The sequence below is a fragment of the Hibiscus syriacus genome, unplaced genomic scaffold (genome assembly GCF_006381635.1).
Source record: "Hibiscus syriacus cultivar Baekdansim isolate YM2019G1 unplaced genomic scaffold, ASM638163v2 tig00116964_pilon, whole genome shotgun sequence".
Lineage (NCBI taxonomy): Eukaryota > Viridiplantae > Streptophyta > Magnoliopsida > Malvales > Malvaceae > Hibiscus > Hibiscus syriacus.
Genome location: NW_024063489.1, coordinates 502,530 through 646,708, shown reverse-complemented (window position 1 = coordinate 646,708; position 144,179 = coordinate 502,530). Strand labels below are relative to the sequence as shown.

At 33.5% G+C, this 144,179-nt stretch overlaps 7 protein-coding genes, 1 non-coding gene and 7 pseudogenes across 9 annotated transcripts; 10 read left to right on the top strand and 5 right to left on the bottom strand.

The window, feature by feature from the left end:
* The first annotated feature begins 4,963 nt into the window (after nucleotides 1-4,963).
* LOC120191062 lies at nucleotides 4,964-8,907 on the top strand (annotated as a pseudogene).
* Nucleotides 8,908-9,425: 518 nt separating this feature from the next.
* Nucleotides 9,426-11,972, bottom strand: LOC120191080 (annotated as a pseudogene).
* Nucleotides 11,973-13,770: 1,798 nt separating this feature from the next.
* Nucleotides 13,771-15,360, top strand: LOC120190911 (annotated as a pseudogene).
* Nucleotides 15,361-20,551: 5,191 nt separating this feature from the next.
* Nucleotides 20,552-25,574, top strand: LOC120190876 (serine/threonine-protein kinase tricornered-like). Its single transcript, XM_039193917.1, has 12 exons — nucleotides 20,552-21,004; nucleotides 21,225-21,399; nucleotides 21,563-21,646; nucleotides 22,083-22,324; nucleotides 22,580-22,811; nucleotides 22,945-23,109; nucleotides 23,189-23,320; nucleotides 23,584-23,697; nucleotides 24,011-24,058; nucleotides 24,166-24,244; nucleotides 24,622-24,678; nucleotides 25,291-25,574. The coding sequence occupies exons 1-12, from the start codon at nucleotides 20,820-20,822 to the stop codon at nucleotides 25,359-25,361; spliced, it is 1,584 nt and encodes a 527-aa protein (XP_039049848.1). The 5' UTR covers nucleotides 20,552-20,819; the 3' UTR covers nucleotides 25,362-25,574.
* A 2,591-nt stretch (nucleotides 25,575-28,165) lies between these two features.
* LOC120190887 lies at nucleotides 28,166-54,438 on the top strand (annotated as a pseudogene).
* A 10,326-nt stretch (nucleotides 54,439-64,764) lies between these two features.
* Nucleotides 64,765-67,365, top strand: LOC120190993 (annotated as a pseudogene).
* A 1,362-nt stretch (nucleotides 67,366-68,727) lies between these two features.
* On the bottom strand, nucleotides 68,728-70,226 carry LOC120190994 (annotated as a pseudogene).
* A 962-nt stretch (nucleotides 70,227-71,188) lies between these two features.
* LOC120190997 (non-specific lipid-transfer protein-like 1) lies at nucleotides 71,189-72,695 on the top strand. The gene is made up of 4 exons (XM_039194000.1): nucleotides 71,189-71,405; nucleotides 71,503-71,563; nucleotides 72,331-72,433; nucleotides 72,553-72,695. The coding sequence occupies exons 1-4, from the start codon at nucleotides 71,280-71,282 to the stop codon at nucleotides 72,632-72,634; spliced, it is 372 nt and encodes a 123-aa protein (XP_039049931.1). The 5' UTR covers nucleotides 71,189-71,279; the 3' UTR covers nucleotides 72,635-72,695.
* Nucleotides 72,696-74,520: 1,825 nt separating this feature from the next.
* On the top strand, nucleotides 74,521-76,394 carry LOC120190995 (annotated as a pseudogene).
* Nucleotides 76,395-77,445: 1,051 nt separating this feature from the next.
* On the top strand, nucleotides 77,446-91,594 carry LOC120190910 (protein CYPRO4-like). Its single transcript, XM_039193941.1, has 2 exons — nucleotides 77,446-78,046; nucleotides 90,972-91,594. Exons 1-2 carry the CDS (start codon nucleotides 77,446-77,448, stop codon nucleotides 91,592-91,594), a joined length of 1,224 nt encoding a protein of 407 aa, XP_039049872.1.
* Nucleotides 91,595-91,745: 151 nt separating this feature from the next.
* Nucleotides 91,746-92,823, top strand: LOC120190996 (protein CYPRO4-like). Its single transcript, XM_039193999.1, has 2 exons — nucleotides 91,746-92,062; nucleotides 92,515-92,823. Exons 1-2 carry the CDS (start codon nucleotides 91,793-91,795, stop codon nucleotides 92,629-92,631), a joined length of 387 nt encoding a protein of 128 aa, XP_039049930.1. The 5' UTR covers nucleotides 91,746-91,792; the 3' UTR covers nucleotides 92,632-92,823.
* A 959-nt stretch (nucleotides 92,824-93,782) lies between these two features.
* LOC120191051 (protein WEAK CHLOROPLAST MOVEMENT UNDER BLUE LIGHT 1-like) lies at nucleotides 93,783-98,153 on the bottom strand. Its single transcript, XM_039194056.1, has 3 exons — nucleotides 98,003-98,153; nucleotides 96,026-96,855; nucleotides 93,783-95,869 (listed from the first exon to the last, which is right to left on the bottom strand). Exons 2-3 carry the CDS (start codon nucleotides 96,833-96,835, stop codon nucleotides 94,016-94,018), a joined length of 2,664 nt encoding a protein of 887 aa, XP_039049987.1. The 5' UTR covers nucleotides 96,836-96,855; nucleotides 98,003-98,153; the 3' UTR covers nucleotides 93,783-94,015.
* Nucleotides 98,154-122,019: 23,866 nt separating this feature from the next.
* On the bottom strand, nucleotides 122,020-124,992 carry LOC120191081 (UDP-glucuronate:xylan alpha-glucuronosyltransferase 2-like). Of its 2 annotated transcripts, none has more exons than XM_039194082.1 (3): nucleotides 124,770-124,992; nucleotides 124,038-124,671; nucleotides 122,020-123,153 (listed from the first exon to the last, which is right to left on the bottom strand). In XM_039194082.1, exons 1-3 carry the CDS (start codon nucleotides 124,965-124,967, stop codon nucleotides 122,210-122,212), a joined length of 1,776 nt encoding a protein of 591 aa, XP_039050013.1. In that variant the 5' UTR covers nucleotides 124,968-124,992; the 3' UTR covers nucleotides 122,020-122,209. The 2 variants fall into 2 exon arrangements, with proteins under 2 accessions (XP_039050013.1, XP_039050014.1); XM_039194083.1 differs by having other exon boundaries at nucleotides 124,765-124,905.
* Nucleotides 123,853-123,925, top strand: TRNAR-CCU. The gene has a single exon. It is a non-coding gene; the product is annotated as a tRNA-Arg (tRNA).
* A 2,169-nt stretch (nucleotides 124,993-127,161) lies between the features above and the next one.
* Nucleotides 127,162-134,022, bottom strand: LOC120191011 (phosphatidate phosphatase PAH2-like). The gene is made up of 12 exons (XM_039194016.1): nucleotides 132,251-134,022; nucleotides 131,236-132,034; nucleotides 130,440-131,020; nucleotides 130,251-130,324; nucleotides 129,279-129,363; nucleotides 128,944-129,030; nucleotides 128,707-128,779; nucleotides 128,535-128,578; nucleotides 128,048-128,176; nucleotides 127,866-127,961; nucleotides 127,392-127,533; nucleotides 127,162-127,328 (listed from the first exon to the last, which is right to left on the bottom strand). Exons 1-11 carry the CDS (start codon nucleotides 133,556-133,558, stop codon nucleotides 127,477-127,479), a joined length of 3,333 nt encoding a protein of 1,110 aa, XP_039049947.1. The 5' UTR covers nucleotides 133,559-134,022; the 3' UTR covers nucleotides 127,162-127,328; nucleotides 127,392-127,476.
* Nucleotides 134,023-144,179: the final 10,157 nt, after the last annotated feature.

Sequence of the window (144,179 nt, the reverse complement as noted above, 5' to 3'; positions counted from 1 at the left end):
GGATTATGATGTAGTGATCGATTTTCATCCAGGGAAAGCGAATGTGGTAGCGGATGCCTTAAGTAGAAACACGTTTGCAGCCTTACGAGCTTTGGATGCCAAACTATCATTTGGCGGAGACGGTGCAATTTGTGCAGAATTGGCTCTCAAGCCATCATGGCTGGATCGAATTAATGAATTGCAAAGAAAAGATGAAATATGTTTGAAGAAATTGCAACAATTTAAGAATGAAGAGCTAAATGATTATGAAATCAAGTTGGATGGGAACTTGTATTATCAAGAGAGATTAGTGATTCCAAATAATGATGAGTTAATGAATGATTTATTAATAGAAGCTCATTGTAGTCCATTAACGATGCACCCAGGAGGAAACAAAATGTATATGGACCTCAAGAGTCGATATTGGTGGCCTGGAATGAAGAAATACATTACAGTATTTGTATCAAAGTATATGACTTGTCAACAAGTTAAAGTTGATCATCAGGTTCCGTCGGGACTATTACAATCAATATTAATTCCTCAGTGTAAATGGGAGAAAATAATAATGGATTTTGTGATGGGGTTACCTTTAACTCCGAACAAAAGGGATTCAATCTGGGTAATTGTAGATAGATTGACTAAGTCATCCCATTTTATCCCGATGCGAACTGATTTCTCCATGGATAAATATGTCGATCTATATGTTAGAGAAATTATACGTTTACATGGTATACATGTTTCTATAATTTCTGATCGGGATCCTAGATTCACATCGAGATTTTGGAAATCATTACATAGAGCGTTGGGAACTCGGTTGAACTTTAGTACAACATTTCATCCTCAGACCGATGGACAATCTGAGCGAACTATCCAAATTCTGGAGGATATGCTTAGAGCTTGCGTAATCAAATTCAAAGGATCGTGGGAAAGGTATTTGCCACTTGCTGAATTTGTATATAACAATAGTTATCAGTCAAGCATCAAAATGGCTCCCTATGAAGCTCTTTATGGAAGAAGATGTCGTACGCCCTTGAATTGGTTTGAGCTTAATGATAAAGGAATTATTGGTCCCGAGTTAATTCAGAAAATGAAAGAAAAAATTCAAGTGATTCAGAGTATCATCAAAACAGCAGCTGATAGACAGAAATCGTATGCATATTTAAAGAGAAAGAAAATAAAATATCAAGTTAGAGACAAAGTGTTTCATAAAGTTTCTCCTTGGAAGAAGGTTATGAGATTTGGACGTAAAGGAAAATTGAGTCATCGGTTCATTGGACCCTATGAGATTATTAAGAGAGTAGGACCAGTAGCATATCAGCTAGCTTTTCCATCTAAAATAGAAAAGATACACAATGTCTTTCATGTCTCAATGCTTCGGAAGTATCAATCTGATCCATCTCATATCGTGAATACTAAAGAGATCGAGGTTCAACAAATTTGACTTATTAAGATGAACCTATTCAATACTAGTTCACGAGGTTAAACAACTAAGAAACAAGACTATTCATTTGGTTAAAGTCTTGTGGAGGAATCAAAAAGTAGAGAAACAAACATGGGAGCGTGAAGAGGACATGAGGATTAAGCACCCCTATCTCTTTGCGTAATGAAAATTCGAGGATGTATTTTCTTAAGGGGGAGATTTGTAACATCCTCAATACCGGGTTAGTGACTAAATTGTAAAGTCTCATAATTTGGTAATTAAAATATAATGATTGAATAGTATAAAGATTTATTTATAAATTATTGTATGGATTTGAATTGAAAGGAAGAAGGAATAGAAGGGCAAAGAGGTCATTTCTATGAAAATAAGAAAAGAAGAGTTATATATGTATCCACGTAGGTTGAAGAGGGGAGAACACAAAGGCTTCCATAGTTCTTTTCTTCTTCTTTCTTCCTTGTACGTATAAAGCAAAACAAAGGTGAGTTTTATGATTATTGAGTTTCTTGTTAAATTCAAGATTGGGTTTTGATTATTAGATGATAACCAAGCTTAAGGAAAGTTTAGGTTATCTTAAAATCAAAGGATGATGGAGTTAGAAGAGATTAAAGATTAGAGGTTCTTGAATGAAATTTTGGAATAGAGTTCATATATAGAATTGGAAGTTAAATTTGACTTGTCATCAATCTAGTTAAGATATATTAAGGGTTAGAAGTGGAATTAAATCATGTTGCAAAGTTGGTATAATTCTTGGATTTCACAAGGAGGATAGGATTCTGAGCTTTAAGATGAAATAAATGAGTATAGATTGGTTTAAGTATGTGTACTGAAGTTAAGAATATAAAAGGGGATGAAACATGAAAGATTTAAGCTGAAGTGGATAAGTATTCGGGTTCAAGAAATGAATTCTGGGCATAGTGCATTGGTGCACATTCAAAGTGTACCGATGCATCAAGAGAAAATCCCAGAATTTGTTGAAGGTGCATCGATGTACATGGAGTGTATCGATGCACTCATTTAAATTAAATGAACATCGAATGCCATTAATGCATCGATGCATAAGGAGTGCATCGATGCACCTGCTTAAAATACAAACATCGAATATGATTTATGCACCGATGTATGGGTAGTGCATCGATGCACCCGTCAAGGGATGCATCGATACATGGTGTAGTGCATCGATGCATACCCTCAGTAAGAGATGGAAATAACTTTATTTTAGCCTAAGGATTAATAGTTTAGAATATATCAATTCGTATGCTGATAAGTATCAATGTATTACTATATAGATTTAGAGCGTAATCTTATTCCAGAACAATCGAAGAATTAGAATCGAATCAAAACTAGGCTAATGTGAGTGGATTTTATAGTTAAAGTGTATAGAGACAAGACTTGTGATAAGTCTATCTCTGATAGTTGAATTAATGATTCCATACCCATGTATATGCATACAGATACTATTGTAATAGTGATTGCATGCATAATTCATTATATGTTCATATGACATTGAATGAACGAATATCATCGCCAGAGAATATAATCCAGATATGTAAAATAATGGAAAAGATTATGGGTTTATATGAAAAGTGATGAAAGAGATATGAAATGAGAAATGTATTCATATTAAAACCCATGTTATATGATACGAGAGCTATAGGTATAGTTGGCATGCCAAGAGTCAAGGGTATATTAGTCCATCGGGACGTATCCAGTGGTCCTTCGGGACATAGTGGTCCTTCAGGATAAATACTGAACAAATGTTCGGTGCCCCATAATGGAATTTATTGAGCTGTGGTGACAACATTTGTGCACAACCTCAATGTACTCAAATACCTCTGTTCTCAATAATGTACATGGGCAATTGAAAGATAAAGTAAGGTGAAAGTGATACAAGAAAAATAAGTTTCATATGTACATGACATGATTATATCGGTTATAGTGAAATATATACATGCATATTGAAATGTTATAATCAAATGGTAAGAATGCATATTCATGAATCTATAGCTATATGTTTATTTATTGCCTCACTAAGTCTATGACTTAACGTGTAAGTGATTTACACGTAGGTACCAGGAAACAAGAAGAGCAATACTAGAAGTGGCAAGAATAGCATCACTACTAAAAGATCAGATCAGAAGTAATTGACAAAGTAGGTATTTTGGGTTGTGTATAGAGCGTTGGCATGTAATAAGTTGTTAATTACGAATGTTCTGGTCGATTTTGTATTTTGTGATCTCTTTTATGTAAATTAACGTATTTTGTTTTAATGAAAGTTTAAAATTTCCTTGTTTTTCTTCATGTGGAAAAGTTTGAAAAGTCAATGTGACACCCCGAACTCATATTCGGGTTGAATACGGGTTAGGGGTGTTACAACTACACTATTTTTTTTTAAAGTTTGAGGGTCTCAAATACCACTAAACATATTTTTCTATTTTAATGGCACTTTTGTGTGCTTTTATTTACAATAAAAACTTTTTTTATTTTTAAAATTTAATTAATGTCCAATATGCATTATTATTATAATTTTTATTATAAACTAAAATATTTTTTGTATTATGAAATTCGTTATCAACTTTATTGTTTTATATTTACATAACTCACGTGTTAAATTTATGTAATGAATTTTTTTTAATAGTTATATTTTAATTTAATTATTTAGTAACTATTTGTTTATCCTTATTTTAAAAAGTTAGATACCAAATAAATTTTCACTATTTTTATTTTTGAATTAGACTACATATTTGTCGAAATGTTCTTAATCAAAACAAGTACGGAAAGCTTAGAAAATGATCTGAGAGTCGCAACGCATTGGATTTTATGGGAATGCAAGGGAAGGGCTTTTCAAGCTGTTATTGTGCGACCAAATTTTACACGATAGAAACAGAAACTTCACGGAGGTTCAGTAAGGCCTAAATGTGAATTTGATTAGTCAGCTATACTTGTGTTTTTAGTTGTTTTTAGTGTTCCATTGAATTGAAGAATTGAATTGAAGAAGAATGAAGGTAAACCGAAATGAATCATTAATTCTAACTTCTAGCTTCTTAAGGCTGCAATTATAGTTTATCGGTTATATGAGGAAAATATTGTAGGAATATAGCTAGATTGAAGAAGAAGAAGAAAAATAGAAGAGTTTATGACAGAGTTTCCATAAATGCCTTTGGGAAAATGCCTTTGGTCATCGTTTGTTAGAATAATTACTCAGCCTTACATTAGCAAGTTTCAATTTGATTCATCTAGATTTATAGTTTCCTTTAATTGGAACAAACGTGTAGTTCTTTCGAAGCCGTAATAGAATCTACGAGATCAAATCTGCAAGCATCCCAGTGCTCTTGCAGTCTGTGTTGGGTATGTTAAGGCATAAAGCACTTCGTGTCATGGACCATTTAGCTGATGGATTCTCGACTCTCTCAAGCCGATCTTGGTCATGTTTAGAATACTGGGCTTGAAAGTTGGGCTATGAGCGCTAGTTTTAACATACCATAACTCTGTCGCAATGAAAGAAAGAAGGGCCGAAACAAGACGAGCGGGTCGCTATTCCAATTTCCAACCAAATCGAAGTTGTAGCCATCTTGCTTGGGGTTTGTTGTTTTAGCCAAAACTGAAGCAGATAGAGGAAGCAAGAAGATGGAGGACGGAGAGATAGATGAGGAAATGGCGGTGGAAGTGAGATCACAGTCATCAGCTACTCCGCGGAAGCCCGAGAAATCTCCTTACGATATGCTTAAAGAAACCAAAGCCTCGGTTGAAGAGGTCGCCGCCAAAATCCTCTCAGTCAAAAAGGAAAACAACCAAAATCTGAACTCAGAGAACAGTTACCCAAATGTTCCTTCACTTCGTCAATCTCAGACAGGTTCTCTCTTGCATTGTTGCATATCTGTTTATTAATCGAAAGGAAAAAAATGAAACTGAAATCTCTGTTTTGATTTCATTGGTTTTTTCTTTCAGGTGAATCGTAGTGTCTTGTTGGAGGAAGACAAAGTGAAAGCGAGACAGAACGTGTGAAGGCGCCCGTGGATTTTACGACGCTGCAGCTTCACAATTTAATGTACGAGAAGAGTCATTATTTGAAAGCTATAAAAACTTGTAAGGATTTCAAATCCAAGAATCCTGATATCGAGCTTGTACCTGAGGAGGAGTTTTTTTTCGCGACGCTCCTGAAGATATTAAGAGTTCAAATTTGTCTGATGATAGCTCACATAATTTGATGCTTAAGAGGCTTAATTATGAATTATTCCAGGTAAATTACTGACTAAATCTAAGTTTAATGGATAAAAATATTATTTTCTTTATAATATTTTTTATTTTACGCGAATTTTTAAATCTTTTCAAGACCTTGTGTTTAGGACAGTATATAATTATTAAAAGAATTAGGGTAAAAATGCATTGCTAAGCCTATGTATGATATGATGTCTCAGAGGAAAGAGCTATGCAAACTTCAAGAAAAGTTGGAACAACGAAAGAAAGCCTTTTGGAGACGATAGCAATCGGAAGAGTTTCTATCAAGTCTGCCATCACACCTTAAGTCCCTTAAGAAGCATCGTTGCCTGTTCAGAATCATTGGTGTTTTGCATACAAAGAAACTGAAGCAGCATCATTCGGCTGAACTTCTTCCACCTCCACTCTATGTGATTTACTCACAGTTTATGCCCAGAAGGAAGCATTTGGTGAAGATATTGATCTGGAGATTATAGGAAGTATGAAGGATGCTCAGACCTTTTCCAGCCAACAAGCAAACAAAGATGGTGAGTGATGTAGGTCTTCCTTCTGGTTGTATGCATAGTGCAATAGTTGATAGCTCTTAGATATTTTTTAAAGTTATACCCTTCATACCATACAATGGACAAGTAGGCTATTAGCCTAGTACGAATCGACATAAACATCAAGTTGAAAAAAGTGGTTACTATTAAAATTAACTTTGTGTGTTTGTTTTAAACTCCCAGGAGGGTTAGTGTAACTGAAGCTGTTTATTTATGCAAAGAATTTTCTTTATGATAATTTTGATTTGTATTGTACTTTTTTATCTTCTTAACTCGGTCTCTAACCTGCCCTGAGCTAGCAAATTACTTGAATCATTTTTTTGTCTTTTCACTAGAAACTTGAATTGAGTACTGATATTTTTTTATTACTAGGTTTATCTACTAGTGTAGAGAGCTCAAGGTTGGAGGATGATGTACCAGACGAGGAAGATGATGGACAGAGGAGGAGGAAACGGCCAAAGAGGGTTCCTTGTGAGGAGGCTATTGACCAGGCGGGAGTCTATCAAGTTCATCCTCTGAAAGTTGTGCTTAACATATATGATGATGAGGCATCTGATCCTGGATCCACAAAACTCATGACTTTGAAGTTTGAATATCTGTTAAAGTTGAATGTTGTTTTGTGGGATTGAGGGATCAACTGAAGGACCCGAGTATAACATCCTCTGCAATTTATTTCCTGATGACACTGGCCTGGATCTGCCTCACCAGGTTTGTGTATGATGGCTATTATGTGCCTTGTTTCCACCGTCACCTTGACTTTGTTGTTAAGTTTTCCATTTTATGTAATAATAACTGTTTGAATTATATTGCAGTCAGTCAAGCTCTTCATTGGTGATGGTGCTACATTTGATGAAAAGAGAACTTCACGTCCATTTAAGTGGGCCCAGCATTTGGCTGGAATTGATTTCTTACCTGAGGTTTCACCATTGCTTAATAGCCATGAAGCTTCAAACAATGAAATCAAAAGTGATGCTGTTATCTCTGGTCTTGCATTGTATCGCCAGCAAAACCGAGTGCAGACAGTCGTTCAAAGAATCCGGTCACGGATAAAAGCTGAGCTGGCTCTTGCGTGAGTCACTGTCCTGTATGATTGGAGTTTGGATCTTGAAGAAAACAATAAGAAAGCAAATAGGAGTGAATTCCACAGTGTGTTTATGATATAAAGTCCATATTTTTTGTTTTTATTAAAAAAAAATTCTCTCTGCCCTAAATGCAACTTCTGTGTTGGAATATATTTGTTTTTTCCATGTTGAACTGCCCTTTAGCTTGTTTTGTCTTCAGTATGGTAAGCTTTTTTTTGTTGAAAATCTGGAATTCTTTCACTGAATTACAGGGAACAGCTTGATTCACTTATGAAGCTTAAATGGCCTGCTCTGAATTGTAAAAGTGTTCCATGGGCCTTGCATGTTCCCTTGTGCAGTTTGCATAGTTGGTCATCTGTAGGATCCAAAGTCAATAAGGATTCATCATCTCAACCTATTATTGACACAGAACCAGTTCAAGAACCTATGAGTGATATGGATGGAAGATCTGGTATCACAAAGGAAGAGCTGGAGGGTTTTAGGGAAGACGGGGAGCTTCCACCTTTGCTTTCAGTTCCATCTGCCACAACTAAAGCTGAACATAATCCACTAAAGGGATCTAATCTTAGCCATTCCAAGCAGCTGGCTTTGGTTTCAAAGAGCATTTTGTCCCCAGCTGGTAAGGGAAAATTATCGAGTTTCAAAAAACATGATGATTCTGTCTTAATGCTAGACATGGACAGTGAACTGGACGAGCCTCCTGAGACAGAGACTGAAAACTCTTCTACTCAATGCTATGAAATAGTTGAAAAAACATGGGTTGACTATGGTAACAAGGAATTTATTCTTCTTTTAACAAGGAAAACGGACACAAGTGGGCAGAATATGACACTAGAAGCCAAGGTGTCGATGGTTACTTTCTTTTCTTTTATTATGTTCATTAAATATGGAAACTTGACACCAAGTTGAACTGTTGCAGATTAAGATCAGTATGGAGTACCCTCTTAGGCCTCCTTTGTTTTCAGTGAATCTTTACTCCTCTCCCGGAGAAAATTCTTCTGAGAATGACAATTCTGGGTGGCACAATGAAGTCCGTGCTATGGAAGCTGAGGTAAGCAAGTGCCAAGTAGTATTTCTGAATTAGGAATCTCACAATAATTGATGGCGGTTTGTTTTATTTTCTCCAGGAATATCATTACATGAAACATAGAATTACGGGAACTGATAAAAAGTTTAATAAATGTAGAGTAGTGTTAGCTCTGTTGTTCTAGTGGTAACAGTGGTGAGCTTGATGGTCGAGTTCCACCAATTTCTTAGTATTCTCTAAACTTCTTTAAATTGCATCTCCGGAGAGCCTACTGTTACTACTATCTTTCCCAAACATGTGCAACAAATTCTTATTCTGGTTGCATCGTGTAGTAAATCTTCATATGTTAAAGATGGTACCCCCAGATGATGAAAATATACATTATCACATCAAGTCTACTGTCTTGCTATGTTGTTTGACTATTACACGGACGAGGGGAGTCCATCTTCTGAGAAGAACACTAGTTCTGTGATTGATGTTGGATTGTGTAAACCTGTTAGTGGTAGACTTCTCGCGAGATCATTCAGGGGGAGGGATCGTCGGAAAATGATATCCTGGAAGGACATGGAATGCTCTACTGGCTATCCTTTCTAGAAATGAAGATTATGATATTATTTTGCTTAGCTGCCAGAGAGGAAGAAGCTTGGAGATGAATCTTTGAGCATAAGGGAACCAGAATGAACATTTTGTGTAACTATTACAGTGGTTCTACTCGTAAAGATAAGTAAGGCTGCCATGGATCTGGTTATCTATATTGCTAAACTTAAAAAGGAAATGAATAGGCTAAGGAGCTCAGGTATTGATTCATGAGTTGCGTTGATATTGGATGACGAACTAGGGAGTGGAGGCCCCTGCTGTTTTCATTGGTTTACGTCGATAAATGAACGGGCATGTTACCTGAGCTGTATGCTGATTTATGTTTTCCTTTTAATTTCGTGGCATGTATTTCTCTTAGTTGAGCCAATCAACGGCCTAAGGATGCATTTTGTTGGTTATGTTTACTGAGAGATTGATGGTTGAGAGGGTAAAAGTGCACGAGCATAGCGCTATCAAATATTCAAAATATCAATTTACTTGAGAACCAAATTGTGTAAATGAATCATGGTAAAAGTAAGCACAATAAATAGTTCAATTAATGGTGATGATGGGCAAACTCTTGAGATGCTCAGAAATTTACATATATGGTGCAACTAAATGAGCCACTATCTCAATAATAAAAACAGAAGCAAGTTACAAATATTGGAAGATTCTTATGATACACTACACGAATCCATTTCTCCAAATCTTAAAAGAGAGAACAACTATCATTGACACCTATCTAACCGTATACAAAACCACCTGCCACGCATGATTAAAACCAGGTTCAAACCCTTAACTTTCACCACGGACCAGTCTGAGTTCTTCGCAAGCATCGTTTCTTAGCTCCTTGTGGCGTGTTCGTCTCAATGACCTGCGGCCATCAACCAATTGGAACTTGATTTAGAATGTTGAACATTCTAATATAAATTTAGTTATAACAGTCAATAGGGAAAAAAGGGGGGGATGGAGTTAATAATTTACAGCTCATGTGAGTTGAAATTTCTTTTCAATGTTGTTCTAGTTTGATTGGATTGTGCACTTAAGAATGCTTCTAAACAAAGTAGTCAACTAGAGAGTACATAGTGCAAGTATATAATGATGCTACAGGAGGAAAACACAGACAGCTTCTCTTTACCTCTTTTTTCTGCATCTCCATGAGCTCTGCCTGCAGTAACCAGAAGTACAGACAATAAGAATGTAAGCATCTGTTTACCAGAAGGCAACAATAAGTAATATGGTGTACAAACGAAGAAGATGAAGAACTTACGCGTTTCTTCCTCAATTCTTGGTTCTCCTCTTTTAGCTTTGCAACTTCTGCTTCCAATTCCATTGTATAAGCCTAGCAGAGAAGCCAAAATCCATAAGAAAGATCAAAGCACATATTCGGGACCAAAACAACAATAATTTCACTAGTTAAAAGTTACCATGGGATAGAACTGTTGTGATTGATAATGTTATAACAAATTAAAACAGAAGCTTCATTCAGTAGCCAGAAAAGAATGATCAAATGAGCAGACTGATAGCATTTGCATATATTCAGTTGACATAAGACAAAAAGCATATTCCAAATTACCTGACTTTACACAATGATGAACTAAGAGCTGTGAAGAAGGAAGATTAGACAAATTTGAGTAAATCAACAAGTTATTCACCTGCTACGAGCTCGTGATCTTGCAGCTGATTCTCTGTTCTTTATCATTCTCCTTTGTCTCCTCTCAGCAGCCTTTTCCACCCCACTGTATTTCCTACCCCTCAAGCTTCCATTAAAAACATAAGGAACTGGGGAAACTGAGGAAGTGTCTCCACTGCTCTTCCAATCCCATCCGACGAAAGCTGATTCACAGGCGATCCGGTTGCAACGGCGAGTGGCCCTCCTAATCCGACCATCCCCCTCCCACCGGCCTGAATCAGAACGTTACTTATTCCCTGATCCCCAATCCCATGAATTCCACCCGAATTCCGGGATTCCCCAACTGACCACCACTTTGTAAAGGCATTTGTGCTCCATATACCACACCAGTTTGCTTAGGAAAAATTGGTTGTTGTTGTTGGTGGTGGTGCTGAGCCAACTGGTGGTGGTTCGATCTAACTCCATTAACGTTGGAAGGCAAATTGGAAGCCTGGATACCAATATGATTACCACCTTCAGGAATACTATTTCCCATCAATTTGGACCTTTACCACCTTGTTGAAATCCGATTTCTAAAACGGTATTATTCCCACCAAAGAATCCACCATTGTTAACCTTCCCAGCCAATTGAGAATCTTCTCTTACCACACCGGCTCTCACCAAAAACTCCTCCAAAGTCATCTCTCCTAAAGTCTGCTGCCTTTGTGGCATATTATTAGTGCCTCCGGTTCCAATACCGTCTTTCCCAAATGAATACTCCCTTGAAATATCTTTCCAGACTTCGTCAACAGTTTTTCTGGCTAAGTGTTCTTGGTAAAGTCAAGGACCCTTGCCTTTGTAACCCCCCATTTCCCTCTAGGGCGCCACCAGAAGAAGCCATTGTTTGAGTTTCTTCAGCACTCCAAATGTTCCTCAACAGCTCATCCATGTTAATCGACCCGAAATCTTTTCCTATTCCACCCATAGTGCTTTGAAACTCATCAAAGGTTAAAGAATAGATTGATGACTGCCTAATTAACGGGTTATTCCCCGGCGTTTTATTCTCGCCGCCGTCAGCTGACGGCGGGTGGTTACTTCCAAAGTTCTTGAAGTTCATGTTAGTCCCCATTCAAATCTGTATAAAACAGTGTCAAGAAACTTTTGTCCTAAATATATATGTACAGATAGTCCTTTGCTGTATAACTTCAACGCAAGCAAAACAGATAAAATCCCACACAATTTGAAGTTCATATATTTCAATAATTGTGAAGTTCACATTTGCAAAGATAAAAAAAAGAAAAGAAACTAAAAATCAAGATCTATACAGGAGTTTTTCAACTAAGAAAAACAAAAACACAAACATAGAAGAAAAGAAAATAGCATAAAAACGGGATGTAAAAACCAACTCTTTTCTGTTATGTTCTTTTAAGTGTTGGCAACACCTCAAGAAAATACAAGCTCTCAAACAATCAGAAAGTTGAAGATCTGAGATAAGGAAAACATAAATTTTTTCTCTGAGCCGAACAATTTAAGAGGCCACATAATTGAAGGGAGAACAAAAAAGTCAAAAGTAGTATTTTTATTAAAAAAACAAATTTTTAAACAAATGAAAACCTATAAAATAAAATTTAAAAAGTGGATCACAGCAAAGAGAAGAATGGGCAGGAGCTACAGAGATAAGCAAGAGAGAGAGAGAGATTTTTTTAAAATTTTTTAGAATTTATTTTCACCTTTATATTTTTGTGCTTCTGGTTGCGTCTTTGGACAGCGTTTAGTTCCGTCTTCTTTCGCGACCAATGGCTTTCGCGGAAGCGCCAAGTGTCCTTTTGTTCTCTTTTCTTTTAACTTTTAAATAATTTGTGTGGGCCAGCTGATAAGGGAGACGTGGACCAATAGAAAAGGGGTAGGAGGATTGAGACGTCCGGATCTGGCCAATAAGAATTTAAAAAGGGGATGATATGAACCGTCCACGTTGCGTTCTAAGGGACGGGTGATGGTGGGTTGGGCTTTTATTGTTTTGGATTGTAGTGGGATTTTTGGTTGGATAGCGCCGACAAGGGATAAATGCCCAAGAACTACAATGAACAAGCGTTGAATTAGGGGTACTTTGGTCTAAACGTGATGTTTATGGTTTTTCATCGGCTTGTCTGATCATTTATTTTTTTAAAAATATATATAAAATACTTATTATTATTATTATTATTCAGAATCAGAATGCTTGTTACATAATACATTTCATCACTCCACCTAACCAATATTTCTTTTCAGTACATATTTGGCGGCCTTTTCATACACGTGATAAAGCGTTGAATTTTATGAACATGCAAACAAAGGATAGGTTAATATACTATTTAATAAAGTAAAAAACTATTATTTTTTATAATTCTTTAAAGAAAATACTAAATAAAAACTAATAAGATATTCTATGATTACTATATTTTACATCTGGCTCACGGAAGAAGTTAATACACGATTAAAATTGTAATTTTTATTCAGTTAATAATAATATTTAATAGATTCTTTAAAAAAATCAAATGGATTCAAGTAATAATAAAATAAAAATATTATTTCTGAAATAATGAGTTTTTTTTTTTTTTCAAGAATTAAATGTTCATATATGTCAAGTAAAAACAAGTCGTAAGAACTCATCAAGTGATCTTAATAATAAAAAAATATTAATCTCTTTAAATATTATAATTTAAATAATTATATTTATATGATGTTTATTAATTAATTATTTTTTTAAAAAAATATTATTTTATAATAATCTCATACTCATCTGCTTTGTTTCCCGAGTTGTGGGTTGCCAAATGAAGTAAAGGGAAACGCGCGACGGCTGATGAGAAAAGATAAAAGAACAATGACAATAGTAACCTAAAACAGAAGCTCTAGAAAGATTTCACCTAATTTTAGTGAATGAAGAAAAAAAACACCTTTCTAATTCAGTCCTCCAGACTAGGGATGTTGGATTGTTGAGTAAGACATTTGTCCTCCATTGGTAGGGGGAAATTAATTATAGTACAAAGTGCACATAAAGCATATGTCTGCACACGGCCGTGTTTATTTGTTGAGAGAGCAGCTAGGGTTGATTAATGAGTTCAATAGTTCTAATTCGACTTGGTTAATATTTGGTTAAAATTTGATTTAAGTTAACTCAATCGAAATTCGATTCAAAATCTTAATAAATTGAGTCGAATAAGTCCAATTCGACTCGATAATTTCGTTAACTTTTTTTATAATTTTTTTTATAACTTTATAGTTTGGTGATTGCAAGAAACAATAAATGAAGTGAAGCAATGGCGAACGTACGTTTACTTCAAGTGAAATCTGAAATTTTTTGTGCTAATTATTTATTTTATTATTGATGATATCTACCCTGAAATTTTAATTGTGTATGCGCCATACAAAAGATTTATATTATTAATACATGTGTCTACCCTAAAAAAATATTTTTGGATTTGCCACTGAGTGAAGAGATGTTGATTTCTTTATTTTTAGGATTGATTATGTGTTGTTGAACTTTTTTTTTCAATTTTGTTTTTGATATGTTAGTTTGATTTATTTGTGGATTGTTATTTGGTTTTAATATGTTAGTTTGGTATATCTATGGATTGTTACTTTGAAATTTAGACTTTGAAATTACTTTATACACCGTGTTAACAATTTTTTGTTAAATTTGTTAAGTTATGTTTATATTAAGCTCTAAATGGTATATATTAGTAGATTTTACTTATAGTTAAAAAAGGTCAAAATTTCGGTGAGCTTAACGAGCAACAAGCAACAAACTTAACGAGCAAAGAGTCAAGTCGAGCAACAAGTATTTTTAACGAGCACGAGTCAAACAAAATTTTAATGAACTTAATGAACAACGAGTCGAATTGAGCTACAAATTCTTTTAATGAGTACGAGTCGAAAACCGCTCAATTTGTGATGGACTTTCTTGATAACCACCCTAATAGCAGCACAGAAAATGGTGGAATCTCACGTCTTTGACTATTGAGTGGGGTTGCATTAATTAAGAATGTCAATCCATTCAGCAGAAACTGTACTAATAAGAGTTCATTCATTTCTACTCTTCGTGATCTTATCAAAAACATAAACCCAATCCATAATTACAATTACAAGTGATGATCCTCCATACATTTAAATGAGGTTGGAAAATGACAAGAAGAAAATAATGGAGAAAACTAAAGGTATCGGTAGAAAATACGTAGATAAAAGAGTAGAAATTCCAACGATAGATTCTAACATTATTGAAAAATCAGTTACCCTTTTTTGTCCAAATGGTCAAAGCCGTTACATACAATGCATTGTTGCCATTGTAAACAACTTCCGATGACGAAAAGTGACAGTAATTTACTACTGATTCTGGACTCATAACTCTGCTTTCCTGGTTAGAGATTGATGATCATCTACCTTTTCTACCTCAGTCGTCCGTCTCAAAGCAAGATAGTGCCATCGAACAACTTCATAGGAAGCTAAGGAGCAAAAGCAACAGGGTCTTCATAGTGACACAATCGTCTATACAGTTCGCTATCTTGCTTTTCGAGAAGGCTGAGCAACTAGGAATGATGGAAAACGGATATGTATGGATCGACAGTGAAGAAATTGCCAGCCTCCTTGATTCTGTTGATGCTTCAGCTCTTTATAACATGCAAGGTGTACCTGGTTGCAGAACCAGTTTCGTCGTCTCTGCCAAGTCTTTTCGGCGGTTCAAAACAAAATTCTGAAAGCACAATGGGACAAGATACACTGAAGAAGAAGAATATTCTGACCCAAGCATTTAATCCCTGCGAGCTTATGATGCAGCTTGGACTATTGCTGAAGCCATGGACAAACCACAAGTCAATGCTGCATCCAAAGAATTATTTAAGACTAATAATTAAGTTTACCCTAAAATTAATTTTTAGTATCAAACATGTTCCATTTATTTACTTTCACAGAACCCTGATAAATGATGACATGCGGGAGAATCACTGAGGAGACATTTATGTAGATTTTGTTGAAAAAAATCGATATTTTTAAAACTTTGAATAAGAAATTGATTCAAACATGATTGAGAAATTGAAACCAATTATTGGTTCGCAAATGTGCATACGCGCACGACGTTGGTAACGCGAATGTCCGAACCAGTCAAATTTTTCGTGGACTTACGAATATATTAACCCAGATTTAAAATATTTTCTTCAAATAGAACATACCCTTCAAAATCATGTTTTTGAAATTAAAATGATAAATATTAAAAGGTTCCAAGATAGTAATTTTGGAAATTGTTTGATTCTCAATTTTTCAATGCTTCATTAGGTCGTTCATCATGTTAAACTATTATAAATATCGTGTAAACCTATTAGGTTAAAACACAACTCAAAAAGAATTATTTTCTTCTTCTATAATTTTCGATGATATACGAAGACAAGGAAATAGTTTGTGATCTCTGCAGCAGTACAACTGTAGCTGATCATTTAATTGTTGTGTCCTCCGGGACAGACGACCAATGATCTCAAGTGCCATAAGAGTGATGGAAAATCTGTCTTAATTGCGTAGCTGCAAGACTTAACTCGTTTCCAATCGTGTATTTATTTCTATATTGTTTCCGATTATTTAATAAGATCTCATTTTCTTTATCTTTTCTTGCTGGTACCATGGTTATTGTCAACTCTAATCATATCAGCAGGTTTCACTGCAAGTCTTACTTCCATGATGACAATCTCACGCCTCCAACCATTTGTTGGACATTGAAAACACGTTTGAGAACAGATACAACTGTTGGATTTAATGGGAATACATTTATTGTTAGGCATTTGGCCAGTATCTTTGGTTTTAAGCCAAATAACACGAGGGAAATTGATTCCATTAATGACTACTCGGATGCCTCTTGAAATGGAGATGATATTCAAGCAGCTTTCTTTGTTGTCCCTCGTGGGAAGGTCTTCCTTTCAAAGTACTGTAAAGGGTTCGCCATGACAGGACCTACCTTCAAACTTGGTGGCTTTGCCTTGGTAATTCCTAGCACTTAACATTTCTTTTAAAAGATTTTTATCTATCGATTTTCCATCTATGAATTTTCAGTAAAATATTTATCTCTGCCTTTTGATATGGTTAAGCTGCATCTTTCAGGCACGTGCAACTTTTTGAAAAATATTTTTCAAGAAGCAATCGGAAATTTTAATATAAAAAAATAATCGTATCAAAACAAAATTATGGAGGTATAAAAATAATTGTAAATTTCTGTTCATTTTAATTTACTTTTAAAATGGTAATTAAATTATTATTTTTTAAATATTATAGAATGATTATAGTATAGTATCTCTTCAGAATTATTTTCATCCACTGATAACATAAAACTTTTAGAGAGAACAATATTCACTTTTATCACTAAGATAGATTAATAGATGTAACGATATTTAAATTAAAATCATCAAAAATTATTATTAGCAATTAATAAATATTTCAATAGAATTTTTTTTAATAAAACACACTATAACTTATCCTTTTACATTTCACTCTAAATTTTATATAATTCTTTATCACTTTTATTTCTCTAAATTTTTCATAAATAAAATTTATATTTAATCTTTTATGTAAATCAAAACTTTTACTTATATTATGTAAATTAAAAATATATATTTTTAAACACATTGTAGACCACAAGGTTTTTAACCTTGAGGTCGTGGGATCGAGTCCCGTGGAGGGCATTTCATAATTCGGAGGTCTCCTACGGAAGCTGCTCTCAACCTAGTGTTGGGGGCAGCCTACTATCTTACCTACCCCTTACCCCATTACATATGAGAACAAGGGATAGCCATTGTAGACACGCGTTTTTGTCCTGGTCTACAAAAATATTATAAAATATATATATATATTATAATTATTTCTATTATTTATTATTATTAATTATTCTGTTACTTATTTTGCAGGCTTAATAATTGAAGCTTGATTACAAGCAACCCAACAACAAGTGACCCAACACCCTAAATACAAGAACCAACCAGCCCAATAATAGAAGCCCAATCCAGCAACCACCCAAGACCCAGTATCTGACACGATTCCTAGGGTTTTTGAAACCCTAAATTAATCAATCACCGCCGCCAGTGATGTTCCAGTTTCCTCAACCGCACGTAGAGTTCACCGATCAGTCCCACCAGCGCGTGAATCGGCTGCCGAAGGATTCCCGAGCGATCAGAGCTCATCCCTCGAGTAGTACCAACAGTGACAAATCCATCAGTCATATATCAACATCCAACAGTGAAAAAACATATAAAAAGTCAAAAAGATATCCAAAGCAATTCCAAAAAAAAGGACTAATCAATCTCCTCGGGCAGAAAAATGGATCAATCACACGCATCAAGTTAAAAAGAGAGAAGAGAATAGAAGAAAGTTATTCGGTGAAAGGAAAAAAAGTGAGAGTTTCAGGGAAAAATAGAAGAAAAAACACAGAGAAAATAACTAAAGAAAAAAGAGAAAAATAACAAGAAAAAGAAAAAGAGAGAAGAGAGGAGAAAATACCCGCCTCGGTTCGGAGATCTGGAAGCCAGAAGGTCGTCGTTTTATAAGTCTTTCGAAAGGTAAACCCTTTAGATCTAGGGTGCTAGGGTGTTTCTTAGGCTAGGTGGAGGCGATTTTCGGGTTGAGGGTGAAAGGGGCATCTTTTGAGGGTGGTTGCTTAGCTCCAGTCGTCGTGTTCCGTCGTGGCGTCGCTGTGAATACCGTCGGTGACGGCTAACTTTTCTTCCCGATGAGGTGTTCTGTTTTAAAAAACGAAGGCAAATGAGAGATAAGTGAAGAAAGGGCTCGATTTGGGTTTAAATACCCAAACCAAAACGCTGTCGTTTTGTCCATACCCCATCCGTGTTTTCTATTTAGGGGATAATAGCCTTTCTGGTCCCCATGTTTTTTGTAATCTTATTATTAAGCCATTAAATGAAGTTTTATTTTATTTGGTTTCGAGCACTTATTTTTTAGTATTTATATTTTAGTCATGTTATTATTATATTGTGTATTCTTGTCAATATTTAACTTTGGTCACCATATTTGAGGTTATTTCAATTTAGTCATCAATTTCGTGTATTATGTATTTTTGCTAATATTTGATTTTGATCATGATATATGTAAAACTTTTATTTTAGTACTATTTGGCAGTCGGTTTAATTATTGTGTGATCCTTGTTGTTTAGGGTTATTTCATTTCAGTATGTAAACATTATTTATGGGTTAATGTCATTTTTAGTACCTCTATTTGTTTAAAATATTGAATGTGGTTCTGATCTATTTATAATATATGTTTAATTCCTTCAAGTTTCTATTTTTTTATTATGGTCCTTGGAATTACTAAGTGTTTATTTTTTGGTCATTTTACTTTGGTTTGTAATATTTATTTATTTTTATTTCAGTTTCTTATATTGAATGTATGTTTTACATATTATGTAATTATTTTACATCATATTAAATAAATAGTATTAGCTTTATTTACTGTAAATGTCTTATGTTGTATATTTTCAACTACATTTAGTTTCATTGTATTTTTATTTGTTGATAAAATATTCGAATCTTTTTAAGAATACGTATGCGTAAAATGAGCGTGGAAAGCATCACTTATTCGAAGTGGTGCGATCCGATATGGCATTTTAACGACATGGGAACCTGAAATAAAATCGAATCGAGTTTATTTTACTAATTAATGTATTTTTGTTCAAATGATGCAATGTATGTTTCAAAACATCAATTTGTTTATTTTATGCAAATGTCTATTCTTAATTTATGTTTGATTCGTTTTTTAAATCAACAAGGACAAAATATTCTTTAATAATGAAAAATAGTTGAAATAGCTTTCCCGATGGAGGATTGCAAATTTCAAGATTTTTTATCGAATTAAAAGATTTTCTTTAAATAATTAACTTGAAGTAAATTAATTACATTTCAATAAACGGATCGTATTTTAACTTTACATTCGATATATAATTTCCACTGGTACGATAAAGTGTAAGCGACATAGTACCAATTTTGGGCGTTGTGGGGTGCTAATCCTACCCTATGCGTAACCGACTTCCGAACTCTTTTAAAACGAATATTTGGTAAACGCAAACCGATTTTTGTCTAAAAAATAGTTTTTCTTAAAATTGTTAAAAAAAACGTTTTTAGGTATTCGACACACCTAACCCAAAGGTCGACAATGACTATCCAATTTAATCCAAATCAATTCAAAATCCGCCAACTTTCGAAATAAAAATCATAACTATTTTATAAATAATAATGAATTGTTTTACGAAAAATGGTTGTCACACACATTTTTAAAAAAATTATCTTATGTGACAAAATGAATATTCTTTTTTATAAATAATTTCGAAAGATATACATTTCTAAATAATTTTAATAAATGATATTAGCTGATTAAATCTTAGGATTGGCCTATTTAGGAAACCACGTGGCTTGTTGTTGTTCAGTTGAAGCATTTTGACGTGCACACACAACATGACAGAGTCAGAGATCAGCCAGGACCATGTCGGAATGTCGAGTCGGGATCTGATCATACCAAAAATTCATCCCCCGGTTCCTTCCGCTGGCTTAACACACGCGCGTCAACATCAATCTTCATTGACCTCCACTCCACGCGAATTCATTTCTCCGCTCAACTCATTTTGTCATGTTTTCCCACTTCTCACCCACCAACGAAAACACCCCTCACACCATAAAAATTTATCAATTTCTTTCCACTGTTTACTTTTAGAATGCGTACAATTCACGCGCGAGAAAAACGTAAGATCCGTCTTCGCCAACACTGTACAGTCCCACGGATCATAAAATCTACACCAAATTGCGCGCACCTTTTCCTTTTTCGACTGAAATTTTAAAATATAATTAAAATAGAAAATTCAGTTCTTAATAGGAAAAGGATGGCGTGGATTACACTCCATTCCCAAAATAAATACCCCGAAAAGAGAAAAATATATTATTATTTTTTAAACCTCCGAAAAGCCTAAACAGACAGAAACAATAGCAGTTTTAACAGATGAAGGACAGCCTTGCAATGCAAAGCCGTTTACAAATTTATAATTATAAAATTCTGGCGCGAACCCGCACACGCCTTAGCAATTTGTATAGCTCTTTTTTCTTTTAATTTCAATTTATAAATCGCTTTGCCTTTCTTTGAGTCATTTTCACAAACAAATAACAGGTGACAGCTCCTAGATCTCTCCTCGATACTGTGACACCAAACAGTCTTCATTTATCAGCTTTTTCTTTCCTTTGTATTTGGAATGATTATTATTTCTTAATTTTTTTTATTGAAAGTTGAAACTTGGTATTTGGTGTAAAGAAAAAAAAACTCTGATTTGAACTTTCTAAGGAGAATGGATGGTGGAGATGGGACGGTGAGATTAGGAGCCTTGAATTTGAAAGCGGGTCGAGGCTTAGATTTGGATCAAGATGTCTCCGTTTCTTCGCCGGTAACCAGGCAAAAAGCTGCAGCCGCCAAACAGTTTATTGAGAATCATTACAAGAACTATTTGCAAGGATTACAAGATCGTAAAGAAAGGTAATTCTGTTCCGTACTTCATTTGCATTTATAATTTCCACGAGCTCTGTTATTCTTTTTCTTATTGCATAGTTTTTCTAGTTGAATTCCTTTGCTTTAGGTAATTATTGAAAAATATGATGTTAATTAATGTATACGGCTGGCTTAGATGGAATATATTGTAATGCTTTTGAGGATTCAAATGTAAGTTTATTTGGATATTGATTGTTGCTCTTTTAAGACGACAAGCACTGCAAAGGAGAGCTGAGGAAGCTCAGATTTCGATCGAGGAACACGAGGAGATGATGAGGAATTTGGAAAGGAGAGAAACTGAATATATGCGGCTGCAAAGACGTAAAATCGGAATTGATGATTTCGAACAATTGACTGTAATTGGAAAAGGTGCATTTGGAGAGGTATATTTTATAGGTTTATTATAACAATGCTCTTCATCCTTGGTTCAGATTTTCAGTGACAGTTTTGACTTGTCGCCATTCTGCTGAAAAAAGAATTTGATAATGTCTATAATCATATGGCTAATGGCTTCATAATTACTACCGTATATAGTAACAAATGCAGGTCAGGTTATGTCGTGCTAAAAGTACAGGAGAGATTTTTGCTATGAAGAAGTTAAAGAAATCAGAGATGCTTAGTCGTGGACAGGTAACCCATTGGAAAGAGTCAACAGTTTGAAATAGAATTGTCTTTGTTGATTATATCAATTTCTTTTATCACAAGCTTTGTTTGCTTTTGTATGTTTTAATTGCCGGTTTAGTTATATGAATGCAAAGATCGCTAAGCATGCTGGCATCCTTTTTATTGATGCCTTTAATGTAGGAATATGCATGGTTATTGCCTTACTTCCTTTCTTTCAACCCTCTTTTTCTGGGGTACTATAGTATGATTGGATTCCATTCCAGTCCAATGAATAGGCAGTTGGCAATTACTCACTTCATCTTAGAAAAATCTTAATCTCATTTGATTTAGAAGGTTGGGCTCTTTCTGGAACCAACTCATGCATTTTTATTGGGATTATGACACAAACCCACAGATTAAGTTTAAATCGTTATCTTTACTTTTCACTTTATTTTTCTTCAAGGTTGAACACGTTCGATCTGAGAGAAATTTACTTGCTGAGGTTGATAGCCGGTGCATTGTAAAGATGTTCTATTCTTTTCAAGATCCTGATTTCTTGTACCTTATTATGGAGTATTTGCCTGGTGGTGACATCATGACACTATTGATGAGAGAAGATATTCTTTCCGAAGATGTTGCACGTTTCTATGTAGCAGAGAGCATTTTGGCTATTCATTCAATTCACCAACACAACTATATTCATAGGTATTGAATTTTGTTAACATGTTTATAAAATTACTGGGTGGAGTGTTTCGATGTGGGTGGCTCAGTAGCTGGACCTCAATTTTCTTGAATGTATGTGCATTTTAATCAATGAGAGAGGATAACCTTGGCTAGCCCCAAGGTTTTTCATACGTTGTTCTTGTGCTGGAGGAAAAACGTGGGGATAATTAGATGCTTAAAATACTTGAAACTGGAATAGTTTCTTTGCATGTATTTATGCTCTATGATGTTTTGTAGGGACATTAAACCAGATAACCTGATACTAGATAGGAATGGGCATTTGAAGCTTTCAGATTTTGGCTTATGTAAACCCCTAGATGAAAAGTATTCATCAATTTTGTTGGAAGATGAAGATTTAACTTCCACGAAATCTGCCAATGAAGCTGCGATCCAGTCGGGCTCTGGAAAAGCCCCTTGGTTGATGCCAAAAGAACAACTGCAACAGTGGAAACGAAATCGCCGTGCACTGGTATTATCTTTATCTATCTGCAGTTACTTGCATACAATCATTAATTTGAGTACCTTTCTATTTTTCTGATTTTACATCCATTAATCATATACGTTACTTTCATTCAGTAACAGCTAATTTCTGGCTTTTGCAGGTTTATTCCACTGTCGGGACTCTTGATTACATGGCTCCTGAAGTTCTAATAAAGAAGGGTTATGGAATGGAGTGTGATTGGTGGTCTCTGGGTGCAATCATGTATGAGATGCTCGTCGGCTATCCTCCATTTTGTTCTGATGATCCTCGGATAACATGCCGCAAGGTGGCATCAAGTTTTCATTATAAGTTATTCTGTTAGCCTCCTTTGTTCACTATATAATAATCTTTCTATATTTGCACAGATAATTAATTGGAGAACCTGCTTGAAATTCCCTGAGGAACCAAAAATATCTGATGAGGCTAAGCATTTAATTTGTCACCTGCTTTGTGATGTTGAAACACGTCTAGGCACCAGAGGAGTAGAAGAATTGAAGGTTAGTCCTTTCAATGATTCATAAATGTTTATTATCAGAAGTGTTATAGATTAAAGTCCAGAGAGTTCCATTTATGTTTCTTATACCGGGTTTTGTTGCAAGATACTCTAGCATGCTTGATCTTAATTATGCAGATTGACAAACTAGTTGCACCATCTGCTTCTGCAGTATTTATGCATTGGATCAGTCAGTTTATTTTCTTGGTTTGAGCTTGTTAGTGTTCTTCATATTTTTTAAGTTTTAAACTGTTGAGCATTTATCAGGCACATCCATGGTTCAGAGGTGTTCAGTGGGAAAAACTCTATGAAATTGAAGCTGCATATAAGCCAACAGTCACTGGAGACTTGGACACTCAAAATTTTGAGAAGTTCCCTGAAGTGAGTACTTTGAATGCTACTGCATCTGATTCATACTTTTTTGCGGGGTAATAAAGTAATTAGGAATCTTAATCTCTTATTTTGAATGCTTTTAACTCAGTAAAGCCTTTTTTTCAATGATGGATATAATAATTTCTATAAATAGGTAGCTGTATTTTGGTTGAAAGGGGGGTGAAACAATTTTGATTACTTTTTCTTGTTGGTCCTTCATGTTTTTTTTTATATAAAAGTTTGGAATTCCTTCCGTCTTTCTTTATAGTTTTTTTAATACGTTTTCTGTAAACTAATGTTGCAATTTCTTGCTTTTTGGTAGATTGACATCCCTCCCTCCACAATACCACAAGTGGGACCTTGGAGGAAGGTAACCAGTTTTTGTGTTCTTTGAGGAAAGCGTTTGTGGCACTGCATTTTATTAGACTGATTCTGAAATTATGTGTTTTGTTTTTTATTATTATTTTGTTTGCGCAGATGTTGACATCAAAAGATACCAATTTCATAGGATTTACTTTTAAGAAATCAGATATCAATAAATCACTTGAAAGTTCAGGTATACTTCTTTATGCAGACTTACTTGAGAGTGATTTGTAACTCCCATGTAGTAATATTGTCTTGTAGGATTCATAAGATTGATGTAAATCAATTGCATGTAGCTAAAGCTACATGAAGTTTCCTTTGTACTTCCAATCTTAATGCTTCATCTTCAGCAAAGGCTAGAACTGCTTGGAGTTTGCTTTATGCATGATGATGAGAAAGTATGTGGTCATATTGTCTTGTGACAGGTTTTCACACCGCAGTTATGAATATGATGACTGTAAATACGGAGAATTTTAAGACGGCTGTACATACAGTAATTTTACGATTTCATAAGTTGCTACACATGTTACGAATTGGGATGTAGACTTAGAATTTAGATATGCATTGCAGGTAGTGACATGAGATCCAGTGGACTTCCAAAAGCCCCATCTCTTATTTCCTTGCTAGGTACGTTTTTTTCTCTCTTTAAAGATCTTCAACTTCACGAGGAAGAAAGCTTGTTCTGCCACTTTTGCATTTCTCATCGGAGAATACTGAGAATTCATGGGATTATCATTTTCTGCGTGGCTATTAGCTGATTGATCCAAAGCATATATCTACACCAGATTAATTATTGTATATGCCTCGTTATCTAGCATTAGAAAACACCTACTTGCTATGCTCAATTGCACATGACAGCCAGTTCAGTTTTGTTTTTGTTCTCTTCATCCTAAAACCTATTTGATTTGTATATAGTATCCTGAATAGTGTTTTAGCATGTGACAGAATGGAATGGTCATTGGTCGATTCATCCCCACTTTCCCCTTGTCCCATTCATCCGTAATCTAATTTCAGATTAGATTGATCGGAGATTGAATATGTCAAATATGTAACATTTTGTTTTCTTGGTTTAAACACTATTAAAACGAAAGGACTTTTATTTAATTGACGTAGATTTTAAATGTTTGTGGATAAGTTATCTCCAGGTATAATAATGAATGGTAGATAGATACAAGTGTTGTTTGTTTGCAAAAGGTGGCTTCATTTGATAATCAATTAGTTGGGTTTCTATTGAAGCAGGTCAGATGGATCTTCAAGAAACAGTGATACCGGAGGGTGAGCAGAATGCAGAAGCAGGGAACTTGAATTAGACAGAACATTCGTTGTCTGTCTGAGCGTCGGTCCATTTTTTTTATCCAACGAAGAACACTCACTACGCCAAACCCCAAAGGGTTGTTATTATATGAGATAGAGTTTGTGAAGAACTGCTTCTATGTTCAACTGGAATGAAATCATCTTTACCACTGTACTTTTCTTTCTCCAAAATGTTATTATTATTATTTTTAAATATAAGCTGCTACTTTTATACCCAAAATTATGTTCAATCCATTTGTCTGAAAAGTAAATATTAATAGAAAGTTTTTGAATAGTATTAATTATCATTTACAAATATATATTTTTAAATTATTATAACAGATGATATCACTTAATCAAAAATTTAAATGATAAGATATGATAACATTTATTTAATGTAATTAAATGATCTTAGTAACACATGATAACATTTATTTAATGTAATTAAATGATTTTAGTGATTAAGATATTTATTGCTATCTCTTGAATTCAAGTATTGTGTGTACAAAAATGTGAAAATTTAATTGTCAAATGATTAAGAATAATTATACATATATTATATTATACTCATTTATAAAAAAAAACTACAATTTTTTAAAAAAACTCAAAACGAATTAATAATTATTATAGTTTGGTTTGTGGTTCAACGTTGATGTTTAGTTTATATATTTTATTTATACAGTGAGTATTAAAAAGGAAAAGTTGTTTCAATGACAAAGTATTTTATAAATAAAATTTCAATGTCTATTGGGTTTCATTTAAGATTTAAAATAATAACATAAATTAAGTGATCTCAATGATTAAAGAATTATTGTTATTTTTTTAGGTTTTAGATTTAAGTACCGCATAGGTAAATATATGAGTGTTCAATATTAAATGGTTAAGAGTATTTGAACAAATACTGCTTTATATTCACTTCAAATAAATAAAAATAAAATAATATATTTTAAGGTTTAAATTTAAGATTAAAATTTGAAATCTAAATTTTATTAAGTTATGTATTAAGATTTAGGATTTAAGATTATTAAATATTATTAAAATAATCATGCTTCTAAAATATTTTTTTTACTATTATTAGTTTTATTTTACCTTTTGATTTATCTAGGGTGATTATAAGATAATATTTGTTTTAAAAATTATCAACAGTTTGACAATGAAAGTTCAATACTCTTACAATCTCTAGTACTCGAATTTAAGACCTTTAGAAATAACAATAATTTCTTTAACCGTCGAGGTAGTCTAATTCGTGTCTATTATTAGTTTTATTTAAATACCTCAGAAATAACATATTTGGATAAATAAAAAGAGAAATACTCTGATTTTTCTTAATTGTTTTAATATTTAGATATAATAATTTTACTATATTTTATTATGATTAAATAACATTAATTCAACAAACTTATATATAATTATAAAAAAAATTAATGGTAGGCTCGATAAATAGATTTTTTCCAAGTTTTCATTTAAGGTTTTTATCTATTGGTTTTTTTTTGTCATCATTAGTTTTTTTTTATGATTGACTAGAACACTGATTTTAGTGCTTATAATTAATCGTCAATACTCATTATTTTTATTTTATTTTATTTTATTATATTGTATTTTTATTTTTTTAATAATTTTATTTTTATGTCATGATTTTTTATGTCTTTATGACACGTTTTTTTGTTGTTTGGTCATTGTTTCCGTTTATTTTTTTCTCAGGGTTGAATTTGACATCGCCATAACTGATCAAGTTGACGCTTATATGTTATCATGCTTATCTTCCCTACTTTAGACTATCATATTGGATTTAGATATTTGATTACGTCTGTGATAATTTTTTCATGTTACTCGACTCTGATTTAAGATTTGTCTTGGTCTTTCAATAGCTTGGTATTTTTGTAGTTTGTTTGTCGATGCAATCAGATCTATTCGTATTTGTATTTTGTTCGACTTTAGTTGATTCAAATTTTAACATTTTCATTATATAATCCTCTTGTCATCTTAAGTGACCAATTTTATTGTATTAATGATTATAAGAAAATGTACTTATTATATGTTTAGTTTACGATTATGATTGTAAATCTTTATTATAATTGACCGATGTTTTCGTTTATTTTTATCTCTGGGTTGGATTTGACATAGTTATGGCTGATTAAGATGACACTTATTTGTTGTCGTGTTGATCTTTCATACTTTAGAGTATTAAATTAGATTTAAATATATGATTGTGTTTGTGGATAATTTTTCATGCCGCTCGACTTTGATATGCGATTTGTTAATGGTCTTTCAATAGTTTAATCTCTTTTGTGGTTTATTTACTGATGCAGTGAGGTCTATTTGTATCTACCTTTAGATAGAATTTATTTGATTAGGATTTTAACTTTTTCCTTATATCATTATAGTGGTTAATTTTCTTGTACTAATGGATATAAAAAATGTCTTTATTATATGTTTGAATTTACGTTTATAATTATAAATCTTTATTATAATTTGATTTTTTCTACTTTTAATAAAATTAATGTTATATTAAAAAATTCCCTAAGATTTTCTAAACAAATATATTAGTTTATTTGATTATTATATATTCATTTTAATGCTTACAACTATTTCCAAATTCCCAAAACTGGAGAAATCAATAATAATATAGAAATTAATCACCCAAGTACCCAACCTTAAATTGTAAGTAGAAACAGAGGGATCATCCAGGAACCTCACTCCATTGTCCCAAACAAATTTCTGTTGTTAACTCGTCCTCGTTCTTCTGAAAGACCTCTTTTCTTACCCTCTTCCCTGTCAACCTAGGGTTTCTGATTTTTCAATTTTTTTTTATAAAAAAAGTAAGATTTTGTCTTATCTTTTCGATATTAATTTTCATAGTTCATTTCCCCAAATCTTTTATACCTAACAGTTTCATTTCGTGTCTAATTCATTAAATTTGCAATGCCGCCGTTTTTTTCGACCACAAAGGCGGTCGGGTCGGTAATATCCCGTAGAAATTTGATTAGCCGGTTTGTTAAGCGAGCCAAGAACGGTGAGCGGTCCGGCAACCTCTATCATATCCGATGGGTTACTACCGTTTCCGGTGTCCAACCGTCGTCGGTCCACCCATCACTCGGTTCACGCAAGGAGGCTTCTATTGTTCCATTAAACAATTTTTTAATCATTACACACTCCAAAGGAGACCATTTTTGGGATGTGGCGACGGTGAAGAAGGCGGCGTTTTATCAAAAGTTTACGAGGAAGGGTCGTCATGGGGTAATTTCATCAAAATATTCTCTTGCATGTAGCTTGATATATTCTTGTTAATTAAAAGATTTAAGCTAGTATTAGTATAAGATTTCTTATCGGATTAATATGTTTTTATCGATGATTAGGTATTCGCCGGAGCAATTATTTGATGTGGTAGCAGCTGTTGATTTGTATCATGGATTTGTTCCTTGGTGTCAGCGGTCTGACATTATTAAACGGTATCCAGACGGGTCGTTTGATGCTGAATTAGAGATTGGTTTCAAGTTTCTTGTCGAGAGTTATGTTTCTCATGTAGAACTAAGCAGACCCAAGTTTGTAAAGGTAATAGCAGTGAATTTTACCATTATATTTAAAACAGCTGCTTTTTTTGTAGCTTGGCTTTAATGTGTTTTATGAAGCTGCTGATATCTACTTAGCTATGTTTATTGTATTAAGATATCTGCATATTTGATGCTTGGAAATATTGCATTATGCTAATGTAGGACCTTTTATCTGGCAGTTGCTTCGGGAATGAAGTTGAATTTTGATAAGCTATTTGATTGTAGACCTTTTTGCATGCTTTGCCATTTAATGAAACTGATGAGTGAGAACATTTATATTAACGGGCTATTTCCTGGACATGCTACTTGCAAATTGTTAAAGCCTTCATTATCCTAATATTTAGGAAACGGAGCAGTTGTAAATGTAGATTGGTTGTCAACCAAGGATTTGAGAACTATAAACCATTGACTTAACTGTCTGAGCATGTTTTCGGGCAACTTATCTGAATTCTATAAAATGCATTTAGGGGGACTCAGACATCAAATTTTGAATCAGGTTGAACCGGACGTGATTGATATGTAGTTTTCGTGTTTTGAACATAAAATTCACTAAAACAGGAATGAAGCAATAGGAGAGCAACACATGTTTTTGTTTCTCTCCCTTATTCCAAAATATTGAATTAGAACCAAGTGCCATGTAACCTCAATTAGAAAAAAAAAATCTTATTTCCAGTCTTAACAAACTCAAACTTGAAAGTTTGCCTGAATATTTAGGGAAGCTGCGTTTACCATTTCGATTAATCTTATATCGAGTTTTTATTTGTTTCTTGGAGTATGTATGTGATCTCTTTTGCTCCTTATGATTGTAATGGCCATGCTTCTCCATGTTGATTATATTTAACATGGAGAAGCATGGTCATTACAATTTTAAAAAAAATTAGTCTCTGTCTATGCCATCTATGAGCAACTACGTTCTACTTGTGACTTACAAAAGGGATATTGATTGGCTTGCCTCTGCATAGATAATTTTTATTTGGTCCATGGATTTAATTTTCTACCTTAACTCTTACTGATGATCTGACCCTATATCATGTCCTTGCAGTCAACTGCATCAGAAAGTGGCATTTTCGATCATTTGATAAACATTTGGGAATTCAATCCCGGACCAGTTCCAGGAACTTGCAACCTTTACTTTCTTGTGGACTTTAAGTTCCAGTCACCACTCTACCGGAAGGTAATGACCCCATAGGACATAGGGGGTTTGTAGATCATTACCAATACTTGACTTTCCCTCACGGTATGCATGTAACAGTTGCCCTGCTGTTTATCATTTGAATTTTTTTTTTTCCTTTGATTAAATGGTGCCTACTTCTTCGCTTTTATATTTTTGTTCGTCACCTGATCCTTATATTCTTTTGTTCTTTTTCATGTAACCACCATCCATGTTGTCAGCTAGGTGTCTTTTTAAAGCATTTTATTGCCATACTTTTGCTGTGAATACATGTAGTCAAACTTTTGAATTGAATGCATTTTGTATGCTGCTTTAAAAAAAATGAGAACCTTTTGCTTACGTTTTTTGGGGCTTTAAAATGAAAATTTATTTGAAGTTAGCTTGAATCATCCTGATATTTGCTGTGTCTAACAGGTTGCATCCATGTTCTTTAAGGAAGTCGTGTCCCGAATGATCAGCTCATTTAGTGAACGTTGCCGATTGATATATGGCCCTGGGGTTCCAGTCCTTGAGAACTCTTATGGAGACAGGACATGAACATCTGTTTCTGTAAGCAGGGTTTGAAGTGCTGTTTAGTGTGCTGGGATTACTATTATAAAGATACTCTCACAAATCACAATGCCTGCTGGGTAGTTTTTGTTTTCAGTACTGCCCAGGAATTAAAGATGCCCCTTAACCATGTTAGGTATTCGTTCATCCAGCTTTCTTACACTAGCTATGTCTATATTTTACAGATTTTCAATTGATAAATTATTGATTAATGGGTCATTAGTTTTTGGTTTTGTTAGAACACACAATGATCTTATAATAGCATGATATATTCTCATTGAGAGGTAAGTTGGAAAGTTTGATGTTGCACCCCTAGCCTTTGTTGACTTTCTCACGACCATTTTGGAAGGTTAACAACTTACCGTCCCCGGCCTATGCTCATTTTATTTTCCCACAATGCCCGACCATAGAGCGTCTTCCTCCAGGTGTGAATGTGGTGGACATCAGCTGCCATTCAGCTTTAAGTTAAATATTTGCATGCATGCTTTTGAATTTCTTCGTACAAATATAAGAAAACCAAAACCAACCCTCAAGCATCTCTGCGTCTTACCAACCTTTCCGAAGAGTAAACGCTACGAGCGTATTCAAATTAGAAAGTTGATAAAATTTAGTCCCAATAAGACTTCATCTTGTAGCTGCAAAATCAAAAGTATTGTTCATTGAAAACACCTAATTATGTATTATTAACATATTTATTTGCTAATAAAGACGACTAACTTCCTAAAACTGCCACCAAGTATTGGTTTATGCTAATCCATCAATCTGATTCAGAATAAATTTCTTTCCATTGATTAAAAGGAATTAGGAAAAATAGTTTAAATTTTTACTCGAACTTCTCCCTTTTTTTGTAAATCTTTACCTCAAGTATGGGGAATTCGATAATGCGTTTGGTTTAATACTTAACTGTATCTTCGATAAACAGCATCCTCTGTAATAAAGTCCTCAACATCTCCCATATTTGATTTATTTTTAACCCTAATGTTAAAGCCTTCGGAAAATGAAATGTATCCTACGCATATTTGACTACTTGCCATCAGCTCCTCCACATAATAGTGGAATTCCTATAACAAGTTTTGCTGGCTGTACACACTGTTATTTAGCTTTTTATTAAAATGTATCGTCTGGTTGATTTGTGCTGAACATTATTATTATTCTTCTTATTATTTATAGACATGCAATGCTGACGTGAACCTTATATATCTCACTTGACATCCGAATGGTACACAGAGAAATCAGCTCAATGATGATGATAATAATAAACTAGGCTTCTTTTTTTATTTTTTTTTTCAATTATTTTCTCTCATCGATTAATTGATCAAATCTCCTCCGGGTAGTTTAGGGTTTATGTTATCAACTATATTCAATGGCGGACGCGCACTATACTTAGGATGAGTAAGTGTTTACTCTAAAATTTAAATTAATTGTACTTATCTTGAAATTATACTTGTGTCCCCTAAATATATATATATATATCTATTGTTGACATATACTGTTGGGATAGTTAGTTTTGTATTCTTTTTTGAAAAATAATTATGTTTCATTTAATAAGGTGAAAATAAAATTAGGGAAATTCATATTTAATTATAAAAGATTATTTTTGATTGATTAATTAGTATTGGGTATTGTAGAGATTCGTCATAGGATCGATTTTTGTATTCGTGTTTGTTTCATTCACAACATCAAGATTTAAATCTCTAATATTGCTTAATGAACCTAGTATTTTATCTCACTAAACTAACTTATTGTTGGTGAAATATAAAATATGTTCATGATTTTTATATTATATTTTTTTGAATTAAACTCATACACTCACTCCAATTCTAGAAATTCTAAGAAAAATAATCTATATTTTATCAATTAAATATTTTTATATTTTACCTTTACTATCGGAACTTGATGATAGATTTTGGAGGGGTTAATTTAAAATTTTAAAAAAAATTATAGGTATAATTAAATTTTTTTTTAAAAATTAAGGGTTCAATTCACATTTTTATAAAAAAATTGGGGTCTAAATAAAATTGTTGCAAATTTGAGATGCTTTATGAAAATTTTTAAAAATTATGGGAGGGGTTTAATTAAGAACATTCAAAAATTTAAAACTTAATCTCAATTTTTAAAAATTTTGTGAGGGTCAAATTAAATATTTTAAAAGTTTTAAAGATCTAAATTATAATTTTTCATATTTTTGGTAGGCCATGGCCCCCACATGTACCTATTATGTTCCGTCAGTATTAATCTTACAATTATAATATTATTCTAAGTAAAAATAACGGAGTTCATAGTTAAAACAATAATTAATTTGTATTTATATTTCATAAATATTTAAGATTTTTATGTAAAAAATCATTAAAAAATATTTTGAAAAATTAATTTATTCGAGTTTAAAATTAAGATAAATCAAAATATTAAGTTTTGCAAATGTATAAGAGTTAAAATATTTATTTTTGCAATAAATAGACTAAAATAACTTTTGGAACAAAAATTATAATATTTTTATAATAAAAATTTAAAATATGCTTTTAAATATAATTTTAAAAAACATCTAGCATACTTTTGTTTAATATATCATAAAATATCTCAACTGCTTGGTTATTGTACTTCTCAACACCCTTCCCCTCATAATGTGGCTGCGGATTACCTATTCCCTATGCTTATCAATGCATTAATTAGATACAGCATATGTATCTTGAATCCTTGATGCATTAATTAGATACAGCATATGTATCTTGAATCCTTGATGCATTAATTAGATACAGCATATGTATCTTGAATCCTTGGTGCATTAATTAGATATCTTCCACTAAGAAATGATATTTTGCTTGCAATATTATCGCACAATATCTCTTTCAACTCACATTAGATGATTATATACGTTCATCACAGGATTAGAATTTCGACTAACTAATTTATGTAATTTTGATTACTTTTTTGATTGAAACTTTCATTACGTCGTCCTTGTGAGAATTCAAGCTCATTAAGTAACAAATAAATCCTCTTAAGGTTAAATAATATATTGAAACATAAACACTATCGAAGTTATTCAAGCGATCAAGAGGCAACAAAGCATAAAGAACAAAGAAACTAAGATACAAGAGAGAACTTAGAGTAAATTCTTCTTCTATTACTCTAAAGGTAAAAAAGAAATGGAATGAATGGAGTAATTATAAATGAGGTAGGAAGTCTCTCTATTTATAGTTGAAGTCTCCTACATCTAATGGCCTATATTATTACATCGACGACTGAGATTGAATATCATCTAATAAATTCTTATCTTTTCCTAAGAAATTCGAATTCAAACAAACATTATATACATTATTTTTTAATTTAATTTACTATCTTCTTAAATTAAATGAATAAAATAGAAAATATACTTTTATCATTTAAAAATCAGGTCAAATTAGGTGATCTTAATAAGCCTAATACTCCATACAAAATCTCCTATATGAATATTTGTGCACACATCTCGACCATAAATTCATGTATAATTAATATGTGAAAACAAGTGAAAGTTTAAGTACATAATTAATTAGTCATTTAGCCTCAGAATTTAGTTTAAGTGCATAACTAATTAGACATTTAGCCTAAGAATTTATACGTACTTATGTTAGAAGATACCTAGAAAGTCGCAAGACATGTATTATTTATAATTTTTAAGTGTTTAATTATTTGGTAAGTTTTCTATTGGTATTCAGATAAAATTCAGTATAAACAGGGATCATTCATCTTTATTTGAGAAAATCATCTATTCTTCTTAAATAAGATTATTAAATATATTTAGAAAGTTAATGTGATAAAGAATGGTAGCGGAGTTATGAACATTGCTCGTCGTTGAAAAATTAAACCTAGAATGATATAGACTCGATCAAAGAATGAAGGGGAAAGAGATGGAGGGACAGTGGAATTAAGGTTTTTTTAGGGTTTGTTGGAAATTGAATAAGAAGAATAAGATTAAAATAATAAAGATAAGGAAAAACAAGAATAATAATATGACATGAATAACTTAGCCAAGTTAGGGTTTTGGTGGTGATGGGCGAGAATGGTCATTCGATGATGATGATGATAATTAGGCCTGTAAACGAACCGAACGCACACGAACGGAGGTATGTTCATGTTCGTTCATTTAATAAATAAACGAACATAAACGAACACGAACATAAACAAACAAATTTTTTTTTGTTCATGTTCGTTTATTAAGGAATATAACTTGTTCATGTTCGTTCATTTAATAAATAAACGAACATAAACGACCACGAACATAAACGAACACGAACATAAATGAACACGAACATAAACAAACATAAACGTTGGAGACCCTACCTTCCATTGTTCTTTCATGAAAGATAGTCGACAATGCAAATCAACCAAATCTACAGTGATAAATAGCGTAAGAGCTGATTAACAGTAATGAAATGTTTGAAGATATCAAATATTTCGATCGATCTTTTAAAGATATTAAATGATTCACATGACTTTAATTTAACGCTATAACATTTATCTTAGTGGTCCATGATTATATATGAACAATCATTTTCCACTACTTTATTCTAATAAATTCATCGGCTAAAAGTTTTGTGACATCAATATCAGACTTTAGTGAGGTTTGTTAATAATGGTCATTTCCGTTGGCAAAGTAGAAAATTTAACAGCATGAAGATTTCGAACGGTACAAATTGGACTACAAGGCAATAACATAGATCCGAAATCCCTTCGATGCTACATATCGTAACTGATATTATTGCTAAACCACCATTCAAAATTTTAACGTACCTAAAGTCTACTCCACAACTAAAGGTCACACAAGAACTATGAAAACAAAAGTTCATTGTTAAAGTGTATTTTCTACTTATTAATGGGTTCTTCCTAGAAAACTCATTACTTCAGCTATTACACTCTTTTCATAAATTGCATAGAAACCTTTATTTTGTTTTCTAGCAAATTCTATATATTTTTCTCTTTGCTGATGTTCATATTTCCGATTGTTACCTTTATCTTCCTATCTATTTCTAGAAAGAATTATGATGTTTTCTTGAGTTTTAGATGTGAAGATACCCGCAATAACTTTATATATCAACTATTAAGTCAAATAAAACAGAGAAAGAGATGAAAATATATCTGTAAAACTTCATTGCACTATAATATAACTTGTTTTGAAGCTTTCAGCAATCGTCTACACTCTCCAGTGAACACTAGAGTTTGGGAAAAAAAGAGGGGAAATGAATATAGGTGCGAGGTACCTCACGGGTTAACATATTGAATTTAATCTCCAAATAAATTTGGCTTAATTATGGAGTTGGTCATCAGAATATCAGATTAATTAATATTTTTAAGATACTTACAAATTGGTCACCAAAATTGATTTAAGAAGATTGGGTTAAACATAAATGAATGAACATAAATGAACATAACCGAACGAACATAAACGAACATAACCGAACGAACATAACCGAACGTTCACGGATGTAAATGAACGAACGAGACCTATGTTCATGTTCGTTCATTTAATTAAACGAACACAAAATCTTGTTCATGTTCGTTCATTTAATAAATAAACGCACATAAACGAACTTCCCGCCGCACGGTTCACGAACGGTTCGCTGAACGTTCAGTTCATTTACAGGCCTAATGATAATTGATAGATAGTTGTCATACAAACCCTCCTGGCCGCAATTGACTAGGTAAACTCGATAATCGGCTCTAACCAGCCCTCCTAATTGCAACGAGAAGCAAACCGGAGTGTGAAGATCTCCCTCACGAAGAACTTGAAAGAACTTAATGATGAAGAATACTTCGACGGCACAAGGCAATCAACACTTGCAAAAACGAACTCTCATTGTATTATATTAAAGAAAAGATGTGTTTACAATTATGGGAAGAACCTCCTTTATATAGGGTGAGGACTCCTTGTTGTAACATGACTAATGAATAAAAGATAATGTTTCAAGTTTATCATAATTCCTAATAAAATAATAATAAACTAGGAATAATGTTTTAACTTGATCTTAATTCCTAATAAAATAATAAATCTATTTCTAAAAGATAATGCATTTAAATTATATTACAAATAATCAATAAAATATTAAAAATTTGTAATATTTAGAAAATGATCCTTTAAGGGACTTTAAAGATATTTTCAGGATTGTCTCTAGTTGTGGAAGTTGCTTCAACTTGAGTTGTTGTGATCCAAGTAGATGTAGCAGGAATGAGAAATAAATTTCCTTCATTGAATTCTTCAATCTCCATGTGAGCATGAAATCCCTTGCTAATGAAGGCTTGAATCGCAACTTGAAGCTTGTCTCTCAGAAGTTTGGACTTGGCCTATATGATTGGACAAAGTGGAAGAGCTAGTCCGTCTTCTTTTGTCTTGTGGCGTGTGGTGCATGTATCATCTCCCCCTCCTTAAAAGGATTCGTTCACAAATCTGAAATATCAAAGGAAGATAGATCAGAAACATTAAAGGATGCATTTACATCATACTCACCTGGAAGATCAAAGCATTGTCATTGGTTCGCTCAAGGACTTGGAATGCTCCATCACTACGCAGATCAAGTTTAGATTTCCTTTGCTTTGGAAATATTTCCTTTCTCATGTGGATCCAAACCTAGTCACCTAGTTCAGAGACAACATGGCGCCGACCTTTGTTGACTCTGTTTGCAACTGCTTCATATTTTTTCTCCATCCTTTGTTTAGCTTTGGCATGAATATCCTTGACTATCTCTGCTTTCTTTTCTCCATCGATGCTTGTAATGTGATCTAAAGGCAAAGGAATGAGATCTAAAGTAGGTAATGGATTGAAACCATAAACTAGTAGTTAGTGGATTGAAACCATAAACTATTTCAAATGGAGAATAACTTGTAGTGAAATGAATTGACATGTTGTAAGAAAATTCAACAAAAGGTAAATATTTTTCCCAGTTACAAGTATTCTTACCTACAACCACTCTAATTAAAGAACCTAGAATGCATTTTATTACCTCGGTTTGTCCATCAGATTGAGGATGGCAAGTGGTAAAGTAGTGAAGTTTCATAACTATCTTACCCTATAATACCTTCCAAAAGTGGCTTATGAATTTTGTATCTCGATTGGACACAATAGTGAGAGGGATGCGATGAAGTCGTTGTAATCACCATTTTTGTCCTGCCATGCCATGCACACCAACTCACCAATAGCAGCCCATGCCCTGTCATCCTATCCTGCCATCCCTGCTATACCAACTCAACTGCAGCAACACCATCCCCTGCCATCCACCATGATCTACCACCAGCACCAAATCCCTACTCCACAACAGCCCCAAACACACACCACCCCTCCATATAACAAAAATGAAAAACATATTGAAAAAATAGGGTATCCAAAAAATTAGTAGTAAGAAATCAACAACCAAAATATAGAGAAATCGAGAGAGAGAGAGAGTAACCAGAAAAAAAAAAGAAAATAGAAAGAAAAAGAAAAAGAAGAGAAGAAACTCCCATTTACCATCGGTTGTTGTTACTTTCTGACGACCGGAGCCTTTTTTTGATGATCCGAATGGTGAACAACGAGATAATGATGAGGGTGGTCACATAACTCTATCCCAAGATGATCCAACGAAGGAGTTAGATCAGAGATGTGAAGAGCCGAAAGGTATTTGGCCTTTTTCGCGGAGCTAGGAACCATTTCTCGTAAAACTAAGGCCGGATCCAAACTCTCAGAGTCGAAACGAACCTTTCGTCAGAGTTTAGCGTCGAACGGTCACCGAGGAATGGCGATAGGAGGTAGTTTTACCCTTCCCGGCGAAATGATGTAGCTCTCTTTCCTGTTCTGTGTTTTTTTTGTGAATCTTGATAAAATGAGCTCCTGTTAAAACTTTTAGGGTGTTGAATGTAAACATGTTTTTAATGCATTGGTAATATTATGCATGAAACCATTATAGTTTTGAATGAAAGTTGTTTTGATATATTTTCTAGAATTTTAACGTTTCAGACCCTGCACTAATTTCATTTTAATTTCTAAGAACTGTTTGCACATTCATTTTAGCTTTGTACTATCTTGTCATCATTATTCATTAGGCACATAATGTGCTACTTATATATATATATATATATATATATATATATATATATATATATATTATACAAGTGCTATGGTTATGCTTTATGTATATATTATGTGTGTTCTAAATATAATGTATTAAAGATACAAATTCATTATATTACATCTCTAGTTTATATTTTATTGTAAATATATCATTTTTGTAAGCGTGTATATATACATATATTAAGCTTTCTTTATTTTTCTATATTTTCTTAAGTTGCGGTATTTTAATTTTTATTAAACTTTTTATTTGATAAAATTTTAAGTGTTTTACTCGAATACTTTCAAGAACGTTCGTCGTAGAATGTGAATTAAAAGCAACAATCTATAGGAGAAGTGCGATTTGACTACATTCGAACGAAAAGCGAACTTGAAATGAATTGAGTCTATTTTTGTACAATTTTATGATTCCAAATAAATAACTAGTGACTGACACAAAGGATCTTATTTTAATTTTTGACTTGAATCCACAAATTCCACTTCAACAATAACGTATAAGCGATTAGGTACCAGTTTTAGGCTCTGTGGGGGTGCTTACCCTACCCCACGTATAATCGACTCCCGACCTCTTAAAAATAATTTTTTGGTAATGTAGACCAATTCTTGTCTTAAAACCAAATTTTCTTAAAATTATTTTAAAAGACCATTTTAGGTATTTGACCTAGCTTACCTCAAAGGTCAATGGCGACTCTGATTCAAATAAAATTTCAAATTCATCAAAAATCTCAATTTTTTCAAAATAAATTCATAATTATTTTAATTCGATTTTTTGTTTTCAAATGGTTATGAAAGTCGTACTACCTCTCGGAAGAATAGATCAGTAATGTGTGTGGTGTCATCTATTTTACGATATGGAATGAAATGTGCCATCTTTGAAAACATGTCCACAACCACAAAGATACTATCTCACCCTTTCTTGGTGCGAGGTAAACCAAGAATAAAATCCATCGACAAATCAATCCAAGGCGAGGAGGAAATTGGTAAATAAGTGTAGAAACCGTTAGGATTTACCTTAGATTTGGCTTGTTTGCACGTGATGCATGAAGCACATAATTTTTCCATGATTTTCCTCATGTGCGACCAAAAGAAGTGTTTCATGACCTTGTCGAGTGTCTTGTTAACACCAAAGTGACCCATTAATCCTCTTGAATGTGATTTATGAACTAAGTTTTCCCTCAATAAGCCTTGTGGGATACACAACCTGTTTAGTCGAAAAATGAATCCATCTATAAGATAAAACTTGTTAAAAACACCTTTTAAACAGTAGGTGTAAATCTCAGAAAAGTTTGGGTCGGTAGAGTAAAGTTCTTTAACATGTTCAAAACCCAGAATAGTAGCATGCATTTGAGTAATTAGTGTGTACCTTCGAGATAATGCATCGACTACGATATTATATTTCCTTTATTTGTATTTGATTACGTAAGGAAAATATTCAATAAATTCAACCTATCGAGTATATCATTTGTTTACTTACCTTGTCCATTTAACCACTTCAACGATTCGTGTTCCGTATGTATGTCAAACTCTTTAGGAAGAAGATAGTGTTGCCACACTTCAAATGCATGAACTAATGCTAAAAGTTCTTTATCATAAGTGGAGTAATTCAATTGTGTAGTTGTTAACTTTTCACTAAAGTAAGCGATAGGTTGTTTTTCTTGCATGAGAACTGCGCCTATACCTATACCCATACCAGAAGTATCACATTCTAGTTCGAAGATGTTATAAAATTGGGAAGACAAAGAATAGGGGCAGAACATAGCTTACCTTTTAGAAGTTCAAAGGCTTCTTGTTGTGGTGGACCCTATTTGAATTCAGTCGATTTTTTATGATTTTCGTTAAAGGTGCAACAATGGTAGAAAAATCTCTGACAAAGCGGTGATAGAAGCTTGTTAAGCCATGAAATGATCTTACCTCGATTATGAAAGATAGTGTGGGTCATTCTTTTATTGTTTTCATCTTTTAGTCATCTACAGGGATTTCTTGTGCACTTATTATAAAGCCTAATAACATAAGCTTTTCACTACAAAACACACACTTATCCATATTAGCATATAAGAGTTCTCTTCGGAGAAATTCAAGAACCAATCGAACAAGAATGAAATGAAAATCGAGAGATGAGTAGATAATAATATAATCAAAGTAAACGACAACATACTTACCTATAAACTTCTTTAAGATGTGGTTTATTAGTCTCATGAATGTGCTCGGGGCAATTATGAGTCCAAAAGGTATAACGAGCCATTCGTATAATCTGAACTTGGTCTTGAAAGTTGTCATCCATTTGTCACATTCTTTATTTCAGATTCAATGGTAACCACTTTTCAAATCTATCTTTGTGAAGGTGCATGCTCCATGAAGTTCATCTAACATGTTATCTAGGCGTGAAATAGGGTGCCTATACTTTATTATTATTCAGTTGATAGGCCGGTAATCTACACACATTCAGAATGTGCCATCTTTCTTCGGAACTAAGATGACTGAAATTGCACAAGGACTAAGGCTTTCAAGGATGTGGCCTTTTTGTAACAATGTTTCTACTTGTTGTTCCAACTCCTTTGTTTTATCAGGATTACAATGATAAGTAAGATGGTTAGGAATTGACGAGCCTAAAATGAAGTTAATTTGAAGTTTAGTTAATTTTGTAGGTGGTAAACCATCTAAAGGGTCACTCAAAACATCAGCAAAATCCTGCAAAAGTGAAGAAAACACAGTAGGCAAACTTGTAAGAATATTAGAAATAAAAAAATCGAGTCTTTAAAACGGATAAGGATTCATGTCGTGTTTTGAAAAAAAGGTCTCTCTCAATTCTTTTACGCTCGCATAAATGTTTTGTGACACTATTTTTTTCTCACAACTAGGTTCACTCACCTCTCTTGGGTCATTTGTTTGGCTTTTATGGTTTATGACCTCTTTTGCTTTTACCTCTTTTTTGAAATTCCAGCATCCTAACAAATTCTCTTTTGATCCAATAGTATATCTTTTGGTAACATCGGTCTAAGACTGTAAGTTTTGTCGTGTATGTTCAAAGAATACTTGTTCGCCTTACTATAGTAGGTAACATCATTTTCGTATAGTCATGGTCTTCCTAGAAGAATGTGAGATGCTTGCATCGGAAGTATATCATACCACACATCATCACAATACTAGCCCATCTTCAAATTAATAAGACATTTCTTAGTAACTTTTAGTTCAACATATTTGTTGAGCCATTGTAAATAATATGGCTTTGGATGTCGTTGACAAGGCAAATTAAGTGTGTCCATCACATAACTAGTTATCACATTAGCACAACTTTCATTATCGATGATCAAAGAGTATGCCTTATCTTTTATCTGACATCTTGTGTGAAATATGTTTGTTCTTTGTACATCCGAGTCATCCACTGCTTGTATGCTTAGGTTTTGCCTAATTACCAAGCAATTTCCATCAATGTAACATCCTCAATACCGGGTTAGTGACTAGATTGTAAAATTTCAGAAATTGGCGAATAAATTATGATAATTGAATAGTTCAATGACTTATTTGAAATATTTTATGAAGGATGTTTATTAATTATTGAATGAATTAAAGGGTAAAATGGTCATTTGACAAGGAATATTTTTATTTTCCTTTATAAGATAAGGGAACCACGTGGAAAATGAGAGATTTCTCCAAAGTTTTCTTCTTCTCCAGCCGTGAGCTTCAATAGAAAAGGCGAGTTTCTTGATTAGTTGATTATTTGCTAAAGTAAAGGTTGGTTTATGATCATTAGATAATAACTAAGCTTAAGGAAAGCTTAAGTTATCTTATAATCAAAAGATGATGGATTAGGGGGATTAAAGATTAAGAGTTCTTGAATGAAATCTTGAAATAGAGTTCATAATTAGAATTAGAAGTTGAATTTGACTTGTCATCAATCTAATTAAGAGATATGAACTGATATAATTGGATTTATAATAAGTGGAAAAATTGGCATGATTCTTGAGGCCTAGGTAGAGGATAGGTGTTGGGATTTTCGGAAGCTCGAATCGATAACCGGAATGGTTTGTAAGAGGGGTCGGAATGGTTTGTGTTTAGGGAGTAAGGAGATTGAAAGATAAAGAATTTCACAGCGATTTATAGTGGTTCGACTTTCTCAACCAAAGTCTATGTCCACTACCTTAGCTCCTCACCAAGGATTTTCCAACAAATTCACTAATTTGTTCTTTCTTTTGAGGATAAAGAGTAACCTTACAAACTCCTTAGTTTTTCCGGGCTAAACTAGAACCTTTCCCCTAGCTTTTACACGGGATTAGCTAGAACATTTCCCCTTTACAAAAGGATAAAAGATGTAAACAAGAAAACCTCTCTAAGGTAGGTGTTTACAAGATTGAGCTCACAAGAACAAAATATTTACAAGAGAAAAATGAAATAAGATTGAAAAACTCTTCTCTTGTGTTTGATTTCTTGGATAGTTGTTCTCTTACTTCTTCAAGTGTCCTTAGCTTGTATTTATAGCTTGGAATGTGTTTGAAGTCGTATATAGTCGTTGGGGATGTTTTGGAGCCATTTGGGGATGAGAATTAATTAAAAAGCTTGGAGTGTGGGGGGATCGGTACCCCCTCATGGGGAATCGGTTCCCTAAGTGCAATATGTTTTTGACCGTTAAACAGGAGGAATCGGTACCCCCTGGGGGGGGGGGAATTTGTTCCCCCTGAGGGGGAATCGGTACCCCCTGGGGGGAATCTGTTTCCCTTGGGGGGAATCTGTACCCCTGGAGGGAATCTGTTCCCCCTGGGGGAGAATCTGTACCCCTGGGGGGAATCTGTACCCCCTGGGCAATCTAATTTTTCTTGGCTTTGAAACGGTTCGAAATACTTTGTAAAATTGTTTTAAAAATAGTTTAAGTATAAAACACAATTTTACACTTTAGTAAGGATTAAAATGAACTTTGAAACACTTGGAGTAATATTTTGATATTCGAATAATTACATTGAATATACTTAGAAAATCTTTTGTAAAATCTTAAAATTCATTTAACTTAATTTGTTATATCGAAACATCAAAATGTTTTAAACAATCTCCCCCTTTTTGATATAACAAAACATTTGAGTAATTTTAAGATTTTGAAATCAAGTTTGAAATTATTCCCCCTTACTTTAACACTTCTCCCCTTTAACACCTTAACACTTCTCCCCTTTTTTGTTAAATAAAAAAGACTCTAATCTTTAAAGTTCAAAATAACTTTGGAGAGTAAGTAGTAAATTTGAAATTTTAAAAATCATTTGAAAAATCAAAGCTCCCTCTCAATAAATGCATTCCAAATAAAATTATGCTTTTAGGATCTTGACACAAAATTGAATTTCAACAAAGAATAACAAACATGTTCGTAGCACATGAAATTAAATACATCCAAGTCAAAAATACTTTATGCAATATCAATTATTGAAATTAAGTGCATATGCATAAAGTTTTCCAAAAATGTTATGCATTTGAAAATTTTGATATCAATTGTTAGAGAGATATCTTTTTTATTTAAACCACATGCATAAACATTTAAATTTCGGTCAAAAATTTTAAAATTATAAAATCAAAACATTTGAAAAGTTGATATCAATTGTTAGAGAGATATCATTTACATTAAAAACCAATTTGACCAAAATTTTATTATATGAACTAAAAATTCTTAAAAATTAATATATCTTTAAAATGTTCATCATAATCATCTTTTCAACATACATGAGATTAAAACAATGATGCATAATCATTTAAAACCAAAACTCATGCATGCTTAAAATCAAATGAGCAACCAAACAACCAAAATTAAAAGTATTAAGCTTAGATGTTACCCATTCCTTTTTCATATATGGCTAGAGCATCTTGAATATCATCATTTTCATCACCATTGCTCCCACACACCTAAAAGAGACATTTAAATAGATTTTGGTATCCAAATTGCTTTGGATCCTTGGACGTTAGTTTCAATGCCCCTTGTTCCTTTCGGAACCCATACTTGTCTAATTTTAAAACGTTTTCCTTTCTTCAAAAAGACAAGTATGTTCCAAATGACCATGATAATGGCAATGTGAGCATTTTGCCATTTTTAAACATAATAGATTGTTTTTAGAAATTAATTTTTTTCTTTTGTTAAGCTTTCAAGCTTAACTTCTAACTCAAAAATTTTCTTTTCTAAATCATTTATTTTGATTTTTGAAAGTTCTAAATCATTTTTCAAAATTTCATTTTGATTTTCAAAATCAACTCTAGCTTTCAAAATCGATTTATTTTCAATTTTGAGTTTTGAAATTAATTTCGTATATTTGGAATTCATGGTCTCAAATCCCAAATACAACCTATTATAAGCATCTTGTAACTCATCAAAAGTAAATGAATTAAATTCATTTGAGTTAGAAATACCTCGGGCTCTTCAAGAGCCATTAGAGACACCACCTTTGTTAGTTCTTCTTTCTTGTTTCCATGGATTTCATCGAGCTTATTCCAAAGCTCCTTGGCACTTAAACATGAAGAAACTCCTTCATAGATTTCAGGACCAAATGCACACAACACCATGTGCATGGCATTGGCATTAAGTTGAGCTTTCTTCCGTTCTTTGTCACTCCGCTTCTTCTCCTTCTTTGGAGAAGAGTAACTGTTCTCGATTATCTCTCATGCATCAAGATCATTGGATTGGATGAATACCTTCATTAATTTCTTCCAATGACGATAGTTATCTCCATTGAAGTATGGAGGCTTGTCCGTTGGTAGGGAGTCTTCCATGTGGAATGAGCCAGAGGTGGAAGTCATCTTCTCGATTGTGTCAGAAATTGATAGAGCTTTTTCGAGGATCGTCTCAATGTGGTTAAACCTTCTTAACGAATTAGGCTCTGATACCAATTTTTAGGATTTTTGGAAGCTCGAATCGACAACCGGAATGGTTTGTTAAGAGAGGTCGGAACGGTTTTGTGTTTAGGGAGTAAGGAGATTGAAAGATAGAGAATTTCACAGCGATTTATAGTGGTTTGACTTTCTCAACCAAAGTCTACGTCCACTACCTTAGCTCATCACCAAGGATTTTCCTACAAATTCACTAATTTGTTCTTTCTTTTGAGGATAAAGAGTAACCTTACAAACCCTAGTTTTTCCGGGCTAAACTATAACCTTTCCCCTAGCTTTTACATGGGATTAGCTAGAACCTTTCCCCTTTACAAAAGGATAAGAGATGTAAACAAGAAAACCTCTCTAAGGTAGGTGTTTACAAGATTGAGCTCACAAGAACAAAATATTTACAAGAGAAATATGAAATAATATTGAAAAACTCTTTTCTTGTGTTTGATTGCTTGGATAGTTGTTCTCTTACTTCTTCAAGTATCATTAGCTTGTATTTATAGCTTGGAATGTGTTTGAAGTCATATATAGTCATTGGGGATGTTTTGGAGCCGTTTGGGGATGAGAAACAATTAATAAAACAGCTTGGAGCGTGGGGGGAATCGGTACCCCCTCATGGGGAATCGGTTCCCTAAGTGCAATATGCTTTTGACCGTTAAACAGGAGGAATCGATACCCCCTGGGGGGGAATTTGTTCCCTTTGGGGGGAATCTATTTCCCTTGGGGGGGAATCTGTTCCCCCTGGGGGGGAATCTGTATCCCCTGGACAATCTTATTTTTCTTGGCTTGAAACGGTTTGAAATACTTTGTAAAATTGTTTTAAAAATAGTTTAAGTATAAAACACAATTTTACACTTTAGTAAGGATTAAAATGAACTTTGAAACACTTGTAGTAATATTTTGATATTCGAATAATTACATTGAATATACTTAGAAAATCTTTTGTAAAAGCTTAAAATTCATTTAACTTAATTTGTTATATCGAAACATCAAAATGTTTTAAACAATAGGATCTTGAGATTTAAGATGTGATAATTGAGTAGAAATGAGTTTAAGTATGTATATGAGAGTTAAGATATGATAGGGGATGGAATATGAAGTGTTTAAGAAAAATTGGAGTGATTTGAGGGCTTAAATATGAATTTTGGGCAGGTATGTATCGGTACACATTCAACATATATCGATACATTAAGGGTAAATTTCCAGAAAATGTTCAAAGTGTATCGATACACAGGAAGTGTATCGATACACCCCTTAAAATGAAAACATCGAATTTAATTTGTGTATCGATATATAGGTAATGTATAGATACACACGTTAAGAAATGTAACGATACACTACAGAGTGTATCAATACCTACTTTAGTCAAGAATGAAAGTAGCATTTTCTTTAGTTAAGAAATGAAGGATTCAAATCATAGTATTTAAAATGCTGATATGCATATATGATTATGTAGATATTGATCGAGAGCAAGTCCAGACCAGTCGACAAGATGAGGAAAAAAATAAGAGATCAGTATTGAATAGTGAGGCCATATGAGTGCATATGCACTGGTATATGATGTGTATGGAAAAAGACTCGCGATGAGTCTATTCCCAATATTTGATTGCATGATTTATGAATTGTTAATATAACACCCTCAACCCGTATCCGAGTCTGAGGTGTCACATTGACTTTTTAAAACATTAACTTGCATAAAATAGTGAGTAATTTAAAATTTTTTATAACATATAACTTATTCAAAAACGTTTACAGAACTATTCAGAGCTTATACAATATATTCTTTTGAATACATGCCAACTAGAACTTTATATACAAAAAGACATATTATTCACCTCTTTTCTGATTTGACCTTCAGTAAGGAGAACTGACCTGTCTTGCTCCACATTGCTCTTTACTCTTCTTATCATTTCTATAACCTACGTGTAAATCACTTACACGCTAAGTCTATGACTTAGTGAGGTAATAACATATAATGTAAACTGTAACATGTAATCATGCATGAACAATTATTGTTATCACATCATACCCAAACATATCCATTCATATATCAAATCCGCGCATGCATATAATTATCTTATTTTCTATCATTATCATATTATTACCATTCATATATATTCTATTCTTGTTTATATGATCAATTATGTTCATATCATATATCTTATATACATATATATAATTGATTTATTTTATATAAACATATACTAAACATTTCTATACACATCATGGTACACATATATCAATTCACAACCGAACACACATTGTATCATATCAATTGATTTATTTACTCTCTTTAAAGTCTATGTATTAGCCCATGTATACTTTTGAGAACTTAAGGTATGTGAGTACATTGAGGTTGTGCACCACTATGTTGTTATCACAACTCGTATAAATGTCCCGAATTACCTATCCAGAGGTCATAAAGAACCTCGACAACTGTCCATTGGTTCCGAAGAACCCAGGTAAACTGTCCATATGTTCCTTAGAACATAGGTATACTGTCCATGTCTCGAAATACATAGATAATTCTGTCCATATATTCCGTAGAACATAGGTAAACCCTCGACTCTTGGCATGCCAACTATACCTACAGTTCTCATAACTCATATCACATAACATGTGCATTATCATTTATAACCTTTCATATCACTTGTTCTTTCTCTTCTGTCACATACCACATGTATGTGTAACCATATATTTCATATCATATCACATGTATCACATATTGCATATTCATGTAATCATATAGATCATGTCACATAACTTATATCATTTCTCATATTCATATATATATATATAGTTCACTTTCACATATCACATTTTCCTTTTCTTCTATTTTTCATATCATGTCTCTTATAACCACATATGTATGTCTTATCTTATATAATATAATTCTTTAGCTTATATCTTATATCACATGTTTATATCATATAACTTATGTAATCACATATACTATTTATACTAGTTCACATAGCTTATTTCACTAACATGTATTCACACAATTCATGTAACATATGCAATAATATATATATCACATACACTCATGTATATAAGCTCTAATATGGAAAATATACTTACCACAATTCACATAGTATATCCCATAATCATGTAACTTTTCATACATATTCATTTTAAGCATATCACATAATGTATATGGTATGAATTCATATAATGTTTCATAATATTGAATGAATCATGTATCAAGATATTAAATCTAGACTTATCGCAAGTCTAAAACTGAATATACTAACAATCATGCTATGCATATGCACTCACCTTAGCCTTGTTTGCTTTGAATCAATCATAATCCTTCGATTGTTTCAGAACAAGCTTTCCTTCTATATCTACATAGTAATACATTGATGCTTATCAATATACTAATTGATATATTCTAAACTATCACTTCTTAGGCTAAAAGAAAGGCTAATTTCATCTCTTAATGAAGGTATGTATCGATGCACAACCATGTATCGATGCATCCTTTGATGGGTGCATCGATGTACTATCTATGCATCGGTGCATAATCTCATTTGATGTTTGTATTTTAAGCAGGTGCATTTGATGTTCATTTATTTGAGAGTGCATCGGTACACAATGAATGTGCATCGATGCACATAACCCAAAAATTCCAGTTAGAGCACGAAATTCACTTTCTTTCATCTCAACTCTTCATCTTTCCCATCCTTTAATATTCCTAACTTTCGTACACATATTTACACTCATTCTTACTCAATAATCACTTCTTTAACCTCCAAATCATATCCTTTATATGGCATTCAAGAATCATACGCAAATATCAACATGTTCTAAATCTCATCCTACACTTCCTATTCCTTATTTAGATTGATGACAAGTCAAATCCAACTTCCAATTCTAATTATTAACTATATAACAAAATTTCATTCAAAAACTCACAATCTTTAATCTCTTCTAATTCCTTCATCTTTTGATTTTAAGATAACTTAAGCTTTCCTTATGCTTAGTTATCATCTAATAATCATAAATCCATCTTAAATTTAACAAGAAACTAACTAACCAGGAACTCACCTTTGTTTTGGGTTCTCACGCATGAAGGAAGAAGAAGAGAAAGAGAACTCTGGAAGCTTGTAGATTTCTCATCCCTTCCACGTGGTTAATATGTAACATTTATTTAATTTAATTATTTCCCTTACAAAAAACCCTTTTGCCCTTCACTTCATCTAATAATTACTTACCTCTTTCACGTAATATTTCCAAATGAATCATTGAACTATTCCATTCTTCTACTTTAGTCACCAAGTTTTGAAATTTTACAATTTAGCCACTAACCCATAGATTGGGATGTTACAAATCTCCCATCCTTTTAAGAAAATTCGTCATCGAATTTTTATTGCACACATTGATAAGAACATATCTTCGTAACTCTTATAATCCGTATGAATTGCCCAGAATTCTTGTTCTTATACAAAATCCTTATATTCTTTTCCAATCTTATAACTCTATAACAATTATTCAATTTAGGGCACAAGCCCTAATTAACCAATCATATACATCCGACCTTTCATCATTTCTTAATCCTTGTCTGTACTTCAATACACATGATCTTTTCATATTACTTTACGCACTTTTCTCATTTCTATATCAAACTTATAATCGATACTTATCATATCTAATGTTGTAAACTCTATCTTTTCTTTCCTTATTCCATTACTTTCCATAAATCAGAATATCCTTATAACATCGATCATGTCTTTTCTTTCATACTTCCTTACCTTCCCTCAAACATAAGAATAATTATTTCCTTCACTATATCACATTCATATAATCAACACAATTTCCATCATGTAATCTGTTAGCCAATACTAACTCTTTCTTCTAAAGTACCAACCCTTATCATATTCACACTCTTGCTTATACACAATATTACCCCTTTGTTTCAAATCTATAACTCTGATTTCATTCAACTTATAAAATATCACTGATGCACTTATTCTTGAACTCTTCTACAATTCTAACCACATTATTTGATTTTTAATGTTCTTATGGTGACACTTGTCATCATATTCTATCTTATCCACTAAATAACAAACGAATCCAGATCACCTTTCCGATTCAAAATAGTGAAAACTTTCTATCATTATTCAGATATGATTTCAACTTTCTGAAACCAACATTTAATCTTATAAGACACTTTTGAGGTTTCCTCTCTTCATCCTGTCTGGCCAGGGCAGGTGAATTGCTATCACCATCAAATTTGTCGGCTATTGATTCAGTTCGATAATTTCTATAATTAATTTCTACTATATCATACAAATCTTATTCTATTAGCAAGACAACATACTCCTTACACTATCAGATCAGAAATTTTCACTTTGAGTTAGCATGTACACATTTTAAACCTCAGTTGGCTTCGGTTTAAGCCTAGAATCGGCTAAACCTTAGCTCTGATACCATTAAATGTAACACCCCCAACACGTATCCGACCCGGATCTGAGTCTGAGGTGTCACATTGACTTTTTAAAACATTTACTTGCATAAAATAGTGAGTAATTTAAAAACTTTTATAAATATAACTTATTCAAAATGTTTACAGAACTATTCAAGCTTATACAATATATTCTTTGAATACATGCCAACTAGAACTTTATATAAAAAGACATATTATTCACCTCTTTTCTGATATGACCTTCAGTAAGGAGAACTGACATGTCTTGCTCCATATTGCTCTTTACTCTTCTTATCGTTTCTGTAACCTACATGTAAATCACTTACACGGTAAGTCTATGACTTAGTGAGCAATAAACATATAATGTAAACTATAACTTGTAATCATGCATGAACAATTATTGCTATCACATTATACCCAAACATATATCCATTCATATATCAAATCCGCACATGCATATAATTATCTTCTTTCTATCATTATCATATTATTACCATTCATATTTATATTCTCTTGTTTATATGATCCATTATGTTCATATCATATATCTTATAACATATACAATAATCATTAACACACACATATCATATCATATAATTCATATCACAAAACACATATATATATATCACATACATTGTATTCAATGTTATCTCTTATTAGCCCATGTACACATGTCATTAATTCTTTTTATCGTATAAAACATATACTAAACATTTCTATACACATCATGGTACACATATCAATTCATAACCAAACACACATCGTATCATATCAATTGATTTATTTACTCTCTTTAAAGTTTATGTATTAGCCCATGTATACTTTTGAGAACTTAAGGTATGCGAGTACATTGAGGTTGTGCACCATTATGCTGTAATAACAGCTCGTATAAATGTCCCAAATGACATATCCAAAGGTCATAAAGAACCTCAGCAATTGTCCATAGGTTCCGAAGAACCTAGGTAAATTGTCTATATGTTCCTTATAACATATGTATACTATCCATATATCTCGAAAGACATAGGTAATTTTGTTCATATGTTCCGTAAAACAATGTAAACCCTCGACTCTTGGCATGCCAACTATACCTACAGTTCTCATAACTCATATCACATAACATGGGTTTTATCATTTATAACCTTTCATATCACTTTCTTCTCTTCTGCACATACCACATGTATGTCTAACCATATTTTATATCATCACATTGCATATTCATGTAATCATATAGACATGTCACATAACTTAATCATTTCTCATATTCATATATATAAAGTTCACTTTCACTTTCACATATCACATTTCATTTTCTTCTATTTTTCATCATTCTTATAACCACATATGTCTATCTTATCTTATATATAATTCTTTAGCTATATTATATCACATGTTTATATCATATAACCTATGTAATCACATATACTATTATACTAGTTCACATAGCTTATTCACTAACATGTATTCAACAATTCATGTAACATATGCAATAATATAATATCACATACACTCATGTATAAGCTCTAATATGGAAAATATACTTACCACAATTCACATAGTATATCCCAAATCATGTAACTTTCATGCATGTTCATTTCAAGCATATCACATAATGCATATAGTATGAATTCATATCATGTTTCATAATATTGAATGAATCATGTATCAAGATATTAAATCTAGACTTATCGCAAGTCTAGAACTGAATATACTAACATAATCATGCTATGCATATGCACTCACCTTAGCCTTGTTTGCTTTGAATCATCATAATCATTCGATGTTTCAGAACAAGCTTTCCTTTATATCTACATAGTAACATTGATACTTATCAGTATACTAATTGATATATTCTAAACTATCACTTCTTAGGCTAAAAAAATGCTAATTTCATCTCTTAATGAAGGTATGTACGATGCACACACCATGTATCGATGCACCCTTGACGGGTGCATCGATGCACTATCTATGCATCGATGCATAAATCTCATTCGGTTTGTATTTAGCAGGTGCATCGAGCACTCCTCATGCATCGATGCACTAATTACATTCGATGTTTATTTATTTAAGAGTGCATCGATGCACACAACCCAAAATTCCAGTTAGAGCACGAAATTCACTTCTTTTATCTCAACTCTTCATCTTTCCCCTCCTTTAATATTCCTAACTTTCATACAATATTTATACATATGATACAATTTAGTCATTAACCCATAGATTGGATATTACAATTAATATGAGTGATATGATTATTATGTAGCATGAATACATTAATAATATATGTGATTATAGAAGAATACAAAATAAAATAAAATGATATGAACATGTGACATAAGTTATAAAATTATAATATATATGAACATAAGATAACTCAAGGGTAAGCTATATAATACGTATAAGGGATTACTCAAAGAAGGTTAAGAACTCAAGAGACATGACCTATATCTAGGTAAACATAAGAGAACAAAATATAAACTAGTAATATAGAGAAATATATGAACAAGATAAGACATACATGTTGATATGACACATGAGAAGTGTTATGAGCTATGTGAAACACGAATATGAATCATATGAAAAGTGATATGAACTATGTGAATGTGTCTATATGATATGAACTCTATGAGAGTATACTGATATTTGATATAATATTAATGTATGTGAAATGATATGAAAGAGAATGTCCATATTATGTATATGAAAGTTATAGTATAGTTGGCATGCCAAGAGTTGAGGGTTACCTATGTCTTTCGAGACATATGAATGTTTACCTATGTCCTTCGGGACATATGGACAGGATTACCTATGTCTTCGGGACATATGGACAATTACCTATTTTCTTCGGACAGTTACCTATGTTATTCGGAACATATGGATAGGTCTTCGGGACACATATTTCATATGCCACTTAGTGGATTTATCGAGCTGTGGTGACAGCATATTGTGCACACCTCATAGTACTCGCATACCTTGAGTTCTCAATAATGTACATGGGCTAATAAAGAGATAACCTGAATAAAATGTATGTAAATATATATGATGTGTGATATGAATGTATGAAATGATATATGTGGGTTATGAATTATTGCATCTGTTATAAGAACGAGTTATAAGATATATGATATAAACATAAAGATTATACGAACCTGAGATAAGAAGAAATATGTATGAGTATGATACAACAAAATGATGAATGTATGTATGTATTTGTTGCATGAAAGTTATATGAGTTGAATATAAATTTGATAGCATAAATAGTTATGCATGGTTAGTGAATATAAATTACATTAGACGTGTTTTTATACCTCACTAAGTCATAGACTTAGGTATGATTGTTTCACACGTAGGTTTCGGAAATCGGGAAGAGAAGCTAAGAAGAGCAAGCCAGGTCAGTTCTTTACTACATATCAGATCAGAAGAGATATGGATACAATTATGTATTTGATATATTGAATGTAATTGGTATGCACTAAAAGATTGTATTGAATATGTTCTGAAAGGTTTGTAAATCCAAATTTTAATTAATGCAAGTTATTCAGTTTTATATAAATGAGAAATTGAAATCCTTTAATTATTTTGTGAAAAGAAACGTTTGAAAAGTCAATGTGACACCTTGGACTCGGATCCGGGTTGGATACGGGTTGGGGGTTACAATCAAAGCCATCACTATCTGAATCCACTTGTGTGTTTTCTTAATAGGGTCAGGACAATCCGTATCCGATTTGGAATAATAAGTACCAACCTCTCGAATTATAAGATTTTTCATACTAGGACAATCACGACTGACATGACCATCATTTTCATATATAACATAAGATATCTCTTGTTCGAGACTTTTTAGAGTTTTGGTCATGCCTTTATTAGCCACCTTAGGCTTTTCATCCCTCATTTTCTTTATTGCGAAAAGGTGGGGTAGAAAAAGAAGTGGAAAGAGTAGAAGTACCTTGATAAGTTTCTCTGATATATTTCCTTTGAAATTGTAATTGATTGTTATGTTTTTTTGAGTGTATCTTCAAGGCTTTCATAACCATGTAAGTCAAGAAGATCGATGTTCGGGTTCAAGCCAACGACGAATATTGTGACTGTGTCTTCATTTTCTTATTGATGTTAGCATAATTCATTAGGGATTGCATCTTTGTAGTAGTCTCTTACAGAACTTCTACCTTGTCGTAGTCTTTGAAGGCATTGTTTAACATCACAAATGTAGTGTTTTGGGAGAAAGTGATCTCTTATATATATTCGAAGTGCTCCCCATTAGCCAATTGCTTGCATTGGATGCTCTTGAATAACCTTTCTTGTTTGTATCCACCATGTAAGAGCATATTCCAAAAATTTCATGGTGATGAATGGTACCCATTCCGGGGACAATCGAGGTAGGAAAACATAAGATCATCTTTGCTTTCCCAATCAATGTAACCATTCATATCATAATATCCTTTGAAAGGCGGAATTGCTAATTTCGATTTAGTAAAAATTTATGGCATTTAAAGTAGAGGTTGTGCACGTCTAGGTTATATTTGTTCAACTTATGTGGCTTCTTTTGGTGGATTATCAACATTGAGATTTACTTGTTGTTGTCTTTCCATGGTGAGATCGACCATTTATGTTTGCATTGTCTTTGTTTGTTATTGTAGAGCAATAAGCATTATCGTTTGTTGGTGAATAGCTTTTATCAGGCCTCGATGGCCTCGGTAACTTTTTTATTTTTTACCATTCTGAAAAGTCACAACACTAAAAAAATAAAAAAAATTAAAGTGAAAAAAAAGGAAAAAATCAAAGAAACAAAAATCCTCATAATTCACTCCAAAGATCACACCGAGAGGCAAGTTAGCCGATCTTATACTCTTTATAACTCTCTTACCAAGAAGTATCACAATGCTCGTATTGAAGTTCAATCTCTAACAAAAAAAAACTTAGTAGCTCTAGAAATCAAAGAAAGCTAAGACTCCAATTGAACGAGAATGCAAGGAAAAAGAATTATTCAAACTCTTTTAATCTACTAACACAAAAAGAGAATGTGTTAGACAATGTAAAGGAACAAGAATGGTAAAACAAAAGAATCGAAAGCACTAAGAATCAAAAAGTGCAAGATTGCTTGATCTCTCTAAGAATCGATCTAAATCTGATACCAATTGATAAGGAATGACATCAGAGTTATGAATGTTGCTCGTCATTGAATAATTAAACCTATAAAGATTTAGATTCGATCAGACAATGTAAAGGAACAAAATGGTAAAAACAAAGAATCGAAAGCACTAAGATCAAAAAGTGCAAGATTGCTTGATTCTCTCTAAGAATCGATCTAAATCTGATACCAATTGATAAGGAATGACATCAGAGTTATGAATGTTGCTCGTCATTGAATAATTAAACCTATAAAGATTTAGATTCGATCAAAGAATGAAGGGGAAAGATGAAGTGTAGTGGAATAAGTTTTTAGGGTTTGCTAGAAATTTAATAAGAAATAAGATTAAAATAATAAAGATAAATAAAGATAAGGAAAAATAAGAATAATAATATGACATCAATAACTTAGCCAAGTTGGGTTTTGGTGGTGATGGGCGGGAATGGTGATTCGATGATGATGATAATGATGATGATGATAGATAGTTATCCTACGAACCCTCCTAGCCGCAATTGACTAGATAAACTTGATAATCGGCTCTAACCAGCCCTCCTAATCGCAATGAGAAGGCAAACCGGAGTGTGAAGATCTCCCTCACGAAGAACTTGAAGAACTTAATGATGAATGCTTCGATAAGGCACAAGACAATCAACACTTGCAAAAACGAACTCTCGTTGTATTATATTCAAGAAAAGAAGTGTTTACAATGGTGGGAGGAGCCTCCTTTATATAGGGGGAGGAGCCTCCTTTATATAGGGTGAGGAGTCCTTGTTGTAACATGACTAATGAATAAAAGATAATGTTTCGAGTCTATCCTATTGCTAATAATAATAAACTAGGAATAATGTTTTAACTTGGTCTTAATTCCTAATAAAATAATAATCTAATTCTAAAAGATAAAGCATTTAAATTATATTACAAATAATCAATAAAATTTAAAAAATTGTAATTTTAGAAAATGATCCTTCAGGGACTTTAAAGATATTTTAGGATTGTCTCTAGTTGTGTCATTAATTGATCTTGAAGTTGCTTCAACTTGAGTTGTTGTGATCCAAGTAGTAGTAGGAATGAGTAATGAATTTTCTTCATTGAATTCTTCAATCTCATATGAGTATGAAGTTTCTTATTAGTGAAGGCTTGAACCGCAACTGGAAGCTTGTCTTTTAAAAAATTTAAACTTGACCCGTGTGATTGGATCAAGTGGAAGAGTTAGTCCATTTTCTTGTCTTGTGGCTTGTAGTGCATGTATCATAATGAATTATCAAACACACTTGAAAATAAAAGACAAAACAGTTTTAATTTTAACTCAACGTAGAATTATCAAAATTTAGCCAAAACTTAAGACGACATCTATTGTTCTAGCATCCCAATTAAGATAGGCATTGCACAATAAATGAATTGGAGTTATCCAATCTTGACCATTAACTGTTGAAGATGTTATTTTGTTCCGCAATGGTTCACTTAGAAATTACATAAAGCTATATTGCAAAGGCTCCATCGAATGTGTACGTGCATATAAATATATATTAAATTATATAAAGAATACTAGTATTAGATTATATGGATATGACATAATAAATAATAATTCTATGTTATTTAGTATTATAAAATTATTATTTTAAAATTAAAATAATATAATACGATTAAGGTTATTTGAGTTTTAAAATTAAATTAAGTATGAGTCACAATAATTGTACATATGAATTAACATTTCTAAGGTCATATTTTCGTAAAAAGAGAATCATCATTCTTAAAATATTTATGTGTAAATTTAAAATATCAAAATTACAAGGTTCAAAATTTTAAAAATAAAATAATTTTTTTGTTTACTGTAGATTTAGATATGTTTCTACGTTTAACTTTTTATTTTCATTTATTTAATATAATGAATTATTAATTTTATTTTTGTTCAAATAATTAATTTAAAACTTTAGGTTGATAAAAGAATGTCTAATTATTATACTAAATTTCAACACGTCATCTTGAGTGGATGGATGATAATAACTTAATAAGTTTCAATTCATCTTTGAATGTAAGGAGACGATGAATGAATTTGAACGTGAACTTACATAAACGCATTGAAGACGAAACTTTAAACAATCCGTACAAATTAACCAAGAATAAAGATCCTATTTCAGCTTTTGAAGGCAGCTACCGAATCTATTCATTAAGATTTATTCAGACATATTGGTCAAAAAAGTATTTATTCAGACAACAATCAAAGCTTTCTTTGAACTTGAAAGAGAAAAATAGGGCAGTTCTGTTGTACATAGTTTTAATATACGATTAAAAAAATATTTTATCAAAAATATTAATATTTTTTTGTTAAAGTTCTATTTAAAATATTATTTTTTAAATGATTAATTTCTTTATCTAATTTTTAATAAAAATAATATTTTAAGTAGCTCTAATATTAATATTTTTAATAGAAAAATAAAATTTTAAATAATACTTTATTTAAAATATTAAAATATTAATTTTTTTAATAACACTATTTTTTAATCATATATTAAATATATTAAAGTTATCGTACCTAAAAAATCAAATATATATATATATATATAATGTAAACAAGTGCTTAAACAAACGCCAATAACATGGCAAGGTGAGTCATCTCGTACCTCGAACCTTGTGAGAAGCGGACACATGCAAATGGTTACAGCACAATTGGATCCTAGGGAAGATTTCCTTGTCATTTTGAGATTACGTAAATCAAATCAATGTCCAACTACGTGTCGAAACTGTATGAATGGTTTGATTCATTATTCGACACGTGGTAATATCCAGTATCTTAGTACACTCTACTTAGAGAAATACCTGTTTCTTATAGAGAAAATAAACTTTATATATGGTGGGACTCTCTTCAACACTGTCAAAAGGAATATATTTATTATTATCGTTCATGTATATTAATAATAAAACGATGCAAAATATTTATTGTTATTTCTTTATATTATTTTAAATTATGAATTCTAAATATGCTAAGAATATTTCCTTATATTTTCTTAAAATCCTTTTACCTCCCATTTAAGTAAAATTAAGAACAATTTAATTTATATATAACGGATATCATATCAGATCAATTGTTAATATTAAACAGTAAAGATAAAACATATTTATATCAGAATATGGTCGGGAAATATGTGAAACGAAATGAATTCGTTATGATTATTGGTTAACTTTTTTGGTATGTAGCAAATTTTAAATCTCTATAGTTTGAGTATTGCCTTATTATATCAACTTATACCTAAATTATTATACGGTTTTGATAAGTTACTTCAATAATAATTTAGTTGTAATATATAATATTTATGTTAACATTTTAACATAATTTAATTGGTGATTAAAATAACACATAAACACATATATAAATTCAATAAACTTTAACTCTAATTTTTAGTTTAAGCAAAAAAAATTCCAAGTATTAGTTTAAGAGGTACAATAATAAAATTATCCTTTAACGTTTGTATAAATGATTACTTTATTCTTATTATTTTTTTACAAACATTTCAATTTGGATAAAAACGGATTATATTGGATTAAAACCATTAATTGACTAACATACAATCCATGTCGTTGACGTGATAATTTTACATGTGTTTAATTATTGATGTTGCACGTGTCATATCACCCAAAACGATGACATAACATATCTCATATCACCGAAAGTGATAAAGTGATGATGTGATATGTGCTATATTAATAATTAGACACATATGAAAATATCACATCAACAACATGAGTTAATTATTAGTTAACTAATTATTTTTATTCAACAAATCTATTTTGATAAAAAATTAAAATGTTTAAAGGTAAAATGTATGAAAAAAGATAAAAATTAAAATAATCATTTATGCAAAGGTTAAAAATATCATTCTATTATTATGAAAAAAAGTCAACTTCAAATAGGGATTTGCATAATAACATATTGGAATATATATTTATTTATATTGCGTGCCATGGTTTATTCATATGTGGAAGTAAGTATTATTTTTTTAAGAAAGTTGAGTGAAGTTCATATAGTAGGTTAATAGAACGGTAATAAATTGAGTTTGTATGAATATTTTTTTGTATGTTCGGTTTTGTTATTAAGATTTTGGAATTATTTTTATGTTTATTTATTAAAGTTATGCACATTAATATCTATTTGGTTATGTTCACGAACATTAAACAATGTATCCACGAACTAATTATAAAGATATAATTGAAAATGTTCATAATAATTTAAAATATGTTATGAATGATAAAATTAATATAAATAAACATATCTTTACTTATACATAAAATAATAACATAAATATAATAATCTATTAGTGAAAAAAAATATAAATTTTTGAATATCTTATAGGAAAAACATAAACTTTTATAAAGTTCGTATAATAAAAGCTATAAACGAACTAATAAATAAATACATATACGAGTATACATGAACTAAATATATATCTATTCAAATTAAATCATTTAATAAATAAATTTAAAAATTTTTATTTACATATATAAACAAGATGAAAACTTCTTCTAGAATTAAGTGCTGAATGGATACACATACACAAACAGCCATTAACCCTGCCACATAATCTACTCCTATCGGTTTGGAAATATTGTTTTTGTCAGGTATCTCTTATCGCGTTCTTTGCATTTTATAACTTTATTTCAGTATTCAAATAATTTGTTTTACCTATTACCCCTTCATGGTAAATGAAAATTTTACATTAATTTTTAAAGTAAAATGAGGAAATATTTATTTATCGAAAATTGTATTAATGTCTTGTTAATTATAGACTGAACAAATATAATAAAAAATATTATACAATTTTATAATGATCACCTAGTAATAGTTTGATAAGCAAAAATATGAATAAATGAAACAACAACGTATATAAACTGATCGCACTAACAGTTCCAAACACCAATCATGGAGGAGAAAAATTTGAAGAAGATCCAAAACGACAAATGGAGAAGACGATCTCTCCTGGAAGACAATCTCATCCATAGAAACATGTTAAAATACAGACCAAGAAATAAATTTACACCGAAAGTCTACAAATATACCCTTTACTAAAAAAATGACAAAGAGAAAACATAAATATTAAACTATGAAAACTAAAATTGAAAACTAATAAAAGTACAAGGAAATAACGAAAAATGATAACAAAAGGGCAGGGAGATGGACGGGCACGGCCACGGCCACTGCTCCAAAGATTCTATTGATTTGCTTGTAACTCCTGAACTGCTACAGAGAAGAAAATGAATTTTGTAAATTTTACATTGTTAAACATTCTTTTTATATAAAAAAATTGCCAAAAAATATTAATTTAATTAGCATTATTATTATCATAGAGATTTTAAATTTAAATGTAACATTATAATTTTATACTAAAAATAACAGAAAATATTTCTCATTAATCATCTTGTTAAAGTATGGAAAATTATTGCAGAGGTTTAGGTTTCTGTAGGAAGGGGAAGGGGGAACATGAGATGATCAGGGGCTCTTCTAGAATTGGAAGGCTCTGGAAATGGTCCATCCAGATTGAGACATGTGTCGAAGATCAAGCCAGCTGTGATGGTGACGGGCACCACCTGGGGATTTGAACATAACCCATTTGGCCTTGGCCTTTCCTCGTTTGTCTTAGAGCAATAGTGGTAATCGTGTGAGACTGAGCCATACCCGAAAAGTTAACGGTCCAATACTGCTGAGAGGTTCCACTGGGGCAAACAATTTTGTTAGTTTAGGTGGAGATTTATGTCTGGTATCACCGACAAGAGGTGGGGCCAGCGAATCTGTCGAGTGTGGGGGACCAAACAACAACCGGATTGAGATTATGGGTATTTGGGAGTGCGAAGTGGGGAGTCGGAGATCCTAAGAATTCATTTCTTCCTGCCCTGCCTTTTCACTCTTTCATTTTCATCCCCTACATTTATTGAAATGTTTTCCTTTTTCTTCCTTTTTTTTAAAGGTTTTCCTTGCAACACGTGTAACACAGCCGAACGCCTCTTGCCCACCGGGCTATGTAATCAACTAATCATGTAAGAATGGTTTACGACAAAGATATATTTAATAGTCTAAATCCTCTTTATGATTCTTCTCCTTCTCTACTCAAAGATATTAATTCATCGAAATACTATCACAGCAAATATATATGTAAGGGTTGATTGTTGAATAAAGCCAAGAAAAATCAAAAGGCTTACAAATTGCTTTTACTTCTCATTATTTAAATAAAAATAAATATGGAACACTATGGTATTTTCTTTTACATTCTTTCCTTTTCTCCTGCTCCAATCCAATCATAGAACAAGGTTAATGTCCATTGCCTGCTCCAAGTCATCCGCTGATTTGATATGCATGCTCTCATTAAGAAAATCGAGGATTAATTACCTTTCTTAATGCTAGGAAATATTTATCATCGTTCCCTTTCCAGCAAGATCAAGAAGGCCTATAAAACGATCGGGAAATATTAATCAAGGGTGATAAAGAAATATGTGGATAATTTTGAATTTAGAGCATTATCTTATACACGGTGATAGGCCTGTAAATGAACTGAACGTTCAGCGAACTGTTCATGAACCATGCGGCGGAAAGTTTGTTTATGTGCGTTTATTTATTAAATGAACGAACATGAACAAGATTTTGTGTTCGTTTAATTAAATGAATGAACATGAACATAGGTCTCGTTCGTTCATTTACGTTCGTGAACGTTCGGTTATGTTCGTTTATGTTCGTTCGGTTATGTTCGTTTATGTTCATTCGTTTATGTTTAACTCAATCTTCTTAAATCAATTTTGGTGACCAATTTGCAAGTATCTTAAAAATATTAATTAATCTGATATTCCGATGATCAACTCCATAATTAACCCAGTTTTATTTGGAGATTAAATCCAATATGTTAACCCGTGAGACACCTCGCACTTATATTCATTTTCCTTTTTTTCCCAAACCCTAATGTTCACTGGAGAGTGGAGACGATCGCTGAAAGCTTCAAAACAAGTTATATTATAATGCAATCTGAAATTTACAAGTCTGTTTTCATCTCTTTCTCTGTTTTATTTGGCTTAATAGTTGATATGTAAAGTTATTGCGGGTATCTTCACATTTAAAACTCAAGAAAACATCATACTTCTTTCTAGAAATAGATGGGAAAATAAATGTAACAATCGGAAGTATATTAGCATCAGTAAAGAGAAAAAATATAATAGAATTTACTAGAAAACAAAACAAAGGTTTCTATGCAATTTATGAAAAATAGTGTAATAGCGAAAGTAATGAGTTTTCCAGGAAGAACCCATTAATAAGTAGAAAATACATTTTGACAATAAACTTTTGTTTTCATAGTTCTTGTATGACATTTAGTTGTGGAGTAGACTTTAGGTACTTTAAAATTTTGAATGGTGGTTTAGCAATAATATTAATTATGATATGTAGCATCGAAGGGATTTCGAATCTATGTTATATCATTGTAGTCTAATTTGTACCGTTCGAAATCTTCATGCTGTTAAATTTTATACTCTGCCAACGGAAATGACCATTATTAACAAACCTCACTAAAGTTTGATATTGATGCCACAAAACTTTTAACCGACGAATTTATTAAAATAACGTAGATTTGGTTGATTTGTATTGTCGACTATTTTTCATGAAAGAACAATGGAAGGTAGGGTCTCCAACGTTTATGTTCGTGTTCGTTTATGTTTGTGTTCTTTTATGTTCGTTTATTTATTAAATGAACGAACATGAACAAGTTATATTCCTTAATAAACGAACATAAACAAAAAAAAATTATTTGTTTATGTTCGTGTTCGTTTATGTTCGTTTATTTATTAAATGAACGAACATGAACATACCTCCATTCATGTGCGTTCGGTTCATTTATAGGCCTATACGATGAAAATTGTATGTAAAATCATGTCCAATGGTTTTTGGGGATTTTTTTAATGAATATCTCCATCTTACGAGTGGTGTAAGTATGCCCCAACAATTTGGAAAAATTACTACGGAGTCCCTTAAAATTTTCTAAATTTATACTTTATTTCTTCAAAATATTTAAATTTTTTGTTTTTTAGTTATTAAAAAATATATTAATATATATGTATAAATTATATTATATTAATATTCTCAAAAATCAATTTTTTATATATACATTTTAAGTTATAATAAAAAAAAATATAAATTTAACTTCATTTTTAAATATTATTTTTTCTTAAAAGTAAAAACTTCAAAATCAATAAAATATTAATATAATATAATTGATATATACACACAATATTCTTTTTCTTAATTTTTAATTCTTATTTCTCAAATCATATATTTTTGTTATTTTATAATAATTTTAAATAAACAATAAAAATTAAAATATAATAATTTTTCTAAACATTTGAATAGAATAATATATATATATATAAACTCAAACCACTAAAAGTTAATTTTATGTTTTTTTATAATAATTTGAATAATTATAAAATAATATATATATATATATATATATATTTATAAATTAAACGTTAAGATTTATCATTGTAATTTCATTTTATTTCCAAGAAAAACTGAATGAAGTTTCATGTATATACGTCCTTCTTGTCTCTATCTTCTTTGAATTCCTATATAAGTCATTGCTCAATCCTCCCACCAGCGACTCAGATCGCCAAAAACCTAATCACGCATTGTATTATCGAAGATTAGCAGCTTCAAAGGAGATCAAAGTCCCCCAACAGAAAAATGGCTGCAAGTCTTGCATATGCAATCATCTTTCTTTTAAGTCTAGTCTGGTATAGATTGGTAAGAAGGCAAAAGAAAAGAACCCAGGGAAAAGCTGAGACCGAGCTTCCTCCTGGATCAATGGGATGGCCTTATATAGGAGAAACTCTCCAACTCTATTCTCAAGACCCCAATGTATTTTTTGCTTCCAGACAGAAAAGGTTTTCAAACTCTCTTCGTTTCGATCCTTCTTTTCTTTCTTTTCTGTGCCTTTCCCCCCTCTGAACTTCATTACATGGTGGTTCAGGTATGGAGAGATTTTCAAAACGCATATATTAGGCTGCCCTTCCGTCATGCTGGCTAGCCCCGAGGCTGCTCGGTTTGTATTATTAACAAAAGCTCACTTGTTTAAGCCCACGTACCCCAGCAGCAAGGAGCGTCTCGTTGGTCCAGCGGCGTTGTTTTTTCACCAAGGACTACCACACTCGTCTCAGGAAGCTGGTTCAGGCCTCATTGTCTATTGAAGCTATTCGGAACTTGGTGCCAGATATCGATGCCCTAGTAGCCTCTACCATGGATCTTGGCATGGGGGGCATGTCGTTAACACCTTTCATGAAATGAAAAAGGTTTGTTCGGTTCAATGTCGTCGTCAATCAAATGATTGTGGTCAATGTTTTTTATATTCTTTTTCCCACTTTAACAAGTACTGGGACAAACAGTTTTTTACATTAAAATATACAGTGCTGAAAAGTTTTGTTTATTATCTTTATCTTCAAATAATTGCAGATTTCTTTTGAAGTTGGTATACTAATGATTTTTGGCCGTCTGAAGGCTCGATATAGAGAGGAGCTTAAGAAGAACTACTTCATAGTCGACAAAGGCTACAATTCCTTCCCTACAAACATCCCTGGAACTCCATACAGAAAGGCATTACAGGTGATAAGCAATCCCATCTTTGTTAGTTAACTCCTTGAATTCTTTCATATTTCCTGTAATTAAAACGAATTCCCTTCAGGCAAGGAAGAGGCTAAGCAAGATATTGAGTGATATCATAGGTGAAAGGAAGGAGAAGAAGTTGCTCGAAAAGGATCTGGTGGGCTGTCTATTGAATTCCAAGGATGAAAAAGGTGAAGTCTTAACCGATGATCAAATCGCCGATAACATCATCGGAACTCTTTTCGCTGCTCAGGACACCACTGCTAGTGTTATGACATGGATTGTCAAGTACCTCCATGACAATCCGAAACTTCTGGAGGCAGTCAAGGTAGGGCCTTGAACAATCCATATTTTTTTCTCTTCCAGTGTCTAGAACGGTCTCTCTTTATGAACGCTATACTCCCATTTATTGATTGTCTTTGTCATTGAAATTTGATGTCAAGGACAGATCAGTAGTAGAGCATAATCTTAATAAAACTAACGGGTGAGTCTGTCTTTGTAGGCTGAACACAAGGCAATTAAAAGATTGATCGAAGAAAGCGATCAGCCGCTGAGTTGGTCACACACAAGGAATATGCCAATTACTTACAAGGTGACCGGGAACCGTCAATCATAATGATTTACACCGTGATATTTATTCCTTTGTTGAATCCGATACCCGTCAATCTTGGCTAACAGTGGAAGGCATTTAACTCGGCCAGGTTATATTAGAGACACTGAGAATGGCAAGCATCATATCCTTCACATTTAGAGAAGCAGTTGCTGATGTGGAATATAAAGGTAAGAATAAATCTACTCATGTACAAAAAATGGCATTTAAGGCAATTGCTAACTCTTAAGTTGCCAACAGGTTACCTTATTCCGAAAGGTTGGAAAGTGATGCCTCTGTTCAGAAACATTCATCACAATCTCGAAGTTTTCCCCGATCCCCAGAAATTCGATCCTTCAAGGTTTGAGGTATGAACACACACTAAAGTGTTTTCCACATATACAATGCGTTTGGATATTTTCATTTCCCTGGTTCATTTATGAGTTTGGTATAATCGTTTATGGCTTATGATTAAAGGCGTTTCTTTTGGTTGCAATACATTAGATGAGTTATTCTCATTGTTTGTTGTAGGTTGCCCCAAAATCCAACACTTTCATGCCATTTGGCAGTGGAGTGCATGCCTGTCCTGGAAATGAGCTTGCAAAGTTGGAGATGCTTATAGTGACCCACCACTTGGTTTCTAACTTCAGGTATGTTGTTTGAAAATCAAAGTGCAAACAATATAAATCAATTTTTAAGGGAATGTTCTACTATATGATTGTTTTTAGACAACCCTTAAATGATATTCTTGTTTATGTTGATGGCTATACGAAATAAGATGACTAAATTCATAAAAATGATGGAAAAAAACAACGGAAAAACGAATTATAACTGCTGTTGGAAGAGGACTTCTTGTATGCAAATAATAACAGCTGACAGTAACACTTTTGTTTGGTTTTGCAGATGGGAAGTGGTAGGATCCGAAAGTGGGATTCAGTATGGCCCATTTCCAGTTCCTGTGCAAGGACTTCCCACCAGATTTTGGAAAGACTCCACAACATAGAAAAGGCAGGCATGGATGATGGGTGTGGATTATAATAACAGCAGTAATGCAATGCTCCCCTACAGTAAAAAACTTTTTACTCGCACTGGGGATAGCAAGTTGTTTTCCCATCCATCTCAGTTTTCAGTTCATTCTAGTTGTCATTCAAAGCCTTTCTTTGTTCTTTTAGCGGCAAGCGATTTGTAGCTCCAAAATTGATATTTATGGTAATCGAAAGGCTTCCATTAGCAAACAAATAGTATTCCAAGTTTCACGTTTAACTGCAAATCATTTTCAGAAAGGAGTAAACATCATGCTTTAGTACTCATAGCTTGCCGTTTTCCATGAATCATGACCACACCTATTATGTACCCTTGGAGCTCTCTGCCAGGGGTTGCAAGGGAGACACATTTCAAACTAGGGCCGTGGCTAGGTTGTCGGGGGCCCTGTGCAAATTTTAATAAAGGGTCCCCTATTTTCTAGATATATTCAATTTCGGGACCCTTATTTTTATGCTTCTTAATGACAACAACTGATAGATATATTCGATATCGGGGCTCCTATTTTTATGTTTCTTAATGGTAACAACTGATAGATATACTCGATTTCGGGACCCCTATTTTTTATGCTTATTAATGACAACAATTGATAAATATATTCGATTTCGGGGCCCTAATTTTTGGGACCCTGCGTAGTCGCGCACCTTGCGCCCCCTCAGCCACGCCCTTGTTTCAAACAACCATTGGCTAAGTTGGAATAGATGATGTCTCCGGCAGGTTAGCATCCTGTGAAGGACACCCAAGCTTGCAGACCACGGTTTGAGATGTCTTCCCTTATGGACCCTACTAATTAGATGTGGATACCAAAGCTTGATAGCCTTGATTCGATTTTCCATTTTAATCATTACCAGACAACACCTACTTCGTTCGGTTGGCCATGATATTTTAAGCATATTTTACTGATGTGGGGAACGCATTACCATAACCCTGCTTAGCCAATCAAGTTCGTAAATCGCCCGCTTGCCTGTTTTCTATTCTTTCGAGTCCTTCGAATCTCGCATAAGAAGGTGAACAAAAGTTATCTACAGAGCGATCTTTTATTCTAGACATGGCATTGAGACCTAATCATCATGCACTGGCCTGGTAAGTGGCCAGGTTATATATGATTTATATATGATTTTTCCCTCATTTGAATCGTGTCACATTCCTGGTCATCTAATTCTAGATATGACATATCTAGTATTTGACTTGAGAAGTACACTGATTTTTACAAAAGCCATATCTTAAAGGCTTCTTATTCTTCAGCAGAAATATTCAAAGCATATAACTCAACAGACAGATGGAAATGAACAAGCAGACAAAGCCATCGATCATATAGCCCGAAACAATGGGGTAGAATGAAAACAGTTTCACTTTCTATTTTCTAAGTACATCCTGTAAATAATGATTACAGTTTCACTTTCTAGTCCCATCTATTCCAAGTATCTTACTGATTATTTTTCTTCAAAAGCAAAGTTTGAAAGTACTGCCACATTTGCTTAGGCATCCTCATTTGTCGACGTATATTTCTTAATGGCTTCAACAATTCTCTCCTTGTCTCTGGTTGGAAATGCTTCCAAGAGAACTCCATTTTTATAGAAGTGGAAAAGAGGCACTGCCTGCAATAATTCAGATTCATCTTAATATACAGTGACACATGGCAGTCATCTTTGTCATTAGGATGCATCCACAGATCCCATCCTGATTTTTTTTTTAATTTTGATGCAAAAGTTTCCCTTTCATAGCGGTTTCTTATTAGCAACTTGATTTAAGATAGACCTTCCCCACAAATCAAAATTGTGTTCTCCAGAAATGAGGATTTTTTTTACTGGGTTTCAGCTATTATAAAATCATCTCTGCAAACAAATTGTCATGATTTTCAATTTCCCATAACAAACTTGATTCATCTTAACAAATAAATGACTCAGTATTTGAAGGAATGAGATTAAATGTTCAAATAGAGATTACCCTGATTCTAAGTCTTTCAGCAACTTCAGACTGTTCATCATACTCATCAACTACCTGCAGAAGAAAATATATAACAAGAGCTCATGTCTCATCGCTCCTGCCCTTTATTCTTAAACAGCAGCCCTGAATTAGAACATGGGATAGATGCATCAACATACTCTGTTCAAAGTTCGGGTCATGTAAAAGATACTCACATTATGTTTCAAGAAGATCACGTCAGCGTATTCATCTACGGCACCCTTGCATAATTTCGAGAAACCTTGCTCTATGTACTTACAGCTTCCACAAGAAGTACGATAAAAATCAACTACAACTAAAGAATTGGTTTCTTTGGCCTTTTCAAGAATTTTTAAGAACTCTTCATCAGTTTTAAATTCTCTAACGCATTCCACGGGGCAGAGATCGTCGTCTTCGTCAGATAATTCCCCTTGGTTTTCATCAGCCACACCTTTTATGCACCTCCGTTGTAACGCGGGGCTAATTTCCAAAGAGTCCAACCCCGCACTTATGGTTATAGATTGTATTTTGGCCCTCAAATGACAAAAATTTACACGACTTAGATGATCATGTAAGATGGGGAGGGTACAGACAATTCTATAATTAAGTTGTCCATAAAGATTTTTTTCTGAAAAATAAAGAAGCATTACAGGAGAGAATGTTCTGCTTTAGCATCACTGCCTGGAGCAATCTCCTCCACCACAAAAATAAAAATGAAACCACACAAAATGTATGATTATAGAGGATGAGCTTCAGATTATCTTTCAAGCACCCCTTGTTCCTTAAATGGTAATCACTCAGACTGCCATCAGTAGTTCACTATAAATCTGTTGAACCAAAAAAAAATGTTCTATAAATCTATATGAACACAAACAAATAAACCATCAGAATTTTCTCGGAGATTAAAAGTTGTGCTCTTTTTCTAAAGAAACAATCTACCATGGATTCATGCTTATCTAGTAATGCAGTTAAGTCAGAAACTGAATTATAAACAAAAGTAGAAGGTTTCATATCTTTCTCCAAAACTCTACAAGCATGAACTAAATAAAGCAATATCCATGTTCCATTTACACCCCAATTTTATGATATTCCTTCTGTTTTCTTTCTGCTAAGCAAAAGCATCAAAACTTATCGACCAACAGATACAAGGTAAAATATTTATCAGTTTATATAGTTTAATCGAATACTCTTGAGTCCTCACAGAGTTGCTAGAAACATAAACAACAGGGAAACATGTTTCGACAAGAACAGCCAGCTAAATCAAGAAATTGGGTATTAAAACTGCAAGTCTTTGCAAAGGAGACTGTTGATCGTATTACAAGGAAATTGAAAATAAATAAAAGAACAGCAGCTTACCTGGGGGCAGTTGAGAGTTGTGAGTTGAGACATAAGAGAAGTGAAGAAACTTCGAATGAGAAACGGACACGCAAACACCATATCCGCTTTTCAAGTTCCAGACCCTATCCAAATATCCCTTTGGAATCTAACCATTGTTTTCTCTTATTATGTCTTAGTGGGACATCATTTTGTCCCAAATTCAATCCCTGTATAATTATTCTAACAAAATCAAACGGAATTTACATGTACAGTTTCCGGTTCTCCAATTAATTTGGAACCTTCTTTTCCTCCTTTCTACTTGATTAATATGATTGAGACCATTGTTGAATCACATGATTATGCTCGGTCTTACTTAGTGCACAACTAAAACATCTAATTAGTACTCAAAAATAAGTAAAATGAGGTCTCGAATGAGAAAATAATTTTGGGTTAGCCCATTGATCATAAAATATCAAAACCCAAAGCTTGAAGGCCCAGAAGCCCCTTCCAGAGGAAAACTGAAAAAGCAAGCTACTGTGAACCAACCCACAAAAGATGATTTTTTTTTTGGAAACAACGCGATCAGATCACCTGGAAAACAGTGTCGTAAAAAATATTTTTTTCAACCGTAAGCCAAAACCAAATTCTAGTTTCTTCTTCTTTGGTTTCTCTGACTTTGGTGTAACAATGGCGAATTCTGAGTTGAAATCCGATAATTTGTTTGAGATGATGAAGGGTCACTTGGCTAGTGATGCTGGTAAAGAGCTCACCAAGAAGATTGGCCTAGTTTACCAAATCAATATTGCCCCCAAGGTCCATCCTTTATGCATTTTTACCTCTACCCCCTCTCTAAATTTCAATTTGATTTAAAGGCTTGATTTAATTTCTGGATTTTGTTTATGACTTGTAGAAAATGGGGATTGATGAGGTTTCTTACGTTGTTGATCTCAAGAAAGGAGAAGTTACCAAAGGTTAGCTTATCCTATGTTTAGTAATTCAATTTTATTCTTTTCATTTTCAGTTTACTTTCGTTTTGACTTGGAAGGTTTGTTTATGACTTTATGTTATTCTGCCCGTTGATAAAATTGTAGCTATCTAAACTGTTATGGAGGAATAGAGTTTGAAGTTTGTATCTTTTGCATTTTATAATCTGGAGAAGTTTTTGTTATTCTTTTATTGTAATTGAAATGCTTGCTTGCAGGTATCTTCCCTCTAGTCCATTGCTCTTTGCAAACTAGTGTAATATAAGATTTGTAGCCAAGGCTCTTTTTCTGTCTTTTTCTCTCATCTGTATTTGGTTATTAACCTCTCCCTCTCTGTGACAATGGAGCGGAGGCTGACTCCATTTCATTGCTTCCATAGCTTCATCATTTTACTTATTTATTTATTGCCATGGTAATAAAGGTCCATTATTTTTTTCAGCTTGGACTATTTCCCATTATTAGTTTTTTCAAAGGGTGGAAGAGTTTACCTAACTCTCTGTAACATATGCGCTCTTATCTTATTTTAAAGATAAATTTTGTCTGTTTCAGTATGTTTTTGGCCATATGAAATTGGTGATATGACTGTTCTATTTGTATACGTCAATGTTTATCTCAGTGACTTGCTCTTGGAGATTCGAGTATGATTGTATCCATTCATAGATATATACAATCAAGTCGCCCTTCCTGTTTCATTAGTAAAATGCTATATTTTTTCAGTATAAAGGTGTTCCTTATCCTATCATTCTGAAATGTAGGTAAATATGAAGGGGGAAAGCCTGATGCTATTTTTTCCTTCAAGGATGACGATTTCATAAAGGTAGCCACTGGAAAGATGAATCCCCAGATGGCTTTTATGAGGTAAAATTCTCTAATTTCTTTATCTTTGCCCTCTAATATTATTGATTTCTTTTGTCTTGGAGGATGGTGGGTTTCCAAAGTCAAGCATCTCCTTAATTAATACAATGATGACGATGCAGGGGTGCAATGAAGATTAAGGGGAGCTTGAGTGCAGCGCAGAAATTCACTCCTGACATTTTCCCAAAGCCTGCAAAGATGTGAGCAGAGATGCTAATGTGTTATGTATTAGTTCTTTCTGTTTGTTGCCATAGTCGGAAAATTATAAAATGAAGCCATCTGTGTTTCTCTCAACTGTTTTCTTTTATAGCACACTTCTCTCGACCACTGCCTTATATACTGGATTACTAGATAGTAAGGCATATAATCTTATAAGGATTCGGATTATCGAACAACTTCAATATGTTCCTTTTTTTCCCCTTCAAGTAAATCTAAATGCTTTGTTGTTCAGTTCACCGTGTCTTCTTGCTTATGTGTTGTTCCCATTGATTCTGATGGCATATTTCGAGGTTTATTTGAGTCTCTTAGGGACCTTATTATTTTTCATGAGGGGGCTGCATTCGTGGCCCTGTCGTGGTCCAACCATGTATCAAGTTTCACGGAGATTTTGAAACCTGCCAAATTTAAATCCTTGAAATCCACAAGCACCGGTTAATATTTCTGGCATTTGATTCTCACCTTTATATGTGGCTTTTGTTTTGTTATTGTTAAAAGTTAAGCGAAATTCCACCTGCTTTTTAACAAAACAATTCAATTTCTATAAAATACATATGTGGGTCCAATAAATTATGAAATTTCACCAGATTTTTCTCTCTTCTTCCAAACTCAGCGTCACCGTTGCTTAATTTTCCTTCCTAAATTAAAATTATTACATCAAGTATTCCAAGTTTGGGCTGCTTAATGATAACAATGATTGAAGGAATCCCTTTAGTTGAGACAAAAAGTATAGGATTGGGATCTTTAATTAGCCAAACTAGTAGCTTTTGATTAAATTATAATTCATCCTTATCATTACTAATATATAATATTTTTAAAAAAAATCTTGAACTGGAAATCGAGAAAAAAAGAATTTTATTGTTATTTTGACATAAAAGTGATTCCATTAAAGACATGTTTATGTTTAAATTATATATATAAAAAACTTTAAACAATAACAGAATCACCATTAAAGACTTCTAAGTGGAAACACGAACATTATGAGCTCTCAATAATAGCCTAGTAAATATACTCATCCTAGAGATCGACTCTCCTTGAACTAAAAAAGAGAGCAAATATTAGGTATATTGTTTTAAAAAAAAATATTTTCTCATGTGAATGAAGGTTGGCCGCAATTGCTTCCTATATGTTACTAGCTTTTCACTATTATTATTATTATTATTATTATTATTATTATTATTATTTCTTTCCATCAGTCCTCAAACTAAGAACCTTTTCACAGTATCCCTGGATATTATTTGCTGTAGGATGGCAACGTTGCCGGTCTACACATGCACTTAAAGAATTTTACATGATATTTTCTTTTGGCATAAAAAAATGTATCTTGTATTTTTGCAATTCTTACAACTTGCAAGTTACAACGTGATTTGTGTGTAGCCAAGAGAAATAATTTTTACGTGAAGTAAATGATAATAATTTCGTGTGAGAAAAGAGATTCTTCTCATGTAATGTAGGAGTGTAGTGGGAAACCAAGAATGCAAGAACTGTCTGTTTTTGTCAACTGATTTCGGTCCTTATGGCAGATGAAGTCATTATCCCAGTCGCCATAAGTGTTTTAGTGTAAACACTTCCCCCTCATTATTCTCAGCAAAGTCCAACATCTTTGGCTGTTATATCCTGAATCAAATAAGAGGATAATGTCTATGGAAATTATTAATAAAGATGACTTATTTGTGAATCCAGATTGAAGAAGATAAGAAACATATATGTTTCCTGAGATTTTTATTATTCCGGTTTCTCGGATTCATTGTTCACAATGTATGAACCCGTATGTTTATGGCGAATCTCGAAACAGGCATTGGTGCCTATATAAGCCCGCAACATATCACCCCATTCACCAAGCTCGTCTCAAGCCTAAAGGAACCAGCATTAACAGAATGACTTCTCTAAGTTCGCTTTTCTTTCTCTCTCTTTTCCTCTATATATTTCCAGCTTTTTCATCTTCAAGCTTGCTATTTCAGGTATAGCTTGCACTCAACTAGTCATCTCCCCTTTCCCCCTTGTACAAACACATATCTGCGAAGGCATTTTTATCGATTATTAAGTTGATACAGCGGGTATCTGCAGAAAGCAACAACAGAAACAGTTCACATGATACATGTATATGCATATATTATGCCGAACTCTCAACTAATTGTTGTCGATAACTTTGATGATAACGTGCAGGGGTTCAACTGGGAATCATGTAACAAGGCTGGAGGTTGGTATAACTCTCTCACGAACTTCATCCCTGATATTGCCAACGCCGGCGTTACTCATGTCTGGCTTCCTCCACCTTCCCAGTCAGTTGGACCCCAAGGTATTTCAAGTTTTCCATTAAGGCATTACTTGTGCTAATGAACCGACGAAACCAATTACGATTCCATTTGTACCTTCGCTATGAAAGAGATTTTACAGTTGACCTAAATTACCATGAAAAAGAAATATCAGACATGCACATGCATCATTTCTGTTTATTTAGTTTGCTCTCTCCAGTTTCTCACCTCCCTGCTCTTTTTATTTTGTTACTTTCAATTGCTATTAAGGAAGCAAGTAATAAATATTTTTCCATGTTTGCTCCAACTAAAATCCAGGATATCTGCCAGGAAGGCTATATGATCTCGATGCATCAAAGTATGGGTCTTAGGCTGAGTTGAAGTCACTAATTCAAGCCTTCCATCAAAAGGGAATCAAATGTTTAGCTGACATAGTTATCAACCATAGAACAGCTGAGAGGAAAGATGGGAGAGGAATATATTGCATTTTCGAAGGTGGAACTCCGGATGATCGATTAGACTGGGGGCCATCTTTCATTTGTGGCAATGATAAGGACTATTCAGATGGCACGGGGCAACCCCGACACCGGCCTTGATTATCAACCAGCTCCCGAAATTGATCATCTCAACCCAAAAGTACAACAAGAGTTATCCGATTGGATGAATTGGTTAAAGACTGGAGGTTTGATTTTGTGAGAGGGTATGCCCCGAGCATTACGAAAATCTATATGGAACGAACATCACCAGATTTTGCTGTAGGGGAGAAATGGGAAGATCTTTCCTTGGGGCAGGATAGTCAAGATTCACATCGTGGAGCATTAAAAGTCTGGGTTGAAGCTGCAGGTGGGGCTGTAAAAGCATTTGATTTCACCACGAAAGGGGTTCTCAATGCAGCAGTGCAAGGGGAGTTATGGAGGTTGAAGGATTCAAATGGGAAGTCTCCTAGAATGATTAGAATTTTGCCTCAAAATGCAGTGACTTTCATTGATAATCATGACACGGGCTCTACTCAGAGGCTTTGGCCTTTCCCATCCGATAAAGTCATGCAGGGCTATGCTTATATTCTCACCCATCCCGGCACTCCATCAATAGTAATTTTCCCATCCTTATTTTCGAATTTCTTTATCTATAATCCATTCTTCATTCTCTGCCCCCTTTGACCTTGTACTGTACACATTGTACAGCTTACCCTACTTGTGCTATAAAGCATCCTGATGAATGGTTGAATTTGTGATGTGCAGTTCTATGATCACTTTGTTGATTGGGGATTAAAGGACGAGATTACTAAACTGTCAGCAGTAAGGAGGAACAATGGAATCAGTGAAACAAGCAAAGTGAATATTGTAGCCTCTGATTCTGATCTGTATGTGGCTGTAATTGATGAGAAAATCATTACCAAAATTGGCCCAAAGATGGACCTCGGGAACCTCGTACCTTCTAACTATCAGCTTGCTACCTCAGGGAAAGACTATGCCGTGTGGGTAAAGAAGTGACACGGTCACACATTTCGATGTTAAATCTGATCCCTAGAACATGTACTGAAAGGATTACTTGTTAGGTTTGATTTGTATGAATATTATTCGAAAATAAATAAATATTTATCGATTATTAAGATTATTTTAATATGTAATATAATATATTCATTTGTTATTATAACGACATTTGAATATTAAATCCGAAATGATAAATTAAGAAGTTGAAAGGAATTTTAGAAGTGGAGGAAAGTGAAAGAAACGTAGAAATATAAACTTTTTTTCAAATAGGGGTTTGCAATGAACATTACTGAGAATTGTTTCATCGTCTTTCATCGAGTAAGAGGCGAAACATAATCAACTTGAACTCAGGACATCTATTCGAAATTTTAGTGAAAGATTGGATTTATTAGCTCATGTTTGCTTTTTGTGAAAAAATATCAATTGAAGCGGAAGGTTTATTCAAACAACAAGGAGCTGAGTTAACTATTCAATCAAATGATATTGAGCATGTTTCTCATCTCTTATCGGGAGTTAGTGGGTTACTTCTTTGCAAAATTGTGCTTAATTTAGCAATTCCATCAAGATCTCTTTGTTAGTTGTTAGTTGGGGAAAGAATCCACACAAATCGAATTTTTTGAAGAACATATCAAGAAAGAATTGAATTTGGTTAGACAATATATAATTGGTAAACGAGGATATTTTTTAGTAAGATAGGGAATGTATCGTCAAATATTAAATATGATTCACAACATCTAGTTTTTTATAATTATTAAAGTGATGGATTGATCTTGGTAAAATTAAATTAAACCAATAGATTTAAATTCAGATTAAGAAAGGTTCAGCCGCTCCACAACTAACGGTTAACCCGTAAAATAGCCCTCTGAGTAACCTCATTTTCGAAATTCTAAACCCTAATAAATATGGAAAACCAAAGACCTGAAAACCGATATTCTCACAATTTCAAATTTCGAAACTTGGCACTCTTCGCATATACCATTTCCCCTTCCCCTTTGATCCCCCAAAAGAAAATAATTTTCTAAATTCACAGTTCAGTTCTCTTTCAATAGCAATGGGAGGCACTCACAACCGCGAGGATCTAATTTCAGACTCAGACGAGGAGGATTATGAAGAAGAAAACGGAGAAGAAGAAGATTACCAAGATTCCAAAGACGAGACTCCAGAAAGATCTTCCTCAGATCGAATACCCAAAACGCCATCCTCTATCGATGAAGTGGAGACTAAGCTCAAAGCCCTCAAGCTCAAATACGGATCGACCAAAGCCCAAAATCCATCTTTTAGAAACGTCGTTAAGTTGTACCTTCACATCGACAGTAACACCCCTAAAGCCAAATGGGTCACTTCCGAGAAGCTCACCTCTTCCTCTTTTATCAAGACGTCGAAAATCAAAGGTCGAGACGGAGAGAAAGTTGATGAAGAGAGTGAAAACGAGGAGGAAAATGGGGAAGCTTGGTGGGTTTTGAAGATTGTTAACAAAATTAAAGTTAAGGTCGGGGTGGAAATGCAGTTGAAGAGTTTTGGAGATCAACGTAGGGTTGATTTCGTTACCAAGGAGGTTTGTGTTGCAAATTCAAAGCAACTTTCGGTGGGTTGCTGGCAAAAGAAGCTTTCGGTGCAATGGTCAAAAGTTGCAACTAATTTGTTGAAAAATGGTAAAATCTCAAATTTAGTCATTATACTTTAGGGTATTTACAAGATTAGTCCTTAAGCTTCAACTATAAATACCCTAACCCATTTAGCTTCAAAATCATCCCAAATCATTTTAGCTTTCTCCTAATACTTGAGAATTTAGAGAATTTCTTGAGAGTTGTTTTCTCCTTTTTTATCAAGAGAGAATTATCATTGTTTTCTCCTTGTTAGATCGAGAGAAGTTGTATGTAACACCCCCAACCCGTATCCAACCCGAATACGAGTCCGAGGTGTCACATTGACTTTTCAAAACATTTACTTGTATAAAAGAATGAGTAATTTAAAACTTTTATAACATATAAATGACTAACTTACATAAAATACATTTACATTATTGCAAAAAAACCCGATCAGAACATGCATAATTCACTTATTCATCTACATATAACTTATTCAAAACGTTTACAAAACTATTCAGAGCTTATACCATATACTCTTTTGAATACATGCCAACTAGAACTTTATATACAAAAATACATATTATTCACCTCTTTTCTGATCTGACATTCGGTAAGGAGGACTAACCTGTCTTTCTCCACATTGCTCTTTACTCTTCTCGAAACCTACGCGTAAATCACTTACACGCTAAGTCTATGACTTAGTGAGGCAAATAAACATATAATGTAGACTATAACTTGTAATCATGCTTGAACAATTACTGCTATCATAGCATACTCAAACATATTTCCGTTCATCCATCAAATCCATACATGCATATAATTATCTTCATTCCTATCATTATCATTTTATTATCATTCATATTTCTATTCTCTTGTTCATATGATTTATTATGTTCATATCATATATCTTATAACATATACAATAATCATTAACACACATATATCATGTCATATAATTCATATCCCAAAACATACATATCCCATATATATTGTATTCAAAATTATTTCCTATTAGCCCATGTACACATGTGAGAACTGTAGATATATGAGTCTATTGAGGTTGTGCACTATGCTGTCACCACAACTCGTATAATTTCCACTAGGGGCGCATAGAATTTGTCCCAAAGAACCACGTAGATGTTCTAAAGGACTACATATAACACATATGTCCCGAAGGACCGCGTAGACCCTCGACTCTTGGTATGCCAACTATACCTCTAGCTCTCAATACACATAACATGGGCATTTTCACTTATATCATTTCACATATACATTTTCATATCATATGTTCATATAAGCTCATAGCTTCTTTCACATATACATATAGACATATAGCTTCTCTTCATGTAATTCATATCACTTTTCATATTATTCACATGTTCACATATCTCTTTTCATAATCTCATAGGATCACATAACTCATATATACATCACATAGCACATACTTCTCATAGACATATAAAAAACATAGATCTTCATCACATAATTTATATTACATGTTCATATAATCATTTATATCTATACCACATATCTTATATCACTTTCTCTTGTCATTACATAAGTCATTATTATTTACATAATTTATGATCATATAACTTATATCACAGAGTCACATCATCACATAAATCATATCACATAGAAAAGAACATAACAATACATATCCACATACTAACGACTACCAACTATACTTATTTTCATGCATTCATAAAATCAAAACATGGAAATAGACTCATCGCAAGTATAATTTCCATATAATCATATACTATAATCATATGCACTCACATCCCGAAGGACCGCGTAGACCCTCGACTCTTGGCATGCCAACTATACCTCTAGCTCTCAATACACATAACATGGGCATTTTCACTTATATAATTTCACATATACATTTTCATATCATATGTTCATATAAGCTCATAGCTTCTTTCACATATACATGTAGACATATAGCTTATTTTCATGTAATTCATATCACTTTTCATATAATTCACATGTTCACATATCTATTTTCATAATCTCATAGGATCACATAACTCATATATACATCACATAACACATACTTCTCATAGACATATAAAAAACATAGATCCTCATCACATAACTTATATTACATGTTCATATAATCATTTATATCTATACCACATAGCTTATATCACTTTCTCTTGTCATTACATAAGTCATTATTATTTACATAATTTATGATCATATAACTTATATCACAGAGTCACATCATCACATAAATCATATCACATAGAAAAGAACATAACAATACATATCCACATACTAACGACTACCAACTATACTTATTTTCATGCATTCATAAAATCAAAACATGGAAATAGACTCATCGCAAGTCTAATTTCCATATAATCATATACTATAATCATATGCACTCACATTCGCCTTGTTTGTTTTGATTCAATCCTAATCCTTCGATTATTTCGAAACAAGTTTTCCTTTTATATCTACATAGTAATACATTGATACTTATCAGTATATTAATTAACCATCACTTCTTAGGCTAAAAGAAAGGCTAATTTCAACTCTTAATGAATGTATGTATCGATGCACTATACCTTCTATTGATGCATCCCTTTACGGGTGCATTGATGCACTATCTATGCATCGATGCATAAATCTCATTCGATGTTTGTATTTTAAGCAGGTGCATCGATGTACTCCTTATGCATCGATGCACTCCTTATGCATCGATGCACTAATTGCATTCGATGTTCATTTATTTGAGAGTGCATCGATACACATTGAATGTGCATGGATGCACACAACCCATAAATGATACTTTGAGCACGAAAATCCCTTCATGATCCTCTCAACTCTTTATTTTTTCACCCCTTTTTATATTCCCAACGTTCATACACATATTCACACTCAATCTTACTCAATAATCACTTCTTTAACCTTCAAATCATATCCTTTATATGGCATTCAAGAATCATACGCAAATATCAACATGTTCTAAATCTCATCCTAACACTTCCTATTCCTTATTTAGATTGATGACAAGTCAAATCCACTTCCAATTCTAATTATTAACTCTATAACAAAATTTCATTCAAAAACTCACAATCTTTAATCTCTTCTAATTCCATCATCTTTTGATTTTAAGATAACTTAAGCTTTCCTTAAGCTTAGTTATCATCTAATAATCATAAACCAATCTTAAATTTAACAAGAAACTAACTAACCAGAAACTCACCTTTGTTTTGGGTTCCCACGCATAAAGGAAGAAGAAGAGAAAGTGAACTCTGTAAGCTTGTAGATTTCTCTTCCTTTCCACGTGGTTAATATATAACCTTTATTTAATTTAATTATTTCCCTTTAATAATTACTTACCTTTTTCAGGTAATATTTCCAAATGAATCATTGAACTATTCCATTCTTCTACTTTAGTCACCAAGTTCTAAAATTTTACAATTTAGTCACTAACCCATAGATTGGGATGTCACAAATCTCCCCTCCTTTTAAGAAAATTCATTCTCGAATTTTCATTGCACACATTGATAAGAACATATCTTCTAATGTTCTTATGTTATCTCCATTACTTGCTCTTTCATTCCTTTAGTTCTTCAACTACCTTTTTCCCTTATATATATTCATCCACTGTCACGTATCATATAATCAATAACCTCTATTCTCATCACCCATATCATTAATCCATCGATTTCTTCATTATTCTCAAATTACCTTATAACAATACCAAACTTTAAATCTTCTTCAAATGTGATTAAATATATACTTTATATAATCAAACAATCTTCTCACATCTCCTTGCACACTTTTCATATTTCTACATCGAACTTATCAGCTACACTTCTATATAACCTTTATCATACTTACCCCTTTAATTTCCTTTTTCATTTAATTTCCTTATCCCTTTACTCATTCACAAATCAAAACCTCATTGTAACATATATCATATCTTTTCTTCAGGCTCTCATACTCTTTTCATATCGCTTATACTTATCTCTAATTATTGATCTTCATCGCATCTTCGTAACTCTTATAATCTGTATGAATCGCCCAAAATTTTTGTTCTTATGCAAAATCCTTATCTTTTTTTACATACTCAGAATACCTTACCAAATCCAAATCCAAATCCACGTTATACTTAATTAACTCAATCTTATATCTTTTCCAAATCTTATAACTCTATCACCTTTAATATTACAACTAATTAATAACAACTATTCAATCTAGGGCACAAGCCCTAATTAACCAATCATATACATCTGACCTTTCATCATTTCTTAATCCTTGTCTGTACTTTAATACACATGATCTTTTTATATTACTTCACGCACTTTTCTCATTTCTATATCAAACTTATAATCGATACTTCTTGTATAACCCTTATCATATCTAATGCTGTAAACTCTATCATTTTCTTTCCTTATTCCATTACTTTCCATAAATCAAAATATCCTTATAACATCGATCATGTCTTTTCTTTCATACTCCCTTACTTTCTCTCAAACATAAGAATCATTATTTCCTTCACTATATCACAATCATATAATCAACACAATTTTCATCATGTAATCTTGTTAGCCAACGCTAACTCTTTCTTCTAAAGTACCAACCCTTATCATATTCACACTCTTGCTTATACACAATACTACCCATTTGTTTCAAATCCATAACTCTGATTTCATTCATCTTATAAACATATCATTGATGCATTTATTCTTGAACTCTTCTACAAATGATAACCACATCACTTGATCTTTTAACGCTCTTATGGTGATACTTGTTCACCATATTCTATCTTATCCACAAAATAACAAAATTACTCCATATCACTTTTCCAGTTCAAAACAATAAATACCTTATATCAATATTCTTATATGATTTCAAATTCCTGAAATTATCATTTGAGCTTACGAGGCATTTCCTGATGTGTCCGCTCTTCATCATGCCTGGCCAGGGCAGGTGAATTGCTATCTCAATCAGGTTTACCTTTCACTTCATTCAAAATCATCATATTTCTATTATAACTTAATAGTCTAATTCTATTAACAAGACCACATACTCCTTACACTATCAGATCATAAATTTTCACTCTATGTTGGCATGTACAAAATTTTAAAACTCTTTTACCTCCGTTTTAAGCCTAGAATTAACTAAACCTTAGCTCTGATACCATTAAATGTAACACCCTCAACCCGTATCCGACCGAATACAAGTCTGAGGTGTCACATTGACTTTTCAAAATATTTACTTGTATAAAATAATGAGTAATTTAAAACTTTTATAACATATAAAAGACTAACTTACATAAAATATATTTACATTATTGCAAAAAAAAAATCGATCAAAGTATGCATAATTCACTTATTCATCTACATATAACTTATTCAAAATGTTTACAAAACTATTCAGAGCTTATACCATATACTCTTTTGAATACATGCCAACTAGAACTTTATATACAAAAATACATATTATTCACCTCTTTTCTGATCTGACATTCGGTAAGGACGACTGGCCTGTCTTGCTCCACATTGCTTTTTACTCTTCTCGAAACCTACGTGTAAATCACTTACACACTAAGTCTATGACTTAGTGAGGTAAGAAAACATATAATGTAGACTATAACTTGTAATCATGCTTGAACAATTACTGCTATCTTGTAATCATGCTTGAACAATTACTGCCATCATAGCATACTTAAACATATTTCCGTTCATCCATCAAATCCATATATGCATATAATTATCTTCATTCCTATCATTATCATTTTATTATCATTCATATTTCTATTCTCTTGTTCATATGATTTATTATGTTCATATCATATATATTATAACATATACAATAATCATTAACACACATATATCATGTCATATAATTCATATCCCAAAACATACATATCCCATATATATTGTATTCAATATTATTTCCTATTATCCCATGTACACATATGAGAACTGTAGATATGTGAGTCTATTGAGGTTGTGCACTATGCTATCACCACAGCTCGTATAATTCCCACTAGGGGTGTGTAGAATTTGTCCCGAAGGACCACGTAGATGTCCTGAAAGACCACACAGATATCCCAAAGGATTACATATAACACATAAGTCCCGAAGGACCACTATGTCCCGAATGACCGCGTAGACCCTCGACTCTTGGCATGCCAACTATACGTCTAGCTTTCAATACAGATAACATGGGCATTTTCACTTATATCATTTCACATATACATTTCCATATCACATGTTCATATAAGATCATAGCTTCTTTCACATATACATGTAGACATATAACTTCTTTTTATGTAATTCATATCACTTTTCATATAATTCACATCACTTTTCATATAATTCACATGTTCACATATCACTTTTCATATTCTCATAGGATCACATAACTCATATATACATCACATAGCACATACTTCTCATAGACATATAAAAAACATAGATCCTCATCACATAACTTATATTACATGTTCATATAATCATTTATATCTATACCACATAGCTTATATCACTTTCTCTTTTCATTACATAAGTCATTATTATTTACATAGTTTATGATCATATAACTTATATCACAGAGTCACATCATCACATAAATCATATCACATAGAAAAGAACATAACAATACATATCCACATATTAACGGCTACTAACTATACTTATTTTCATGCATTCATAAAATCAGAACATGGAAATAGACTCATCGCAAGTCTAATTTCCATATAATCATATACTATAATCATATGCACTCACCTTCGCCTTGTTTGCTTTAAATCAATCCTAATCCTTCGATTATTTCGGAACAAGTTTTCCTTCTATATCTACACAGTAATACATTGATACTTATCAGTATATTAATTAACTATCACTTCTTAGGCTAAAAGAAAGGCTAATTTCATCTCTTAATGAAGGTATGTATCGATGCACTGCACCTTGTATCGATGCATCCCTTGATGGGTGCATCTATGCACTATCTATGCATCGGTGTATAAATCCCATTCGATGTTTGTATTTTAAGCAGGTGCATCGATGCACTCCTTATGCATCGATGCACTAATTGCATTTTATGTTCATTTATTTGAGAGTGCATCAATACACATTGAATGTGCATCGATGCACACAACCCAGAAATGATACTTTGAGCACGAAAATCCCTTCATGATCTTCTCAACTCTTCATTTTTTTCACCCCTTTTTATATTCCTAACTTTCATACACATATTTACACTCATTCTTACTCAATAATCACTTCTTTAACCTCCAAATCATATCCTTTATATGACATTCAAGAATCATACGCAAATATCAACATGTTCTAAATCTCATCCTAACACTTCTTATTCCTTATTTAGATTGATGACAAGTCAAATCCACTTCCAATTCTAATTATTAACTCTATAACAAAATTTCATTCAAAAACTCACAATCTTTAATCTCTTATAATTCCATCATCTTTTGATTTTAATATAACTTAAGCTTTCCTTAAGCTTAGTTATCATCTAATAATCATAAACCAATATTAAATTTAACAATAAACTAACTAACCAGAAACTCACATTTGTTTTGGGTTCCCACGCATGAAGGAAAAAGAAGAGGAAGAGAACTCTGGAAGCTTGTTTCTTTCCCTTCCACGTGGTTAATATATAACATTTCTTTAATTTAATTATTTCCCTTACAAAAAACCCTTTTGCCCTTCACTTCATCTAATAATTACTTACCTTTTTCAGGTAATATTTCTAAATGAATCGTTGAACTATTTCATTATTCTACTTTAGTCACCAAGTTCTAAAATTTTACAATTTAGTCACTAACCCATAAATTGGGATGTTACATTGTAATTACTATTTTCTCATAGTGATATTCTTCTACCGTTACTCGTGATTTTTACCCTATTTTATTTAGGGCACGTAAAATTTGTGTTTTCTTTATCTTCATTTTTATTTTCTCAAATTATTAGTTGCAATTTTACTCTATCTGATAACCGTATTCCGCAACAATTAGTATCCGAGCCAGATTTGAGTGTGTAATATCTGCTTATTGTCTTTGTGGTTACCACCAAAAGGTGGATCCTCCAACATAAGAAAGTAAGAAGGTATTACACATACTTTGAAGGTTCCAGATAACTATTCACGATAGTGAAATAGTGGGAACTATCCGTAATAGAAGTTATGGCAACGAAATTTGATATTGAAAAGATTAATGGGAGAAATTTCGCATTGTGGAAATTGAAGATGAAGGACATCCTGAGGAAAGACGGTTGTCTAGCGGCTATTAGTGAAAGGCCGATAGATTTTACATATGACAGCAAATGGAGCGAGATAGACGGGAATGCTATGGAAAAATTTCATCTAGCATTAGCAGATGAAGTATTGTCAAGCATCGAGGAGAAGAAGACAACTAAGGAGATATGAGATCATCTCACCAAATTGTACGAGGCCACATCGTTGCACAATAAAATTTTTCTTAAGAGGAAATTGTACACTCTCCGTATGTCAGAATCTACTTCAGTGACGGAGCACTTAAACAAGAGTAACACTTTATTTTCTCAGCTTACATCCTTAAGATGTACAATAGGAGAACAATAATGTGTTGAACTTCTACTTCAAAGTCTACCTGATTCGTATGATCAACTCATCATCAACTTGACAAACAGTAATGTCATCAGTCTAGTCTTCGATGACGTTGCAGCTATTGTTCTACAAGAAGAAAATCGGCACAAGAACAAGGAAGACAAACAATTAAATCTGCAACAAGAAGAAATGTTGACGACGATGAGAGGGAGATCAACAGAACTTGGCCAAAGTAGCAATCATAAACATGGTAGATCGAAGTCGAGAAGCAAGAAGAATTTAAAGTGCTACAACTGTGGAAAGAATGGTCACTTGAAGAAGGATTGTTGGAGTCTAAATAAAAACTTCAATCTACAAGGTAATACCGTAAACACTTAAGATGATGGAGATTCTCTATGTTGTGAAGCGTCAACCACCGTGAAAGGTAGAAAAAGATTTACAGATTTATGGCTCATTGATTCGGGAGCAACATATCACATGACCTCAAGAAGAGAATGGTTTTATCATTATGAACTTGTCTCAGGAGGATCTGCGTATAGTTGCAATGATCATGCCTTAGAGATCGTTGTGTGGGAACCATCAAATTGAAGATGTATGATGAAACAATTAAAGTTGTTCGGGATGTACGGCACGTGAAAGGCCTGAAGAAAAATTTATTATCCTACGGATTGTTGGATAATAATGCAAGAAAGATTGAAACACAAAAAAAAGAATCATGAAGGTGTTCCGTGGAGTGCTTGTGGTGATGAAAGACGAAAAGATAGCAACAAACTTGTACATGCTGAAGGGAGAGACTTTGCTAGAAGCAAAAGCCTCTGTTGCCTCATGTAGTTCAGATTCTGCAATGCTATGACATCAGAAACTTGGACACATGTCAGAATAATGAATGAAAGTCCTTGTGGAGCAAAAGCTACTTCCAGGCTTAACAAATGTGTCACTTACTTTGTGTTAGCATTGCATAACAAGTAAGCAATTAAAGTTGTTCGGGATGTACGGCACGTGAAAGGCCTGAAGAAAAATTTATTATCCTACTGATTGTTGGATAATAATGCAAGCAAGATTGAAACACAAAAAAAGAATCATGAAGGTGTTCCGTGGAGTGCTTGTTGTGATGAAAGACGAAAAGATAGCAGCAAACTTGTACATGCTGAAGGGAGAGACTTTGCTAAAAGCAGAAGCCTCTGTTGCCTCATGTAGTTCAGATTCTGCAATGCTATGACACCAGAAACTTGGACACATGTCAGAACAATTAATGAAAGTCCTTGTGGAGCAAAAGCTACTTCCAGACTTAACAAATGTATCACTTACTTTGTGTTAGCATTGCATAACAAGTAAGCAGCACTAGTTGAAATTCAACACATCAAATTCTAGAGGCAAAAGTGTTCTAGAATTGGTTCACTCTGACGTATGGCAAGCACAAGTTACATCCCTAGGTGGAGCAAAATATTTTGTCTCATTTATTGATGACTATTCCAGGAGATGCTGAGTGTACCATATTAAGAAGAAGTCAGATGTGTTTTTCACTTTCAAAAACTTTAAAGCGCGGGTGGAACTTGATTCTGGAAATAAGATCAAGTGTTTCAGAACAGATAATGGAGGAGAATACACAAGTGAAGAATTTGATGACTTTTGCAAGAAAGAATGCATCAAAAGTCAGTTCACAGTGGCAAACACTCCTTAACAAAATGGAGTGGCAGAGCGGATAAACATAACCTTGTTAGAAAGAACAAGAGCAACGTTGAGGGCTGTAAACCTAGAAAAATCATTATGGCCAGAAGCTGCCAATACCACATATTATTTGGTGAATCGAGCTCCATCAACTGCAATAGAGCTGAAGACACCAATAGAGATGTGGACTAGTAAACCAGTTGATTATTCAAACCTTCATGTATTTGGAAGTATTGTGAACATGATGTACAACTCCCAAGAAATTTCAAAGTTGGATCCAAAATCCAAGAAATACAAATTATTGGGGTATGCTGATGGTGTAAAGGGGTATCGCTTGTGGGATATCACTGCCTACAAAGTGATCATCAGTAGGGATGTTATCTTTGTAGAAGATAAACTACAAAGAAAATAATACGATGATAATGCTGAAAAGTCAGAGGCTACACATATACATGTGGAAAATAAGCTTGAACAAGGAGATTCTTCTGAAGCAGAACCAACACATGATGAACAAGAACCAGAGAGTTCTGAAACTCCAACAACTCGTCAGTTAGATCGTGTGAGAATACGTCCCAATTGGCACTTAGATTATGTTATAGAATGAAATATTGCATATTGTCTTTTAACAGAGGACGGTGAGCCATCAACATACCAGGAGGCAATAAACATCTCAGATGCTTCATTATGAATGATGGCGATGCAAGAAGAAATTGAAGCCCTTCATAAAAATAATACATGGGACCTTGTGCCACTACCACAAGGAAGGAAACTAATTTGTAACAAATGGGTCTTCAAAATCAAGCGAAATGGTGACGATCAAGTTTAGAGGTATCGTGTAAGACTGGTGGTCAAAGGATATGCTCAAAAAGAAGGTATTGATTTCAATGAAATATTTTCTCCCGTGGTTCGACTAACAACAGTTCGAGTAGTCTTGGCAATGTATGCTACATTGAACTTACATCTAGACCAGCTAGATGTTAAAACAACTTTTCTTCAAGGAAATCTTGAAGAAGAGATTTACATGCTCCAACCTGAAGGTTTTGAAGAAGAAGAAAAGAAGAACTTGGTTTGCAGGTTGAACAAATCTATGTACGGTCTAAAGCAGGCGCCGAGGTGTTAGTATAAGAGATTTGATTCCTTCATTATATACCTTGGATACAACAAACTTAACACAGACCATTGTGCTTATTTTAAGAGGTTTGGTGATAACGATTTTGTTATATTATTGTTGTATGTGGATGACATCTTGGTTGCAGGATCCAACATAGATCATATTGAAGAATTGAAGGCACAACTGGCTAGAGAATTTGAAATGAAGGACTTGGGATCAGTAAACAAGATTCTAGGGATGCAAATTCACCGAGACGGAAGTAATAGGAAGATTTAGCTTTCACAAAAGAATTACTTGAAGAATATCTTGTCAAGATTCAATATGCAAGATTGTAAGCCAATTTCTGTCCATCTTCCTATTAACTTCAAATTATCCTCCAGTATGAGTCCCAACAATGAAGAGGAGAGGATGGAGATATCTCGAGTACCGTATGCATCGGCAGTGGGAAGTTTAATGTTTGCTATAATATGCACAAGACCAGACATTGCACAAGCAGTGGGAGTGGTTAGTCGGTACATGGCGAATCCAGGCAAAGAGCATTGGAATACAGTAAAGAGGATCCTGAGATACATCAAAGGGAACTCAAATGTTGCATTATGTTACGGAGGATCAAACTTACTTATCAATGGGTATGTCGATTCTGACTATGCAGGATCTACTACAGGATATGTGTTTAAAATTTCTGGTGGAGCTATAAGTTGGGTTTTAAAATTGCAGTAAGTTGTGGCTACGTCCACAACAGAGGCAGAATATGTAGCAGTTACATAAGCCAGTAAAGAAGCAATTTGGTTGAAGATGCTATTGGATGAGCTTGGACACAATCAAGAGTATGTCTCTCTGTTTTTTGACAATCAAAGCGCCTTACATCTAGCAAGGAATCCAACATTTCATTCAAGGACAAAACATATACGAGTTCAGTACCATTTCATTCGTGAAAAGGTGGAAGAATGGACGGTAAATATGCATAAGATCCATACCAAAGACAACATAGCAGATTTCATGACGAAGACGATCAATGTTGATAGATTTACTTGGTGTCGATCCTCTTGTGGCCTGTCAGAGACGTAAGCAACATGAAGGTACAAGGTAGAATGTAGAAAGAATGGTGTGAAGATATGATTGTTCCAATCAAATCTTCAAGTGGAGATTGTTATAAATTCAAAGCAACTTTCGATGGGTTGCTGGCAAAAGAAGCTTTCGGTGCAATGATCAAAAGTTGCAACTAATTTGTTGAAAAAATGGTAAAATTTCAAATTTAGTCATTGTACTTTAGGGTATTTACAAGATTAGTCATTAAGCTTCAACTATAAATACCCTAACCCATTTAACTTCAAAATCATCCCAAATCATTTTAGTTTTCTCTCAATACTTGAAAATTTAGAGAATTTAGAGAATTTTTTTAGAGTTGTTTTCTCTTTTTTATCAAGAGAAAATTATCATTGTTTTCTCATTGTTAAATCGAGAGAAGTTATAATTCCTATTTTTCTCATAGTTAAATTCTTCTACCGTTGCCCGTGGTTTTTAATCTATATTATTTAGGGGTTTTCAACGTGAAATTTGTGTCTTCTTTATCTTCATTTTTTTTCTTAAATTATTAATTGCGATTTTACTCTATCCGATAGTCATATTCCGCAACAGTTTGGGCTAGAAAGTTTTTTAGTGATGAAAAGTATAGGAGCTTTGTTAGCAAGTTTAATGACTGTTTGTTTGAGAATACTTGTGCGATCGAGTCCAATGATGCTAACAGGGTTAAGGTTTACGGGAAGGATTTTATTGGATGGGCCAAGCCTGAAGCAGCCGATGATTCTATTTGGGAAGATGCTGAGGATGTATCGTTCAACAGCCCTCAATCAGTGAGGGCAAATCAGGACCTCGGGGAGGAGTTCGAGGAGGCGGCAAACGGAGGGATTCAAAGCTTGGCCTTGGGGGCATTGGATAATAGTTTTTTGGTTGGTGATTCTGGTATTCAAGTTGTTAAGAATTTTGCTCATGGGATTCATGGTAAAGGTGTTTACGTAAATTTTGACCATGGGAATCAGAAGAGTGCTTCAAAGTTGGTGCATTCAACACCGAAAAGGGCTCTTCTTATGAAAGCTGAGACGAATATGCTGCTCATGAGTCCAACGACCGAGGGGAAGCCTCACACAACAGGGCTTCATCAGCTGGATATCGAGACTGGGACGATAGTTACGGAGTGGAAGTTTGGGAAAGATGGAACTGATGTTGGACCCATCAGGAGCCACATTGTTAGGATTGGATGATAATAGGCTTTGCAGGTGGGATATGCGAGACCGGAATGGAATAGTTCAGAATCTGGCTACTAGCCCCCTGTTTTGAACTGGGCACAGGGGCATCAGTTTTCAAGAGGGACTAACTTCCAGTGCTTTGCAACCACTGGTGATGGCGCTATTGTGGTAGGGTCTCTTGATGGGAAAATCCGTTTGTATTTAACCAATTCTATGAGACAGGCAAAGACAGCTTTTCGAGGCCTTGGGTCGCCTATCACTCATGTTGATGTTACCTTTGATGGGAAGTGGATATTGGGAACAACTGATACCTGTTTGATTCTTATCTGCACCCTTTTCACTGACAAGGATGGCAAGACAAAGACAGGTTTTATTGGGCGTATGGGGAATAGGATTGCAGCCCCAAGGTTGTTAAAGCTGACTCCTCTGGATTCGCATTTAACTGGGGTTAATAAAAAGTTCCGTAATGCTCAATTTTCATGGGTGAAGTATACATTACCTCTCACTTCGATTCAAATCTCTAGCATGTGCTTTTAGCTGATGAACTTCATATTATGTTCGCCTTGTAGATATAACCAACCATTTAATTTGGAATGAAGAACTTAGTTAGCAGGATACAACCCGAGTTATTTGTTGCTGGAGATATTTTACATCCCTTGATTTTATATTTTGTTGCCAAGAAAATATGATTCCTTTACTTTGCGTTATTTATTGATACGTTGGTTGCATAATCATTCAGACTAGCATTTTCTAGGTTTAGGATCTGAAACAAGATGAGAGAAAAAAGAGAATGAAAAGACTCCATTGTTGTTTAATAGATAACTGACCGAGATTAACACTTGCCCTCTTTTCAAGATTCAAAAACTGCTATTTCTGTGATATTCTTAGATCCATGAATAAAATGCTTTGACCATGTGTGTAATTGCATTACATAGGTCACAGAGAATGGGAAGCAGGAGCGCCATCTGGTTGCAACAGTAGGCAAGTTCAGTGTAATATGGAACTTCCAACAAGTGAAGAATGGATCTCATGAATGCTACCATAATCAGTAGGGTCTCAAGAGGTGCTACTGTTATAAGATAGTCCTTAAGGATGACTCCATTGTTGATAGTCGTTTCATGCACGACAAGTTTGCTGTCACTGATTCTCCCGAAGCTCCACTGGTTATTGCCACTTCCTTGAAAGTCAGCTCGCTCAGCATATCCAGCAGGCGATGATGATGACATGCTCAGATACAACTCTTTGGCTTTACTAATATTGCTGGGCAAGTCACTGTTGCAATTTACAGAGCTTCTCAACTTTATTTTCCTTTTTAGATTAGGTTTCTTTGAAAGTTTTTCTGCTAGCCCTTGTTTGGTTTAAAAGTTCCTTATATTTGATCCTAGCAGCTACTGCTTTCTAACTCAAAAGCTATTGGCTGCTAGCAAGACTGTTATGTTTTAATATGTACCAGTATCTCCCTCTTTCAAGTATTTTAATGTGATTGAATCTATCTGCTTTCTATTTTGAATGATCTGGTCTGATTGAATCATATCATGTTTTAGACGTACTAACTGATATCAAATCTTTAGTTGATATTAGTAAAAGATTTTTCTCTGAACAAAAAATTCTAGATTACTTCATTATTTAATTTTTTTTTGTTGATCTTATTCAAATTTTGTGTTTGAAAAGACAAATCTTTATTGTTGGGGGATTTTACGATTGTTTGATTGAAACTTTTAATAACCGAAAATGTATTGTGTTCTCAAGTATTTGTTCGTCATTTTTGTTTCGAGATTTTGTCTCTCGACCTTAAAAAGGATTTTGAAAATGCTTCGACTGAAAATAATACAGTACAAAGATCGAGTTTAACTTATTGTGACATATTATATCGAGCCGCTGGTGTAGTTTACCATGGTCCGCCCAAATCAACTGAGGTAAACCACACAACGGCTCAAAACATGAGGTAAGCCACGACAAGCTAGACATGGTCTACGGACTATGCTCTTCTCGGTTAAGTAAAACAAAATTCTGAGGCTAAAACGACATACATACATCCTGGGAATTCATATTACTTTCCTATTGTTAGAGGTTCTAATCGAGTAATAGGGATTCAGGAGATCCCTCAACACTTAAAATAAACATAATGCAAATAACAAACCAAATCCCTTCATCAAAAGAAACATCAGTTTTACAAGCGTTGACGTCCAAGCGTCTCAAAGCCTATACAGAACCATCTTTATTACTTACCCCAGAATCCAGGTCCCTTACCCATACAACCTCTTCCAGTATGTAAAAATATGTTCTCAACTTTATCATACATCAAATAAATCACTAAAATTTACACTCAAACGAGTAAAAATCTGTCAAATCTTATAAAATATTTATGGACACTGTGATAACCAAGGAAAAAGGGAGGTAAAATCACAACAGATTACACAATACTTCATTGACGACTTACGTGGGCTTGGATGAACTTAACTTCTTCCTGGACAAAAACATTAAAACCTTGGGGAACAAAGACTTTTTCTTTTTCTTTACAACCTTCAGTTCCGGGGATGATTCAGTTTCTGAGTTATTCCCATGATCATATGCCTTTGGGCTTGCTACAGTGTTGACAGGAGCGGCCTGTACAGGTTCGAAGTTCTTTGTTTCTTTCTTTCCCTCAGTACTTGCCCTTGGAGCTTTTTCTCCATGACTCAATTCAGAAGCCTTTCGCCGCTGCTCATGTTCAGCCCTCCACCTTCTCAATTCCTGCTCAATACCCAACTTCCCTTCCTTGGCCTTTTCAGCCTTCTCCATAGCAATTTTCAGTGCTTCCTTTCTTTCGGCCATCTCTCGAGTTACTTCTTCCAGCTTTTCCAAGCTTCTTGCTTCAGATTGCTTAGCTACCTCAATTTGAGAAATGGCAGATGCCACCCTCATGTTGGCCTGTTCCTCTGCTTCGTTTGCCCGTTTACTGAGGTCATAGTACTCCTCTAAGGAAAGCGTTACACCAGCTAGTGAATCAACATCATTGGTGCTTTTAGCTGATTCACTCTCTTGCAACGCTTTGATTGCAGCTAATGCCAACTTCTCTGAAGCCTTGGCAGCCTCTATCTCCTTTTGAGCTGCAAGTAATCGGCTCTGCATCGTACTTGCTCCAGCCTTTGCTTGCGCTGCTTCTTCCTTTGCTTTGCGCAGCTCTTCAGAAGCCATTTCAGCAAGTGACTTGGCCTCATCAGCTGCTTGTGCTGCCTGCTGCAGTTGTTTGGGCAGCTCCACCATTTCTTCTCTGGCCTCTTTTTCCTTCATCTGGACTACGGCTATTTCTGACCGAGTCTTGTCCAGCTCAGCTTCCAGAGAAGCAACAGCAATCGAAGCCATGCCTTCTCTCTGCTTAATGTTGGCAAGCGCAGACTTGTCCTTGTCAAGCTCTGATTTTAATGAAATAGCAGCCACCTTCAAACAATCCACTTCTGCAATTGCTTTTCCTATATCGACCTTCACATCTTCAAGTTCCTTTTTCAATGAAGCAATGATGGCTTGTATATCAGTGTGAATTTTTTTCTCTGATTCCTGTGAATCATTATTGTGCTGTCTATCAGTTTCCTCAATTTTAGAATCCATATAAGCAGCTAATTCTGCTTTCAGATCCAGTAGCAGTGCTGAAGCAGAGTCTAGCTTTGATTTCAGATCCTTTGCTGAATGAATTTGCCGATTGAGTTTCTGGAGCTCCTCTTCAACCTGTTTCAGTTCCTTCTCCCAATGGTGCGTATCTTGGTCTCGGGCCATGGCTGCTCCAATCCTTTTCTCTTCTGCCTCCAAATGGGCAGCATGTGCAGACTCTAAGGACTCCTTTGTGGCAATCAGTTCAATAGTCAATTCTTCCACTGTCTTCTCAACCTCTTTTGAAGCAGAAACAGCCTCTTCAGCTTTCTTTACAGCAATATCTCTCTCATTCATCAAAGAAGCATATTCCTTTTTTGACGCTTCTAACTCTTCTTTAACAGATTTAAGTTCCGAAACTGCAGCTGCATGCCTGGCTTTAGCAACATCAAGCTGTGCCTTTGCTGCAACACTAGCCTCATCAGCAATCCCCTGTTCCATCTCCTCCACCCTGAGCTTAGCAAGTTCAGAGTCTTGTTTTGCCTGGTTCTCTTCAGTTTGTGCTCTCTCCAGGTTTAGCTTGAGCTCTTCTATTAGTCTCTTTGTGTTGTCGAGCTCCTTTAATACTTTCATTTTTGCCTCTTCAGCGTCTTCTGATCGTTTCTTATATTCAGGCATCTCCTCCTGGACTTTCACAAACTCTTGTTCCACAAGCTTGCGTTTCTATAGGAAAAAAGTAAAATTTAAGTTTTAGTGGAGATAAATAATGTAGGCAGACAGAATAATAAATTATGGTGATCATTAATAGTTGATAAAGACAACAAAATTCAAGATGAATGACGTTGCCTAGAAATGACAAAACTTTAGTTACTATACTACCTCCAAAGTTTGCATTCTATGAGCTTTCCAATCAACAATTCCCCCAAACATGGAAACAGCTTCTTTAACAGATTCGAAAGGCGCAGCTGTATCAATGAGTCCTTTATTTAAATAAACTTGTTTTTTGTGCGTAGGGATAAAAGATTTTGGGGATTCGGCAGCAGAACTGATAATCTTTTGATGAGGCAGAGAAAGATCATTCATTTTGGCTACATGATCCTCATTTTTGGGATCTCCTGCCTTAGAGTCATTGACCTTGGGCAAGGATGAAAGAATGCCACTCTCATTATTAACAACAGAACTGACAATAAAATTGGCTTCCTGAGATTGCTGTCCATCAGAAACACCATGCATAGATCCAAGAGAAGCTGCGGCAGGTGTGACATGGTCATTTTCAGAATCTCCAACCTTCAGTTTGGAAGCAGGAGGAACAGCTATATCCTCGATATGTGCAATGCCAGGGGAAACGGTATTTTGAGATGGCTGCTCATCAAAACTGTCATTCATTCCCCCAGTCCTAGAATCTTCCATCAATCTATCTTGATGATCTATCTCAGTTTGATCCATTTTACCTGATGAAGTTGAAGATGCACTATCTTTTCTACAGTCTTCTTGTCCTCTAATTTGGTCATCAGAAGCATTTTTTAAAGAGTCTGGTTTAGAACTTTCCATTACCGGCAAATGACATTCAGGTTGTTTTGTCCCATTACTAATTGAAATTGTTTGACCTTCACCAGAATTATGGTCCATATCTACAGGCAATGAAGCAGATTCTGAATGAGGCATCTCTTCTGCTTTTACATTATCCATATTTGAAAATGACAAAGTGTCTGAAATCAAGGAAACAGAAACCATTCAAGAGACAGGAAAAATAAATTCACAAGAAACTACTGCTTAATCCATCTAATTCCAGACATAACAACTGACATGAAAATCAGCAATTATTTGTTCGACGTATAGAGTAAATTTCACAAACAAATCAATGGCTGCAGCTGCATTCCACTATAGTAGATCTTTAATTTATGTTGACAAGTTTGACCAAAGAAATCAATTGGAACCTGGAAAGCAGGAACAGTTTGTCCTCTCAAACTTGTTTTCCCTCTATGTTTAAGCTAGCACATGCACAGTATAGATCTCCAATCTCTTATCAGGCACACAGATGTTTAATTTAAGATTAGATCAGCAAACACGTCATCAACAACTAATCACACCAAGGAATGAATCACCAATTTCAAGGAACATTAATGCATCAGATGTTAAACATCTCATCAAATTTAAATTCATGCAAAATCCCAGTTCCAATTTTCATATCAAATCTCCATATACCTCCAATACAGAACCCTATTAATCATGGACGCTAAGTTCAGCCCCACAATTAGGTCAGTCAATGATTCAGACAAGCAATGTAATCAGCAAAATCCAGTCCAATTCATATATTAGAAGCATACTTTAATCCGATTTCTTTTTTTTTTCTTTATGAGCAAATAAACTACTTAATTTAATCATGATTGAAGATCTTTACTAGTGTTTTCAAATAAAAATACTGCTTCTTATACATAGAGTGATAATCATAACAATACTATGAGATAAGAAATCGATTTTTGCCTATAAATCTCTAATATTGAATTTGATTGATAAAAGTTCTGCAAAATAACTTAAAAAAGAAAGAAAAAAAGAGAAAAGGAAAGCTCGCAGCAGGCAAAAGATGTCAATATGTTAATTAAGAAGTCCGCCAGTAAAAAGAATGGAAAATAAATCAAGAAAGTAAGCTTGATTACTCAAGTCAACAACGTTATAACAAATCCAACCAATTCAAACACCAACAATTTCAAAATTCTCAGAGCTTCATTTCCACCGCAAAAGTAAAAAAATAAAAAGATCCGCTGCTTAATTCTTAACTAAAGCATCGATTTGACAGAGATTAATGGAAAGCTAATCAATAAATTTCAACCAAAAAAAGAAAGGAAAGGAACTTACCCGGATTTCCCAGAAACAGAAGACTGACGGAGAGTGGAAAAGTGAGCGATAATAATTAAGGATTTCTGAAAATTAAAAGAAAACAAATCATTAATTACTAGAACTGATTGAGGAGATTTCACAGCTAAACTTAGGGGGGGAAAGGCAAAGAGAAAGCCACGTGCCACGGTGCCAGCCAATCTATTCTCGCCTCTTCTTATACACTATATAGCAATTTACTTGCTCTCTTCAGGAATATATTTTGTTTCAATTTTAGTTGTACTGTATATTTTGTTTTAATTTTAAACTCGAAATTCTATTTTTTAAAGGCTTGGGTTGGCTTTGATGGAGCAATGCAGAAGAATGGTGCTTTGTTTAAAGGAATCCCATTCTCATAAATGAGGTCATATTTTAATTTTCAAAAAGAGTTGGCTTTTAATTTGGACCACAACTCAGCTCAGCTCAACTCAAACCTTCAAATTAGCTGACTTCCCAAACGGAAAAGGAACGATGACGAAGTTATGACAACGGAGAGAGAATGATGGAAAACCCCTTTAAGGCTAACGTTAGAGATATAATTAGGACCGTTGGATCGAAATAAAACAGATGGAGATTATGGTATAGCCTTAGGGGGTGTTTGGTTCAAGGATTGTGGGATTCCCATTAGATGGGATGAGAATCCCACATTCCCATGTTTGGTTGGCCGGGAATCTTATTCCCGGTAATATTTTATTACCAATAGTAGATTTTTTTGGATATTACCGGGAATGTCATTACCTCCATTCTCTTAGGTATTGTAACATTACTGGCGTTTTGGACTAAAATGCCCTTAAATTTTTTTTTTTCAAAATATCATTCTTCTATCATTGAATAATAAAAATTCTACGAAGGTTAAATTACAAATTTATCCTTAAATTATTTTAGATTTACAAAAAAAAGTCTATAATTAAAATTTTATATGAAGTTCAGGGGTTAAAAAAAATTTACCCTTTCATTAAACATTTTTTATATTTTTAATTTTGTAAAAAAAAAATAAATATTATGAATTTAATTTTTTAAAGAAAATATAAATATTTTATAATTTGTAATATTATACAAATATATAATAAGGACAATTTGGTCAAATATACATTACAATAATCTTTTATTCCTTTAACCAAACACGGTAATCTTACATTCCTGCTAAACCAACCAAACACAAAATACAACATTCACAGTAATCCTATTCCCTGGTAATCTTTTATTCCCACTGGTAATCTTACATTCCGTGAACCAAACGCACCCTAAGGGTTCGTTTGGTTTACGAAATGTAAAATTAGCAGTGAAATGTAAGATTACTGAGAATGTTGTATTTTGTTTTTTGTTGGTTTAACAGGAATGTAAGATTATCGTGTTTGGTTAAAAGAATAAAAGATTATTAAAATATATATTTGACCAAATTGTCCTTATTATATATTTATTTTTTAACAAGTTGAAAAATATTTATATATATTTTTTAAAAAATTTAAATTCATAAAATATATATATATTTTTTTACAAAATTGAAAATATAAAAAAGGTTTAATGAAATGGTAAAATTTTATTTTAATCTATAAACTTCATATAAAATTGTAATTATAGACTTTTTTGTAAATCTAAATAATTTAACCTTCGTAGAATTTTTATTATTTAATGAAAGAAGAAAAATATTTGGGAAAAAAAATTAAGGGTATTTTAGTCCAAAACGTCGGTAATCAAACAATACCTAAGGAAAGGGAGGTAATGACATTTCCGATAATATACCCCAAAAAATCTACTATTAATAATAAAACATTACCAGAAATAAAATTCCCGACCAACCAAACATAAAAATATAGATTTTATTCTCACGAAATCTCACGATCCAAACACCCTTTTCCCTGTGATTTGGGGGGTTTGAGTAAGTGGAACGACCAAGAGTTTGGAGATGATTGCATCGGTTGATGTGCCCTAAAGAAAGTTCTTTGCTGTAAGTGGCAGTAAAAAAGAAGTTCTATAATGTATCAGTATTAATATATATTAAAAAATATGTTATTAATTTTATTATTATTTTAATAAAATTAATAAAAAAAATTATCTAAAAAATTATTATTTTTATCTAAAATATTAATATTTTTAACAAAATTGATAAATCGCTCAATAATAATAAAGTAGGTTAATAAATAATAGAATCGATAGCGCTTTATCAGATATATTAACAAAATTGATAGAACGACCAAAAATAAAAAAATTATTAAAAATAATAATATTTTCGATAAATTTTTAATTTTATTAAAAAAACAATAATAAAACTATTAACGCATTTCTTATAGTATATTAATATTGTCGTAATGAGATTTCTAGATAAAAAAATGAAAAAGGAAAGAAGAAAAAGGCGGTGGGCCCTACCTTAATACTTTTATAGGGCTACTAGGGCATCAAATCATCATGTTAAATCTTGCGCTTCATGTGGCTTTTATTTTTCAATTTTTCTCGCATTTAATTATTTTTATTTTATGTAGTTGATGAAACATCGTTTAAGTGAAATGTAATTTAAAATTAATTTATATAATTTAAGTTGGAGTGAAAACCAATTAATTTAAACTCACGAATAATATAAATATAAAATAAAATTTTGTTGATTTAATTTATTTTAGAACTCGTATATTTTTATTATTATTAAATTAATTTGACGAACTTACTAGGCCACGCCCTCCCTGCCCTCTGGTTCAACCCAATGAAGTTCTTTCCCTTTCAGCCGAACCCAATGAACCAAGTTGAGCTGAACCCTTCTATGATCTATCGACTGATTATTGTCTGTTGATATCGAAAATAAAAATTAAAACCCATAAAATCATTCTTACTACCGGACGATATTTGAATTAATTTTTGGGTAAACTACACGGGAGACTACCAAATTATGGTCATTAATCGATCTTGTTACCGAACTATTTTTTGTCTCAATTCGATAACCAAACTTTTTAATTGATTCAATTAGACCACTCTCTGTTAAAAAAAACGGAGAATCCGACGAGTCCGTTAATAAAACTAACATAATTATATATTTGGTCCTTAATATTAGAATAATTTTTAAATAAATTTCGGATCGATTAATGGTTAAAGAAAAAAATTCGGTTAATAATTTTCAAATAAATTTTGGATCGATCAACGGTTAAGGAAAAAATAATTTATTTTATTGGGTAATAATTTTCAAATAATTTTCGATTCGATTACGGTCAAATAATTTTGGTTCGATTAATGGTTAAGAAAAAAATCGGTTGATTTGTTTGGTTAATAATTTTCAAATAAATTTTGATTTGATTAACGGTTAAAGAAAAATAATTTATTTTATTTGGTTAATTCGATTAATAATTTTCAAATAAATTTGGGTTCGATTAACGGTCAAATAATTTTGTTTTGATTAATGGTTAAAAAAAAAATCGGTTGATTTGTTCGGTTAATAATTTTAAATAAATTTCGGTTCGATTAACGGTCAAATAATTTTGGTTCGATTAATGGTTAAAGAAAAAATTCGGTTAATAATTATTGCTCCAATTTCGGTTCGATTAACAGTGAAATAATTTCGGTTCGAAAGAAAAAAAATTCGGTTAATTTGGTTTGGTTAATAATTTTCAATAAATTTCGGTTCGATTAACAGTCAAATAATTTTAGTTCGATTACCAGTTAAAGAAAAAATAATTTATTTAAAAAATAATTTGTTTAATTGTTTTAACATTAACGAACTTTTATAAGTAAAATACAAATTGTTGTAAGTTAGAACCATTAGGGAGTTTTGGCCCAACGATTTGGGCGCCGGTTAATCTTCCCCAAAAGCACAATTTCGATCCCCCTGGCTGCAATCTTTGTTCTTCAAATTTTCCATTTCAATTAGGTGATGACACGTGTCACCATCTGATTAGATAAAAATATTAAATTAAATAATTTAAAATTCATAAATAAAATCTTCGAATCATGTATTGACATGTGTCATGTTCTAATTGGATAGTTAAATTTATTTAATTGAATTAAAATAGTGACTAAATTGATAGAATATGTAAATATTAAGGACCAAATGTATAATTATTCCAATATTAAGAACCAAATATATAATTATGCCAATTTTATAAACAGACACGTCAGATTCTCTATTTTTTTAACGGAGATGGTCTGATTGAATCAATTAAAAAGTTTGATGGTCGAATTGAGATAAAAAATATTTCGATGGCAAGATCGATTAATGACCATAGTTTGGTGGTCTCCCGTGTAGTTACCCTTATTTCAATATATATATATATATATATATATATATATATATATATATATATATATATATATATATATATATATGTATGTATTTGAAAGCATTATATATTTGAATGAAATGACTTTTCTCTGATCACGTGTTAATATGATACTGGACCATTGCAAACAAATTAAAATTTTTATTTATTTGAATTTGTTTTAAAAAGTTAAAAAAATATTTTAAATTATTTGATTATTATCTAAATTTCAATTAGTTATTATTATTGATCAAATATATAAACCTATAAAAATTAAAATTAAAATCATGTATCAAATGTTTAAATACGCTAAAAATTAAGATAAAACAAAAGTATTATCTATATCCGAATATGTAATATGCATATTCGAACAATGATATAATGGTATCTATCCTTATATGCTCTCAATCATAATATATAATAATTTCACATTCAAATTCATAAAAAAAATTATCTACAAATATCCAAAATCATAATTATCATATCTATTTTAAATTTAAAATTTGAACTCAAATCTGTTCTTAAAGAGTGTAATATGTCTAACAATTTTTAAGTATATTATTCTAAATATCGTTAATAAATAATAATACATTGTTAAACTTTTAAAAATAAAACTTCAAATTTAATATTTGACATAAATCAGAATCCATTAGATGACTTTAATGGTTAAGGGAAGTGTTATTCTCTGAGTTTGAATAGCTTGCATCTATATAAAGTATGTGGGTTGAGATCACTTTATATCCTCTCTCCAATTTCTTCTGTTGCACCTCTCTGTTAGAAATATAACAAGTCAAGACGATAAAAATAAAAATAAAATATTTTATTAAATAATCGAAAAGAATAGTTAAGAAATAAAACTCGAATTTTGACATTAACGAATTGGAAACAAGTTGAGGATTGCAATAAAGCAGTTTCCTTAAGACATAATTTCGGTCACTCATTTGATGTTCGAGATTCTTTGGTCGCCTGTCTCCCAAGATATAACAACAATATGATCAGCACAAAGTAGCACAACTCTGGAGGTCACGAACTTTTACTTGCTAGAGAATATAAAAAAAATAATAATAAAACAAGAAAGAAGAGAGGATTTTTGAGTTGTAAAAACGTTATGATTTTGTACGGTATTTATAGTGTTTCAATTATGAGCAAAGTTGGAAAAAATATAGGAAACAAAGACAATTAATTAGCATCCGAACAAAATCGAAAATAATTAATTAATTTCTAATGTGAACTGATTAATAGTATCCGAATAAAACCAAAATTTAATCCTAGTCCAATGTGAACTGATTAATAATATCCGAATAAAATCGAAAATTAATCCTATCCTAATGTGAACATTGAAGAATCACACCATATTAAAAAGATATGACACATTTAAGGAAAATATTTAATTTGTAGTGGGAAAAATAATATCCGCAATACCCTTGATGGGCTTGACTAGTCCGTACATTCGCGTCGCCCATGTCATGCGGGTGTGCCCCCAATGTCGAAATGATTTTTTTTCTTTAAAGTGAGAAAAAGTGAGATTTTAAAAACCACATCAAATTTTAATTTATCTCTTTCAATTGATTTTTAATTTAAAAACAAATGCAATTTAAAAACCTCTCGTTTCGAAAAATTTAGGATTTCGTTTACAATAGAAAAATATGGTTCGAAGAGTCGCCACCAATCTTTGATTAGGGTGTGATTAAGAACCCAAAAACATTTTTGTTATTTTAAATAAAAATTAATTTTAATTAAAACAACAAGTTAAAGTCTGTGTTACCAAAATCGGGTTCGGGAGTCGGTTACGAGTGAGGAATGATTAGCACCCTACAACGCCCTAAATCGGTACCTAGTCGATTAATTAATGTCTTTGCAATGAACTTTACAAATTCGAACTTTACAAATTCGAACTTAATTTGATTTTTGATCCCATAAAACAAAGATGTGAATTTAATAATATTCAAAAGCACTCAAATAAATTAAATTAAAATTACCAAGTCGTTTTAGAAAGATAAAGAATGTTCGATTATTTACAAATATCGAGACTAGATCTTAAAATCTATAACAACATTTTCTCGATAAATTTAAATAGTCGAACATTTCTTTTTCTTCCATTCCCAAATTTTAAAGTGATGGGTCAATTTTTAGGTATCACTAATGAGATATACTTTTATTTTAAAATTATTAAAAGCGAACCTCAAATGCGTTATGACAACCCACTTAAAACAAGTTTAAATTAAAAGTATATTACCCTTAATCCAATTATGTAATATGTCGAATTATGCACATGAGGTTAACATGCAAATTACAATACTACTAATTGATAAAATGATATACGTAAACAAAACAAATGTAATTATAAAAAGTAATGTTTAACACATTAAATATATTAAAAACCAATAAAATTTAATATTCTAATGATTTTTAAAAGAAATGCTAATATCCGTAAGGTTAATTTATTTAAAAAATTAAATAAAACAAAATTTAAAACCATTAATAATATATATATATATATATACATATGTTACAAATTATTTAATTATTAAAAATTACTTTAATTATAATTAAAATCCATGTGAAATCTATTTAATTAAACACTAATAATAATACATATATTATCATGTAATAATAATAATAATAATAATATATAATAATAATAATAATAATTAATAATAATAATAATAATAATAATAATAATAATAATAATAATAATAATAATAATAATAATAATAATAATAATAATAATAACCTAAGGACTAAAAATAAATGGGCACATAACTTCAAAATTAAAATCATAAATTTAATATAAATCAAGTCCTAATATATAAACTATCACATTCCATGTACTGAAATTAAAATAAATCCCTAATCTCATGTTAGACTAAAATGTAATTCTCAAAAGAAATATCATAAATGTATAAAAATGAAAATTCAAAACAATTAGATTCAAGGGCTAAAATTAAATACGCACATAAATTAATGGTGGAATCAGAAGCTAGAAAAAATTAACACAGGGACCAAATAATAGTTTCACCCTAAAGTATTAATGGCTAAAAAATAATTAACCCAAATGTCTAAATAAAAAACCTAAATAAAAAACCTAGACCTAAACTAAAACTCATGGCCGCTCACTCTACTCTCTTCAGTTCACTCTCCCTCTTCGACAGTCCAGAACCCTCTCCCCGTGGCCTTCATTGCAACGCTCGACCACCATACCTTGGTGGCCACCTCTCTTTCGACCACTAGAGAACTCTACCAGGTAAGACCCTAATCCTAACTCGAACCAAGCTAACACGTGATTTTCGTTTAATACCCATTTTCTTCTATTTGCTTCAATCTAAATTCTGAGAACACGACGCTGCCAGTCGAAACCTCGCCCAAACTATTCAATGTCTAAAACTCGACACCAACAAGGCTATGGTAAGCACTCTCCTCCCTTTTATTTTATTATTTTGAAAATAAAAGGATCTAAAAAGGGTTTTCATCTTTTGCTTTCTTATTTTCTTGATTTTAAATATTTTTGTTTCTTCAGTTTTTCGATTAGGGGAATTAGAAATAAAAAAATGATATCTTGCTTTCAATCTATGCTTGGTTATTTCTATACATTGCTTTGAAAATGAAAAAAAAAGCAGAAAATACTACAGTAAATAAGAACGAAGGAAAGAAAAAAAACCTTGTAAGAATTGTATTTGGATGCTAGGAAAAATCCTCTGCTTTTATTGCCTCCTCGGTTTTTTATAAAATGGTCAGTGAGACTGCTATTACAATAGTTAATTTTGCGATAGGTTCAGTAAAACAATATTGGAAAATGATTCCCTCCCAAAAATAGTTTCTGGTTCCTCCGTGTTGCTCTCTGTCAAAAACCAATGATGGAGGTGTTTTCGTTCCTTCTCTTTTTAATGGTCTATGTTCTCCTCCTATTCGAATCATTCCCTTTTTTTGTTAATAACTCCCCCCTTTATCGTTCTGTGATGGTTATTTTCAATTCTCCCCACCTAATCTCTGGTGGTTAATCTTTAAAACCGACCCTCACCCCATTTACAATTTTTTTAAACTCCCGATAACCATTTTATCAGTTTTCCAGGACTTCACGGACTGGAGGCTTGGATGCTACTCTGCTAGGTCGTTGGGCTTGAGTTGGGACTTCAATTGGTTTGAGGTTGGGTTAGGTTTCCATTGCTTCGGGTCTGCTCCGACATAACCCCGGACAAATCGAGTATCTACAACTGCCCCTCTTTGCTCATTGTCGTGTAACGAGAATAGAGCAAAGATCAAAAGATGATCGAGTTTGTCCGGTCCTGATAACTTCAAAAGATTAAAGCATTCCACTGTTACTTCGGGATAAATGAAACTTGAAAAATCTTCAAATGATGGTCCCGCTCCCTCTTGTTCAGGGATTAAGGAACTCGAATAATCTTCTAAAAATGGTTTGATCCCTATTGCTTCAGGGAGTAGAACTCGAATAATCTTCTTACGGGTTCGCTCCCTCTTGCTTCAGGGGTAGAACTCGAACAATCTTCTGCTACGGGTTCACCCCTCTTGCTTCAGGGGTAGAACTCGAACAATCTTCTGCCTACGGGTTCACCCCTCTTGTTTCAGGGAGTAGAACTCGAACAATCTTCTGTCTACGGGTTCGCTCCCTTTTGCTTCAGGGAGTAGAACTCGAACAATCTTCTGGTGTGATTCTGCTTCACTATTCTTCCATGAAGGCTCAACTTCGAGGGTTAAACCTAGAAATCAAACGTTTCCACTCATTAATGTATTCTTTAAGATTTGAAAACATTATACTCGAAAAAATTAGAATTTAAGAGAATCTTTGAGAATCCATTTCTCTTGTAGGAGCTTGTCTCACAACAACTAGATATAAGAATCTTCTTAGACTCGACTGCCATTTGAAGCTATCTCTTCCTGGGACTTTGAATTGGTTAATGACTCTCCGTGTGCATTTCCTTTTAATCAATTGATCAACTTCTTTGTACTCGAGAACATTCACTTTCCTCTCACATCTAATGATCTGATGTTTGCTCTAACACTCTTCCGATAAGGCTTAAAATGGCCCGAAGGACTTATCATCTTGCTTGAAAGACTTACAAATGACCCGAAGGATTTCATCATCATGCTCGAAAGACTTACTGATGGATTTGATTCACTACTCTTCGGTGAAGGCTTACAAATTACCCGAAGGATTTAATCATCAAGCTCGAAAGACTTACTGATGGATTTGCTTCACTACTCTTCGGTGAAGGCTTACAAATTACCCGAAGGATTTAATCATCATGCTCGAAAGACTTACTGATGGCCCTAAGGATTTAAGAATCATACTCGAAAGACTTATTGATGGCACTTACTGATGGATTTGCTTCACTACTCTTCCGTGAAGGCTTACAAATTACCCTAAGGATTTAATCATCATGCTCTATAGACTTACTGATAGCCCTAAGGATTTAAGCATCATGCTCGAAAGACTTATTGATGGCCCGAAGGACTTACTAAGTGAAATTTTGGAAAAAATCATTCTTAGTTTTCAAAGGTTTCATTTTCTTAAAACATCACTTTCTTATTTTTCAAACTCATGTGAAAACATCCTACCCGAAGGTCTTATGGATGGCTCAGAGGACTTATCATATGCTTTAAAGGCTTACAGATGACCCGAAGGATTACATCATCATGCTCGAAAGACTTACTGATGGCCCGAAGGACTTAAATTGTTTACTGGGTAAGAAACCTTATTTATTTTTCAAAATCTCAAATTTCATATTTTAATGAGAAATCCTTCTCATTTCACTTCATAATATGACTTAATGGTCGGTCCACGTGCCCCGCTTCAAAGAAATTCTTCCTCTGTGGATTGACCCCTACGTTCCTCAGGTTCTGCGTCTCTAAACATGATTCCCTGTATTTGATGTTTAACTTCTACCTTTCAATTGTCAGGATTTAACATCTTGTATCTTCTCTTTTCACTGGAATATCTGTCAAAATCATGTGTTTATGTATGAAACACGAATGCAATTAAATGTATCAGTGTAATGCATTTATTTTATGCAAATGATGATCTCATAAATGCATAAATGTCGGTTCCATCTTCACTTGACTTCAAAGTGGCGAACTTAGTCTTCTTCTACTTGATCATTCCTCTCCGGGGTTTGCTTTAGATATCCGTATAACAACTCATAATTTCCAACTTGCATTTTTGAAGAGCCTTCTGATCTTCTTCTATCTTCTTGTTATCTTTGTTTTCTATCTTCATTTTAGAGAAATTGTTTTATTTCTCAACTTCTTGTTATGATCAGAAATACCACTGTGTTACCCTATTTCCGTCCTTGGCTTAATTACTCTTTCTGAGTTGTTCTTTCATGACTCTGCCATTGATTGATGCTCGGTTGGTTTGCTTTACAAGGTAAGCTTTACTCAATATTCAAGGTTTTCCCCTGACACTCCAAGTTGTGAGACTCATTCTCAATATCTTCTTGGTCTAAATCTTATCATCCCAACATGATCTGAGTTTCTGGTCATGCCCCAAAGTGGGTACTCTTGGATCTCTTTATGCCCAACATATCATAGCTTGAATGTTCTCATTCTCGTGTCACTACACAGTAGTGTTGTCAAGTAGTTTGAGGGTGTCTCTTCACATTGTCACAAACACTTAAGAAGTTATCAATTCTTCTAACAAAATGTCTTGCATTTCATACAAGTTGTAATATGTGCCCCTTCTGAATAATGAGATCATCTTCTTCTTGATGGGTTATTGATAATGTCACAAGGAAATGTTATAAGTTTCATTCTTCATTCATTCTGTTCTCTTGGACCATTTACTTCAAGATTGTGAAATGTTTCATGTTCTGGAATCGCTTATTCTTTTTCTCCAATAGGGGAAAAATGAGTCTCACAAGCTTCAAGAACCTTTTACACTTGAAACTTTCCTGTTTGAAAATGTTTTCCCCTTTCTCTTATTATAGGGATCAAAGAATGAAAGAATTTTATAAAACATTGCCCTTTTAATTCAAGCTCACAATCAAATCAAATCATAAACATGAATTCAAAGAATATAAAAAAGAATCAATAGCTCTTTTTAATGTTTTCAGAGTTATAACTCTTTGACAAGTGTCAAAAGTTGAGGAGTTGGCTTCAGGTTGGCTTCTTATTTTATAAGGTTTCGGCCACCAAAATTTTATTTCCCTCTCGATCATCGTGAATATTTTAACATGGACCTCTTTCTCGGCTTGGTATTTTAATCAGATACGGACAAAATGACGCAACTTGCATAATCAATTACTAGACTTTCTAGAACACTTCTATTTTAATTCTCTGAAATCTTCCATTTGTTCAAGCCTCGTAGACTCCTCTAACCTAGGCAATGCAGAAATATCGATATAAAAATGAAATTCTTGAGTGCTCGTGTGAAATTGACTATAACAGGTGTTCCTTAACTCCCTTAGTCTATCTTTACCGAAACTCCTTATTTTTAAAATTGATTTAATTTGCCATTGCCTAGCTAGCTGAAATCAACTTTATTGTAATTTACCTTTATCGAACTAGTTGAAGGGTTCATCTCATCACAAAATCTTTGACTTGACAATCACAATGAAGCATACACTGAATTGCCAAGTATCCAATCAAGGTCATGGTTTGAATATAATCTATTCATAAAGCCAGGGCTTTCGAGTTTCCTCTATAACCAATTGCTTTAGCGAAATAGCTCAGCTTTATTGTATACATATAATATAATCATTTTTATCAGGCTAGCTGAATTCTATCCATAAAGTCGGGGCGTTTAACCATTTTCTCTAGAGGGACAGCTCAAGCTTTATTGTAATATTATAATATGGATATACAGATCCAATTTCTTAAGCTTGTCAAGAAAAACCTGTCATAGTCTAGGTGTTGTTAAAAGTTAGAAAATCTCATTGTTAGAGTTCAATTTCCAAGCAACTGACCTAAACTAGATTCACCTACTCGACTATTCCATCCGTAAAAATCATAAACATCATTGAACGTCATCAAAAAAAGTGTGATCTAGTCAGTTTTCTAACATCATACACAAAAGATTCCCCACGTTGTTCGCTCCTATACATACATGAATACCAAGCCTCTTGTTCATTCCTTTATAAGAGGAGAAGGTTATATCCTGCAAGAAAGGGTATGGTGTTCGATTGTATATCCTGCGGGTAAGGTCCAGGGTCCTTGTTTTACCAGTTTTCAATCATGTCACTTTGTCAAAAAAAATAACTCTGACCATTTACAGAGTTTTTTAATTCAGTTGATATTCAAAGAATTTTAAATTGCAAATTTAATTCAATGATCACCATCTTTAAAGTAGCATAAATTCATTTAAATATCATTACAAAAAAAAACTGAGAAATGATGAAAAACAAGTTCAAACATGATGTTGTAAATGGAATAAAGTTTCATGATAGAATGAAATGATCTCTTCCTACCTAGGATTCCCCATTACCCATCTAATGTCATGGCACTTAACTCAAACGAATGTTACATAATGCTCTTTGATGCCCTACTCAAGCTCATCATCCACTGTTCCACCAATTCCTCTGTTAACGTCCAATTTGCCACAAGCATCTCTATCTCCTTTAATAGCGGCCTATAGTTTCCCGTAGAATGTCCTAATGCCCCCAAGTGGAAATCACATACACTATCTTGATCATAGTTGTGAGCAGAAGGATCTGGTTGCACTTTCACTGGCCTCGGTGTGAGGTATTGACATTCAATCAAATGGGGATACAGATCTGAGATAGGAGTTTGGAACACTTTCAAAGCATTTTTCGATCTTGGGACTTTCTTTGGACATCTCGAGTAACCTGCTGCCCCTTTTCATTTGCGGTTGTGGGAGCTCTGGATGTGACATCCATTCACCTCATCAGCTTGTTCCTTTTGATCAGTGGGACGTTTGGAAGTGACTTTCAAGTTTCCTTTGTTGATTGCATCTTCAATTAACTTTCCAGCCATCATAATATCCTTGAAGTTATTCGTCGACTTTCCTAGCATTAACTCAAAGAAAGGAGCTGGAAGAGAATCGTAAAACATATATGATATTTCTTCTTCTAACAAAGGAGGCTGAACTTGTGCTGCCACTCCTATCCATCTTAGGGCATATTGTTTAAATCTCACAGTAGCTTTCATTCTTATCCTTTGAAGGTCATGACGTTTTGGGGCTAAGCCTTTAACATATTGATATTGTCCCAAAAAGCATCAGCTAGGTTGACCCATGTCTTGATATGTTCTTTGTTCAAACGATTATACCATACTATAGCTGGCCCAACAAGACTATCATGGAAGTAATGAATCAATAAATTGCCATTATTTAGGTACCATTCCATCTTTCTACAAAACATCTTTAGATGAATTAGGGGACAACTAGTGCGATCATATTTTTCAAAATTAGGCACCCTAAATTCATGTGGGATGACCAAATCAGGGACCAAACTGATTTCTCTAGCTTCTAACTCATTGTGAGGGGCATTAACAACCTTCATATCTTTAATGGCTTCATTCAACCATCTGAATTTGTCTTCAAATTGCTCAAAATTGACAAGGCTCATCCCTAGGTCTGAGTTAGATGCTCCAGCGAAAATTATCACTCTTGATGTATCAGTCTGATGAGATTGGTTTCCTTTATCCTCCATTTTCTCTTTACCAGCAGCCTGTGGTACCTGGATCATTTGATTTGATACACCTTTCAAAGAACCCAATGCTTGATTCCTCATATCTTGTTGTAACTCGACTAACTGTTCTTGTAGCTGATCTTGTAATTTCTCATTAGATTGTTCCATTGCTTCTATTTGTTTTTTCATGACGATGAGGAATAGTATGAATGGATGATCTTGTGATTACTGTCACATAACCTTCCATAAATTATTTCTGTTTTTTTATAATTAATGCATGTAAAATGTTTAAATAAATACATGTAATGCAAATGCAAATTCTAAATGCAAATACAAAAGGTATCATTCCAGAGTGATCATCTTAAAATAATTTTCATTGAATACAAAGGTCTCGATACATCAAACAAACTTTACATATAATGGATAGCTTTCACTCCGAACTTTTCTATCTCCTTCAAAAGCGAATTTAATTTCCACTCATGCTCGGGGGTCGAGTTGTCAATATGCTTCAATTCTCTTACAAAGCCAGCTAAATCAACCCATTTATGAGCTACATCACTTGCTTGGGTCATAGCTTCTTTCATGACGTTGTCTCTTTTCTCTATCTTGAGTGCCGATTCTCGGAGCTGTAGACACTACTGTTGAATCTTCTTTGTAAGAAAGTCATTGTGGTTATGAAGCTCTTGTATAAGATCACTACAATCATCCACAATCTTCAGCAACTTCTCTTTCTTGGCTCTAACGGCTTCTAGCTCAGCGTCATTCTCTCGCTTGTGGCGTTGATATGACATTTCCATATTGGTAATGGACCTATTCAACATCTGATTTTCGGCCTGATATCTTCCCAAATTATCAACAACTATATTGTGTCTTTTTTCTTCAATTTGTAAATCATGAGAAAACTTCTCGGCTCAACCTTCTTGCACATTACAATTCTTTCTCAACTGTTCAACATCATTTTTAAGTTTAGTGACCCCTATTATCCACTCATCTGGGACATTTCCCATACCAGCAAATTTAAAAGCTTGACTGATCCTTTAAAAATCATCTCGTATGGCTTCCATCTCTCTACTCAATTTATCATTTTCACTTCTTAAATGGTGAATCAGAGTTTTGTATTTTGACAAACAATTTTCTTCCTGGATGTCCTCACTGATACCCTTACCTTTGGTCACTTTTGGTTCAAACTCAACAGGATAATCCGTTTTTAAATTGGGTTGTCCTTTCAATTCAAACTCCAATACTCCATGATCTAGTAGAAGTTGGACTCGACGTTTGAAGGTAGAATAATTCTCAATATAATGTCCTTGAATTCCAGCATGATATTCACAACGAACGTTGACATCATACCAACTTGGATATGGAGGTTGCAAAGGTTTCACATAATGCAGGGCCACTTCTCGGGCTTCTAACAGTTTATTATACAACTCCTTATATGATATTGGGATGAAATCACAATGAGAACCACCTCTCAACTTGGGTTGAACTGGAGTTTCAAGTTTTACTTCCCTGACGTTGGGAGTAGACTATCAAACACCAACGAGTTCTGACTGTATGGCTTCTTTTCATCCTTCTGAACTTCTACAGTTGCCAGTATTTCCTTGGAATTTCCAAACAACTTGTTGATACGGACAATGATTGTGCGTAATTTCTCATTTTGGCTAGAATCAACAGGTTATAAAGTAGTCCCTTGCGTATTTGACACCTCAAGATTGTTTTCATTGAGATCTTTCTTTTCTTTGGTAAAAGTCTCTTTTCCTTTGGACAAAATATCTATTTTATCCATCATCTTGGACATTTTCTCTTTTATCTCTCTTATGTCCTTGTGCTCTTTGTCAGACATATGACCTTTATGTGCGCAACTCTCCACTATTTTCGAAGCTTTCTCAGGATGCCATTTCTTGACTGTGTTATAGTCTGTTTGATCACAAAACCCCTTGTCCGACATGAAAACCTTTTACTATGATGACCACTCACAAATCAACACCTTTTGATTATGTCATGATCATGCAATACGAATAAAGAGAAAAAACAACATAGAAACAAGTTAGTACAAATGAGATAACAAAATGACAAAAAACAACAATAAAAAAATAAATTAATTAATGCTAATAAGAATGCAGATGCAAACGCAAATGCACAAGGTGTTAATTCCAAAAGTGACCACCATAGAACAACCTTCATTTAGACAACAAGAATTCAGTACACCGTGTAGTCAAAATATATAAATGTGATTCTTCATTCCTTCATTTCCTTGAGTCGTACTCTTTATGGAATCTAATATTGCACCCAAAGTTGTCGGCGTACTTTATCACCTTTGATGACACCAGATGTCCTTAAATTGAATCTTGAGGTCTCCATTTTTACTTTCAATACGAAGTGATCTTCATGTCTTTGTGAAGGGTCTTCTCGTCCTTGGTATAACTGTATTTATCTTCTGAGGGAATATCTTGGCCTTCACTCCTTTAAAGGAAGTCTTCAATCAGCTTCGGATTTCTTCATTCATCGGATGTCCTTCTTCATGGATCATTTGAACATCTTTCAATCTCCTGATTTTGACTACATGGTTAAGAATTTCTTGTCTCATTATGTCCAACCTTCTTATTAGTCAATCACTTGCGAATTAACACCTTGTGATGACATGAAGATGTGAATGCAATAAAATCAAAATAAAATAGACATAGAACAAAAATGGGTTAGTGCACATAATATCAACAACAAAATAATAAATATCATAATCATTAAATAAAACCTACCCTTACATGCTGGCTACCCAATCATGATTTAGTAGATCCTACCCAACATGATATCTACCCCATGCCTTGTTATTCACAAAAATCCTAACCGCATGATATCTAATTCGCATGCTTGTTCGAGAAAAATAAACCTAACCGCATGATTTCTAGTTCGCATGCATTTATTCGAAAATCGAAATTAAATGACTCAAAAAGATTTTCCTTGTGTACCATTCTCACGGGACTCTTAAGGTTCAGGTTAGGCTCGACCTAAGCTCGGGCTCTACGTTCACTATATGCTGGGTTCGGTTATAAAGTAATAGGTTCTCGAATTGTCCTTGTTGGTGCCCCCTTAGGCTGCCGAACCCTCAATCCTGGCTCATCACAGGCTTTAGGGGATCAAGTTTAATTTCGAGGGAACACACTTCCTTATGTCCATGCGGAGGTGAATACCATCACGAGGACCATAAGGTGTGAGCTCCAGAAGCGATCCACTATCCCATGCGGAGGTGAAAACCACACGAGGGCATAGTCTCTCACTCCTACTTAATTTGGTCGGAGCGGGTTTTTAACTCATGTCATGATAATGCAACTGTGCAGTGTGTGAGGAAAAGCGAAAAAAACACAATAAAAAACTCAAAACCAATTTCCAAAACACACAATTATTCTGAAACCATTAGCAAACAAATCAGTACAACTATTTATTAGTTAATCAAATTAAATTAAAAAATCAAAATACAAACTCATAACTTCAAAATAATAATAATAATAATAATAATAATAACCTAAGAACTAAAAATAAACGGGCACATAACTTCAAAATTAAAATCATAAATTTAATATAAATCAAGTCATAATATATAAACTATCACATTCCATGTACTGAAATTAAAATAAATCCCTAATCTCATGTTAGTTTAAAATGTAATTCTCAAAAGAAATATCATAAATGTATAAAAATGAAAAATTCAAAACAATTAGATTCAAGGGCTAAAATTAAATACGCACATAAATTAATGGTGTAATCAAAAGCTAGAAAAAATCAACACAGGTACCAAATAATAGTTTCACCATAAAGTATTAATGGCTAAAAAATAATTAACCCAAATGTCTAAATAAAAAACCTAGACCTAAACTAAAACTCATGGCCGTTCACTTTACTCTCTTCAGTTCACTCTCCCTCTTCGATAGTCCAGAACCCTCTCCTCATGGCCTTCGTTGCAACGCTTGACCACCATACCTTGGTGGCCACCTCTCTTCTGACCATTAGAGAACTCTACCAGGTAAGACCCTAATCCTAACTCAAACTAAGCTAACACGTGATTTTCATTTAACACCCATTTTCTTCTATTTGCTTCAATCTAAATTCCGAGAACACGGCGCCGCCAGTCGAAACTCGCCCAAACTATTCAATGTCTAAAACTCGACACCAACAAGGCTATGGTAAGCACTCTCCTCCATTTTATTTTATTATTTCAAAATTAAAAGGATCTAAAAAGGGTTTTCATCTTTTGCTTTCTTATTTTCTTGATTTTAAATATTTTTGTTTCTTCGATTTTTCGATTAGGGGAATTAGAAATAAAAAATGATATCTTGCTTTCGATCTATGCTTGGTTATTTCTATACATTGCTTTGAAAATGAAAAAATAAATAAATAAATGCAGAAAATACTACAGTAAATAAGAACGAAGGAAAGAAAAAAAACCTTGTAAGAATTGTATTTGGATTCTAGGAAAAATCCTCTGCTTTTATTGTCTCCTCGGTTTTTTATACAATGGTCAATGAGATTGTTGTTACAATGGTTAATTTTGCGATAGGTTCAGTAAAACAATATTGGAAAAATGATTTCCTTCCAAAAATAGTTTCTGGTTCCTCCGTGTTGCTCTAGTGTTGCTCTCTGTCAAAAACCAATTATGGAGGTGTTTTCGTTCCTTCTCTTTTTAATGGTCTCTGATTCTCCTCATGTTCGAATCATTCCCCTTTTTGTTAATAACTCCCCCCTTTACCGTTCTGTGATGGTTATTTTCAATTCTCCCCACCTAATCTCTGGTGATTAATCTTTAAAACCGACACTCACCCCATTTACAATTTTTTTAAACTCCCGATAACCATTTTTTCAGTTTTCCAAGACTTCACGGAATGGAGGCTTGGATGCCGCTCTGCTGGGTCATTGAGCTTGAGTTGGGCCTTCAACTGGTTTGGGGTCGGGTTAGGTTGCCATTGCTTCGGGTCTTCTCCGACATAACCCTGGAAAAATCGAGTATCTACACCCAACATTCGCGTCAACCAGTCTGGACAATCGCTTCTGTTTTTTCTTCTTCTTAATGTTGGATTTAACATTGCTTCTTGAGATTTAAATGACATTTATTTCATTATCATGTTGGTTTATCTCTGTTTTGGACGTTCAAGTTGCATATTAATAAATGCCCATAATTAACGAAGATATGATACAGTTGATGTTGGAATTTAAGAAGCTCAAAGATCAACCGAAAATTGTGCCAAGAGGGGTGAATTGACCAATTGTGTTTAGGGAGTAAGGAGAAAGAAAAGATAGAAAATTTTGCATAAGGATTTATAGTGGTTCGATTTCTCAACTAAGTCTACATCCACTACCTAAGCTCGTCACTTAGGATTTTCCAATAAAACCACTCATTTGTTCTTTCTTTTTCAAGGATAAAGAGATAATCTTTACAACTCCTTTGTTTTTCACTTGGCTAAACTAGAACCAAACCCCCTTTTACAAAAGGAAAAAGATGTAAACAAGAAAACCTCCTTAAGGTAGGTGTTTACAAAGAATTAATCTCACAAGAAACACAACTATTTACAAGAGAACGGAAATAAAGAGTGAAAGACTCTTCTCTTGCCTTTGATTGCTTGGATAAGGCGTTCTAACCCTTCTTCAAGTGTACTCAACTTGTTTTTATATGTTAGAATGTGTTTGTGGCTGTTTATAGCCGTTGGAAATGTTTTCTCTTTAAAATAAAACTGCCCAGGAAAGAGAGTATCAATACTCCTTTAATGAATATCAGTACTTCCTTTATATTATTTAAATAAACTAGTTGTTACTAGCCGTTGGGCCTGAACAATATCGATACTATGCTCATGGTATCGATTGTAACACCCCCAACCCGTATCTGACCCGAATACGAATATGAGGTGTCACATTGACTTTTTAAAATGTTTACTTTTACAAAATCTCATAAAATTTAAAACTTTTATTGAAACAACAATACAATAATTTACATAAATACCATCAAAATGATTACAAAATCGATCAGAGCATATATGATTTAAACTGTAATTACATGCCAACATAATTATTACAACAAAATGACATATTGTTTTAAATCACTTCTGATCTGATCGCTTCAATGGAGATGATGCCTTCCTAAACTTTAACTTTGGTCTTCCTGTTTTTTGTTACCTACGTGTAAACCACTTACACGCTAAGTCACAGACTTAGTGATGCATAATATAACATGTAACAATGAATTCATGAAACATGAAATTCTATAAATTCCATAATAACCTTACCATTTACATATATTTCCTCAACTATAACATGCAACATCACAAAATGCACAAATGAAACATATAATCTTATAAGGTTTTTAATTCAGTTTATCCTTTGGAATGCCCATGTACATTACTGAGAACCTGAGGTACGTGAGTACATTGATGTTGTGCACATATGTTGTCACCACAGCTCGTATAAATTCCCACTAAGGGTACTTAAACTTGTCCCGAAGGACCACACATATACATCCCTAAAGACCACTCCATAAGGATCACTCCATAAGGATCACATATATATTCCAAATGACCAAATATGTGTTTCGAAGAACCGCATATATGTTCCAAATGATTACATATATATATCCCGAAGAACCACATAGAACCCTCGACTCTTGGCATGTCAATTATACCTATAACTCTCATATCATATAAATATGGGCTTGATATGGATACATGTCACATTTTCATATATCTTCTATCACTTCTCATATAAACACATCACATGCTTCACATGTACACATATGATCACTTGTCTTATTATACATAACTTGGATTTGTTCTCTTATGGTTGCATACATCACATATTATATCATATTAAAGCATGTATGAGTTATGCATGTACTCATTATAATCATAACATATGTATGCACATGAATATGAAATCATGAAATCAAATATAGGAAATAGAGTTACCCAAAGTCTCATTTTCATAAAACAATATCTATACTAATTATGGTATGCACTCACCTTAGCCTCACTTGATTTGAATCAATTCTAGAATTGTATCTCTCTCTTCGACCGTTTCTAATTCTTCGATTGTTCCGGAACTTGCTTATACTCGACATCTACATAATCATACATTTATACACATATCAGCATTCCAAATATCATGATTCGATCATTATTTTCTTATACTAAAAGAAAGGCATAATTTCTTATACTAAAAGAAAGGCATAATTTCATTTTTTTTTTATTTGGAGTAGTATCGGTACCCCCTATAGGGTATCGATACTTCTCTAGTTATGGTATCGAAAGTATCGATACCGAGCTTGGGTATCGATACCTAATTTGCATTCTAGAATCCTTGTTTCAAAAATGGTACTGATACTGACATTTTGGTATCGGTACTCTTGGTATCGTTACTACCTTCCAAATATCATTCATTTACTCTTGAAGTATCGGTACTGGATGAAGTAGTACCGATACTCATAGCCCATATTTCACTTTTTTAAACCCGAAAATTAATCCATATCAGCTTAAATTCTTCATGTCTTAATCCCTTTTATACTCTTAACTTAAGTACACATACTCAAACCAATTTCTATTCATCTAATACATCTTTATTTTCAAAATCTTCTCCTATAACTTGAATTGAAGAATCCTACCAAATTTCTAACATGTTCTAATTTCAATTCTAACACTTCATACTTCTTAATTAAGTTGATGACAAGTCAATTCTAGTCTCAAACTTTATTTACTAACTCTCTTCCAAGATTTCACTTATCCCTCTCTTATCTTTAATCATTCCTAACTCCCTTATCTTTTGATTTTAAGATAACTTAAGTTTTCCTTAAGCTTAAGTATCATCTAAAGAACATAAACAAAACTTAAATTCAATGAATAATCACTTAACAAGGAACTCACCTTTTCCAATTAGCTTTCACGCCTGAAGGAAGAAGAAGAAGAAGAGTTATCTGGAAAATTTTGCTTTTTGCTTCCCTTCTTCCACGTGGTTTAAATATAACCACTACCAAATTTAATTATTTTCCTTACCAAATGACCACTTTGTCTTTCTATTTATCTTTCTTTGCAATTCAATCCTACACAAAACTTTCCATATAAGTCCTTGAACTTTTCAATTTATCTACTTTAGTCACTAAATTATGAAGTTTTACAATTTGGTCACTAACCTAGTTTTTAGGATGTTACATCGATACTACTATGTAAAGTAGTATCGGTACCCCTTTGGGTATCAGTACCTATTTTGCATTATAGAATTTGAGCAAGCTGGTAGTATCGATACTACCTTGAGAGTATCGATACTTCTCTTACCTTTGGTATTGGTATCATATGAACATTATCGATACTGTTTATATAGTATCGATACTATAATAATAGTATAGGTACTTCGTACTTTGAAAACCAGTTTTGTGCTCAAATCTAGTTTAATGGACTTTGAATTATTTTAGAAATCTTTTGAAATCTTTGAACAAATTCAAATAAGTCCAAAAATATTTTGCCTTTAATTTGTTATATTAAAACATTATAAAACATGGTTCAACAGTTGAGTTGTGATAATTTTAATTTGTCAACGAGCCATAAATGTTATATGCATTTTTATGGTATTGTTAAAATTTTCTTTCATCATTGACAATATTATTTATTTGCATCTATCATTTGTTTAAATCGATTGATTACGTTTTTAACTCTTTCCTTATATATTTTTATTCTTAATGACTAATTTGTGCACTTCAGTTATGTTGTTTACTTGAGTAATTACTCTTATTTTTAACTTTTTTTGTTGAAATTTTTAGATATTTCCTTTTTATTTAATACAATCAGTGCTTACTATTGATCCAAAAAATATTTGACACACATATAACATATAACATTGATGATCCATTATTAAAAAATAAAAAGATAAACTTATTTAAAAATTATTATGATATATTATCTAATTTATTTTATACATAAACTTATATAATATTATATTAATATGTAAAATATAGATTACTTTGTCAAATATTTGTATTATTCTGAATATTTCTTTATAAAACATTTCTATTGATTTTTATTAAGAAAAAGTACAATTGTTCAAATTAAATTTAATGAAAGAAAAAAAAATGTGATACAAGTTCCTTTGTTACTTTAATTATAATCATTTCACCAATAATTTAATGTAAAAAAACTAATGTTTCTCTTTTAAGTATTGGTTTTATTGATATATTTTGAAGAATAAATTTGAAATAAATAAACCTTAAATCTTAAATTCTAATCCTAAATTATAAACTCTAAATAATAAACTTTAAACATTAAATAAAATACATGTTAACATTCAAAACCTACTTATAGATTTTTTTTCACCGTCAATACACAGGATAATAATCCTAATATTAAACTTTGCTTAGTTTGATATTAACTTTACACTGATATGGGTTTATATATATGATGCGTTCCCTACGATTCAATTTATATTACACAAGGCATCGTTAGGTGCACCTACATAAATGTGCTCAATCAAATATCACATTTTCTTTCACTAATCAAGCATCATTTGATCTAATTCTTGCCTTGCACACAAATAATCAAGTTTCTCTGTCATACGGCTTCCGTTAAGACAATCGACCCTCATGGTGGTTGAGACTAACATGCAAGGAGAATCAGTAACACCAGAATGGCAATCGATTTAAACTTGTTTTTGCAGCAAAAGGATATATTGAATTTTGGCCTTTAATTTCCATTGTTGTGAATTGAAGTCTTCTATTAAATGCCTGAAACTTGCATCTCAAAACAAACCCATTACTTTTCCCCCCAGAAATTCACAATCCTAGTTAAAAATTTAGGTTAGTTAGGAATAAAATTAGATATGAATGTATAGGACGATATATGAATTTTGATTTTATGTATTATATATATGAGAATTTAAATTTTATTCAATTAAATATATAAAATTTTGATTTAATTATAAATATTTTTATAAATTTAATTATTTGTGTATATAATATATATAAATATAAAGTGATGCGTTATACTATAATAATTTACGAAAATTGAATTAAACTAAGATTGAATGTATATAATTACACAAAATCATAGTTATATTACATATATGATAAAAATTAAAATGAAATTTTAATATTTATGCATATATGTTGTCAAATGCAAATTTGCAGGAATGATAAGAAAAATCTGTGCTCCAAATATTGCAGAAAGTAACGTGTAAATCTTTAATCAATGTGTGATCATACAAGTAATATCCCGTGTAGCTATGAAGGCATAAATTATATGGGGGGAAACATCTCAAGAACGTGTTTCTACAAAATGAAGTAAACAAAAAGATTGATGACGAGAAGAGAAATAAAGTAACAATCACAAATTCTAATCCATCAAATTATATTGCCTTGGATCTGTGACATTTATCTTCCAATGCTCATCCTGGAACCCTTCCTTTGCAGCTATTTTTCTATCCCAGTCCAAGTCATTCTTTCTTTGCTTCGTCAGCCTACATTGCTGCTGCAACTTCACATCCATGGCGTCATGGAACTTCCACCATCTTAGTTGTGCCACATCACTGGCGTAAACACGTTGGTCCCCTATGTCCCAGTTGCAGTCATAATCCCTGTAACAATGCCAAGGCTTCAACCCCAAGTAATGGATCGAGTAAACCTTAGGTGGTTCGGCTGAAAAAAGCTGGCTCTTTAAACCAGTTTCGACGGTGCTGTTGGCCCAAAAGTTCTTCAGAAAGTTCACTCTCCTCGGTAAACGATGCCACCAAACGAATACTTCATTTAGAAAACCTTGGTCCCCTCCGTTGTATGAGAATATTTCCTTACGTTTGTTCATTAAAAGCTTGAACGTGCAATTCGATGGCTCGATCACCATAATACCCGAATTGAAAATCCAAATATCGTTTCCGGTAGCAGTCATTTGAGGGAAATGGAAAAGGGGATCAAGGTTTTTCAAGACAAGGATGTCTGCATCAATGAATATGACCTTGTCATAATCCGTCATCTGCCACAACCGGAACTTGCTGTAGTTGTATTCGTTGTAGGAGCCTTTTTCGGCTCGAGGGTTTCGGATTCTCTTGATGAAGCGGAGTTGCCACCCGGCCGCCTTAAGGGCTTCACGGTTCGGCTCAGTGATGGACCGGTCTAGGAGAAGGACGAGGTCGCGGTTGGTGCTGGCTTTTAGGAGACTTTGAGCTAGCGTTATGGCTCCGCAAACATATGATTCGGAAGAATGGAGGACTGTGGCATAGGCTTCACGCTTGGGGGTAGTTGTTGCTTGCTGGATTTCAGAGACATCAAACACTTCATCGTTTCCTGAAATGTGTATTCATTATCTTCCCGTTATTAACCATTAATGGAATTCCAATCACTTTTGGGTGCTTAATTATCACCAAACTGGACTAATTAGTGCTGATAAAATTTATTTCTGCAAGTAAAGGTGAGTGACATTGCTTGCAAATAAAGAAAAAAAATATGATGACATATTGAATTCCGACTCAGTTTTGATGTTGAACGTCGAACTAAAGAGTTAATGCATGTGAAGGAAATCGATATATTTACAATGATGAGTTATAAGAGTTAGCATCAATAGCGGGATTCGAAAGTTACAAAAATCAATTGGGAGAGGTCCCCATCGACTTTTAGTTGACAAAATCGATTCTTAAGTCATAACTAATGAAAACAAATAGTAGAAGATATGATTTATTTATGGAAGAAGCAGTGGAGCCAAAGACAACAAAACCATAACAACTACATCTTAGACTTTGTCAGCAAGCAACATCAATTTACTTGGAAGTTGGTCATTATTTAACATCAATAAAGCTAGCTACTCTTTATAATAATACCCCATCTTTTTTACCATTTTTCCTTTCATTATTTCCTTTACATTTCCCTACTTTTGATCTTCGACTACTTTTCAGTTAAGTGATGAAGAAATTTTCAAAGTAAAAAGAGTTGTTAATTAGTTAATTTACTTTATTGATAAATTGGGTAATAAAACATCTTTTTCATCCAGCGCCTGTAGCTCAGTGGATAGAGCGTCTGTTTCCTAAGCAGAAAGTCATAGGTTCGACCCCTATCTGGCGCGATGACTTATTTTTAATTTTTTTCCCATCTTTGCTTCGTTTCTTTCTATGTTTTCCATTCCTTAAGTAATGCAATGAACTTAAATAAGAAAGTAGGAATAAAATGATACATACCTCGTCCCCATAATGGCAAGGCCAGATTGCAGGAACCAATTGGCAAAGAAACTTTTTGTTCTAATCTTGCTATTTCCGGTTCGTAGTACCACCACTCACCTTCCTGTTTCACCAAATCATTGCATCGAAACACCTCCATCATCGGCCTGCACTTACTCAGGAACACCACTCTGGTCCTCATATTCCAATCTCTTTTCCCATTTTTAACCGCCATATTTGCCGCTATCAGGTGAACCTGCAGCCTAAACACGTCCCTAGCCCACCCGTCTACAGGATACTTACACGGCAGTCTCGCCACTATCAAGTCCATGTCATCGTATTGGCTGAAGTCCGGCATCGGCAACTCAGGGCACATTGGCCCGTCGATCTCTTCCTCTTCATCAATCCATTCCGGAAACAAGTCCTGCCATTCGAAAAGCTCCGAGACTCGCTCGAAAAGGATCGGGACTGTCTCTCCATGTTTTTCCCATTCACTATAATCCACATCCTCAAAGTTTAGCATCCCAATCTTAATACCTCCTCCAATCTCATCAATGAAACTCGGCACCTCTAACATTGTCAAGTTTCTCTTTATCTCCGGTTTAACGGCTTCAGCTCCCTCCAGGACTGCCTTCATCTTCACCCCTTTCTCCACCTACAACAGCCTTATGAACATCAGACACCGGCAGATAAAATGATAAAACAAAATCAAACATGTAAAGCAAATATTGAATTTTAGTCAGCTCACCTTACCTTGTGATGGCACTCACGCAAAGAGCATCTAACAAGCGATGCTGCATTCTGAAAATAGAGCGAAGAAGATGGGCGCAAGAGAAGAGATGCATAGATAACCAGAAAGAAAGCAAGAAAAATCAGGTTGATTCTAATAACCAAAGCCTTTGAAGGAGCTGCCTTTATGATCTTTTGAAGACTAAACCCCAACTCACCCATCCTTAAGCTAAGGTGTCCTACCTCAATGCAATTCCTCGATATATATATAGATGTATGTATACTTGTTATAATTAATTATATAACAACTTCTTTTGTAGTTCAATAAATTAAAATACAATTTTTTTTAGAGTAAAACACAAAAGAACTCGGACCATTTAAAAAACTCCATCTGTCGTTCCCTTATTACGGAGCTTATAGCTTACTTCTATCTCAGTCCCAATCCCAAGCTGTTGGCGACAATTCCCGTATCTTCCCAACATACCCCTCAATGCACTAAACTACAAACTTGTACACCAATTCTTTTTCATAAGGCCTAATATATAAATTGTCCTTGAATTTGATTTTTTTTTCTCAATTTGAAATTTATTTTTTTTATAAAAATTATCCAAATTTTTCTTTTAAATTTCCATGTTTTCAAACAGAAAGCACATAATTTAAATCCATTTTTTATGTAAAGAATTTTAGGTAAATATTACTTATCATATGGATGGCTTATTCATATTAATTTATAATTATAAAACTTAATGTTATGTAACAGATGGAGTCCAAATTCATTGCCTCAAACCAAATGTTTGCTTTCCAAAATCATGCAGGAAATGGATTCCTCCCCCTCACCAATAATGATAAAATTAAGAGGTGGCAACAACTTCCCAACTTTTCTGGACCGCTTAATTTCTCGACTTTTTTTAGGTACAAAAGGTTTTTAATATTATTATCAGATTAAATAGAGACAAAATATAAGGGGTAGAAGGGTAAATGTGATATCATGAAATAATTTTCGTGAATAATAATTCTAGAGGTCTTCCAAGTTCCAACAACTATTTGGTTGCCCTGTCAACTTCTTACATGATACGAAACGTCTATTTTAGCCCTTCCAGTTGAAAATCGATTAAATCTTCGACAATATATTTTATTAGTGTTTATTTAAAAGAGAATAAGCATATGATATATGATGTATTGATGATCCATTTAGTTTGGTTATCGGTATTATCAGGACTCACCCCAAATTATTACAAAGTAGACGACCAAAGCCTAAAGGGAAGGTGAAGTATCAAAATTTGGAAGCAAATGTCGGCTTGCTAATTATTACAAACTGATATTAATTTATTTCAAAAGAAAGATACAATCGAAGCTTACTTTAAAGCAAAAGGATGACGCACCAACCATCCAAAATGCTCGAAAATTCAGCAAGTTTAGGCGAATAAGCAATTTAGTCTATAATACTTTTGACATAATAAATCAAAGCGGCTTCGGCCTTTTCTGCCAACAATTCTATACATAAATCCCCTGTTGTCGTCCTCGGTTCCTCGGATTTGGACAAGCATCAAATGTTTGCATATGTTAACTATTGTTTTATTATTATTAAAGCCTGATTACGCGTCTGCATGTTTTAATTATGCTAATCCAATTAATTCCCATGTTTTATTTATTCGCAAAGACTTAAAGCACCATGCACGACTGTAATATGAGAAGCCTTCAAGCTCTTGCAAACTGGGAAGCAAACCATTGTGTCGGGAGAGGAGCAGACAAGCAGATTTTGATTATCAGAAATGGCGATTAAAACTCGTAACTACTCCGTTGACGGTAAACGAGTGATGACTGTTGAAGAATTCACTAGATGGTTAAAGAGATTTGATGAGGATAACGATGGACGGATAAGCAAAGACGAGCTTGCCGACGCCATAAGAGTCTCGGGAGGATGGTTTGCTAACAGGAAGAGCAAGCAGGGAATTCAATCTGTGGATGCCAATGGCAACGGATTTATTGATGACAGTGAGATAAAAAACCTACTGCAGTTTGCAGAGCAACACTTGAATGTTTGGGTTTTGTTTTTGTAAAGTGTTTGATTCGAGTTCATATCCCTTTGCTCCTTTCTTCTTGTATGATATGTTCATCTATCCGTTGATTTGAACGAGTTAATAATCCAAAAAATCATTTGGTTTCTTTCTATCCGCTCCCGAACATACGATAAAAGATTGCAGACAAAAGTTTACACTTTTAAACAATTTGTCCACCTCGAATCACATGGATTCACTATACAGAATATACATCAAACTGAACCCTTTCTTTCTATGCAAGTTAAATCACTTTGGACAATGAGAATCGGACAGCTCTGCATTTTCAAGACCATGCTGGAAGTTCTTGCCAACAGCCGTAGGTGAACATAAACCTGTAATTTTCCTGCACAATCTCATGGTGGAAAGTCAGAAAAATAGATGCACTGAAACTTTAACGGTGCTAGCTAGATGAATCTTGGAAAGCGCAGGCAAGGAGGTGCAAGGTCTCTGCCCACAAATACAATGTCTAATATTGATTGTCCTATGGTGTTCAATAAACTGCTACTCAAGTTCCAAGCAGATCCTAGAATGTTAATTGACACCTTGAGTTTTTTAACAAATAATTGAAACTAACATCGAATTTTACCTGTACAGCACCAAAAAGATAGCAGACATCGTACATCTATCTTGGTATCTGAATGCTCAAGCAAATATTAATCTAGCTGACATCTTCATATATCAATCAAAGGAGGTGGCAGTTTCCAGAAATTCCATGAGTTAAAATCCTCCTGTAACTAATAGAAGTAAATTAAGATGCAGAGCAAAATAGATAAAATGAAACATCCTAAAATGAATTAAACTAAAAGCTCGAGAACTTAGGAAATATATTCTCCGTAACATGCTAGTCCAGCATGATAGATGTCAACCAAGTGAAGGATGGAAAATCAAAAAGAAAGCGGGGAACAATCGGGCCTCTCTTCACAAAAAAAAAAAAAAAGTAAATCAACACTCAGCCTAGTCACCATCACAACCATGTTACCAACATACATATCCACAAAAGGCTCCGATTGGGAAGCAAACTCCATGTTGTCATCAATGGAAAAAGAAAAGGTAACAAGACCTGCTCCGCGGAGGCCATGGGCGGAAACATGGCATGAACAAGATCACGAAGGGAACTATAAGATTTGTCAACACAGTGGTTCATAGCTACCTCACCCTGCAAACTTGAAACCGTTAGAAGTTCGGTGCAGTAACATTGGAAGCATTTGGTCAACTTTCTTTAAGAATGAGATCCTTGATTACCTTTGGATTGATAATGAAGATTTTCCCTTTTGGGATTCCAACCTTAAGATAGCTGATTTCATCAGTATCTCTATTCCCAAAACCAGCATAGAATGGATTGCAATCAGGTGGAAACAGTGCTTTGATATCCTATATGTCAAAAGATTAAAAAAAACACAAAGTTTTTAAGTTATATTGAATTTTGAGACAAAAATTCCCATGCATAATATTAAGACCAATTGCAATCATAAAGAATGAAGTTCAAGAGTTGTAATTATATAAATTTGTCACATAACTCAATGATTCAAATATAATTTTGTCGAGGCGTTCAACAATCGTAGGACATCCCTCAAAACACTGTTAATTGCTCTCAGACTTGCTTGCAACCATTTGGATGTATATAAGAACTTGAAATGCTAGAAGTAATAGCAACTAATTTAAAAGTAAAAATAATATACCAGATAAATTCAACATATCAGAAGCAAATATGACAGCGCAGATAACTAACCTCTAAGCAAGCGATCTTGAACTCATGGGGAGCTCTTCTAATGACTGAGAAATATATAGGATGTTTAAGAATAAATAATGTGGATTAGATGTATCTTTCGGGGTGAGGGAAAAATATATATATACAAAACTCTAATATGATTGAAGAGGTATTAAGACATGTAAAGAATTACCTTCTCTATATAGGGATGGAAAAAGCCCATCAGGGGAAATAACAATTGGCCCATCTGGTAAAGCCTTACCATCCTACAGGCATTAAGATATGTTCAGTAAACAGTTCCACATTTTCATGAGCAATGGTGGTAAGCTAACCAAACAAAAAGCACAAATAAAAACATGAATTTGTTTTAACTTCTTGACTCTCATTTTACTGTTCAATATAAGAAAAGCATTAAACTAGCATAGTTCACCTGCTTAAGGTTGACTAAAAATTTTCTAGTGATATATGCCTGGGATATCGCACGTGCACTAAGAAAAAGCAATTGATACCCATTTTCCTGCAACATAGAAGAAGATTTTTTTTATGTATTGAAGATATTAATAGTGTTATTCGTATTCATGCTTTATAGTCTCTGTAAAATATAGAACTCTTTTTCTTTATACCATCTGAAATAAGACAATGATTGTATGCAAGGGCCTTAGTTAAAATGCACATGGTTTTACAAGCCAAAGGTTTATTCTGGTTGTGAACACGAGAAGGAATAAAGTATCATGAGCTGAAAATTTAAATGTAAGATTGCCCAACCTTAATTGCTGAAAATAAATGTGCAACACCACTCTGCAACCAATCTACCCCAACCAAAGGCATGAACTGACCCAGAACATCTGACCTGTATCCATAAAATAGAATTAGGGAAGCCGGAATGACTGGAAATGAAACCTCAGTCAGCAGCAATTAAGAAAGAACCAGATTATAAAAGAAAACTACAGAAAAAATACAAGGAACAATCAGGGTTATGTAACGCTAGCTGTGTAGACCTATGAAAACAAGAAAAATTCATTCGAGAAAAGGACAAATGTGAAATTTCATCCCAAGAGAAGATTTGAAGACAAAACAAATATACTCGGGTTATCCAAAGATTAATGATAAAGCTGCATTGTAATGAATAAAAAACATTGGATGAAACATAGAACTAAGGGGGAAATGGAAGCAATCAGAGCTCAAACTCCTAGCAAATACATTTCTTGTGACTGAAATAAAAACATATGAACAGCCTGAAGTATAAACCATGGCCAATTTCTTGTGCCATCAAAATATAGAAATCTGAATATTGTTTTAATTTTTCATGATATACCTTAAAAAATGATCAAATTGTTTTTCTCTATTTCACCCTAATAAACAGATTACCATCCATATCAATGTTTTCTTCTCTCTATAGCATGAGCGTGTTTATCATGCAATTAATATAGAACTCAGCCTATCGATGGAATGACTCAATTACGATGGAGATTGCCAACCTAAATCAACTGCAAACAAGCTCAGGTACCAAGGCTGAGCAACACCTCACAAAGCCAGTAAAATCAATTCTCCACTTAGTGTTATACCCATTATAACATGAAGCATGTGGGGTGAGATGTGGCTGTCACCTGTCATCTAAAACTGACATTTAATTCTCTACTTAATGACATACACATGAAGTTTAACCAGTACTCAATCTAAACCATAATGTGGCATAACAAGGTGCTCTGGATCAGTAAAACTCAGAAACATACTTACCTTGTAATTGTCCCATCAACATCTGAGATGACAATACGAGTGTTCCATTTCCACAAATGTATTCTGGCATCAACCTGTTTGGTACATGATTTTGAATGAGCACGTCCAGACTACAACTGAAAAATCAGAAATGACTAACAACAAAAAGCTAAATAAACTTCAAGTAAGGATTTAGACAAAAAAAAAAACCTGCTGCTTCCCAAGCATATTGGTCGAAAATGTGAAGGTTATATGATTCATCCCTTCCTTTAAATTCAATGATGCCAGTTGTTCCGAGGTCGGAGTGATTGCTCTGATCACCTTCTTTACTTTCTTGGGTTTAAGCATATTTCTATAATTGCCACTAGCAACAGTACCATCTACAGCATTCTCAGCATCCAAACCTCGGGTATCAGCTGGAGCTAGCAGCACAGCCTTCCCAGATCTTGATCTTCTCATAGAAAAAGGCCAAAGCCTCCAGCTTCCACGACGGGAGACTTCGGCTTTTGATGGATCCCCTTCGATGGAATTTTCTGCTCTGTCAACGGGTATCATGCCTTTGGGTTCAAATATTTGTTCACTTCCAAATGTAACAATCCCTAAAAGAATAGGGGCTGCTTCATCCCATGAAAAGTAGCGGTCACCAATTCGAACAACAAGTCTATCATTCTTCACAACAGCGGGACTTAAAGAAATAAATTTCTTGCTATCCAGTTTTTCAGCATCAAATGCTTGATATGCAGCTTCAGCCCCCATCCCTTCATGTAGCAAGTGTTTGCAAAGAGATATCTCTGCACAAAGCACAACAAATGTTACTTTCTACAATTTACAGCTTAAAAAGCACCAGAAATAGAGAATATTTTTTCTACATTTAATAAAATCATAACAAATAGTTAATTGTACTTTATCACAATCTATGGATTTATTCATCACATCATAATAACCAAGTTCTCTTATTTATCAATGAAAGGAAAAAGAAAAGAAAAAGATAACCAAGTTCTCTTACCGACAGTAGGATTGTAAAGAGTATTTTTAAACTCCCCTGAAGTCTGACTTTCCTCACAACTAGACTTTCCATGTGCTAATGGCTGTTCCTTATCTGCATCTGACCTTATACAGCTTGAGTCATCTTTCTTGATTGATGCCCACTTCATGGTTTCAGAATTAGAATCTAGAGAATGGCTTAGAGGATGATGATTGTTTACACCAAACATGGCAAGAGAAGAGCTAATATTAGGAAGTGATTCCACCTGCCATCCATTATTTTCACCAGTTACACAATGCTTTCTAGAAATACTAATAGGATTAGAGACTATCCTTGTTTTTTCAAAAGAGATTTCCAGATTGGTTAATGGATTCTCCTGAACAAAATTGTCGAGATTTAAATAAGATTCCTTGTTTACATTACATAGACCATTTACTTCTTCAGTTTCAGTACAAACGGAGGGAAGATCTTTATTTACACAATTTGGTTCGTGGAGTTTGAATGCATCAAGGTCAGTGAAACGGAATTGCTCATCCTCTGAACTCTCTGATGGTGGAACACTCCTCTTTGGGTCACTAACACCATAAAAGTTCTCAGATTCATCAACAGACTCCACAGAAGGATGAACAACATCCCTGATATTTTTCCCATTTTCAACATGATCACCAAAATCACTAACCGGGGCAGTAATGTGAATGCTACGTGACTTAATTTCTTCCAAACCAATTACAAGATCAGCACCAACCATGTAAGATTCTGACATGGTTAATGCACCTGTAGAACCTAACTCCATATCTTCAGCTGGCTTGGAAACTGTAACCTGATGAAAACCACCTAGTACATCAGTATAGCAAGAATTTTCAATTATCACAAGAATGCTCTTTGAAGAAAAACTTAAGTTCAATATCATTTCTAGAGTAGTTCAGAGCAGTTTTGTTGTCTTCAAAAGAATAATGTATTATAAATATCCTTAAAAATAATAATTTGTTTAAAATGTCTCTTACAACTAAACAGAACATTTCTTATGAGAGCTCACCTCTGGCACTTTCCCAGTTGTTGTAAGCAGTGTTTCAGCATGAACAAGTGCTTTACCATTTCCTATGTCAGAAAGGCGCAGTGATTCAAGAGTTTGCTCACTGGAACCATCTAATGTTATTTCTGAGCTCTCTGACATTTTTCTGTTTACAAAAGCTTGAAGATTGTCTGAAACGTTCTCATTACCAGCCAGTTCTTCATCAAACTGCTTATCAATACATGATTCAAACGTATATTCACATTGTATATCAGGACCACTCATCCCTGATCCTGAGAGAACACCTTTCGCATTCTCATCATGATCCAAATTCCTTATACTATTATCATCCATAACTCCTGATATATTGGCTATTACTTTGCATTTATCTTCAATAAAACCTTCACCTAACGAGTAGGTTTCAACAATTTGTTGCCCGGCACTTACACAAGACACTTGTTCGTTAACTTCCTCAACAAAACACTCTAGTTTCTCAAAGCCAGAAGAACAGCTGACCTTTTGCTTGTTGCAGTAATCTGTTTTGTCTTGTAATGTCTGGCAATCAACACTGTTTTCCTCCTTATCATGTACATAAGTCTGAAACAGGTTTTCTTCATCATTCTGCATCCCCATTCGAGAACCTTTTTTGTCCAATGCATCGTTTGTAGAATAAATCCCTGAAGCATAATTCTTTGATCTATTAGAAGCAAGGTTGGTAGACCACTTCACCTCCAGCAGCTCAGCAGCAAGCTCAGCACGCTCCAATGAATCTGATCTCATTACACCAGAACCACTAGCACCTTCCTGGTAACCATCCTTCTTTATTGACCTCTGTCCAAAAACAAGCCCAAATATTCCTGGCCGCCGGGCACTGGTCCTAGCCACAAGCTTCCCATGGCTCTCATCATCTGGAGCCACTGAATTTGACTCGTCAACATCATAATTGCAACTCTTGGACTTCATTGGCTTTCTATTACCAGACGACGGTTCATCTGTCTCATCCCCAGAAGACAAAGGAAATGATACAGCATCAGGTTCCATTTCTTCAACATCTATCTCCCTGAGAAAATATGCTTCCCCCTTATGATCAAGAAACATGTTGAAATTAGCCTCGATGCCATTTACAGTGATTCTTACCGCCTTTTCCTTTTCCCTTGTCTTTAAAACCCCTTGAAATTTACCGAACCGAACATACCAAGGCGATGATTTGAAGCTCCCATCGGGTTGCTCCACTACAATTATATCCACTGCGCCGCCAAAAGGATGAAAGGGACCAGAAACAGTATACACACCGCGGGAGATATAGCTACCAAGCCTGCCCACCGCATACATACTCTTTTCTTTGAATTTCTAAGCCCCCCAGATCTCAAATATTTGAAATTTCAACCATAATCTACTGAAAAAGTGTAAATCTTTTAATTTTCCAAAAAACCCATATAAAAGAGTCTCAAATTTTCAATACACAATTAAAGAACTCCAATCAATCAAGAGAGAAAACCTCGCTCGTTTTAGATGAAGAAAGCAAAATATAGACAAAAAGTATCAATTTGGGAATTGTTCAATGCAAAGATGCTCGAAATTAAAGAAACAAACAATAAAAGAATTACTCAAACCAAACAAGATAAATATGTGTTCGTGTCTACATATATAACAGAAAAATTGGAACAGTCATTGTCTCTCGTGTTCTTCTGTGTGTTCCTCAGCTGTAAATTAAACTCAAGTAAAAAAGAGATGTGAACAACCAAACAATCCAAACTAAAAAAGAAAAGAAGAAACCCAAACCGCCAAAACGAGAACGGTAGTTGACGTGAATCAAAGCATATTCGTATCCAGAAGATGCTGCGTCATTTAAAAAATTAAAATCCCAATTTACAATAAATATAAATAAAAAGGACAGAATTTATCTCTCTCAAAAACTAGCAAAAAAATAAATAAATAAATCAAATCACCTCAATGTTAAGAATTTGTTATTATTTGTTATTGTTTTGGAATTGAGCACGACATATATAAGATACGAGTGTTCTTATAATATTATTTGTTTTATTTAATTTTAAAATAGATAAATCGTAAATTTTGAACAATGTGTATACTAAATATTAATCCCACCTGAAAATGGGAATATACCATTTAAGTAGTTTCTGTCTTTCTCCAAGGACCAAACAATCATAAACACAAAACATTCAACGTAAAACACACTTATGTATGTATGTGTATATATATATAAATATAAATGTATTCATGATCATGGAAGATGACATTACTGGATATGTATTCGATTAACCATTCGCGAATAATTTGTGTATTATATTTATTAAGTTAAATAAATAAAAATTTTATATTATTTATTACTGAAACAAATGTAAACAAATATGCATTTGATTTATTTACATTTACGAATAAATTTAGTTTTTTTAAATCTAATGTTTTTATATAAAATAGACATGAAATGGGTTGGGCAGTTATGACCAATTCATGCAAGGTATTGACCTATTGTGTTTTATGTTTATAACGATGAACGTTGGCATATTTTGATGAAAAAAATTGGTCATATAAGAGATATTATTTACTACTAGAATGTTTGTTATAGTATTTGTAGACACACAATTTCGTCCGATCTTGTTATGTTCATCATATTGCATATTATGTCATTCAAGTCAAAGTCGGACCCACCCAAAAGACAGTTCCGACAATATTTAATTGGAAACCGTCATGACTATATGATAATTTTTAAAATGCGTATAAATTATACGTCGACTTTTAAAAATTACGTGGATTGTAGGGCATCATCTCCTATTACTTATATGTTTTGAGAACCGGACAAAAGTCATCATGTAATGTTGATGCTTCTAAAAGATAATCATATAATCCTAATAATTTCTATCGGATAATAAATAACCCATTAAATAAATAGATTTTCTAACTTTATCTGAACAATTTTTTTGTCTCCCTATTGTCTAAGCAATTTTGCCATGAACGCTCGTAGAAAAATCTGAAATAACATTATTATCTCTATGTTATACGAAAAGGGATCGTATGTACCAATCAATTGAGCTAATTCTTAATATCTTTAAGATTCGTATTAATTAACTCATTAAGTGATTTTAGTAGTTAAAGGAAATGTTATTCTCTTTATAAGTTTGGGTTCAAGAATTTGTATCTATAAAGTATGTGTGTGCTATCAATAGTTAAAAAAATTCTAAATATACATTGTGAGGCGGAAAAGCTTAAAATGCATGGAACTTTCACCCTCGGTGAATGGAGGGTGACAAAGAATTCACTTCCAAATTCCATTGCAGCCTAAATCAATCCACCATATGATGAACTGATTGTGTTTTCATGTCAACATCCTAAACCTTAGATGAAGCTTTAGACTGTTACGATCTTCTGGGTATCTGTTACAGTTGGAGGAGATAGCATGGAGAGAAGCGTGGAAGAGAAGAAGAAATTGGGGAAACAATTGGGGAAAGTAATGGTCAAGGGTTAGGGATTGAGGTTTGAGAAGGAATTGAAAAGGGGAATTTAGGGATTGAAATACGAGAAGGGGATATGGGACAATTACCTTCAGAAAGGGAGTCAATTCTGCTATTGGGTTCAAGCAGCAGTGGACAGCCTAAGTCTCCAGCAGAGAAGAGTGAAGCAGTCCAGAGCGTGTGGCCCAACAACCTGCAAGGAGAAGAAAATATAATTAGTCTGTTATAGGTAGTTATAAGAATGGACAGCTGGCTTATTTCAAAATGACATTTTTAGCCCTGTAATTAAATAAGACTGTTGTAGAAACATTTTGATCTCTCAAGTTATGAATGAACAAGTAATTCTTCTCTAAATTTCTCTCTAAATTTCTCTCTATTTCTATTATCTATTTCTCGAATTCTCTTCTAATCATCTCAAACCATAACATATTGGTATCAAAGCTTAGGTTTCTGGCAAGATTGGTGGCATGCCCAAGAAAAATCAGAACATGGCAGAAGATTTAGCTGGGTTGCAGAAACAGATGGACGAATTAACAACACTGATGAAACAAGGACAATATGAGTCTAATCCTCCTAAATGGTGGGAAACTCGGGATAATAGGATTTCTGTATTGGAGTCAATGATGGCTACGAATCACGGATATGTTGAGGAAATCTTGAAGATCCTGACTGGTAGGAAAGAGAACCAAAACCAGTCAGCTGAGGATCAGGTACAGACTCCTAACTCATCTAATATGAGTAGTAAACAGCTTGTTAAGGTGACAGTGATTAATGATAAGACTCGGTTTACTTATAAACCTGAGGAGCCTGGAATTCTTAAGTCTAAACCAGGGGATTTGCCTGTCCAATTGACTAGCTTAAAAAATGGCAATCTAATCGGGGAGAACAGTGATGTTAGAAATCAGTTAATGGCAGTAGATGTGGATAAAAGAGGTACTGGGGGGTCTTCTAACATGTCAGGGGTAATGTGGCATAGACCAAAAATTGAGCTGCCAATTTTTGAAGGACTTAATCTTAGAGGATGGTTACAAAATGTCTTAAATGTTTTTCTCTTTGTAGTATTGCTTATGAACAAAGAGTTGAGGTGGCTATAATGTATTTAGTAGGAAAGGCTGAAGTAGGATTTGATGGTTACGTTATGCAAAAACATCATGTTACTTGGCATGTGTTTGAGGCAGACCTATGTCATAGGTTCAGTGATAATTTTTTTGCTGATATAGTGGAGGAGTTTACAAAGTTAGTGCAAAAAGGGACTGTGGAAGAATATCAGGACAAATTTGAAGAATTACAGCCACATATGTTATTACAAAACCCTACACTAGGGGAATAATTTTCTGTTTCTCTGTTTGTTAGTGGGTTAAGGGAAGATATTAATCACAGAGTTAAGGCTTTGGAACCTAAGTCACTCTCTGAGGCATGTAGGCAAGCTAAGTTGTATGAGCTGTCAGTGGAGTTTGAGGGCAAAAGACTGAGATCAGCCTTTAGAAACTCATCTTACCCAAATCCTATATCTACTCAAAAGCCAAATCAGTTACTAGTACAACAGAAAAATGCAACAAACATATCACCAAAGCAAAATTTATTGGACTGTAAAAGGTAAAACAATTTATGCTTCAAGTGTGGAGATAAATTTGTTCCAGGTCATCAATGCAAAATTAAACAGTTAAATATGATGATTGAAGATGATATTGTTTTACTTCCAGAAAGTTCAACAGAAGTAGAGCAGCCAATGGTGCAAGAAGAGGAAAGATTAGAAATCTCTATAAATGTCATTACTGGATGTATTGGGTATAATACATTGAGGATACAAGGAACAATCCAAGGAAGACCATTAAATTATATTAATTGACAGTGGTAGTACCCACAGCTTTCTAACACCTCAGTGGGCTGATGTTGGTAATCAGATTAACACTTCTCATCCTTTGGCTATTACAGTAGCTAATGGACAATAGCTTTACAGTTCAGTAAGGTGTAATGGGGTGGAATGGAAGATGCAAGGACACTCTTTTATGCATGATTTCAGATTACTTCAGTTAGGGGGCAGTGATATGGTATTATGGGTGGATTGGATGAAATTGTTTAGTCCAATCTTGGTGGACTTTAATAAAATGACAATGAGTTTTGTGCATATGGGGAAGCAAATTACTATACAAGATCAGCAGTAGTCAAATTTTTTGCAGCAGATTTCAGGAGCTACACTATTGAAGATGACAGCTTCTAATTCTCCTATTTTGGGACATGTAGTATTATTCAATATGTTGGAGGATTCCAAGACTACTCCTACAGCTATCCAACATCTTTTGGACCAGTATCACTCTGTTTTTGCTGAACCTTCAGGACTGCCTCCTACAAGGAATCATGACCATGTTATTCCTCTTAAACCTAAAGATATCCTTATCAATTTAAGGCCTTACAGATTTCCATATAATCAGAAAGCTGAGGTGGAAAAACAGATTGCTAATATGCTTTCCTCATCTGTTATTCAACCAAGCAAAAGTCCTTTTTCTTCTCCATGTCTTTTAATAAAAAAGAAGGATGGTACTTGGAGGTTTTGTGTAGATTACAGGAAGCTAAACAGTATGATAGTGAAGGATAAATTTCCTATTCCTGTGGTGGAGGATCTACTGGATGAATTATATGGAGCAGTCTATTTTTCTAAAATTGACTTAAGGTCTGGTTATTGGTTTATCAGAATTAAGCCTGAGGATATATACAAGACAACTTTCAGAACTCATCAAGGCCATTATGAGTTCAAGGTAATGCCCTTTGGGCTTACTAATACCCCTGCTACATTTCAAGCCTTAATGAATGAATTGTTTAGTTCATTCTAAAGAAAATTTGTCTTGGTATTTTTTGATGATATTCTAGTTTATAGTACTTCTATGGCTGATCATATTATTCATTTAAAATTAGTTCTGTAAGTTTTGAAGACTAATCAATTATTTGCCAAGATGTTTAAATGCTTCTTTGACAGACTCATGTTGAGTACTTGGGACATATTATTTCAGCTTCTGGGGTTTCTACTGATCCTACTAAAGTGGCAGCTATGAAGAATTGGCCTGTGCCAAAATCTCTAAAATCTTTGAGAGGTTTTTTGGGATTGACAAGTTATTACAGAATGTTTGTAAAAGAATTATGGTACCATCAGTAAGCCTTTGACTCTGATGCTTAAGAAAGACAATTTTAAGTGGACTATTGAGGCTCTAACTGCTTTTGAAAACTTGAAGCATGCTATGTGTAGTGCTCATGTGCTAGCATTACCAGATTTTGGCAAGAGTTTTTAATTAGAAACAGATGCCAGTTCAAGAGGAATTGAGGCTGAATTATCACAGGATGGTAGACCTATTGCCTACCTTAGTAAGGCTCTTAGCCCTAGACATGTTGCCCTATCTATATATGAGAGTGAATACCTTGCTATTCTAATAGTAGTATCTAAATGGAGGCATTATTTATAAGGCATTCCTATTATCATCAAAACTGACCATGAAACCCTTAAATATTTATTGGAGTAGAAATTAACTACTGCTATTCAGAAGAAATGATTGACAAAATTATTGGGTCTGGATTATTCTATTCAGTATAGGAAGGGTAAGTCCAATGTGGTTACTGATGCCCTTTCTAGACAATGGGAAGATCAAGGTCAGTATATGACTATGGGTACTACCTTAATCATTCCTAGTTGGGTGCAGGAGGTGGAAGGCAACTATAAAGGGGATAATATGGCAACTGAATGGCTATCTATATTACCAGTCAATCCTAATGCTGACCCTAGGTGGACATTCAAAGGGTATTCTTAGATTCAAGGGCAAATTTTATATTGGAGCTAATAGATCATTAAGATTACAAATTCTTCAAATCCTATATGATTCACCTCATGGGGGACATTCTGGAACACAGGCAACTTACCAAAGGATTAAGGCTAATTTTTATTGGTCTAAGTTGAAGGCTATGGTGGCAAATTATATTAGATGTTGTACAGTTTGTCAATAGATTAAAGTAGAACATGTTGCTAAGCCTGACTCTTACAACCACTGCCTATTCCTCAACAGGCTTGGGAGATTATTACTATGGACCTCATAAAAGGGTTGCCTACCAAAAGAAAATTGCATTTTGTTGATAGTTGATAAGTTTACTAAGTACATCCACTTCCTAGCCTTATCACATCCTTATACAGCTGCTGATGTAGCTAAATTGTACTTGGATACTGTTTATAAACTTCATGGCCAGTCTAAAATGGCCATTTCTGACAGAGACAAGTCATTCACCAGTCTCTTTTGGAGAGAACTGATGAAGCAACTAGGTACTAAAACTCTATTTAGTACTGCTTACCATCCAGAGACTGATGGTCAGACAGATAGGGTGAATCAGTGTGTGGAACAGAATTTGAAGGGCTTATGTTTCTTTCAGCCAAAGCAGTGGGCTAAATGGTTGCCACATGCAGAATGGTGGTATAATACGACCTACCACACTGCCCTAAAGCTTACACCATTTGAGGCATTGTATGGCTACAAGCCTCCTACTATGGTTTGGCAAGAATACACTAATGTGCAGTCTGTGAGTGAATTAATGAGAAGTAGGGAGGATATCAAATAGTTACTGGAGCTACAACTTGAATATGCAAGTAACAGAATGAAACAATACAAAGACAAGAAAAGAACAGAAAGAATTTTTGTAGTGGGAGATATTGTTTACCTGAAATTGTAACCTTACCGTCAAACTTCCTTAGCCATGCGCAAGAATTTGAAGTTAGCAGCGAAATACGACAGACCTTATAAAATTATTGTGAAGATAGGTGAGGTCGCATATAAGTTAGACTTACCAGTTTCTTTGAGGTTACATCCTGTTTTTCACGTGAGTCTTCTGAAGAAGCACGTCGGGGATTCAACTGTCTCTTCAAAGGATCCTCCTGCCATGGACGATGACGGTCAAATTAGAATTGAGCCATACAAGATTATGGGTAGACGAATCACCGATCGACAGAACAAACTTGTAACGTAGTTGTTGGTGCGTTGGAAGAATCTCGATGACACCAGTGATACATAGGAGGATTACACTGTTCTTCAAGGCCAGTTCCCTGAATTTGATCCTTGGGGACAAGGATCCTTTCCAGCGGCGGGTATTGTTACAGTTTGAGGAGATGAGCGTGGAAAGTAGCGTGGAAGAGAAGAAGAAATTAGGGAAATAATTAGGGAAAGTAATGGTTAAGGGTTAGGGATTGAGGTTCGAGAAGAAATTGAAAAGGGGAATTTAGGGATTGAAATACGAGAAGGGGATATGGGACAATTACCTTCAGAAAGGAAGTCAATTCTGCTATTGGGTTCAGGCAGCAGTGGGCAGCCCAAGTCTCCAGCAGACAAGAATGAAGCAGTCCAGAGCGTGTGGCCCAACAACCTGCAAGGAGAAGAAAATATAATTAGTCTGTTATATGTAGTTATAAGAATGGACAGCTGGCTTATTTCAAAATGACGTTTTTAGCCCTGTAATTAAATAAGACTGCTGTAGAAACATTTTGATCTCTCAAGTTATGAATGAACAAGCAATTCTTATCTGAATTCTCTCTAAATTTCTCTCTATTTCTATTATCTATTTCTCGAATTCTCTTCTAATCCTATTAAACCATAATAGTATCTTTATTCAATTTTTAAAACTGTGGTTGAGACGGTTGTTATTATCTGGCCAATAGTGCTTGCAGTTGTATTGAATGATGTTTTAATCACACGATTTAAGTTCGTCCTACATGGTGTTTTTGGAACTTTTTTTTTGGATAAATCAAGATTTTATTACCCAAAAATAACAGCAAGTTGCTTACAAATAACAATTCAATCAAAGAAACAAGAAAGGGAGCAATTTACAGCAAAACTAGGTTATTTCCTAATGATTACAAAGAGCTATGTTTCTGCTATCAAATCTATTGAAGTTTCTATTAAAAAGTAGCTCTTACAATCTCTTAATAGCTTTTATAATTTCTGCTTCGGTTCTATAAATTCCTTTAAATATCCTACGATTTCGTTCCTCTCAAATGGAGTAATTAAAGGCGTTCCATGACAGCTTTAGAATGCAAGACAACAGAGATTTACCTTTCCATGTAGAGGTAGCCCATTCCAGCAAATTAGTCCAGTCCGAGAATTGTTTTTTCAAACCAGAAAGTTGAAAGATTGATTTCCAAATGGAAGCAGACTACGGACACTCGACAAAGAGGTGGTTCTAGTTTTCGTTGCTTCCGAGAAGAACATGCAAAGATCGTTGGTGATAATACCAAGTCTTTGCATTCTTTCCTTGGTGGGTAGCCTGTCCAAAATAACCATCCATGAAATTATGTATAACACCCAACCCGTACTTGACCCAGATACGAGTTCGAGATATCGCATTGACATTTCAAAACCTTTATTCTTGTGAAATAACGAAAACATTTGAACTTATATTAAGAAAATAAAATCATAAAATATTCAATTGTGTTTGGTATAAAATTTTGAGATAAAAATGTACTTATGAACAGTGAAATATGATATGAACAGTGCATCGATGCACCAAAATTTCGAAGCAGAATTGTGCATCGATGCATTACTACAGTGCATCGATGCACTACTACAGTAACTTTCGTAAAACGTTCATAAAACTTGTAAAAATTTAACTGTTCATTACTATACATTTACATAAATACATTTAAAACCTTACAAAACTTGATCAGAGCATAAATACTTAATTTACCAACTTTTTTTACATGCCAACATATTTTCACATAATAAGACATACTATTTAATCTACTTCTGATCTGACCTTCAAGTAGAGTAATGTTGTTCTGCTAAGCTTAGCTTCGATCTTCCTGCTTCTCAGTACCTACGTGTAAATCGCTTACACACTAAGTCATAGACTTACTGAGACATATAAATATAATAATAATACATTTTATATGAATATGAACATGCAATCATGTCATATGCAATTCAATATAAACAATAATAATATGGTAACCTATAACTATAATAAAACATTTACCTTTGATAACCTTTTATAGGCCCATGTACATTTTTGAGAACTCAAGGTATTCGAGTACATTAAGGTTGTGCACTATTGTTGTCATCACATTTCGTATGGGGTCCCACTGGGGGCTATGAAATTTCGTCCCGAATGACCTATGTACTGTATTTGTCCCGAATGACCACTCCTTAAGAACCATATACATATTTCAATGGATCAAATATGTCTTAAAAGACCCTGTAAATGTTCCAAAGGATACATATACGTCCCGAAGGACCACATAGAACCCTCGACTCTTGGCATGCCAACTATACCTATAGCTCTCATATCGTATACCATGGGCATTATTCTTATATTTCATATGTTCATGTATTCATGTCATTTCTCTTATGATCACATAGCTCATGTCACTTATCATATCACATGTGCATTTGGATCTTTTCATTATGCATGTATCATAATAATTATCATGTATACATGTTCATAACTATTGTACTATGAAAATCAACATAGGAATTAGACTTATCAGAAGTCTTATTCCATTGTACCATACTTATAGTATGCACTCACCTATATCTCTTTGCCTTTTCCTCGATCGATCTTACTTGTCACTTGTTCCGGAACTTGTTTAGGCTCAATATCTGCATAAATATAATTTTCAAGACGATTATAAGAAGCCTAAACCTTATAATTCGATACTAATAACTTGAGCTAATTTAATGAACCCAAAAATCAGCTTTCCTTTAGGGGTGTACAGATGCACTATGGATGTATCTGTACACAAATTAGGTTCGAAATTCCCATGCATCGATGCACCTTCAAAATTTATCTTGATGCATCGGTACACACTCATAGTGCATCGATGCACCAGCCCAAAATAGATTATTTCATCCAAAAATTCCACAACTTTTCATTAAATTTCCTCATATAAAAATTCTTTTATACCCCTAAACTCAACTACAACCATTTTAACTAACTTTTATCATTTCAATACCTTATTATCTCCCATATCTCATCCAAATTCTTAAAGCTAAAAATCATACCAAATTTTCCATGTTATCCAAACATAATTCTAACACTTATAACTTCTTATTCTCATAGATGACAAGTTAAATCCAGCTTTCGATTCTTATTATAAGCTCTATTTCAAGATTTCACTCAAGAACTCCAAATCTTTTATCTTTCTTAACTCCTTTATCTTTTGATTTTAAGATAACTTAAGCTTTCCTTAAGCTTAGTTATCATCTAATGATCAAAACCCACTCTTAAAATTAACAAATAATCAACAACATATAAAACTCACCTTTGCTCTAGCTTGACACGTTGGAGAAAAGAAGAAGATGAAGAAGATAAGTTTGGAAACTTATCTCTTCACACATGCATCACATGGGTATTATAATACCCACTAAATTTTTATTTAATTATTTTTCTTGTCCAATGACCTATTTGCCTTTTGATTTTTTCAATAATTACTAACAACCCTTCAGGAAATACTTTCAAATAAA

What these genes read in the sequence shown, in the direction of transcription:
- LOC120190996 (XM_039193999.1), top strand. Translation starts at nt 91,793, where the DNA reads ATGAGACAGGCAAAGACAGCTTTTCGAGGCCTTGGGTCGCCTATCACT. An exon ending in GTAATGCTCAATTTTCATGG is followed by an intron (nt 92,063 to 92,514) that starts GTGAAGTATACA and finishes TGCATTACATAG; the next exon opens with GTCACAGAGAATGGGAAGCA.
- LOC120190910 (XM_039193941.1), top strand. Translation starts at nt 77,446, where the DNA reads ATGGGAGGCACTCACAACCGCGAGGATCTAATTTCAGACTCAGACGAG. An exon ending in AACTAATTTGTTGAAAAATG is followed by an intron (nt 78,047 to 90,971) that starts GTAAAATCTCAA and finishes ATTCCGCAACAG; the next exon opens with TTTGGGCTAGAAAGTTTTTT.
- LOC120190876 (XM_039193917.1), top strand. Translation starts at nt 20,820, where the DNA reads ATGGATGGTGGAGATGGGACGGTGAGATTAGGAGCCTTGAATTTGAAA. An exon ending in TTACAAGATCGTAAAGAAAG is followed by an intron (nt 21,005 to 21,224) that starts GTAATTCTGTTC and finishes TGCTCTTTTAAG; the next exon opens with ACGACAAGCACTGCAAAGGA. An exon ending in GAGGAGTAGAAGAATTGAAG is followed by an intron (nt 23,321 to 23,583) that starts GTTAGTCCTTTC and finishes AGCATTTATCAG; the next exon opens with GCACATCCATGGTTCAGAGG.
- LOC120191051 (XM_039194056.1), bottom strand. Translation starts at nt 96,835, where the DNA reads ATGGATAATGTAAAAGCAGAAGAGATGCCTCATTCAGAATCTGCTTCA. An exon ending in ATAGAATGCAAACTTTGGAG is followed by an intron (nt 95,870 to 96,025) that starts GTAGTATAGTAA and finishes TTTTTCCTATAG; the next exon opens with AAACGCAAGCTTGTGGAACA.
- LOC120190997 (XM_039194000.1), top strand. Translation starts at nt 71,280, where the DNA reads ATGGCGAATTCTGAGTTGAAATCCGATAATTTGTTTGAGATGATGAAG. An exon ending in GAAAGGAGAAGTTACCAAAG is followed by an intron (nt 71,564 to 72,330) that starts GTTAGCTTATCC and finishes TCTGAAATGTAG; the next exon opens with GTAAATATGAAGGGGGAAAG. An exon ending in CCCCAGATGGCTTTTATGAG is followed by an intron (nt 72,434 to 72,552) that starts GTAAAATTCTCT and finishes ATGACGATGCAG; the next exon opens with GGGTGCAATGAAGATTAAGG.
- LOC120191011 (XM_039194016.1), bottom strand. Translation starts at nt 133,558, where the DNA reads ATGTATGCGGTGGGCAGGCTTGGTAGCTATATCTCCCGCGGTGTGTAT. An exon ending in TCTTTACAATCCTACTGTCG is followed by an intron (nt 131,021 to 131,235) that starts GTAAGAGAACTT and finishes TGCTTTGTGCAG; the next exon opens with AGATATCTCTTTGCAAACAC. An exon ending in GTTGATGGGACAATTACAAG is followed by an intron (nt 129,364 to 130,250) that starts GTAAGTATGTTT and finishes TTATGGATACAG; the next exon opens with GTCAGATGTTCTGGGTCAGT.
- LOC120191081 (XM_039194082.1), bottom strand. Translation starts at nt 124,967, where the DNA reads ATGGGTGAGTTGGGGTTTAGTCTTCAAAAGATCATAAAGGCAGCTCCT. An exon ending in TGCGTGAGTGCCATCACAAG is followed by an intron (nt 124,672 to 124,769) that starts GTAAGGTGAGCT and finishes AGGCTGTTGTAG; the next exon opens with GTGGAGAAAGGGGTGAAGAT. An exon ending in CTTGCCATTATGGGGACGAG is followed by an intron (nt 123,154 to 124,037) that starts GTATGTATCATT and finishes TACACATTTCAG; the next exon opens with GAAACGATGAAGTGTTTGAT.